General features: G+C 36.9%; 19 protein-coding genes across 27 annotated transcripts; 11 read left to right on the top strand and 8 right to left on the bottom strand.

Moving 5' to 3' along the window:
- Positions 1–15,996: 15,996 nt before the first annotated feature.
- On the top strand, positions 15,997–17,073 carry RB195_003855 (uncharacterized protein; the record flags this gene model as incomplete). The annotated part of the gene is made up of 5 exons (XM_064201693.1): positions 15,997–16,008; positions 16,378–16,477; positions 16,542–16,564; positions 16,620–16,681; positions 16,971–17,073. 5 exons carry the CDS (start codon positions 15,997–15,999, stop codon positions 17,071–17,073), a joined length of 300 nt encoding a protein of 99 aa, XP_064057574.1.
- Positions 17,074–17,895: 822 nt separating this feature from the next.
- RB195_003854 (uncharacterized protein) lies at positions 17,896–20,275 on the top strand (the record flags this gene model as incomplete). Of its 2 annotated transcripts, none has more annotated exons than XM_064201691.1 (4): positions 17,896–17,984; positions 18,806–19,024; positions 19,681–19,801; positions 20,147–20,275. In XM_064201691.1, the coding sequence occupies 4 exons, from the start codon at positions 17,896–17,898 to the stop codon at positions 20,273–20,275; spliced, it is 558 nt and encodes a 185-aa protein (XP_064057572.1). The 2 variants fall into 2 exon arrangements, with proteins under 2 accessions (XP_064057572.1, XP_064057573.1); XM_064201692.1 differs by having other exon boundaries at positions 17,911–17,984.
- A 1,670-nt stretch (positions 20,276–21,945) lies between these two features.
- RB195_003853 (uncharacterized protein) lies at positions 21,946–22,548 on the bottom strand (the record flags this gene model as incomplete). Its single annotated transcript, XM_064201690.1, has 4 exons — positions 21,946–22,009; positions 22,088–22,188; positions 22,271–22,326; positions 22,491–22,548. The coding sequence occupies 4 exons, from the start codon at positions 22,546–22,548 to the stop codon at positions 21,946–21,948; spliced, it is 279 nt and encodes a 92-aa protein (XP_064057571.1).
- Positions 22,549–23,262: 714 nt separating this feature from the next.
- Positions 23,263–25,058, bottom strand: RB195_003852 (uncharacterized protein; the record flags this gene model as incomplete). 2 transcript variants are annotated; one of them, XM_064201688.1, is made up of 6 exons in its annotated part: positions 23,263–23,326; positions 23,392–23,492; positions 23,587–23,645; positions 23,709–23,888; positions 24,032–24,115; positions 24,965–25,058. In XM_064201688.1, 6 exons carry the CDS (start codon positions 25,056–25,058, stop codon positions 23,263–23,265), a joined length of 582 nt encoding a protein of 193 aa, XP_064057569.1. The 2 variants fall into 2 exon arrangements, with proteins under 2 accessions (XP_064057569.1, XP_064057570.1); XM_064201689.1 differs by lacking the exons at positions 24,032–24,115; positions 24,965–25,058 and adding an exon at positions 23,950–23,978 and having other exon boundaries at positions 23,709–23,800; positions 23,883–23,888.
- An 817-nt stretch (positions 25,059–25,875) lies between these two features.
- On the top strand, positions 25,876–26,430 carry RB195_003851 (uncharacterized protein; the record flags this gene model as incomplete). The annotated part of the gene is made up of 1 exon (XM_064201687.1): positions 25,876–26,430. The coding sequence occupies one exon, from the start codon at positions 25,876–25,878 to the stop codon at positions 26,428–26,430; it is 555 nt and encodes a 184-aa protein (XP_064057568.1).
- Positions 26,431–27,880: 1,450 nt separating this feature from the next.
- Positions 27,881–31,688, bottom strand: RB195_003849 (uncharacterized protein; the record flags this gene model as incomplete). Its single annotated transcript, XM_064201684.1, has 3 exons — positions 27,881–27,939; positions 28,872–28,984; positions 31,660–31,688. 3 exons carry the CDS (start codon positions 31,686–31,688, stop codon positions 27,881–27,883), a joined length of 201 nt encoding a protein of 66 aa, XP_064057565.1.
- Positions 29,835–31,672, top strand: RB195_003850 (uncharacterized protein; the record flags this gene model as incomplete). 2 transcript variants are annotated; one of them, XM_064201685.1, is made up of 6 exons in its annotated part: positions 29,835–30,101; positions 30,548–30,691; positions 30,793–30,976; positions 31,030–31,195; positions 31,375–31,468; positions 31,553–31,672. In XM_064201685.1, 6 exons carry the CDS (start codon positions 29,835–29,837, stop codon positions 31,670–31,672), a joined length of 975 nt encoding a protein of 324 aa, XP_064057566.1. The 2 variants fall into 2 exon arrangements, with proteins under 2 accessions (XP_064057566.1, XP_064057567.1); XM_064201686.1 differs by lacking the exons at positions 29,835–30,101; positions 30,548–30,691 and adding an exon at positions 30,231–30,343 and having other exon boundaries at positions 30,801–30,976.
- A 1,600-nt stretch (positions 31,689–33,288) lies between the features above and the next one.
- RB195_003848 (uncharacterized protein) lies at positions 33,289–33,816 on the top strand (the record flags this gene model as incomplete). Its single annotated transcript, XM_064201683.1, has 1 exon — positions 33,289–33,816. One exon carries the CDS (start codon positions 33,289–33,291, stop codon positions 33,814–33,816), a length of 528 nt encoding a protein of 175 aa, XP_064057564.1.
- Positions 33,817–35,113: 1,297 nt separating this feature from the next.
- On the top strand, positions 35,114–37,356 carry RB195_003846 (uncharacterized protein; the record flags this gene model as incomplete). The annotated part of the gene is made up of 4 exons (XM_064201681.1): positions 35,114–35,151; positions 35,866–35,898; positions 36,954–37,197; positions 37,246–37,356. 4 exons carry the CDS (start codon positions 35,114–35,116, stop codon positions 37,354–37,356), a joined length of 426 nt encoding a protein of 141 aa, XP_064057562.1.
- On the top strand, positions 36,955–37,230 carry RB195_003847 (uncharacterized protein; the record flags this gene model as incomplete). The annotated part of the gene is made up of 1 exon (XM_064201682.1): positions 36,955–37,230. One exon carries the CDS (start codon positions 36,955–36,957, stop codon positions 37,228–37,230), a length of 276 nt encoding a protein of 91 aa, XP_064057563.1.
- A 1,346-nt stretch (positions 37,357–38,702) lies between the features above and the next one.
- On the bottom strand, positions 38,703–39,148 carry RB195_003845 (uncharacterized protein; the record flags this gene model as incomplete). Its single annotated transcript, XM_013442261.2, has 3 exons — positions 38,703–38,825; positions 38,881–38,979; positions 39,041–39,148. The coding sequence occupies 3 exons, from the start codon at positions 39,146–39,148 to the stop codon at positions 38,703–38,705; spliced, it is 330 nt and encodes a 109-aa protein (XP_013297715.1).
- A 364-nt stretch (positions 39,149–39,512) lies between these two features.
- RB195_003844 (uncharacterized protein) lies at positions 39,513–40,687 on the top strand (the record flags this gene model as incomplete). The annotated part of the gene is made up of 3 exons (XM_064201680.1): positions 39,513–39,738; positions 40,424–40,449; positions 40,550–40,687. The coding sequence occupies 3 exons, from the start codon at positions 39,513–39,515 to the stop codon at positions 40,685–40,687; spliced, it is 390 nt and encodes a 129-aa protein (XP_064057561.1).
- Positions 40,551–40,760, top strand: RB195_003843 (uncharacterized protein; the record flags this gene model as incomplete). Its single annotated transcript, XM_064201679.1, has 1 exon — positions 40,551–40,760. The coding sequence occupies one exon, from the start codon at positions 40,551–40,553 to the stop codon at positions 40,758–40,760; it is 210 nt and encodes a 69-aa protein (XP_064057560.1).
- A 1,706-nt stretch (positions 40,761–42,466) lies between these two features.
- RB195_003842 (uncharacterized protein) lies at positions 42,467–42,968 on the top strand (the record flags this gene model as incomplete). 3 transcript variants are annotated; one of them, XM_064201677.1, is made up of 3 exons in its annotated part: positions 42,467–42,601; positions 42,693–42,749; positions 42,822–42,968. In XM_064201677.1, the coding sequence occupies 3 exons, from the start codon at positions 42,467–42,469 to the stop codon at positions 42,966–42,968; spliced, it is 339 nt and encodes a 112-aa protein (XP_064057557.1). The 3 variants fall into 3 exon arrangements, with proteins under 3 accessions (XP_064057557.1, XP_064057558.1, XP_064057559.1); XM_064201678.1 differs by having other exon boundaries at positions 42,657–42,749; XM_064201676.1 differs by having other exon boundaries at positions 42,488–42,601; positions 42,657–42,749.
- Positions 42,969–44,435: 1,467 nt separating this feature from the next.
- On the bottom strand, positions 44,436–45,163 carry RB195_003841 (uncharacterized protein; the record flags this gene model as incomplete). The annotated part of the gene is made up of 5 exons (XM_064201675.1): positions 44,436–44,462; positions 44,535–44,643; positions 44,708–44,790; positions 44,868–44,974; positions 45,127–45,163. 5 exons carry the CDS (start codon positions 45,161–45,163, stop codon positions 44,436–44,438), a joined length of 363 nt encoding a protein of 120 aa, XP_064057556.1.
- A 2,156-nt stretch (positions 45,164–47,319) lies between these two features.
- RB195_003840 (uncharacterized protein) lies at positions 47,320–48,425 on the bottom strand (the record flags this gene model as incomplete). The annotated part of the gene is made up of 5 exons (XM_064201674.1): positions 47,320–47,328; positions 47,391–47,523; positions 47,928–47,968; positions 48,044–48,144; positions 48,398–48,425. 5 exons carry the CDS (start codon positions 48,423–48,425, stop codon positions 47,320–47,322), a joined length of 312 nt encoding a protein of 103 aa, XP_064057555.1.
- Positions 48,426–49,109: 684 nt separating this feature from the next.
- Positions 49,110–66,725, top strand: RB195_003839 (uncharacterized protein; the record flags this gene model as incomplete). 3 transcript variants are annotated; one of them, XM_064201671.1, is made up of 5 exons in its annotated part: positions 49,110–49,176; positions 62,110–62,270; positions 64,054–64,242; positions 66,003–66,082; positions 66,671–66,725. In XM_064201671.1, 5 exons carry the CDS (start codon positions 49,110–49,112, stop codon positions 66,723–66,725), a joined length of 552 nt encoding a protein of 183 aa, XP_064057552.1. The 3 variants fall into 3 exon arrangements, with proteins under 3 accessions (XP_064057552.1, XP_064057553.1, XP_064057554.1); XM_064201673.1 differs by lacking the exon at positions 49,110–49,176 and adding an exon at positions 55,710–55,758; XM_064201672.1 differs by lacking the exon at positions 49,110–49,176 and adding an exon at positions 59,593–59,638.
- Positions 66,726–68,052: 1,327 nt separating this feature from the next.
- RB195_003838 (uncharacterized protein) lies at positions 68,053–73,471 on the bottom strand (the record flags this gene model as incomplete). 2 transcript variants are annotated; one of them, XM_064201670.1, is made up of 9 exons in its annotated part: positions 68,053–68,169; positions 68,225–68,329; positions 68,395–68,535; positions 68,593–68,682; positions 69,974–70,062; positions 70,952–71,015; positions 71,071–71,107; positions 71,188–71,209; positions 73,315–73,471. In XM_064201670.1, the coding sequence occupies 9 exons, from the start codon at positions 73,469–73,471 to the stop codon at positions 68,053–68,055; spliced, it is 822 nt and encodes a 273-aa protein (XP_064057551.1). The 2 variants fall into 2 exon arrangements, with proteins under 2 accessions (XP_064057551.1, XP_013308944.2); XM_013453490.2 differs by lacking the exon at positions 73,315–73,471 and having other exon boundaries at positions 71,071–71,205.
- Positions 73,472–74,466: 995 nt separating this feature from the next.
- On the bottom strand, positions 74,467–78,631 carry RB195_003837 (uncharacterized protein; the record flags this gene model as incomplete). Its single annotated transcript, XM_064201669.1, has 5 exons — positions 74,467–74,516; positions 74,602–74,742; positions 76,004–76,082; positions 76,543–76,719; positions 78,572–78,631. The coding sequence occupies 5 exons, from the start codon at positions 78,629–78,631 to the stop codon at positions 74,467–74,469; spliced, it is 507 nt and encodes a 168-aa protein (XP_064057550.1).
- Between the last annotated feature and the right edge of the window lie 29,776 nt (positions 78,632–108,407).

The raw sequence follows: 108,407 nt of genomic DNA, 5'->3' as shown, positions 1-108,407 counted from the left end.
ATCGAACGTATGCATCAGCAAGGTGGAAGAACCAGCACCGATTTAGACCTCCGAAATCCTGGTGCCGACGGAGCACCACATGGAAACAGTCCAGATAGAAAAAACGACAAAATTCCAGGAATGCATAGAGCACTTCTGGATATGTATGGCTGAGTTATGGATCCTGTTATTTACAGGAAATGGACCCATAAAGAAACCTTGATGTTATGCGGATTTTTTTTAGCAATAATAAATCTCGTCACAAAACCGTTGAACAAATCCTGAACTCGAACATACCATCACAAGTACAGTAAACAATTTTATAAATTGTGAGAAAAAAAGCATCAAAGTTTGCGTTGAAAAGTGACATTTGGATTTGGGATGTTGAATTTGAGAAGTACACAAGATGGCGAAGATTGATGTGTCACAGTAAAAATGTATGCTTCACTCAAAATTTCCGAAGTGCAGAACTGGGGAAAAAAAGAACAAAAAATAATGCTGGCCGTTGCCAAGCCTATCTTTTAAAAAAAATTCCGTCAGGTAAAATCCTTCTTGCATGCCCGATGGAAGACCTTGTTCCAAGATGTTCACGTTTGATCGCAAGAATTTGAAATAATCAGACAACAAGCAACTGTTTACTGGTCCAGTAGTGCTTGTTTGAAGGCCTCACCCCATGAATCTGAGGTGGTATGGATTTCAGGTGGAGTATTCGTATACGGGATCGTAGATTATGGAGAGATGGGTGATTCCGTCCATTTCTTCCTAATTGCAGTAAAAAATGGCCCCGAAGATACGGCTTCGGGCATTCTGGCGCACTTTTTTCTACAAGGAGTTCGACTGGAGCGCGCGCCTTCCGGGCAGTTTTTTTACGGCAATTAGAAGAAATGGACGGAATCACCCCCTCTCCATAATCTGCTATCCCGTATAAGAATACTCCACCTGAAATCCGTACCACCACAGATTCGTGGGGTGATGCCTTTAATATAGCAAACATTGGGTGGCAATAAAATAAAAGAACAACTTTATTTGGAATGTTTTTAATTGTACATCCAGAATCAGTTAAAAATCAAGGGACGAAGCTTACTTCCGGTGAAAAAAAAATTAACAAATGTTCAGATTGATGGAGACTCTCGGGAGTGAGCGATATCTATGTAATGCAAAAACATCTCCTGAAATGGAACACTCGTGTTTACGCTCGCCTCTACGCTCTCACTTATCGCCATTGTTTACTGCTGCTCGGAACTCCATTGACCACGCAGAGTAGTAGAAAGTAGAAAAACTAGATGGATTAATGTTATTCAGACCTACTATCCAAATCTATCCAAAAGAACGTTTGGAATTTGGCCAAAACGCTAAACGTTCATGATCACAAATCAATCTCTATTAGCTGTTGGTGACTATGTACTAAATCATGGGCAAAATTTCTGAAAAAAAAAACAAATCGATGAAAAGCGCTAATTTTGGAAAAGGTTTCTTTTACGTAAAATTTGGTGGGGAAATAATGTGAAAACAGGAATTGTCGCACAAATAGTCGGTTCTATCGGAATTTTTCAACCTGGACGTATCCGTGAGGAAAGGAAAATGATCCCCTGAGAGTTTATCAACGTAGCGATCGGCGCTACATTAAAAATTGTTCCTTCTCGACGCATCACGTCTAATCGGGGCGGTTGAACGAGTTCGACGCGGACTACCAGTGGAAACAAATGCTCATATCGCTGCAGATCCTAATTTTTCCGGCAAAGGCATCAAAAATGCGTTCTCCGGAAGAGCCTTCCGAAATCTATCACTTAAAGGCATCACCCCACGAATCTGAGGTGGTGCGGATTCCAGATGGAGTATTCGTATGCCGGATCGTAGATTATGGAAAGGTGAGTGAGTCCGTCCATTTCATCCTGATTCCCGTAAAAAACGGCCCGGAAGATGCGGCGCGTGCACAAGGCTGGCGCTCTCCAATCGAAATCGTTGTAGAAGATAGCGCACAGGAGCGCTGGAAGATGTATCTTCCGGGCCGTTTTTTACGGGAATTAGGAAGAAATGGACGGAATTACCCTCTTTCCCATAATCTACGATCCCGTATACAAATATTCCACCGGAAATCCGTACCACTCTAGATTCATGGGTTGATGCCTTTAATTAACCAATCGGAATTTGTCTGAGAAAAACGCCAATAAACAAACGATGAGCCAATATTCTCTTCAATCTTTCACTCCGTTATTGAAGTGTTTGTGGCCAATTTTCGTTCGAAGCGATATAAAACGTATTGCTTTAAAAATTAGGCTGGAAATTGATATTGCTCCCTGAAAAATGAAAATATGACCGCATGAAGAGCGAGAGGAATATACGAATATATCACTTACATTCAATTAAAACTCGCCACTTTTCACCACGTACCTTGTACAACTTCGCTCTATCCTTCCACTGAAAAAAACTCTCTTGTTCTCTTTTTTTTTCCCATCAATTCCTTCACTCAACCTCACTTGCCCTTATGTTTTCGCTTTTCTATGGTGGCTAGGGATGCTTTTTTATTAGATAAAAGTATTTTATGAGGGGCAAAATTGGTTTACCGCTAAAAAAAGCTAATCGCGTTCAATATTTGGTTTCATTCATCGTTTTTATTTGGCTTGGATCGTGTTGATTACTGTAATGTGATTTGTGAAATTGAATTCTCCATTTGGGAGCATCGGGGGGTGAAAACATCATTGAAGACTAGTGAGAACTGTGGTTAGTGGATCTACAGGAACTATTCTTTCTATTAACAATCCAATTTAAAGGAATCCAAGAATGGATGTGTTCCCGAAACGAAAGGAAACTCCAACTACCGCAGTCGACCACTGATAATACAGATTAATTTCTCAGAAATTGAAGTTGAATAGAAAAGAAAAAAAAAACTACGCACTTGTCTCGGATTCTAATGACCTCAAAAAGATAATTTAAGATTTTTAATTAATTTTTAATCTAATAAAAATTTGATTGCTTCTTTTTTTTTATTTTTAATAATAATGATAATTTTTAGCACATGGAACAGATACTATTGCAGTTTTATCCAGTAAAAGAAATCCAGAGGCTGCATAGACTTGAATGAGGCAATGAGTAGGCAGTTGTAAACTAATTCAACAGATTTTTGGTTTTCAAGTAATGTGCAGCCGCAACGGCCAAAACAACAACCGGCTGATCACGCTTACGTAATTGGACATCCGAGAAATGTTCATGCTGCTGTTTGGATGAAATTTGAGTCTCCAGGAAAAAAAAGTTGCATAGAGTTGCATAAGTTGCATACACAAATGCCTGTGACTGCTTATTCGCCTAGTTTTAAATGCTACGAAAAGCGTGGGCGGTGAACTAATTTCTATACTGCTCTTATTTTTATTACAATATTAATATTTTAATATTATTACAGTATTTTTATTTATTTTAAATACTATGTATTAATATTAGGTACTAAATAAGGAAATTTTTGTGGTAATCCTGGTTTCCGTGATCTCAGAGATGTGAGGATTAGCTGAAGGCATATGAGCGTCATAAAGTTGTATTTATGTCCGGGAAAAGAAAATAAAATCTAGAAATTGGAAGAAAACAGAAAGAAAAAAGAGTGGAATTGGAGATTAATTGAAATTAATTAATTAGTTGGAATTAGAAATTTTATTTTTTCACTATTTCTATATCTTCTAATAAGAAAATAGAAAGGAAAAAAGGAATGGAGCCAGAGAGACTTCATTTCCCCACTATTTCTACATCTTCCGAGCGCTCACTCAAAATCCTATGATGGTAGCGCTTAGACATCGTAAAGATAAGGAAAAAAACCAGGCTATACATGTATGTATGGAGAATTTGGAAGGAAAAAAGTCGAGAAGACGGCAAAAATCGAAAAATAGGTGTTCGAGCATAAATAGGAATCTTATCACCATTCAGTAGCATTTGAACAAGGTAAATTTCATGAAAACATGGTAACGCCAGGAAATTGTGATGGAATAAATATATAAATATATAAATATACTACAAACAAATCTCCAGGTGTCTTATGACATCCCCTTGGTCGGAAGTTTGATCAACATCACAAAGCAAAGTGTGTATTCCTAACTGTAGGGAAATACAATCTAGGAGATTGAAACCAACCGCATGGAATATCGAGAAAATGTGAAAATAAATAAATAAATTAATTAAAATCTAAATAGAAGTTATTATTAATGGAAAATTCCATAAAATAAAATAAAACAAAAAATTTGAGCATACAGTAAATCCATCTTTCAGAAAATATTACACAGCTTAACTGGAAAAGCTGCGTAAATGCTTTTTTTTACTGTAATGATTTACAAGAAAGTGCAAATGCGTAAATGTGGGATTAAAGAAATGATACGAAGAAAAAAAAACGGTAAAGTTTCTCTAATTAAAGAACCTTCTCACATGCCTTCGTAAACTATCGTTCACCTTTCGATGACGGCACTTAAAACTGTCTTTTTAGTGTTTCGTTTTCCCGGAGGAAAAAAAAGGATTGCAGTAATGTTGAGGAGAGAAAGAGGGAGCATGGTGCCTATGCATGTGTCAGTACTTTTAAAAAATTAAACGTCAATAGCTCTTACGATTTAGAATGTTCTCAAAATGAAGAGGATTAATTTTTAAATGAAAATAAAAAGACGAGAAAATGAATACGATAATAGTACGGTTAAATTTCGAAAAATCAGCAAAAAAATTATGTGTATTTTTTGAAAACATTCTTGAACTGAGAAGTGCAGGAAATTATCGTAAATATCACAAAAAAAATTGGATCAATCGTCATGGATTGAATGAATTTACAAGGATTCCATTCGAGAATTTCCTCAAAGAGGAGCTGGAGAACCCAACCAGAATTCGGGGGTCTAGTTCCGGAATCGTCAGTTTCCGGATCATATCGCTGTTCTAGGGACTAGTACTTGTTTATTGCAATATTTATTTGTTTATCGTACTGATAAAATTGAGAGCAGAAAAGAAATTACATTTCCCGTTGTTTTTCCAGCACCACCCATGTGCCTAACCTATCTATGCATGTATTTGCTTCCTCATTGATCTATCTACCTCTTGTTTGGGCGAGGAAAAAAATAATTAGAAAAAAACGGGAGGAGGAGGAGGTTACACAAACAGAGGAAATTCTAATTAATCTCATGGTTTTCCGGTACGAGAACGCCCCTGAAGTACATACGCGAAAGGCATATCTGCGCATTGGTTCTGGACAAATTGAAAGCATTTAATTTCCCAGAAAGGCGGACCCGACACTGTAAATGGTATTTTTCATACTTTTTTGAAGCAAGTTGCCTAACCGGTAATAATAATATTACAATAATTTAAGAAAATAAAAAAAACCACTGATAATAATGTAATAATAATATTATAATAATATAATAATACTCAATAATAATATCTTGATAAGCTCGATCAGACACGGAAGAATCGAAAGAACTTAAGAGGTTGAAAAAAAAACAAGTCACCCATAATATGCAGCCATAATTTTGCTGATTAATCACTTAAGATCCTTCTTAAATGAGGACGGTAAACCACTGGGAATTGCTCTGAATTAACCATGAGTGAATGTTTTTCAGGGTAATGCTAACTTACAGATGCTATGTAGGGTATTATTATCGGAAAATCGGAGGTATACATCTGTAGTAACAAGAAAAACAGATAGTATTCGGAGTTAATTGAAGCTGGAATTATTGGAATGGAGCTGGAATTCTATTAATTCATACTTTAATTTATGTGGAAGGACTCCAAATGAGAATAGCGTGGACGTCTATGCACTTTTATAGACATTCCGAAATTCAAAAATAAGGAAAAGAGAACGTTGATTACTCTATAAGGACAATTTCTGCTCAACTAAAGAAGAGAACGGCTGGAAAGGAGAGTTACGAATCCTAAAGAAAAGGAGAAAATCCTCGATTTTCCAGCACTGCTTGGGATTTCTCTGCGTGGTTTCCTTTCCTTCTAATCTTTAAATTTAGAAAACTACAGCTGAATGAATTCATAATCACTACGTTCTTTTTTATCCTTCTTTGTCAAATGATTCAGATATCTGAGGAATTCCTCGAAAGCTTTAATTCTGGATGTGACGTAAATGTATGTAAAACGTAAATAAAACAGCTGTCTGGGACGATTGAATAGTTCTCGTTATAGAAGCTAAAAAAAGGTTTTAAAGCTTAGTTGCGTTGAAAAAATTATTAAACTAACTTTAATTATGCAATTATTCTATTTTTTAAGCTTTGTGTTTTTTTTCCGAAAACAACTACCGGAAAAAGACTCCATACTCAAAGAACGTTAAAACGAACGGAGTTAAAAGACCCTACTTTCCCCAAATGAATCGCTAACATTTTCTGGATTCAAACTAGTTCCGTAGAAGTCCGACAAAGTATTATAACTCGTTTTGTTCTTAGTTGAGCAATAATTTTTTTCTATATATTGAAGACGACATTTTGGTGATTGATGAAATATTGGTCGAAGGACGTGGAAAAAAGAATGGCGACAGATTGGCAGAGAAAGATTTCCTGGAAAGGAGAATGTTTCAGTGTTTAGGTGTTTAAGCGTTTAAGTTTAAGTGTAATAAAACAATTTTAATGGTTTTATTCATTTTTATTTTCTATTCATTTATACTAAAAATATTATAGAAGAAACTGAGCGGAAATAAGATAAAGATCACGTGTCTGGTTTATCTCATGTGTTAGGTAAAATCCTATAAACTTTAGTGGAGTTCATTCTATTACCAGGGAACAATTTATTGCCGGTGAGTTCTTGGAAAATTCCTTTTTCTCTTCCCAATGACAAACAACACACACTTACGAGTGTAACTTGGTTACAGCGACGGTGCTGGGTGCTGCTGTTCCCTAAAATCACTCAATCCCGAACGAATAGTTTCCGTCCTGGCAGATACCAATGATCAGAGGTAGCCAGGGAAATGTGGAAGTTGTGAGAAGTTAAGACTAAGGCAGTGGAAAAACTAAACGTAAGGATGAACACCCTATAAAAATCATACGTAATTTTTTTCTAATTAATTTCCTTTTCTTTTTTTTCTAATCTTGAAGACGTCATATTGCTGATTGGTGAAATATTGGTCGGAGGACGTGGAAACTAGAAGAAAGAACTTTCTAAGATTTTTATACAATATCAATATTTATACATTAAAAGACCTGTACAAGATCAATTTTTTATACAATATCGGACAATTAAAAATGGAGCTCCATATTCACAGACTTTCCAAGATTTACATTTGAAAACTTGAATAAGCGGTTATTTGTTTGGGAAAAATAGAAAAAAAAAGAATGTTGTAGAAGAAAACCACAAAGGTGTTGTATTTGTAGCCGAACGAATCTGTGCAATTGTTCATAAGTTAATCTTCCAGAGTTACTTGCAGAGATTCTCTGGTAGTGTTACGGTAAAATACAGCAAAAACCAGCAATGATTGATCAGGGAGTGAATGTTGTATTTGTTGGCACATAAAAACAAATAAGTGACTGATTCATTTTCAAGGACACCTACTGAAAGGTAAAATTGCGTAATTAACAAAGTAACTGGACGTATCCTATTAAACGAAGTGCTACTGAGTAAACGAGGGTAATTGGAGGTATTCAAATGAGGTGAAAAAAGGGACTGAGTCTGCCTCTATCAGTTCTAGTATGTATGCATAGTTCTTGCATCTTTGAAATCTTTCGCATCCTAATAAAAACGACCATAAAAAAACCCCATTTCCGACTGGGAACGTATTTCACGCGGAAATTCCGTGGTAATTGGTCTTATTCTAATGGATCCCATCGGAGATGATGCAAATGCAAGCTTTATCTTCTTTCGAAAGAGGTTTTACTGGATGAAATGAGGGAAGATAAGGAAAAACTCAATAGAACGACGGCAAACAAAAATAATTGTTTATTTTGGGAAGCACGAAATAGTGGCAGGCTGTAGCCTCGATAAAGAAAAGGTCTATTCCCAGAAGTATTGGAAAAAATTGTAGCAAAAAAAAAAGAAAAAAAGCAAGAAAGGAGGAATGAGGATGGAAATAAGCAATCATCTAATAAAAAAGATAGAGGAGAAACACGAAGTGAATCTAAAATTAGAATTTATTAGATCATTGCTAAAAGAAAGATTGTGAGGAATGGATGGGTCCATGGAATACGTATTTGTTTCTGATTCCGAAAAAATAGTACCTAACAAAGTAAATGATCATGTAATCGACATAAGTACAAGGTATATCGTAACAGTTAAAGAAAATTCGGTAACTCAACAAAACTCCTCCGTTCATAACAGAAACCTCGACACCTCAATTGCATACCGTATGCGTTATTTTATTAATACAAGTTGGTAAAAAAAAAGCCTGTGAGTGAGAGCTCCACGTAAAAGAGTTTTTGTCCCGTATTTCTGCTGATTCAAAAAATTCCTGTAATTTGAAGAAAGCTATCCACAAAATAGTGCTCATATTTTGTTAAAAACTGTACCAATGCATGTAGGAGAGAGATCATAAAAATTAATTAAATGAGTTTTTTTTTCGTGGTGGAAACTAAAATTATTCTTGTCGGGCATTTTTTTTTGGTTTTGCATTCCTGAACTGTGCGCAAGCGATGTTCCGTTTATTCTCCAAGTAGGTACGCAACCCGCAAAGAATGTGCCAGAATGAATCCCCAAAGATAAATTCGCCCTGAAGCTTTTGTGAGAGCATCCATTTCAATTTTTTTTCCATTTTTTTTTCAACTTGTTCCTCACAACGAATAGATTCTTCATACCTAATTGGTAGCCAGAAATAGGAGAGGAACAATTCAATTTTAAAAAGCCAACGAAGAGTTAAAACGTAGTCAAAGAAGATATCTTAGTCTTTTTGTAGAAGAAACTATGTACCATTCATATAGGAACTGGATGAAAACATGGAGAACGCGAGAAAAATTCAATCATCCCAGAAATCCCTCGAGAACTGCATTCTTTTTATGGAATGATTAGTGCATGTTGTTACCCAGCTGTGGATGTGATCATCTGGCTGGAGTCGACTTTTATTGAGATGGAATTTCGTCCAAGAAGGAGCTTCATCTAAGGGTTTGGCTGAGTTAACCATGGCTCCACAGAATCCAGTGAAAGCCACACAAAAGCAGATCAAATCATTACAATAAGGTAAAGTCATTACAACAAAAATTACAATTAAAAAAACAATAAAGTAGTTACAACCTAAAAAAAGTAAATAATAAAGTTAACTTGTCACTAATGTTTTTTTCATTACAACCACAACTACAACTAACCAATATTTTAGGGCCGACATGGTCTTGAAACTATGACCATTTTCATAGCTGGACCGTTTTTATTTTTACATTCTCGTACCAACATCGCTCGAAATTCTCAAAACCGTAGTGATGTGTGAAGACCTTTGCCGATTTTGGTATAGAAAATCCGGACTTATTTGTATTTATCATTGATTTATTTACTATTTTTATTTATTTATAGATTTGCAGCGTTGACGACCTTCACCCCTTTCCACTCGGACCTACGGCCTTCCTCTGGCTGAAAATTCTTCACTGCGGGTAAATGGGAGGTTATGTTTGCAATGTGTATGCAACTACAAACAGATTCTACTAATTTCTTCTCACTGTCAGTATAGCAGGTTCAAAAGGAAATGAAATTAGATGCAGTTGCGTAAGAGGTTGCGCTCGATGCGATTCTATGGAGCGTAGCGGTTAGGAGGATCGAGAAGGGACCCTTGCTGGCACATCTCATGCGCTACAATTCGCGAAGGTCCCACCTCGATCACAATCGCGACTTCCGCCGAGTCGTTTTGATCACAGCCGCCTACGCAACTCCTACGTGGTTCGTGTGGTTTTGATCCGACTATAAACAGCTAACAAGGGAAGCATAGGTTATTATTATCACATTACAACTATTATTACCATTCGGAACTATTATTATCTAATTTCTAGAAGTTCGTTGTGACCATTAACCAGTACTGGACACGGTGATATGTCCCTGTCACAGTTCACAAACTCCTGGATCCTCTGTAACTCGTGCTCTACCACCTTACTGTAACCGTCATAGGTGGTTAGCTGGCAGTTAACCACTGAGTCTCAACCAGTTAACTTTGTTGTTGTTGTTTTCCTGGATGCTCACAGTGTAACTTAATTCGCACTTAGCAGCTTTTACTACCAGACGAAGCTTGAGAATATAAGATGATTAAATACTCAAAAAAAAAGCGCTGCCGCAAAAAAAAAGCTATGACACTAATCGATTAAGGCGACAAATCAGATTTCGCATCACAGATCACCACAGATTTCTTGCCAAATCTGATTTGTCGCCTTAATCGATTAGTGTCAAAAGAAATTTAATGTGATATGCGCTTTGTAATTCGTTTATACTAACCGAAAAAAAAACTCCAGGACGTTCTTTGGTGCAACCAAACATCGTGGAAATAGAGAAGGGTGAGACGACAAAAAAGTACGTATGGACGCAAGAATACTAGAAGTCACTTTTCAAGGGGTATATGTCACATAGATGAGTTAATTTATAACTGACAGATTTCAGAAAAGAAAAAAAAAAGAGCCGGGCCGGTTTTTCTCTTTCTCCAGTGTATCCAATGTACCTTTTCTATTCTTTATAGATATTTATTTTCAAAATAAATGCTTATTTGGACTCTGTCTTCACTCAATTTCTCACTCTCTCTCATCCAGAAATAAAGCTATCTTAGCCTGAGTCCCAAGTTAGCTGAAAATTTAAACGAGATACAATCCTCAATTTCCTTAAAGAGCACATTTGAAAAAAAAAAACCACTGGGCGTTGTACTGGTAAGATGGTAAATGCTAGAGAAGACAAGGAATAGATGGAAGAAATTGTGGATGAGATTCGGGAATTGGGAACGATTTATAATGGCAGATGGAACTGGAGTGTTCCACCAGTTGGAACTCTCATGGCACTCTTTTTTTTCTGAGAAATTTATAGTGCAAGCTGTCGCCGAATGGCACGTACGCTCCGGGCTGAAAGCAACCGAAGAGACCGGCTTTTCCTAGCTTGGATGCTCTGATAGATGCTAAAGACGCAGTTGTTTTGGACGTGGACATTGTCTTACTTTTTCCCTCAATAGTTTTTCTATTTCTTGGCAGATTAACAAATAATTCAGCGTAAAAAAAGAAAAAAAAACGGATATATAGATCATTCTTAAAAGTTTCATCAGTTAAAAATCGATGTAGAAAACTTTCTCGCATTTACGGTGCTGCTCTGGACGATCCTTAGAATTCATAAGACATGGGCCAGCGAATACGTACGGAGTAGAAGGTGTTAACGATGAGCGAATTCCAGAAAATCCTGGCAATTTAATTGACGAACCTACACAAACTATTATAGATCAGGCAATTGCGGATCAGCCAAATTCATTAGCACTTCTTAGAAATATGAAGGTGGTTGAAACGAAATTCACCACGGCCTGTTAAAAAAATCGAAAAAGAAAATACATAATAAATAAGAGAGAAGAGAGAATGTAGCGAAAAACATTAGAAACAGTAATAGAAACATAGAAAAGAAACTGAAGAGGAAAAAAATTAAAATCAAAAATTAATTTGCTTAAGTCAAGATGAGTAGTCACAAAAGACTGAGAAATAATAGCGGATAAGTCATGAAAATACAATTTCGCTGTCAACCCATGGAATTTCTAAAGAATTCCCTTTATCTCCTTATCTTTCTATCCACAGGTCAATGATCTCGGTGTTTCGCTGATCTCACGTGACATTTATCCAGTTTAGTTCACTTAGAGCAGCTTTTTTCCCCGGATGCACCCCGGAAAAAACATTTTCAGTTACTAGAGTTCCCGAAAACAAGAAACAAAAGGAAGGCTTTACTTTACTTTACTCCCAAAAAATAACGAGTGCCGAAGATGCAGAGGAAAAAAAATTGGTTGTTTACAAGAATTTAGGCCCTCTGTACTATGAATTCAATTTAAAACAAGTGAATCAAATTAAAGAACACCCAATACAACGGAGCTTAGTCACTAACAGAAAATGTACTTTACTTTTCGTAGGGTACGCAGAAGCTGCTTCCACTTTGTAGCTGTCATTTATCAAAACGAAAAAAAAAACAGTATGAAGCAGTCAATTGCAAAATTTATGCCCTTCAGGCTCATCCACTGACGCATGTAGTCAGAAAAAAAATAACAGGAAGTAAACAGAAATAAAGCAAGAGGCTAAGATATTCTATACAACGTCGAAAGACTGTAGCGGCCACACTGTTTGTCAAATCAACTCATTCATTCATTCATTTGCTCATTCATTCATTCATTCATTCATTCATTCATTCATTCATTCATTCATTCATTCATTCATTCATTCATTCATTCATTCATTCATTCATTCATTCATTCATTCATTCATTCATTCATAAATTCATTCATTCGCCCGATCATCCATTTCGACAACGAACAAATCGTGGTTCGCCCATGTTCAACTGTCTTTGAATCTTTGCGTGTTGAAACGTGGTTCTAATTGATTTTCTTGAAACGTTAGTTGTTGTTTAATAAAGACGATCAATACCTATCTTGGCTACAGCTCAAGAAAATCAATAAAAATCGTAGTTCGTCTGTTTATTAACAGTGTCCCTTTGTAATTTGTTGGCACTTACACATGTACGGCGCTGCATTTGAGTGGGAAGGTATGGAGTGTTTTTTTTTCTTCCAGAAAACCACTAATTTGTCGAGAGCTAAATTTGTTCAAGCATAAAAAATCTTCGAGTGCAAGTGGCATTTGCTGAGACTCAGCTGTTTCAAAATATGCAACTCTCACCGGATTTTTGCTCTACTTTTAGGGTTAGAATCTTGAGAAAACCCGAAAAATGCCGGGATCCTAGACTTTTTTCCACGCATTCCTTAATGAGGGATGTGTTGGAGTTGCCAGCACTAGTAATTAAAGAATAAAGGATAAAGTGACTAGGGCCAATCAATCCGCTTGGGATGCGCCCCCACGTTCACTTCAATTCAGAATCATTTGAGGTTTACGAGCGTGTAACAGGCCTATACAATGACTTGTGGGGGCCACCTGAAGATCAAGTCAGTGTTTTCATCCTCCCAAACAAGTCTGGTACCAATTTATCGACCCCGGAGAGATGAAAGGCTTGGTGAGCACTAGGACGATCGATCGTGCAGGAAGCGGAACCTCTAACCGACTGCGCTACACCCGCACCAACACTGTAATTACCTCTATTTTAACAGTTTATTTTGTTGTTAAAATAGTTCAGTGACAAGCCCTGAGGGTATCTGCTCTTCTGCCTAACCAGAATGGCACCAATGCCAACAATGTTGTGCAGTTCTGAGCGGTACTTCTACAAATATAACGTAGTTGTGGAGTATATTTTATTTACGAAGGCAAAATTTTTTATAGGTGGCTGAGAAGAGTCAATGCATAAACAGTTTCGTTTTGGGCGTAATCTAAAAGCTTCCAAAAAACTAACCTCTCACACAACTCTGGCTTTTTAGTATGGAAAATAAAAAGAAAAAAGTTCACAAGCAAAAGTAAAAAAAAAAAAAAACTAACAACAACGAGACTACTGGCCGCCAATTTATTCGACTGGACGGCAGGCGATAAATGCTTTTTGACCTCGAGAAGCGGATGACACAACGCTTATCTGAATTGGATCGCTACCTCCAATGGAATTAGATTCTCAAGCAGAATAAATGCTGCACTGCTCTTCTGGCCTGGTTCCAGAAATTGTTGTCGCTAAGTTCTTTACGTAGTTAGGATCAGAATTCAGCAGAAGCAATTTTAAATTAACCTGACTGCTTACAAATGTAATTATATTCGAGTAGTATTTACATGATGCTTAATAAAGTAATAAAGGCACTTCTGCCAAAAAAAAATAAAAAATTTAATTATTCCTAGTCAGAACTTAAAAATGTATCACCACCACTAGAAATAGACCCCCGGACCAACAGAAAAATGTCATGGATTTGTTTGAAAGCGTTGTTTATTAACATCAATGCAGTATTTTCCACATAAAAACTGATTTAAGTACTAAGGAAAAAGGTAGGAAAGAAATCTCGGGATTGACAAGTTCATAAAATGGCAGGACGACACAAATCCTGATGGATTAGTCACCATATTTATGAAAAAAATGTATTCGTATCATTCATGCAGATTTCGAAGAGAAACTACTCGTAGTTTATTTCTAGTGGGAAAGTTCTGGTGATGAGAGAGCCGAGCCACATTCTGTTATTAACCGTTCTCAGCTACATAATCACAGTGAATTATAGTTTTTCTTCCCGAAAATGAAGGAAATTTAACAGGAATAAGGTGAAGGTATTTTACGAAAAAAAGAGAAAGGAGAAAAAACTCAGCAGGAAAAAAATCGAGAACGTTGCGCCAGCGTATCGAAATTATGTGATTGTGACGGTGTCACCGGCAGCATTCAAAATTACGGACATATTCTGGCGCTTCCGGTCTGACAAGGTCATAGTAGGATCGAACGAATACGGTCAAACACAGTTGGGCTCAAAAACTCCAAAAATACAGTCACCGGATAACTGGAACACCATCCCTATCATCGTCAATGATTTGTGGATTCGACTGGAAAGGATACATATCTCGGTGGTCAAAAGGATTTATTTTCCAGAAGATTCCATAGTTTGACTGGGAGGTGAATGAAATCCAAAAAGCTATAAAACTTTAAAAATCATTCTAAAAAAATTTATATTTTCTTATATGAAAAGATTTTAGAGAAGAGACACATCTTAAAAAAATATACATATATTTTTGATCCCGCGTAATCGTTTGGGATTCTGATCTGATCTGATTTTTGATCAACGATCAGGCGCGAAGTCTCAGCAAATACCCGAACGTACTATTCCTTAGGGACCAGAAGAAAATTTTCATATTTTTTCGCTATCACAGTTAATCTCCACCTTTATTTTGGGATAGCCAGAGGACAACTTTTACAGTCTTCTCCTTGTTAGAATTGTGCAAGTGTTTTCTAGTATTAATTTCAAAAAATAAGAATAAAAAAAATTGTCTAAAGCGTAAAGGATCTCTTAACCCGTTCTCTGGATCTTTTGATCAAGATCTATTCATCGTAACTTGTTGGTTTGGTGGAATCCCTTTAAGTGTAACTACTCTTTAACATCAAACGATCTTTGTGTAGTTGTGGAATCGTCTATGCATCGAAATCCTGAAAGAAGAATTTCTATTTCTATCACTCTCATCAAAAACGCTTCGAATTGCTGAAAACCATGTGCCATCGACAGCTGTCATCCAGCTGGAGGTGGTTTTTTCCCTCATAAACGAAAACGGATATGCTGAAACAAAGGATGCACCATCAGCTCATTCTTTGTTTGTCCGTCTAGTTGTGAGAAACCCTATCGACCTCCATTTTATGGTTATCCTAATCATTTTAGGAAAGTGGGAGAGAAATTGGGTCTAATTAACCAACAGCTAAACTTAAACTCCACTTCTTCTCTCGCCCTAGAAGTGGCCCTGTAGTGATTAGAAACTATGTACTTAATTAATAGTGATATCAGCAGGTCCGGGCTCCTAGGCCTCATTTTTGACGAAGTTTTGTAGAAGACGAATTATTACAGTTTATCTCTTACTTTCACTTATTTTTTCTTGTTACTCCACTCATTAAAAAGGAATATATGCCGAATATATTGTAGCCACACGATCGAGGGTTCGAGACAGCCCTAGTGCAAACTAATCCTTTCATCCCTCCGGGGTCGATAAATTCGTACCAGATTTGTCTGGGAGGACAAAAACACTAACGTGATCACCGGCTGGCCCCCGCAAGTCATTGTATAGGCCAACACTCGTTTCAAAAAACCTCAACGATTGCGAATTCCAGTAAAACGCGTTGGCGCATCTCAAGTGGATTGCTACGCCAGTGACTTTATCCTTTATCCTTTTATATGCCAAATATTTTCCAAGCAATGGTTTATAAGTTTTCTATTTCTTTGATCTTTCCAAAAACTTCTAGAAAATTTCCCCTTCACTCCTTTGAAATGATCCCAGAATAACCGATAAAACTTCGGGAAAAGGAAATGAAATGCCAAACGTAAAACGATGAAGAATGAAGGAGAAAGTGAGTCTCTAGAAAAGTGAAATATTTCCTCAATCGCTTTTCTATATTCTTTTATTATTTTATATTCTTTCTTTATTCTTCCTCTATTTTTTAAGATCCCAATGATGTCAGAGAACCTTAGTAACCAAAGTAGATATAAGCAGACCATGTATAAGATCATTATTTCCACTTGTTTACTGTAATATTAATGAACAATAACGCTGTAGTATTGTGCATTTTTTGTTTACAATTTAATTAGAAACCACGATGACATCAGAAATTTTGTCTTTCTCTAACTTAAATGAAAATGAGTTGGGTCTCCTTCAATTTTTATCAACTGTGGTCTGACGTCGCTTTTAAATCAACAAATTAGTTATTGTTGTTACTTAGGCGATAATTCACAATCTCCCCCTATTCGTTGTGAGAACATCTGGAGACCACGTGCTGAACGGCTGGTGGATTTTTGAAACGACTGTACACGACTCGATCAGTTACGTTCTTTATTGTTGTCAGTGACAAAAATAATTTTAGAAAAAAAATTAAAATGTATGAAGGGCATCAAATCAACGACTACCGGGTGGGTTCGGTCCTTAAGATCTTCTCGAAAAGAATTTTCACAACAAATTCTTCAGGTTGGAAATTCTTCCACAGACAATAAACAAGAGTTCACGTTCACGTTTCAGTTCACGTTCAAGTATGCTGTTCACATATCGCACATATTTATTGGCTGATCTTTGGTTTTCTTTGGGATTGTAAGATGCTCAGCAGTTCATTGATTGACTGATTGATTCATTTGCTGGTTGATTTACTCATTTAATCATTCATTCATTCACTCATTCATTCATTGCTTACTCATCACATTTCTTTCGTTTACACAAACTTCCCTTTTTTAACAATGACACGTAATAGAGTTTTTCCAGAAATTTTCTCATCCTATTAATTATTTGAAAATCAACAAAACACACCTTTAACATTTTTTTCAGGATCATAGAGATTCTTATCGCAGTGTTATGTTCTCCTCAAACTCCTCAATTTCTCAACTCAACTTTCTCCTCAACTTACTTCTCGGGAAAAAAGCTTGTATAGCACCTATAAAGATAAAAAATCCAGCTTTATCATTCGAAATGATCAGTAGTTATCCGTTTCAAATTTTTTAAAGAACTGAATTTCGGATGGAAATCATTTCAGTAGCGTCGTGGGCTTGAAGCCTGGGCTGTTTTAACTTTGAGAGATCGGCAAAATATCCTATAATTCACTATTGAACAGTCGTTTTCATCCGTTTTTCCCCTCTCAGAACACATGCTGAATGAAAATAGTTTTTAGCGCATAAATCTGTGATTTTCCCGTATGTTTCTCATCATCCTTCCGGGCTGCTCGTCACTCCATCGCATCTGGTCGCCTAATTGGTTATTGTGTCGGTCGCAGCTGTCGTTTCCATTCCTGCACTATCGCATCCTGCCAGCTGCTGTTGCTGCTGCGATCCTCGTTGTTCACACTTCGGCTCGGCTGTACCAATACACAGATGCAATAGTTTTTTCCCACCGATTTCGGGAAAATTTCTCTGCCACAATGACACATTTTCTCCTTGTTTCAGCTTTTTTCTCACGTTAAACTCAACCACGTTTGAGTTTTTTTTCCTCGATAAACACAGTGAGGAGTCATCATATGGGGAAAACAGTTACGTTCCTATTCAGCTGCGGATTACACCTGTTCTGTTTTCGTTGACACACATACATACATAGACGCACACCCGTGCTACAGCCGAATAGCTTTTTTTTCTATACATATCCTTTCACCTGTAACCTATATAAAACTTGTGTAAGTGTCAGATTGTGGATTTAGTACGCGTCTCCGCGATTCTTGCAGATTTCAGGACTATTTACCTAGTTGTTAGTTGCTTCAGATATAATGCTGAAGCACCGAATGACTCTCGCATCCGTTTCGAAGGAAGTGAGCGATGCTGAGCCGCTGGATCTGACAATGCCGAAGAATGAGAGGTATCCAAGCGTGATTCATTGTCTATTACTTTACGGATATCTTTTCCTTGAAGAGTTTTTGTCTAATTAAACCTTTTTATTTCCATTAAGCACTGAAAAGTAGTATCATACCCAGAAAATAGTCAATAAGTGTTCTGGTGAGCTCTCTTCCATCTTGTTTTTTTTGTTTTTTTTTTGTTTTAAGGCACATCTGCAGGTGTTTTCAATAAATAAATAAATAAATAAACAACGTCTTACCATATTCAGAGGAACCAGAGGATATTTCTAGCACCAATTTTGCAATGTACTATATTTATTCCAAGTCGCAAATTCCCTGAATTTTAATCCATATCTTCAACTGAGTGCTTAGGCTTAAGATCTAATTTAAGGATAAAATTGTGGTACTTTCCAGTTTCCAAGGAAATCATATTTTTCTGCCACTGGAATTTTGCATTAATTTTTTTCTCTTTTTACAACCACATTTCAGGACAATTTCGACCATACTGACTTCTTCATTCCTAAAAACTTTGAAATAGCTCCTCCTTTTTTTATTCGCCACCCTTCCCGCTGTAACAACTTTATCCTTTTTTGATATGTTTTCTTACTGCATTGAAATTGAGCTGAAAATTTTATTAGAAGTACTGCTAGCGACGCCCGGGAACTTGCAGAAAATATATTCTGCAAGTTTTTTTGCAATAAATAAAAAACTACGCAATTTTCCTTCATCATTAACGAGAAAATCAATTTTGACAAAAACTCAATTTCTTTTCTTTCCTCTCTCTCATCTAATTGAATTTACTGTAGCTGTTTACTTCCTGTAGATAAAGAGAGTGTCATTCCAGGATTTTTGGAAATTCCTCGGAAAAGCTGGTATGCCTCCAAATACAAGAAGATCTCGGCGGTCAGCTGTTTATGAGGCTGCTTCAACAGCAGATTCTGCTCTCGATGCTCACAAAGCCAGACGAAATCATGGAAAGGAAGCATATTCTACATCGGACAAGAGAAGAAAAGAAAAATCAACGATTAGAGGATAGAGAGACCACTGTGGTCAGTATTCGGAGGTGAGGAATAATTACTCTTTTTCCCACGAGATTTCTTTCTCCATTTAATTCCTGCTCATAGTTATTTTTGTGATTCTCAATCGTCTCTCGCACGTTTGTGTACGATTTTTAACCGTGTCTTCTACGTTTTCGTACGTAAGCTTTCTTTTGCAATAAGAAACAAATTCATTGCCTATTTTGCACTGCACTCCTTCCATGCTCCTTGAAGATACTTTTTTTAAAATAAAAAGGCAGCTAAGCTGAGCATAAGAAACATCCAGAATTTTTCGTTCCATTAGAGTTAACTATGTAAGTAACTGACGGTAAACAACTTCGATGCCTCGCTTTCTTACCTTCTCTTCTGATTTTATTTAAGAATCTCAGCGCAGAATATTTCCGTGATGTTCAGAATATTCCAGAATATTAATAATACGTAGCTTAAGCGTCTCAAAACGGCACGATGCGCACGTGATAGGAAATGAATAAGTGTTCTTTTTTCTAGACAAATTATTAATTAATTAATAATTTATTTATTTATTTGTTATTATTATGATTTATTTTCGGTTTATTGCAAATGGAAAAACAAATGGAAAAATCTTCTCTATCTCATATCGTGATTCGTTAGTGATTCTACAGTAAACTTGTGTTCTACAGGATTAATCGCCGGTTCGTTTAAGGTCAGAAGCGAACGCACGCGAACGAAATCGCGTTCAGCACCTGGCGGACATGTTCGACAGATTGAGATCGGTACTACCAATCGAGTACGATGTGAAGATCTCGAAATTGGCTACGTTAAAGGTTTGTGTATTTGTCGGTACGAGAACTGGTCCCCGTGGGTGCAGTATTGTAGGTTAAAGTTCTGCATCACTTCCTTTATTTCTTAGAATCTCGTTTTCGTATATTTTACTTTCATGTTTTGCCTTCATCATGTAATAAATTAAAGTTAAAAAATTAACTACCTACTGTATTTGGCCATCGTTTATTTGGTTCGGTTTGATTTTGCGTGCATGCTGAAACTTAAAATAGGATTTCTATATTCCGTTCCTCTACGTTTTCTATCTTTTAGATTAGAATCTCATTTCGGGAAGCTTCTATTTATTCGGGTCTGAAAATGACATCACAAAAAAAACGCCCGAATTTCAGATCGCCTCCGCGTATATTCGCTACCTGGGCTGTGTTCTGGATACGGACGATGTTTGCCGGATTGTAGAAAGTGAACAAATCCTTATGCTCAGTATATGTGAAGCAAAAATTTTCCCTAAAAAATTGTAGCTATTTAAAGACGAATATTTTGGAGTGTTTGTCCGTATTCGGTGTGATCTCAATTGCATTTTTCCTACCTCTGTGTAGTTGTTTTCCTTTAAATAGTTGTATAGTAAAATTATTTTCTCTTTATAATTGTCTATTATTTTTCCATTCTCTATATTTTTTCTTTCTCTATTTGAGTTGAATTGTTTTCACCAGTGTCATTGAACCGGTGCCAATGCTTGCGTTTCCCTGGATGGCTACGATGTGAGCGTTCGACTGCGCGGCACAGCAGAAGGGAGGAGTTGGTCTCAAGCAGAAAGCAGAAGCTTGGATTTCGGGAAATCCACATCGCAGTCACTCAGGGAAATACAAGCACTCGGAACTACGAATATCTTTGCAAATTTATAAATATTATAAATTATGTCATCATGTCTACATAATCTGGGGGTTTTCGGTGATTGTTATTTGCCATAGCAGTTGTGGATTTACATACACTATAGGATTGTAATTGTGTCACTAAACTCACCTACTTATTTACTTAAATACTTAATTGACACGTTTTCACTGCACGTGCGGGCCCCAGAATTCATTCCACTCGTTTCGTTCCCTCGCCACTGTGATCCAAGATGTTCTCCAATCTCCGTGAGCGACCTTCCTTTAGACCCACAGTTCCAATCCTAACCGTGTTTTCCTAGTAAAGGTATAAAGGATAAACACTTCTGGCTTATCAGATCGCTCAATTCAGAATTGCTTGAGGTTTACAGACGCGTCTCTCACTCATAAAATGACTTCCGAAAGCTTGCCGATATGTCAAGTCAGTGTTTTTATCCTCCCGGACAAGTCTGGCACCAATTTATCGCTGCCCCTGAGGGATGAAACGCTTGATTGGCTTTAGGCCGGTCTCAAACCATCGAACGATCGTGCAGTCACAGCAGAACATCATACCAACTGCGCTACATCTGTTTTGCTGGATGCAAATTGTTGCTCGGAAAATATCATTACAATTTTTTCCTGGTACAAATGCTAAACCACGAACGCTTGATAATTTTTCCCCTTAAAACACGGATAATGAACTAACGGTAATGTCTTGAGGTCATCCACAGAATTTTTCAAATTTTTTCTGATTAAAATCACAGCTCTTTCTGAACCAAGGGTGATAGGATTGGAGTATGTTCAGACTAGGTTTCTACTGGATACTACTCTGGACCATGCTCTCAAAAACAACTCAGAGCTTGAGACTGGGTTATTTATGCTTGACCAGGGACAACAAATACAATAGATATAAAACAACAGGTTTTTGTGACTGCTATTACTCGTAATTCATTTTGGCGCAAAATTTAAACATTACTTTCGGATCATATTGAAAGAATTTCGGCAGAAGGGTTACTTATGAAAATCTAATCGAGATCCAGGCACAATGAAACTTCATGGATTTTTCCAGAGGTACATATACTTCGGAAATTTTAAAATAATTTTAAAAAAATTAACCGAATTCACGACCTAAGTTACAAAATAATGATAAACTTATTTAGCTTTGGGGAGGATTTCTAGTAATTTTAGCTATAAAACAGTTATGCCTTTAAAACTAGTCAAGAACAGAATCATCAAAATCAAAATCCTAGGAATTAAAGTTTATTCTTAAAGAGTACATACAAATAAACGTTTATGGATAATGAGGGTTCCTCCAACATTCGCTAGTAATCTGGTGGGACTTCCACGAGATATCCTCTTCCTGTCACTTCGAGCAGAGCTGGGAACCTGGAATTTGAAGTATGTGGCCTGTAAGATGGCAGATTACCTAGAAAATTTGACTACGATGCTACTACCTACACTCACCAGTCTATTATACGAGCATGATGTAGGATAATGATGATTACTGCTATAAGACAAAGTACTAACTGAGCGCATACCACCGAAATGATAGTTATCAACATGTTCTGGAATAATTCCATACTTCTAGGTGCTCTTTCATGTCAAGTTACTAATTTTAACTTTAACGTTAACGGATCAACCACCTACCACTTTTGATCGATTCGACACAGCTGCAGCAAGTGCTGTCTTCGTTCCTCTCGGGGCTGAAATCATCCTGTTTTACATGACCTCCGAGTTCGTTACAAAAGTGTGATTGTCGTTAAAAATGTTATTTTTTGTTCCTTCACAGCACAACGTCACAATCTCGATTTCGGAAACTTATTGCTCCGGAAAACTCCTGAAATCCCCGTGACTCAACTCAATTCACCTGGAGGTCCTTTGCTACGAGCACGTTCCACACGATCGTAACCGGCATTTCTTCGCATTTTTTTTTTGTCAGGATGAAATGACAGAAGATCTGTAAAATTGTTGAAATCTGACGGCTAAAGCGGTTACGTTATGTGCAAATCATGGAATGAACCTTACTTCCTACTGTTTTCAAACCTACAGCGGTTGAATCTCAGTAGAAATGTCGAAATATAAAGTGAGTAAATGATAAACAAGTCAAAATCCTAATATTTTTGTACCTTGTAGATGTATGAATTCATTTCTGCAACCACACTCTGCTAATTTCGGCTGTAGCCAGCGACTCCACGAGTTCTGGTGGAAAGGTCCTTCGTGGAAGTCGACTTCCCTACAGTGGATGTCAAAATGAAAAAAGATGTGAGATTGGAAAGGAAAACCATGGATGTTCCTCCACTTAAATGGAATTTTCAAACTATGATAATGACCGTAGATGAAAATTCTAGAATTATTGGCTGTTCTCCATGTGCAGGTTACGACGATAATACAATATTTATTGAAAATTTTTAAACAGATCGCACGGTTTTGCTGTGACGACGAGGGAAAAACATCACAAGAAACAAAGTGTCACAAAAAACAAAACGTCACAAAAAATTTATTTTACTAGTAGCAAGGAAATCTCTGGGTCTCCCAAACTTTGGGAAGAACTTCCATACAAACTCATTTAAGGTGAAGCACTATTTATAGAACGTGTACAAATAAATTTTTGTCGATTGTTAACTTTTTACAATGAATGCCTAGAAGTCGTCCGGTAAACTTCTTGCGTAACCCTTTCCTGTCACTTCGAGAAGAGCTGGGAACCTAAATTTGCAGATCCTCATTAAATGTGGATTATATGTGAATCTTCGAATATCCTTGTAATTTACCAGTCGACTATACGATTGTGATGCAAAAGGATGACGACTGCCGCTGCGACGCAGAACAGAAACTGGGTGAATATCACAGCCAGGACCGTGATCAGCGCATTCTGGAAGCGAAATGTTAAATCGATTAGTTTGAAAAAATTACTAGGAATTTTACCAGAGGGTTCTTTTTTTTCAAAGAAAATCTCAAGTACTCACCACTTTAGATCTATTCGACACAGCTGCCTCTACACCACCTTTCGATACTTTACTCGGTGCTAAGAAAACAGGATTTAAGGAAATATATCGCAAAAAAATTGCAAAAGAAGTGCAAACGATACCCTTGCTGTCAATCATCATTGTGTCACAACCTCCAGACACGCTTCCCATTCCTGAGATTCCAGACAATTCGCCGCCATCATCACGTCTTCGTCTTGAATCACTGTACTTTCTGCTGCTACCAGGTGTGTGACGTCCAGGTTGCACGCGGTCGTAACCGCCTCTACGTCCCATACTCACTTCTGCAAATGAAGAACTCAGTGGATCCTTAGGTTAGATAGCGAGTGAGTTACAAAACCTCACCTCAGGCGTTCAGACGAGAAATAAACCATTCTAAAGCTTCACAAGGAACCCTGTTTTCAAGAACTAGGATAAGAAGTGATACCTTTGACAGTTCCGATGGAATTTCTAGGATCATCAGCGTCCTCGCATGCGGCGGTTTCGACGTTCAACGAGAAGAAGTCATGCTCTGCAGAATTTAAAAAAAATACAGTAAATTGTTTGCAAATTACGAACGCAACACAACGTAAACAGACGTGGAGGCCTCTAAACTTTGAAAAACTTCCTGAGAAATCTGCAGAATACCATCTATTCACACACTCATGTAACAACAGAGAACAGCTGAGGGATTTCTTCCTGAATTTTTTCTACAGATAAAATAAACGACTTTGGCAGCTAAAATAAAGATAAATACAAATGTCAAAAAAAAAAGTTTAAAAAAAAAGTATTTACAGGTCCTTTTTGCTGCAAACGAAGAGTTTTTTTTCCTTGCAAGAAAGAACATGAATTTGTTCTGAAGGCTTAGGAATGTCTACATATGGCACCTCATCACTATCCTCATAAAATTTTATTTGAATCTGTAGGATTCTCGTCGACAACATTTGAAAAAACACGACATGTGATTGTTTTCATGTCTGTTCTTCCCTAATATGATCGTTGATGATAGCTGAGTCAACGAGCTTGCAAAGTAATCAGTGGTTGCACTTTTTCGAATTATTTGTCTTTGGCTTATTCCAGAACTAGAGCGCCTTTTTTTTAAACGAAAGGTTTCTAATTCCTCCTTTTTTTTCCCACATCTTTAAGCAGCTCTTATCTGCCCTACTGTCGTGGAAACAGCGTTGATCTTCTTTCGGTGTTTTCTCTTTGAACTAAAATGTAATCCTTGGCCGTGTGAACTAAGGTCGCACTTAAAAATTTAATTAGTACTTGCGCTTCAGCACCTGTCATTATTCAAACTGTAAAGCATTTATAAAGGCCGCTCTCAGTAAATACATCACTACCTCCTGCCAAGTACTGTTTATCTCAACCCTACCACAACCTCTAGTTTCCCATGCAACAATGTTTCGGTCCAGAAAACGGTAGCACTGATAGCTTTTGGTCAGGTCAGGTCCCCCCCCCGCTAAAGTTAACATTATTCTGGACTTTTGCTAAGATAAATTAAATTTAATTTCGCTTTCAAATTTTATTTTACTTATTTTTGCATTTCGAAAAGATACAGCGAAAATCACTCAAGAAAATCCTTTACAGCTCCTGTTACAGTTTTTTTAGGCCTCAAGCCTCAGTACGCCCTTGAGTGCTATGAATTCTGATGTGTAGTTTTCATGAAGTAGTCGTGAGCCTTCAACTCGTCACGAATCAGCGCTTCCTGAAGCATTCAGGAAGAGAAGATTTTATGAGTTTTCCTATTCCTTACCTTTCTTTTTTATCTTAGAGAAATTTCATTTTAAATGTGGATGAGCCTATTTTTTCTGTGAATTTTGAAAATGATACAGACGTCTTGTGACGATCATCCCGATTCCGCTTAATTAACTCTAGAACTCCGATATTTTGAAATATTTTTCTGTCAATTTGATGAGGTATTGTAAGTGCATTGAAGTGGAATTTTCTCAGGAGATTTTTTCCGTACTTTAGACGGACAATTGCCGAGATCACATTACTGAACAATAAGGAGAGGAATTGGTCCACGAAAAATAATGCATCATACGTCAAATCCGTGGATTTAATCAGAACTTCTCCGATCCTTAGCTATGTATCTACCCTTCCTTATTTTCTCTCTACTTCCTTTACTGCAACCAAACTTTTACTTGCAAATTGAAACAAAATAATCCTGGCGGAAAACATTTGGGATAATGATCAGTATATGTTGTCACGTTTATTATGATCTCAGGTCAATATTTGATCAAACGAAATGATTTTTTTTCGATTTTATTGAGGTTTCATGTTTTCAGAATGCATCTTATGTGGTTCACTTGTCTTCTGGTTCTGGTACTTGCTCGGCCTAAATCTGACGAGAAGAATTCGAACCGCTCAGAAAAACAGGGGAAGGGACCTCATGGAAGACGCACACCGTGGACGAAGGTAGGGAACCCATGGACCAGGAATGGAATGGAGGACCCGAATGGCAACAAGCAACCGAATGAAAACAATACGGATGACTATGATTATGATGGTCCTTGCCCCGAAGGTATTCTGATTGAGGTGCCAGATTATGATAACAGAAATCCCAGGGGTGGCGGCAATGGCTACTACCCCTGGTCCAATAACGGTTACGGTGCTCCCTGGCAAGGCGGTGAAAATAACTATCCTTGGAATCCTTGGAACGGTCGCTTCTACAACAGCCAACCAACTGGCCGCCGCCAAATTCCATCGAAACGTCGTGGAAACGGTAACAGAAGGCCGAGAGGTCCACTTGAACACATTGGTGATGATACTGAAACCAGAGGAAATTCTGGTTCTTTTGCCCTCAAAGAACGCGAAAAGAGATCCATGATGCCGATGAACTGAAGCAAAAACCTGAAGACCTGTTTTAGTTTTTTTTTTAATTGAAGTTGGAGGAATGGGAAAGAAGTGCTATGTTTAACATAGAAAATAAACATCCATGAGCTGTGTATTACTACTTGAAGCAACTAATTTTTCAGCCCTTGCCCTCTCTTTGAGAGGATCGTACTATGGATGGAAGGGAAATTTCTTTAGAAGCTTCTCAAACGAATTCGAGAGCATAGAAATGTGGAGAGGCGAAATTCACTGAAAAATAACGCCAACTTCACGTTGAGAGTTCTTCGAAATATTCGAAGTAACACTTATTGCACTTTACTCTTAGAAGACTCATTTCAAGCACCTGTAAGAGAAAACCTTGATGAGGCATTGATTGAAAACATTGATTTTTTTCTCTCTCGAGGTATAGTTCACACAACGCAACATCATTACATCATTACCATGCTATATAATAACAGGCATAGTCTCATCTATGTATTTCTCTGTGTGTGTGCGAAAGAAAATTCCAAAAGGGGGTGTGACGGGTCCCGCAAGGTCGGATTGGTGCGCCGGCGCGAGATACCTATAAAATAAGCTGCGACGGGTCCCGCGGTGTCGAAACGGCGCGCAATAGCTTCGTGTGTGTGTCGCAAAAAGTAAATGTTTGCAGCCGTTTCATAAGCGTGGCCACAGTGCGCATTGCTTTCATCTTTATGACTCCCTCGCTTGTCTATTTCCTTGTTCGTTCACCTCACGCTGGTAGCATGAGAAAATGAAGAAAGTCCTCAGAAAGTGGAAGACGCATGCAAACGCCTGGCAAGCTAGTAGCGAACAGTTTACATGATCTGACGTAGAACGTTATCTTTATCAGTAGGATGCTTTCAAACTTTGCCTATATTATGTTACTATATATTATATTGCTAAGGAGTGTTTGAAGCTGAAGCTTGAATATTGTCCATGTTCGACTGTCTTTGAATCTCGACATATTGAGACGTAGTTTTTAGTCGATTTGCTTGAGCTGTAGCCAAGATAGATATTGATCTTCTTTATTAAACAACAGCTAACGTTTCGGCGTTACGTTTCGCCTACGTCAGAGCCTGGAAAAATCAAAGCCATTAGTGATTTATCCGCTCAAGCACCTCATCGCCCTACAGAAAGCATCCAAACGGTAGGCAAACTCAAACAGCAACACATTGGCTAGTGCTTGCCTCATTAGCTCTACTTGGCAACCCAACAGACCACCACGTACTACAACTATGAGTCACAAGAGTTTTATATTGGGACCTCATTTCACGGCATGCCCCACTGATCAAAACCGCATAGGTCTTGACAAGGGGATAGTTCGTTTGTGATAGCAGTGCACTCATCCTTCTTGTTCATTTTTGGACTTTTGGCGGTTATCCAAAATGCCTTCGTGCTTGTCGGGTAGCACCATCTCCAGTTGGGTACCCACTGGATATTGCAACTTTATGGGCCAGATTTACAGACCATTTTTTTCCTGGCTACTCGAGACTCTTCCCGCCGTCCTGTACATGTTACCTATAACAGATTTTTTTTTACAGATTTTGCTGGGATGCGATGAAAGGTAGTGGATTAAGATGTTTTTGCTACTGGGTTTCCTAGTACCACCTAGTCTTCCATATCTCATTCCGGAAGTAATTGTGCACATTCAAGAGAGCCAACCAGTTGTCTATCGTTCTCTCCCTTGTGAACTTAATGTGCGAACACTGCTGGTTGAGAAGACTGAAGCACGTGTCTACTTCTGCTTGTGTTGAGCAGACGACGCAATGATCATCTATGTAACGATAATACAGCAGTGCTTTGCGGTCTATTATAAGCCTTTCGATCTTGGCCATGAAAACAATGGCGAGAGTGCGTGTCAGCCCACTCTCGCCATTGCTTTCATGGATAGACAACTGGGTGGCTGTCTAGAATATGCCCGTTTACTTGCGGAATGGGATATGGAAGAATAGGTGGTACCGGAAACCCACTAGCAAAAACATCTTAATCCACTATCAGCGCATATCGTTTGAAGTTTGAATGTTCTCCAAATGTAGAAGTGACGTGTTTAGACAGAAGGCCATGAATTTTTTCGCCTTTAGTTATGATGAAAAAGACGAAGAAAGATTGTTAGAGGTACACAAGTCTAATTTCACAGAAAACGGCACTAATATTAATTTTCGTTGATCAGTGAAGCGAGCGAATCAAACACTACAGAAAGTCTGAAGTCTGGCTTTAGCCGGGCGTTCAGACAGATAATTCTATACACGTGGTTTAATTATACGCCTTACAGACGATAAGTGTTTCTTTTTTTAAATTTTCGCTATTATTCTCGTAATTATGAATGAGATATCTTTAAAAGCGATTGTAGAAGAAGAAATCACAAAAAAAGACGCTACGCATATTTCAACAAACTGAGGTGAATAGAACTAGGGATGCGAAAACCGACACAAGAAAAGTGCAAACAATACCTTTGCTGTCAATCATCATTGCGTCACAGCCTCCAGACGCGCTTCCCATTTCTGAGATTCCAGACATTTCGCTGCCATCATCACGTCTCCTTCTTGAATCACTGTACTTTCTGCTGCAAATAGGTGTGTGACGTCCAGGTTGCACGCGGTCGTAACCGCCAATGGATTATAGAAAGCGACGGTTAGATTAGTGGATGGCGTAGAATATATTGTCATTTGTTCAACTACACAAATTGCGCACAGACTTACGACATGATAAAATAATATTTCCTGATTTTGATTTCTATCTCTTTCATATCTCCCTCTGCTTGTCGGGTGAGTATTATTTCTCGACATTTCCCCCGCTAATTTGTTAATTCCATTGTTCTCTTCTTCTTTACTTTTCTTTTCACATCTCCCGCTGTACCTTCTGCCATCCTTTGTTGTCGCATGTATATGATCGTGCGAACCATTGGATGCTCTGGAGGGAAAGCTTGATGGATGCTGTGACGTTTCTATCTGATACCTCCCTTAGGGCACTGCCGGCCTAATGAAGCCTAATTGTACTAAGAAGAATTAATAGCACGATACTCTTCTTAATATTGTGCGTGAGCCAATAGGTGTGTCCACGAGAACGTTTGCTGACCCCTCAATAAAACGATTGTACCTTATGCCTAGCGGTTTTAAAAGAAGACCTCTTTATACCCCGTCATCTGGAAGAACAACATTAAGTCATGTAAGGAACTTGTACTTGTCATGTATGGAACGAAACTTGTCATGTAAGGAACTCCTGCAAGGAAATCATTATCAGAGGTTGTTCCTAACCGAGTTAGTCGAACAATTTTCTTTGCTCCAACTTCCAATCCAACGTATTTCCAATCTACATAATGAATATGACCCTCAAGTAAGTTATTTTTTCTTCTTTCACTTCGTCATCTCTTTTGTGTACTAGTGGGATTGTTGTGATTTCTAGTATTGCCATGAATGAATGCCTGGTCTGTGGCACGGCTAAAAATAGAAAGGAGAGGCACCTTGTTGATGTCCATGGATATTCAAAGCCAAATTTCCGAATTCGAGGCACAGAAGAAGAGCCGGAGAATTGCTGTATCGGGGAAGCCTATTTATAACTGCGAATTCTGTGATGCGAGATTCAACAGCGCGGGTGGGCTGAGCTGTCATAGAGGAACAAAACATGCCGACGAATATTCACCTCGAGTTATCACGTGCCCCATATGCAGAGAAACGGTTAAAGTGAGTTACTAATAATCCACAGTTTTCACGACCGTGCAATAATTGTCGTTCACATTTTTATTGATGACTCCTTCTGATTCTTGCATATGTAGAATCACCGTCAGCTCGCGGAGCATGCTCATCAGCAGCATGCCAACGACGCAGACGATTTCGTGGTCGAGACCATCAACTACTAGACTACTTGACGTGTTTCTCTTCAAGAGCTGGAAGTTAGCCTTGGAGGAATCGAGTGTGATAAGCCGGTTCACAGCTAAGTCAGAGACTACGAAATTCGGCAGAACCATATATTTACGCTGCCACTGCTCTTTCCGCACAGGCTCTGTCCCAGCAAAAACGAAAAAGTCTGTGGAGCATTGCACAGCGTATATGAACGTATGTGCACTACATTTTCTATCAGCAGTAAGTGATTCCTTGTACTAATTGTAATAAAACCAAACAAATTCTAGGTGAGAGAGAAAACTGATGGTGTGACAGTTGAACACTGTCTCACCCATACCGGACATGAAGTCCGCCCATCTCAGCTGAGACTTGATAACAATGCTGAGCAGTTTATAGTCTCGCTGCTACGGGATGATCTGACCGTCCGACAGGTTTAGAGAAAAGGATGCAAGTAAGAGGAGGCCCCCGTTGTCGAATGTATTTCATCATACCGCGAGATATAAGGTACATCACACCACACGTACAGCTATAGCATTTAAGAATATCTACAAAAGAAGTGCTGAGAAACATCGCCTCGAAGTGCCGAGTGGACCCTGGAAGACTCCAGCATTTGGACACGGTTTCAGTTCGGAGGCGAGTTGATGCCGACTTGCAATCTGATGGCATCCAGTTCTACAGGCCAGCACAAGACGCCAGCGGAGATGGATTCATGCTGGGTAAATAAAATCAAGAGCAAATTGGTGCGTTGCAGCTTACAAGATACATTTAGTCGTCATAAATCCAACGCAGAAAGAGTGGCTACGAAAGTATGGACAGAGGGCGTTATGTGTGGAAGATACGTTCAACCTAACGTCTTATTTGTTAAGATTAGCCACTGTAACTGTCGCGGATGAATGGGATAGAGCTCTTCCAGCTGCGTACCTCCTCTCCTATAGGTGATTTATTCTAAGCAGATTGTGCGTTCACAGTGTAATATCTTCTACAACTTTACTTGACAGGATGACTGATATAAAAGTTGGGATGATGTTTGAGCACGTGAAGAAGTTGCTCCCCTCATTTCACACGGATTACTTTATTACGATACGATACCAAAACATTTTTGGAATGGTTTCAGCAAACTGTTTCCATCGTCCTGGACTAAACGGCTGTTATGCCTACGGCAAGTACAGCAAGCCATGAAGAGGAATGCTAATGCGAAAATGGTTAACGTAAGTAGCCTTCGTCTGAATCCAATTGCTTGTAGCTGGAATGGCCTGGAACTAGATGGAAGAACTAGAATACTGCTCTTTCAGCGCGACCTCAGCGAGATATTCCTCAGGAAAATGCGAGACATCTGTCTTGTTCGCGAAAGAGGTGTCTTCGTAACACAATACACATCGATGTTGTTACGAAACCTCACCTCAGGCATTTAGACGAGAAATAAACCATTCTAAAACTTCCCAGGAAACTCTTAGAATCATCTCTGTTTTCAAGAACAAGGATAAGAAGTGATACCTCTGATAATTCCGATGGAAACGAATGTCCAACGAGAAGAAGTTATGCTAAGCAAAATTTTAGAAAAATACGGTAAATTATTTATGATTTATGAGCGAAAGACAACATAAACAGACGTCGACACCTCTGAACTTTCTAAGAAATCGGCAAAGATACCCTCTATTCACACACAACATTCATATAACAACAGAGAACAGCTGAGAGGTTTCCTCCTGAATTTCTCCTATAGAAACACCAAATGGCTTTAGTGCTTAAAATCGAAACGCATGTAAATCCCAAGAAGCTTACATACTATTTACCACTTTTATTTGCTCCCAACAAAAAGTTTTTTCCTTGCAATACAGCGACAATGTCAACATGAATTTGTACTGAAGGCCTAGGTATCCCCACACATGGCTCTTCATCACTATCCTCATTAAATTTTATTTGAATTTGTAGGATTCTCTTCAACATATGACGTCGTTTGAAGGAAAACGACATGTGATTGTTTTCATGTCTGTTCTTCCCTAATATGATCGATGGTGATAGCTGAGTCAACTCGCTTGTAAAGTAATCAGTGCCTGCACTTCTACGAACTATTTGTTTTCGTTTTATTCCAGAACTAGAGCACCTATTTTTTTAAACAAAAAATTTTCCTTTTTCACCTTTCTAAGCAGCTCTTGTCTGGCCTACTGTCGTGGAAATAGCGTTGATCTTCTTTCGGTGTTTTCTCTTTGAACTAAAATGTAATCCTTGGCCGTGTGAACTAAGGTCGCACTTAAAAATTTAATTAATACCAGTGTCATAACGCTACTGCTTCAGCACCTGTCATTATTCAAACTGTAAGGCGTTTATAAAGGCTGCTCTCAGTAAATACGTCACTACCTCCCACCAAGTACTGTTTATCTCAACCCTTCCACAACCTCTTTTTCCATGCAACAATGTTCCGGTCCAGAAAAGGGCAGCAGAGATAGCTTTTGGTCAATTAACACTGTTTTAGAATTTCGCTGTGATAAATTAAATTTAATTTCGCTTCCGGATTTTATTTTACTAATTTTCGCCTTTCAAAAAGATACAGCCAAAATCACTCAAGAAATTTCTGAACAGTTTTTATGACAGTTTTTTCAGGCCTCAAGGCTCAGTTCGCCTTTCAGCGACATGAATTCTGATGTGTAATTTTCATGAAGTAGACGTGAACTTTCACCTAATTACGAATCAGAGCTTCCTGATGCATTCAGGAAGAGAAGACGTCATGAGTTTCCCTATCTTTTTCTTCCCTATCCTTTTCCTCTCTCTTTTATCTTAGGCAAATTTTATCCGAATTATGGATAAGCTTATTTTTTTTCTATGACTTCTTCAAAAGCGAGCTAAGATAAGAGAAAAGATAGCTTTTTCTCTACTTCCTATACTGCAACCAAACTTTTACTTGCAAATGTAAACAAAACAATCCTGGCGGAAAACATTTGGGATAATGATCGGTGTATGTTCTCACTTTTAGTATGTTCTCCCTAAATGATTTCTTCCAATATCATCGAGGTTTCATTTTTTTTTCAGAATGCATCTTATATTCTACACCTGTCTTGTGGTTCTGGTACTTGCTCAACCTGAATCTGACAGGAAGAATTCGAATTCGTCAGAGAAACAGGGCAATGGACCTCTTGGAAGATACATGCCGTGGATAATATGCACCCCATGGACTAGTGGTGGAAAGGGAGGCCCGAATGGAAACAATACGGATGACAATGACAAAGAGAATCCCCGCCCCGAAGGTATTCTGATTAAACTGCCATGTTATGGTTACAGAAATCCCTGGTGTGGCGGCGGCAACGGCTTTTACCCGTGGTTCAACTATGGTTACCGTGCTTCCTGGCCACGTTATAATTACAATCTTTGGAATCCTTGGAGCCGTCGCTACTCCAACAGCCAGCCAACTGGCCGCCGCCAGAATCCATCGAAACGTCGTGGAAACGGTAACACGAAGCCGGGAGGTCCACTTGAACACATGGGTGATGGTATTGAAACAGGAAGAAATTCTTTTCTTTCGCCCTCAGGGAACGCGAAAAGAGATTCACGATTCCTGTAAACTGAAGAAATAACCGGAAGGCTTGGTTTAATTTTTTTTTAAATTGAAGGTGGAGGTATGGGAAAGTAATATAGGAAATAAACATCCACGAGCTGTGTATTACTACTTGAAGCAACAAATTTTTCAGTACTACCCTAATCCTCTCTTCAAGAGGATCGTTCTATAGATGAGTGGGAAACTTCTTTACAAACAGCTCAAACGAATTCAAGAGCATAGAAATGTGAAGAGGCGAAACTCAGTGAAAAATAACGCCAAACATCACCGAATGTCACTTCGAACATTTCGTGGGACGTTCCTCGAAATATTCGAAATGACATCCGGTGCACTTTACTCTTAGAAGACTCATTTCGAGCACCTGTACGAGAAAAAAGTGGTGAGAGTTTTTGCTCTCTTGAGGTATAGTTTACAGAACGCAACATAATTCTGTACACATGATTTATACAGATGATAAATACTTTTTTTTAAACTTTTTTTTAGTTCTCGCTATTATTCTCGTAATTATCAATGAGATATTTTTAAAAGCGATTGTAGAAGAAGAAATCACAAAAAATCGTTGTGTACATTTCAACAAACTGAGGTGAATAGAAGTAGAAATGCAAAAACCGACATGAGAGAATCTATCAGCGAGTAGAATATTTAAAATTTTTCTATACTTTATATTTGATATTTACTTAAAATTGGGAGTATATACTACAAATTTAAACGCCGGAAATTTCAGAAAATTTCCAAAAATTCCGAAAAAAATCCAATCATCTTCAAAATTTTACATTTTACATTTCACAGGGTTTAAACTGTTATTTTTATAAGAAAAGTTTATGCAGTCGAACTTTTTCTAAAATAATAAATCTGTTTGCAAATTGAGTCTAGTTTACATCGCCACACAAGTTTTATGGCTGCTTAATTTTACGATTTTTTTAGCGAATGCTCCTATAAATATATTGCATCGTAGGAAAGAAAAAAATTGGTGAATAAAATTAAAATAAGATAACTAAGTAAAAGGAACTAATAACATTAATATTAAATTAAAATGTTGCTTACTTGCGTTGTACACTATTAAGGAGGATCCTTCATATCTGGAGGGATCATGAAATACCTAAACGTATATCGATCCAACTAAAGCCAGAAATTTTTCAACGAATGAAACTTGCCAACGAGTTTCCTGTCTAACTTACTTTGAATAAATAGTTCTGAAGAAAATTACATGTTTGAGTAAAGGTGACTGAAATTTTTCGGGGCAAACTATTTTATCCTACGTTGAGTAAATTTACCTATTCACTAAAGCTCTCGATGTGTTCATATGGTGACCCCCCAAATCGGTTCGGACTTTGTTAAGCCGTGAGGGAAAAAATAACGTTGACATACTCTCTGCATGTGTTTACCTCGTCTTAGGAGTTCGTTTACTTTCCACCCACACTTAAGCAGAGAAAAAATTGGGAAAATCGTCATTTTCACAATTCCAAGAACACATTCAGTCTTGTACCAATAATAATGGACGAAAAATTGAAATTTTTAAAAACTAGAGACGTTAGACGTAAACATATTTCAAGTTGCCTAGAATGTTAGACATTTTTAAAATGATTTTTTTATTTTGAGAAACCTGTAAGGTGCTGAGTCCTGTGCATAACATTTTTTTCCGTTTCTCTAGAAGGGAACAGAATAGGGGAATAAAAATACACTGTTTTTTTTTGTAGTCACAGAAATTTTGAGAAGTTCTCTGTTCTGTCTTCCAGTCCCCATTTCATGGAATCCATCACCTTCCACCAAAGACATTCAGACTCAAAAAAATGCAGAAATGAGCAAAATTCATCGTCAAACATCACTCATCCGAAGTTTATCCGATTGTACATATCTCGCACTTTCTAAACGTATTTCTTACACAAAGTCTTGACTCATTCATCTACCTCAAATATGTGTTGACGTCTCTAACATCTTTTTAACAACGATAGCACTCTTTTCCTGTATGTATTTACTTTTCTGTCAGCTGTCGGCGAATAAATAGATAAACTATAAAACGTTGTAACAGACCTGGTAGACTTAGCCCGCATTCAGCGTCGGTGTGTCGGAGCTGTACGAAATTTCCAGGTCCTCGTTGCACCTCGTTTTCTTCGACTTTTATTTCCTTGGTGGGAATTTAAGTTGGCTCTTAGTTGGCCCAAGGGGGTAATTTAGGACTACCTCTTCGTTTCTTGCTTACCTAAATTCGTTACTTACTTTTGTTATACCAGTTTTAAATGCGAAGTTGACTCAGAAACAACGTCCAGAACGTTTGCTGCCTTTTACCAATCGTGTGGTTATTTCTTTAATATCATAAAGCAGCAAATATAGAAATTATGCCATATGTTGTTTAGATGATAACTGAGCGGGTAAGTATTTCCTTCATTCTTTTTTTTTCTCAAGAGAGTTCTGGACCACTTTCATCTTAAGGTAGTCATCAGAAAGGATTAAAAGGATAAAGGATGCCAGGCGATGATCAGACCGCCAGGGTTGGAACAACTTGTTCACTTCAATTCAGAATCGTTTGAAGTTAACAAACTCGTGTCTAACTTATACACAGGCTTGTGAGGGGGCCACCGATGAATTACCACATTTTTTTATCCTTCCAGACAAGTCTGGTACCACCTTATTGGCCCTTCTGTGAGATGAAATTCTTTGTTGACATCCGGGCGGTTCCAACTTTCAATCGATTGTGCAGTCACAACGAAACCTCTTACCGACTACACTACACCATCGCGTTATAAAAAAAGAACTTGAAATCCATGCTAAAGATCTATCACGTACAAATGACGGCAATCCAGTATTGAAGTGAATATATCTCGCCGAAGTCCTCCCTATGGTCTATCCGTATTCTTAGCTGAATTCTTAGCTAATGATGGGCTTTGGCGAAATTTGGTCAAGAGGAAAGTAGAAATGTGGTGAAGAAATTATAAACTTAATAGAAATTATAATTATAAACTTGGGAGTCAACAACTCCTGTTTTTCCTGATTAGGATAGCTTGATGGTTCTTAATCCTAGCAAATGGACCAGTACAGTTCAAAGAGGAAGACTAAAATTTTGAAAAGTATTTTGCCAATAATATTGCCAATGAATATTACCTCGTAACGTACCCAGTACACAAATGTGATGATTTTCGTTTCAGAATGAAGATCGCCTTCTGCCTTGCCATTGTTGCCTTAACCTACTACCTCGCGTTTGCTGAACCGATCATGTCGAAGCACCTCGCTGTGCGAGTCAAGAGACAAGATCTTGGTGCAAGCCAACCAACGGGTGCCAGTCTACAGTCGGGAACTGGCGGCACAGCAGCAGCCGCTGGCTCTGGTTCGGGAGCTGGTACCGGTGTCGGATCCTTCAGCACTACATCCGTTTCGATGTGCTGTTGTGTGGTTTGCTGTTGGTTCAACTTTTGTTGCTGCTGATTTTCTCATATTTAGTTTATGCGTACTTCTGCCATAGTTATTATTCGCTTTCGTAAGACCTGCCGTAAGAACACTGCTCTAATTTTTGATCTGGATTCGGATCATGGAAAACTCCTCAACGGATGACTATATCAGTAGATGTAGTTTCGCTAGTACTGCCGCATTCGCTGCCATTTGCCGCAGTATTGCTTTCGGAAATTTTTCAATTGTTTCTTGAAGAACGTTTTAAGATATTCTTCACTATTGAATGATACTGCGACATCTATTCATTGCATCCATCTTCCAGGATGTTATAGTTAAAATAATCAAGTAGCAATAAAATTTTTAGTTTAGTGGTTCTTGAAAGCTATTTTTTTAGAACAAAATCTACAGTGTAGTAGAGAGAAGAGTACAATTCCTGTAGTTTGATCTCTACATCTAGAAATTTCCCCAGGAAAGGATGTCCACTGAGCAAGAAACTCAACTTCGTGCATGACCTCAGCGAAGGAGTTAAAATGAAAAATCGAAACTCAATTGTATTCGCTTCTACTTGTAGCTATGAGATCCAACAGTAAACTTAGGATTTTCCTTATTGGGTGGATAAGGCGTTTGATCGGATGAGTCATGTTCGATTTCATCCTTTCAAGCTCTGAAGAAGGCGATCACACCGAAAAGTTAGCCACAAAGAAAGGATCACAACAATCTCGTGTCCGGCTTAAAGGCATCACTCCACGAATCTGAGGTGGTAAGGTTTTAAGGAGAGTTATGCCTATACGGGGTCGTAGATTGTGAAGAAGGAGGTGATTCCGTCCATTTCTTCCTAATTGCCATAAGAAACGGCCTGGAATATGCGGCGCGTGCACAGGGCTGGCGCGCCTCCAATCGAACTCCAAACTTGTGGAAGATAGCGCCGCGGAACGCTCGAAGCCGTATATTCCGGGCCGTTTTTCACGGCAGTTAGGAAGAAATGAGTGGGAGACCACCCGTTCCTACAGTCTACGATCCCGTATCGTCTTTGAGCATCGGGAATCCATATCAGGTCAGATTCGTGGGGAGATGCCTTTAAATTAAGGAACGAAACACTGAAGTATCGTCATCCTGAGGTTTAATAAAATTAGCACATGGATACTAATATGAAAACGTTGCTCCAGTCCCTAATTTCCTTCTTTTCCCTAATCCCTAGCCATTTTGTAGTAAGAAATTCCCAGTATTGAAGGATTATTGGAGATACATAGATGGTGTTTTGTTGAGTAATTCAACTTTAATTAGAAAGTCCTGTGAGTGTTATGTACAGGTGATGTCCTCAGTGATGTACATCTTATTTTACATCTCAAACCATCTGATGAAGTAAGAAAAAAAATGTAAAAACATTTTAAATTTAAAATTTGCAGATCAAACTACTGAACTTTAGGACCTTGGTAATACTGGTGATCCGCTGTCCGATGATTTATTTTGTTATTTCAAAGATTACTTTATGATTTTTGTTTTGTTAGTTATTCAGTTGGCTTCAGTTTCACAACCGTCTGCCCTGCGATTTCACCATTTTTTCCTTTGCTCGGATCTGGATTCGCAGGTGCATACTCAACAGTCATCACTTCTTCAGGACCTTTCCCAGTCTAAAACGGAGCTGCAGATCAAACTTCTGAGCTTAAAATTTCCAGCGCTACCCACCTTTCTTGTAATTTCAACTTCTGCACTTTTTCCGACATCAATAACACCACTCATTTTGTCTGGTGGCACAGAATATTTCGATCCAGCAGCAAAAACAATCTGACAACAATTTCATTCGTTGCTCATGAAATTTCGACTCGATCTCGATATTTCAGCTCACCTTGTAAGCGAGATTTCTATCACAATAGTTAATTAACTTATGTTTTGACTTGCCGCCTGAAGTAGTAATCGTACATTTCGATGGCTCAACATGGAGTTCGTATCCCATTAGAAATGAAAAATGAGAACTTCTTTCAATGATATCCGCTTTTATAAGGGGCCTCGGTGAAAATAAAACGTGATAAGGTTTGAAATTGTTTAACATCTCAGAGTTGGTTAAGTCGTAACTGATTTGAGTAATTAATAAGTAAATAATTTAATTTGTAATGGAATTATACTATCCCGGAAAGAAAGAACAAATATAAAATGTGCCAAAATTTACGCAACACTTGAATTAAACAGATGACATATTTTTTAAGTCATATTTTTAAAATTAGAACATAAAGTGCGTAAGATAGGGTCATATATGGAGGAGCATCCACAACTTGACATTGTTTGGTGCGGATTTTCGGTTGGAGGCGTCATTGGATTACATGTACTTTTTTGAAAATGAGGCTGGTCAAGCACTCACTGATGCTCAATATCGCGACAAAATAACCAAGTTCTTAATGCCCGAATTGGATGAAATTGATATCCAGGACATGTGGTTTCAACAAGATGCTGCGATATGTCATAGAGCCCGTGAAACAATACAATTACTGGATGAGAGATTTCCCGGTCGCGTAATCTCTCCCTTTTCGGTGGTCGACGAAAAATTGCGTATGTGGCAGCAAAGCTGTGGAGGTCACTTTCGCCGATATGCTATCCCATATATAACCCTATCCTATATATTTTATGTTTCATTTAAAAAGTACATTTGAAAAAAAATTGTTGTTTCTGCTCAATTCAAACCTTGCATAAGTTTTCGGACACTCTGTGGAAGTAAGGACTTGCTGCCTCTTTGCCCTCAAAATACACGGAAAGAAATAGTATCAGGTGAGTGTAATTGCTATACTGCTGTGTGAAATTTATTCTTTTTTCTGGATTAGGTTTTTTGCATCACAATATTACTACATTTGCATTTTTTTTTCTGTGCTAAATCAATCTGAAATGAAAATCGCAGCTACCCAATGATTAAGAAAATGAAACAACGGTGGGACCCGAAGATTTTCGTAAAAGACACGAAGCGCTCTAGCGATTACTGACACTGCGTCTTCAGAATGGAATCAGAATTGATCGTTTCTCTTCAGATTTATTCCAAACCATTGCTGAAAGCACATATGCCCAAAGTACCGCGTTTTTTTTTCTGCGATTTGTCAACCCATTGGCATCTGGCACTTTGCGAAGTGAGTATTTTTTAGTGACATGGCGAAGAGAGCAAGTCATCCGAGGCACTCAATTCTTTTTTGCCGCTGAGCAAACAGAAGTTGTATAAATATCGTTGCGGACCGTTGAACACATCCAGTCCTCATAGTTTTGTCTGCTTCTGAGGTTTGTCGGCTCTTCTGTGTTGGCCAATGGATTTATTTCAATAAGAAACCTGTGAAATGTTCATTTATATTCTTTAAGGAGTTACAGCTGTTATTTTCAGGATGAGAGCTCTTGTGTGGTGTGTTTTGGTACTGATTCTCTTTCAATTTGGCACTATCGACAGCGCAAATTCTTTGCGTCGACCCGCGAGACAAGCGATCCTCGACAACAGATACAACGGCTACCAGTATCCTCGTAGAGGAAACTTCAAGGACAGCAGCGGTGATTCGCATTCCAATGAGCGCTACGGCATGACTTCCGGACGCGGTTAATGAATCCAAGCGCATGGAATCGGATTGAATTCAGTTGTAGAAATTCAAAATCTTTACAATTGAAACGCGTATTACTCAAATTTCGTCTAGTTCGTGACTCCTGCAAGGATTTCTGCTGATTAGGAATTAGATTATGTGATTGGGTATAAATGAATAAAAATTTGTGGAAGCTTTTTGAAGAATCGCCCAGCAGTGACGTAAGATGCCCGACAGACCACGTAAAGGCCACGATGCCTCATGGTTTGGCCGGAATTTGTAGGAAGAATTTCAAACTGCACACAGGAAAAACTGAATAGAAACAAAAAAGTCAAAAATAAATAAAAATAGGAGTAAAAATAAAATAGGATTCTGAAAAGCATGGATAATCTCTTTCAGTTTTTCCTTCCGAACTTAATAATGTCCCGTAAGAACCGTGGCTATCGGAGGCTTTTCAAATTTCTATTTTATTTCTATTTTTATGTGTGAATTGTAAAAGAAGTCGGGTTTTTTTTTCTATTTCAGTCATTTGAAATTCCCATCGATGCTACAGTGGAGAACTGAAACATTTCTTATAGGCACAGACAGCTATTCGAATATTTGTGTAAAAAATGAATCAGAGCAACGTTCTGAAGTTGATCTGGAGAAAGCAAAGTATTTTTTTCACAAGGTAACAACTTATAAATTGAGCTGTTATCGAGAATAAATATTTCTTTGATGAATGGGTATAGATAAATGCATCTCATGTTTTGAAAATCTTAGAACTCTCATGTCATGAACATCCAAGGATGAGTGGAATGCCAAAGTGTGGAATAATGAATTTATCACCCTACCTTCCCAGGATTTTAATCGCACCAGTTATCTTCTTCTTTACATCTTCAAAGCGCACTTATTTGCGACACAACCCTATTATTTTGTAGCTTTTGTGTAAGTTTTTAGCAGATAAAGTAAACTGAATTGATAGTTCTCGTCTTCACGAATCGGCTGGTGTCTAAAGCAGAATAAATCGAGTTAAAGCAAAAAAAAAACAAGAAAAAAAAAGAACCATATCATATCTTGTGGGATGACGAGTCGTTTGAGAGAGAAGATTACACGTGGCTTTGATTTTTTCAGGCTCTGAAGAAGGCGACGACGCCGAAACGTTAGCCAGAATAAAAAGAATAAAATAAATAAAGAATAATAACAATCTTGGTTGGGCTCAAAAAGTAGTACACAAAAAAAAAACCGTTCTTTTTTCTGTCGAAAAACTGGTGTGATAAGTGCGCATGAAAAAAAAAATGCAGAACCTAGGACAAAATTGTAAAAAGTACAGATAATAATGATAGCAATAGTGGATTTATAACAATGAAGTACCATTCGAATCGATTTCGAATAGATAAAGGATTTTTTTTTCTTTTTTTTTCATGCGATAGAGGATAAGGTGTCTGGCGTCAGTCAATCCGCGTGGGATGCGCCCCCATTCAATTCAGAATCGTTTGAGGTTTACGAACATGTATTTGGCCAATAATGTAATGACTTGCAGGGATTAGCCAATGTGGTAATGTGTTCTATCCTGAATTTATCAACACCGGAGGGATGAAGGGCTTGGTGAGCACCAGCGTAGATTCGAACCTCCGATCGATTCTGTCTGCAGCGGAACCTTTTACCGACTGCGCTACACCAGCCCTTCGAATAGATACTGTAAGAAAAATATTTGCTGAAAGTAAAACACTATCACTTCAACAAACAGGATGTCTCATTCATTTGTAGCCATGTCCATGGTAATACCGTCAATGGTCGTACCTTCGCAAAATCCTCTTTTCGTTGGGATTGGTGGATCCAGAAGAGAGCTCAGGAGTAACAGTGATAGAAAAATTGCATTTAAGGTAAACGACTTAGTAGCTGTTTGAGAAAAATCCATTGAATTGCTAAGAATTCCAGCTGGTTTTTCCGCCAAATTCAAATTATTCCGCTCAGGAAACATTCGGAGTGATTCCTGAGCTGGGCAAAGTTACAATACTACTAACAAGAGCTGTGGGTTTCAGTTTTTTTTTTCTACCGGTACCAAGCTAATTATATGATCATGGTTATTTTTTTTTCTCTTAGAACTGCAGATGTGCAGAAGAGAAAATGACTATACAGTATGCGGCAATGGCTAATGGACAAACTGATCCGGCAGCTAGTTTTGCCTCAGGCACACCTACCGGCGAATTCATTGGCGAAACAGAAGTCCGCTTGTCACCTATATCATAGAACAAATGAATAAACATAATTAACATCGTTGTTGCCTATTGATATCCTGAATCATGTTTCAATGAATGGACAGTAAGGTCAGATGCTCATATTCTGAGATGATACTGCAATAACCTGACACCAAAATCTTCACTGTAAAAAATTCAGTAAAAACTGAGCGCTGCTACAGAGCGCTACTGTAATGACCGCTTTTTGCAAACATATTAACTATCCACACAACCCATACTCATGACACAAATCCAGCAATCACGAAAAGGTTAATCTTGGTTTACTTGGATTTGAACAAATTATAGCTTTCTACAGTAACCGAGTTCGTATGGTTCCCGTCCAGGAATCTCTTAGTTTGCTTAAAGGCAGCATACCACGAATCCGGGCTGGTACGGATTTCAGGTGAAGTATCCGTATACGGGGTCGTAGGTTATGGAGACGGAGGGTGGTTCCGCTCATCTCTCCCTGCATCACTGCAAACAGCCTGAATGCTGTTTTGTACGACGCCACCTATTGAAACGCTCCACCCCTTGCACCGCCTCCGCTCTGTGATTCGCCGAAAATCAATTTGGATTACCCCGATAGGCAGTAAGGGAGGCCACGTGTGCAAAGGTGGCGCGCTGCCATAGAAGGCATCGTACAAAACAGCATTTTTGGAGCGGAACCACCCCGGTCTCCATAATCTACGCGCCCGTAATGAAGTCATCACCTCATAAACCTGACGTGATATGGATTTCCAATAGTCAGAGACTACGGGATCGTAGATTGCAGAATCTGGTAGAATCCCGCTCATTTCTTCCTAATCACCGTAGAAAACGGCCCGGAAGATGCGGCATCGAGCGTTACGGGGCGCTACTTTCCACAACCAGTTCGGTTGGAGCGCGCCAGCTCTGTGCACGATTTTCGCACACATCTTCCGGGCCGTTTTTTGTGGCAATTAGGAAGAAATGGGCTGAATCATCCTCTTTCCCACAATCTACGACCTCGAATAGGCATACCCCACCTGAAACCCGCTCCACCCCATATTCGGGGAGTGATGCCTTGAAGCCGGACACGAGATTGTTGTGATCCTGTGATGGTGATGCCTTTGAAGGATGAGTTTACAGTACTAGGTACTGTGTTACTTCTTATTCATATGAACAAACACATCCATGAGCATCAGTGAGCAAGTGACTGACACCACATTTCAAAGTCGATAGATTTCTTTTCACAGATTTAACATTGTCCAAGCTAACAAAACTTGCAAAATGTAAGGAAAACTTTTATTTTTGTAGAATCATCAGTCCCAGAAGCAGTGCATTTCAAAAAAATACGATCTTCTTTCCTTCTCCGCTAAAGAAACAGGTAGCTGAACAAACAAGAGGTTGCAAAAATGTGCTAAGTGACGTTCGGAGCAAAATCTTTATTTCACACAAAGACTAGATATTCTGGATAGACAACAAAACATCAATGTTGTAACATTAATGTGAGTTGCATTTGTCATAGGCAGCTGGGATCAAACAACATCTGAAAGAGCACATCACGGTCAGGTACGACCTCATACAGTGGAATGTTAATGGAAAAGAGGTACAAACCCACCATAATCACATCACGATCGGTTACCGTTGAACGATTTCTGGATTGAACCTCTTCAGATGAATTCGATTTCACATCCGTGCCTAGCTTCTTTTTACTTTCAGAAGTTTTGCTGAATTTTTTGTGAGAAAAATAAAACAAGGAATTTCTCGTACGGTAATTCAGTGAGTATGTACCTGCTACTCTCAGCTGATGATGCGGTTTGTTCTGGATTTTCATCTTTGCTCTGAACGGACAGTTTATCTGGGATTTCTTTGCCCTGAACGGACAGTTTATTCTGGCTTTAGTCCTCATTGGGTGAAGAGAGGCCAAAAATAAGCAGAAATATGTGCAAACTCGTGGAAATTTTTCGTTTGTTGTGCGGTTTGATCGAGTTTCTGCGCATAAGAATAGAGGAATTATTAATATTAATATGAAGCAAGTCATAAACTTGTTGAAATAATCTGAAAATCGTTACATATTGAGTATATTTTGACTATTATATGTTGATTTTGTAAAATTATGAGACTCTTAAATACTCTTCTACTTATACCTAAAGACTCTTGAGTATAGAAAAGCTATAAACTACCTTAAAAGCGTGTAGATCAGAACCCACCAAAATTCTGAAGACAAGTAAAATGCACGAAAGACATAGCTGAACCGCTAGACGACAACAAAAACTGCAAATAAAAAAGCAGACACCCAGCGCTTCCCGTATCGTACCGTATCGGTCATCTGATAGTTGAGATTAAAGGCATCACCCCACGAATCTGAGGTGGTGCAGATTTCAGGTGGAGTATCCATATACGGGATCGTAGGTTATGGAGAGGGGAGTGATTCCGTCCATTTCTCCCTCTATCCGTAGAGACGGACGATCCCGGAAATGCTGTTTCCTATGACGGCTTATGTTGCAATGCGCAACGTTTGTGCTCCGCCCAACCCATTCGGACGAATCGCAAGCGGGTGTCCGTGCAAGGGTGGCGCGTTTCAATTAAGGACGTCGTAAGAAACAGCGTTCCAGAGTTGCCCGTTTCCACTGATACAGGGAGAAGTGGGCGGAATGACTTCCGTCTCCATAATCCACAATCCCGTATACGAATACTCCATCTGAAATCCGCTCCAGATCAGATTCGTGTTTGGGTGATGACTTTAAGCTGAAATAAATGACATTTCGATGTCAACGGTAGGATCTGTGATATATCAGACTTTGAACCCAACCTAAGAAAAACTTGCGCATGGAATGTCAATTCTGCTCATTGCTAGTTTAAAAAAGGCAGAATATTGCTATGTAAGGATACTGTACAAGTTTCTGAATGTCTAAAGTCACACTTGTTTACTTTTGTGAAGGTTTGCTATGATAGTGATACTTACTCGACTTTTTAAAATGGTTTGATCATTTTCTTTCGAAGCTTTTTTTTGTCTGGTTCTTCATTTTTGAAGGGTTTTTAGTCGAAAGTTGAATTTCATGGTCTTTACTCCAATAAACCTTGCTAAAAGTCTACCAAAGTCAGAAACTTTAAGAGAGCACCAGAAACATTCGTAAAATTTCTGATTGATTAGAATTTAAATTCTGAGACCATCACAGATAGAAGGGGACACAGATCGAAACCATAAATTCATATAAGAGTGTTAGTTTACCTTTGTCTTTTTTGTTTTGTTTTCCAGATCCGATTGAACTCAAACAACAGCCGATCAACTGAAGGATTGAAGCAGAAAAAGAAATGTGTTAGCTCAACATTATCTTGCTAGTTATAATTTTTGAAGGAACAGAATGAAAATACTTTGAAAAACTCTCGATTGCTGACCAACTTCGTCCAGGCTTACGATGAACTCCAAAGCTACAGATTGTTAATACAGTTGGTATAAAATAAACAAATAAATAAAATAAATATAAATAAAGTTGGTTAAAATTAAAATGGCATGATGGATATGTAGCGCACAGTTGAAATGGAAAAAAATATCGGTTCTGAATTCTATCAATGGTTTTTCAAGGAGAGAAGAGCAGGAAAAGCCGTTAAAGGATAAAAGATAAAGTGTCTGGCGTTAATGAATCCGGATTCGAACCTCCGATCGATCATGCTGCAGCCACAGCGGTCCTTCTTACCGAACGCGGTACACCGCCCTCTAACGATTGTCAGGACGAACGGATTTATGATCTATCTAACCAATTTGTTCTCCTAGGTCCATCGGCGGTATTCACAAAATATTCGTTAATATATTCGATCAGTTGGTAGCAGATGTGGTAAGTGACGAATGGTTTCTGCTATTTCAGTTGTGGTGAGACAGTTTTTGTATTGAGTTATTATCGTTCCTTCACGACACAACCTTTAGGTCTTTCGAGAAGGGCTGGGCTCTTCCTCGTTTGTGGTTTTCCTAGGATGTAGTAAGAGTTAAGTAATGGTATCCAGTTGATGATCCAATGTTTTATGCAAGACCTCTTTTTTTTTCTTTTTTTATTCTCTTTTCTTTTCATTTACGGAGGCTTTTTTAAAGTTGATATCGCTCAAATTCTATGATCTCTCAATCACAATCAATGAATCCTCGTACAATCAATCATAGGATCACTCGACTTTGTTAAACTGTCATGACCACGTTTCCCTGCCTCACATCCGGTAAATCAAACTGGCTTTAACCAGCTTTACAACAGATTAATTCAATTTAATTATTCATAATTTATTAATGCTATCACTCGGCTAGAAATAGGATTTTTCCAACTTTTCTAAGGATGTCATTGTTGTAAAAGTAGTAAGTGATTAGAAGTAGAATAGAGGAATCTTCTGCATGTTTCTTTCAGTCCATTTATACGATATTATACCATCTGAAATGAGAAAAATCCTTGTGCTCCTTGTAAAATTTGGGAAACTGAACACTATCGATTACCAGCGCCATTTGTAGATCATCATTGAATCTGCTCTTAGGTGAATGTTTTCCATTTTGTTCGATTGAGGACGTCTTTCCCTTCTTATTTTCACTTGAGCCGTTAGTTTTCGCATTAGCGTTTTGAGTAGTCGATCTGAATAACAGAAAAGAACTGATTTTAATGGTAGAAATTTTATAAAGTTGAATTATACAGGATATTTTATTATAGTTAATTCTACTGTTATACAACTAAGTACATATGTGAGGCCGAAGATACCCTTACAAAGTTTTCAACAGCTGTTGTCGAATTAGGCCGAGTTCCTTCCAGAAAACTTTCTTTACTGAGTAGGAAGCAGGTAAGCAAAGCCTTCTTTTATCAAAAGACTACGATGTTTTGAGAGTTTAAAGAAAAAGCCTGCAACTTTTAGAACAGAAAGGTTCAACTTCACTTTTCAGCACATACAAGAAAAATCTTCAATCAAGGTTAGGATATCCTGAAGCGCTCATCACGCAGTGTATCATTGTAGCGGTAACCGCGGATTGAAAAAAAAAACTCACTCGGTCTTTTTTTCTGAAGAAAACTCATTCTTTTTATCAGTCTGAAGCGAAAAAAAAAAAACTTTACCAGATCTACCGGATGAAAAGAAGAAGAAAACAAGGGAATTTCTGCTCACCTCCCTTAGGATTGAATCCTTACGGGAACTTTCTCTTCCGCTACACATAAGCAGTAACGTTACAGAAAGGATGAAACTGGTGGTAATTATCGCGCACCATTCTGGAATATTCACGATTTCAGGACGTCTTTTAGGTAATTGACTCAATGATTGGAATAAAAGAGGGTTTTTTCCCTACCCCTAAAATTTCCAAAATAGAGTTAAGAACTCTGAAAAAGAACCTATTTTTATTTATTTTAGCTTTCGATTTTAGCTACTGTGTATTAAAAATATTAATTTCCACTCCTCACATTTAAAAAAAGGAGTAATGAGGAATCAAACCTCTTAGGACATTATACGAGCGTTATAACGAGCCTTCTAAGTGATACATTACATTAACCATTTCGTATGAGAATACATTAACAATAAATCCATACAGATTCCGGTTTGTTTACAGTGTTGATACCAACAAATCCATTGTTTGTTTTCAATTCTGTTAGATTTCTCATGGTATATCCAAATCGGTGGTGAACTGAAGGACAAACGCAAATGCCATGCGTATAAAAAAATACCTGACCATCCTGGTCACGCCACAGGAGGAATCCTGTGCGATGATGAGTGGTGTAGTGGTATCATTGTCATCTGGAATCCCAGAGATCTGGAGATCGATCACCGGCTCAGAGCTCAGAGGTTTACATAAAACGAGTAGTTATTAGTGCATTTCTGCTTGAACGAATTTCTATTTCCTTCTTAATTTCTTATTTGTTGTGCAAAAAGATGCTTCTCTGATATTTTCCTTCCATTCTTCATCCATTCATTTTCCTCATCCATTAATTTTCACATTTATTTTTTGCTATCGTCGAATGTGTTACGGTGATTGGTTTTCCGTTTTTTCTCTTCTTTCACTCTCCTGAAACTCCCATAAAGACAAAAATAGTAGATCATTATTTTTTCTAACAAAAATAGTGATAATAATAATTTCGAGTGTTCAAAAGACTTTTCTCTACCACTTCACAGCCTTAGAACATATGTGCTTTGGTTTTTGCTGTCGAGTGAAGAATTAGTGAGTGTTCTGTCTATTTACTTAATGCACCCGGTGCTCGTCAGCATCAGCGGATTTCCAGACAGATCAACTTTCGCATCTTACACGAACGGTAGGTTTATTATTTCACAAAAGTTATTTAAACACCATGTTTTTTTCTTTTGTGTCAGTTATGGTGAGCAAAAGAGCTCTGCAAGGTTAGAAATGGAAGAAATAAGTGAAATATATAATATATATAATATTTTTTATTTGCAAAACAAATAATTGCTCAGAACAACTACATTTTCTAGGGATTTACCAGCTATACAGAAGTATTTTTCATGATAAACGACCCTTTTTTACCTCTTTTAATTTTAGATCGAATCTTTTGACAATCTTGTGGAACGTGAAAAATTTTTATGATATTTTGTACACATACAGGTTGATTATTAATGGGTACTTAAAAATCTGATTAATTAGCGTTTCAGTTCAATTTTTTCCTCTATTCTCTCAAACTATGCATATACAGAGTGTGAATTCCCTTTACTTTTAATTTTTTGACGATTTTGAAGACGCCAACAAAATTATATCTAAATTTTCCATTTAAGCGTTAACCTGTTCCTACGGTCAAGACGATTAGTTTCATTAACATTCAAACAACTAAAAAAATGAATGAATATAATAATAAATACTAACAATTACTGGTGAAAAAGCGTAAAATCATTTTTATTTTTTCTCATTTTTAAAACTGCTCTATTGTCAAATCTTAGTGATTTACAATAATATTTTCAAGCATTGTCTCCAATTTTTTTAGCGTACATGTTTTCTTTTCTCGTAGGTACATTCGACAGTTTTTATCTTTGCATATCTTCTCGGTCGGCTTTCCAATGTAGCCCATAAGTTCTATGTGAGCAGGAAGTGTTCACATACGGGAAATTTTTTATGGGAAAAAATTTCATTTATGGGAAATTCTTGGAAATGTTTGTTTTGTTGCTTCCTGAAAACTTATTACGTTAATTAACTTTAGGTAAACTAACTAAAAGCAAAAGATGGAATCAGATCACTGATCCCAAAGAGCAAATGAAATCTTAAGAATTATCCTATACATCACAGAATTTTTCACTAAAAAGTGCAAATCAAAAAAAAAGTTTGTGAAAAAAATTATGAGATAAATCTGACAATTTTCACTTCAACACAATGTATGTAGTCGTTCAATCGTTACTGTAATAATATGTCCATTCAATTTTGATGCTGCATTGTTATGAACAAGTTCGCTCCATTGTTGTTGTTTTATTGATCGGTCTAACATCGCTTACTGGTTACTAAAAAGTTTTTGGTGTTCCCTTTATGACAATTAACGTAGATTTTGTAAATTATTCTCTAAAATATTTTGCAAAAATGATTGTGGAAGGTATCAATATTAACTCCCAGAAGCCGACTCATCTTTTCATTGAACCTTCCGTTTCTTTATTTTTTAATTATGATAAATTAATTAATTTATTTCGTAATTTCTTCTTCTTAATCTCCTTCGATGATTCCCAACAAAAAAGGTTTCCCGGCTAAATTGGAACGTAAGTCAAAAATTTCAATTTTAAGTCTAGAATTATGTGACACAAAAGCAGAAAAGGGAATTTTCCTCGGAAACTCCCACATTTTTCCTCCCATTCCACCTTGAAAACCCATTTGCTTTAATTCAAATTGATTTGCTGAGTGTTTTTTTTAAATGAAATAAAAATGTTCGTAATGATTTCTCCTTTGCGACTTTCTCCCATACTAGGACTATACTTTCTAAGAAAAATTCCTTATTTTCCTCCGTGACTTTATCTTACTCCTGGAATCATTCTTCTCATTCTGCCTGCTGATTTGAATTAAGCGAAAGCACGATTACTGGTTTACTTCTACGGACTAAGTGTGGATTTGAAAATTTCATAGACATGCCTACAAAGACTTCATGGATCATTTCGGCGCTTAGATTTTGTGCCAACAAAACTTCGGGGTCTTCACCCCCGGGCGCTGCAAATATTTACAATGCCATTCGAGCGCACTTCAACTACGTGCGACGACGTGAGCGAAAACCCCGACGATGCTTTGATCGTTGAAGTCAACGCGGAGAGCACGGAGTTCATTTCGGTTCACTGTGGATGTCTAACGGGATCAACAACTCTACGTTTTGTGATTTTATAGTAGTTTTGAACAGAAAAACGGAAGAACTTATTTTTTACTCTTTTAAAACCTTTCAAAAACCATATAATGTTTTAAAATACCTATTTCGATATATTAAGATACCTATTATTCTTTATTTACCTATTTCGATCACGTTAAGTCTTTAAAATTGGCTAAATTATTGTACTATTGCATTCAATCAATAAATTAAATTTAGAATATTTCCTAGTTTTTAAAACTTTTCTTTGTTTAAAATCTCGAGCGTTCTTAAACTCTGCACAGTTGCGACCTTTCAGTTCTTCACCGCAAAAAATCTATTTCAATTTTTTTCTTTATTTTTTAACCTTATTTTTCCCTGATCACACGAAAAATGATAGGTTTTGTTGTTTTACCCAACTGTTTTCAACTAGCTACCCAAACCGCCAGTAGTAAACACCGTTAGGGCTAATATTTGTCCTCATCCCGTTGAATCTCGCACTGCTGAACTCAAGGTGCGACTTTTGATGGGGGCGTAAACAAATCAAATCAATTTTATGACTGTTACCACATGGCGCGGTTTTCTTTTGAAAAGAATGGGAAAAGGGGAGGAGAGGCTCAATTTTGATAGTTATTCGATAGTTAGAGGGGAAACATATCAAAATTCACGTGGATTTCTTTTAATCATTTATTATTCTAGATTTAGACTACAGCTTTCTTTCCATCTATTATAACATCATTAATAGCTAGAAGAACACAATTGGAAACAGATAACTCTGCCGAGAATTCAAAAATTGGTGAAATTTCCTAATTCTATGATAGCTGCACAAGTAGCTGATTTATATAGTGACTGACAAGTGCATGATTTTTAAATAATCAGTGAATTACTCAAATAAATAGAATTCATTCAAAACTCCAGTTTTAACGTGACTTCTCGGAATGACCGCGGTCCTTTTTAGTTTATCCTGGAACCACTGCGCTATTTGCTGCATTCGGACTAAGGTTTCTTGTATTTTCTTTTTTTTTCAGTAAAAATTTAGATAACAATTAGTCCTTGCAATGCGCAGATTCTGGAGAAAACTTTTTTTTTGTGAGAGAGGTCAGAGTTTGTATGATTTTTCGGATATTCATCTCTCTTTTTTTTGCTCGTTTTCTACAAAACAATCACTCCTACTGAGCAAAACTGGAATAATTCTATTGGAGTGAGACCTGGATTTTCTTCCTCTTTTCTCTTTCACCGTTGAGGTGCATCATAAACCTGATATGCTACAGTCTGTATCTGTTGATTCCCAATTGTTGGATTTCTTTTATTGTCATTGTCGGCAGCTCTGTACATAAATATGTACGTTTGTGTGAACAGTGGCATAATGTTGTCGCGCTTTTCTCACAGTGCTTTCGGAAAACAGATGTATGTAGTTCTGCAAAAATATTACGATGTTATGGATAATTCTAAGATTTCCAGGCGAAGAATCTTCCTATTTATTTGGTTTAAAGTGTTTCTGATTCAAATTTTTGCTATACGTGGGACATATTCATAAAAAATTCCCCTCAGCTATTTTCAAGCTCACTAACGGTTTGACCACAGTTGTTATTTTTTCTGTGCTTCTTTGTTTTTATGCAGGTAGTGCTAACATGAGTTATTTACATTTTTTAAGATAAAAAATTCTATGTCTCTTAAATATAACTTAAAGGATAAAAAACTTTATGACTCACTTTCGAGAAGTAGAAGATTAAAAATAGAAAACTCCATTTTTCTACCTCAAAAAAGTGAGCTTGAAAAATGTCTGAAAATAGTACTGGCTTGTACTTGATCCGTGATTTCAAATTTCAAGACTCATATGTTGGGTGAGGTGAGATCGCTTAGGTATAACTTCTTTATATCTAGGTTTATAATTAGGTATAACTTACTTTTTCGTCGATTAGAATAGTTCAGAAAATAGAAAAAGATTTGGATCCCTCAGAAAACGATATGGATTCCGTGCAAAGGGTCGAGATGATATGTATATCGATACGGAGAGATCAAAAAAGCATGTGAGGACATTTGTCAATCCATAGCAGAAGTTTTCTGAATTTAAAGAACTTCCTCCTTCCGTGAGAATCACTTACTGAGGATACGTCAGGATTTTTCCCTGCTTAGCTGAGTAAATTCTATTTTAATAGCTTTTGGTTAGCTCAAGAATTCATTTTTTCGTCAAAATTCTAAACCGTAATCAACGCAAACCGGACCACCTACGTTATTTTTGATCTTTCCATGTCGATTCGTCCCCTCCGCACAGGCCACCACAGTGAAAAATCCACTTTCAACTTTCTGTAACTCTTAGAACGCTTTTATCTTCTCCTAACTTGAAAATTTTTTCATATATCATTTTTTTTTCCGAGCTTGACATACGTGGGTTATGATGTCATATGGGTATCCTTGTCATTTGACACTAGTTCAATAATAGGAAGGAATGGAATGACGATTTGAATATGTACCTATTCCGGTCCTCTTCTTCCAGGCCAAATAGGGCACTGCTTTTAGTGTCTTATAGCCAGGAATGTCCTTAAATTTAATACTATTCTGTTTATTCAGCGGTTATCTACCTAGCTGTAATTTTTAGGGGGTGTTCTTTTTGAAATACTGGTGCTCCTTGTCAATGTGTAGTGAACCAAAATATGTTAATAATGAATTTCTAATTTTATTTTTTAAAATATTTTTTACATTTTCTTTAGAAGGACCACTCGTAGTCAATGCTGCATGATTTAATCCCATGCCTTATAGATAATTTTTGAAATTATTTCTGCAGGGTTTCTTTTTTTTTCAAATGTTTTAATGAAAGATTTTGAAGGCGTTTTAGTTAGCTTGGAAACATCGATGCATACACATTCGGGTGCATTCTTTTACAAATACAATGAATTTTGATAGATTTTCAAATAAATTACATAAAATTTGGATGTATTCCAATAAAACAGGAAGAAATACTTAGATTTGCGTATTTTCTCCAAATACTATTTTGTAGTAAATGTATTTATTTCTTCAACCAACCAATTTGATTTGATCCTGCAGTTTTTTTTCCAACCGAACAGACACATTCCTCGCCATTTGTTTAAGTTTATAATGTTCTTTTCCGTCTTCTCCGTCTTCTCCCCCTCACTATCCGTTGTGATCGCTGCACAGTCGGTTGTAATCAACGCAAACATTGCGAAACATCGCTTGCGTAAGACGTCGCTGAACCTTGCGCTATTCTGAGAACTGGCGTCGTGGCCTCTATGTACTTCCCGTTAATCCATGAGGTTAACGCACATAATAGGTTGGACGAGGATCAATTCTTGGGGCAAGAAGTTTGTAGAATGGAAATAAACGATCTAAAACCCCTGCCAATCTTGGAAGTTCTCTTGGGATTCGTCAAGATTTTTTCTTTCCTCTTCTTTTCTACCATTTTCGATTAAATACTGTAATTTCTTTACTCTAAAGGGTAAAAAGTAACGTAATGATTCAAATTACTATAATTTCATTACTTTTGAATTGTAATTATTTGATTGAACCTTTGAATTATTTTGCATTGTGAACTGTAGTATATCCAGAATTTCTAAAAAGCGAGAAAATAAAAACTTTTAAAAAGCGAAATGATACTTTCGTGCTAATCTTTTGAGTTATTCAAGAAATCAGAAATTATCGTTTCGTTTGAAAACTCTGTGTCATTCCATTCGTGTTTTCTGAATTATACTTTGATACATGTAGCATATGTTTACCTTTTTATCAAAAATTTACTTTTTGTCCGTTGAACTTTGAAATATTATTGTGGATTAGGTTTTACTCACAATCAAAATTTTTTCTGGCATAATTGAACTAAATTCTCAGAGCCAAGTTCCCGTAAGTAGCTTAATCAGAAAATCTAGTTCTTTTCGATCTTTTCGCACGGAAATGTGTGAGAATTTGAATTCGGTATGTCTTTCTGAAAGTTTCTTTTCTTTGAAAGTGTAATATGCGCGTGAAAACGTATCGGGCAGCGAATACCCTCATTTGCGTGGGACTCACAGCTCCACATACGTCCTGGCCGATCTCAATGTGTAGACTCGAAGTCATTCTTCCAGGAAACAATAGAAGTTTTTGAATTTCCCAATTACATTTGCTTCTCTCAGGAAAACTTTCCATATTCAATTTCATCTGCTTTTTTTTCCTTCTTGGCGTGATTCGGATCTGAGGTGGACGTTTTTTTTTCCTTGGATTTGTCCGAAACGCTACATTTTTTGAGGCGTGATGTGTCGAATGATGCTCTGTTCTCAAACAACTTCCGTCGCATTGCAGAATTGTGTGTATTTGAGAGTCAAATAACACGCCGAAGAGAGGCGGAAGATTAACTGAACCGGCTAGCCAACCTGACTGCCAACGTGTGTCTCACACATAAACACACAACTACGTACCTTACTACCACCACTAATCTGCACACTTTTCGAGCTACCGTATTGTAGCTTTTTTTGCCGGGTATCGAACAATTATCTCATTCATAAATCCACTGATATTGGACGATTTACTCCGCTACAAAAATGCCATTAAAACAATCATCAGAACTATCATCGATAGAAATTTATAAAGGTTTGTGATTTAATATCTCCCCTTAAGAGATGCTGGATCTTCGCATTTCTGCATCTAATTTTTTTAAAAATTGTATTTTTAATTTTTCTTCTAAATTTGAAGGAAATCCATTTCTTTTGGATCCATGTTGATAGTATCCATGGCGTTTGTTCTTTTTTTTTCTTTGAATGTAAATCCTACTCTGCTAAAAAATAGTCAGAGAGATGAGCAAGGTTACAAAACTGATGCACATGTTTGGTTTTTCTCATGGATCAAGGATTTCGTTGCATCTTTCTTTTCTTCTTTTTCGGGGATCAGATATGGTTACGCATCCATAAGAATGTTCCAGTGGAGACTAAGTCTGTTTTTTAGTTCAGGCTATTGTTCACAGGAGAGTTATTTATTCGACGAATAGTCGTAAAATGTGCTCGGGACTTGAAGTGCTTGCACCAAATAAAACGAGATGATAAATGGTTTTTTCTTTTGAAATTTCGTTGAAAATTTGACTTTTCTTCTTCCTTTCATCATCAGTTCTTAAAAAGAGTTTGAAAAATTTACTTTTTTACAATTAAGTGTTGTATCGCAGTCTGCACCTCTTCGCTATGGTTGTTAAGTTCACTTCCCATCTCTTTATCTCCCCCACTCTCCTAAATTCTCTGATGGATCTTCTCTGATGGATCTTCTCTGATGGATTTAGCTATATTTTAGACTGAAACACGTCATAAAATTATTCGAAAAAAATCCTGCTGGTATTATGCTGATTTTTCGTGTTTTATACCACATTATACGCCGTTCTGCTAATCCGGAATAGAATATTTACATATGTACAAGGGACCGCGTCAACATATGAGAGAAATCAGGAGGAAAAAAGGTTGGGAGCATGAAAAATTTCTTCGGTCCGTGCAAACACAGTTCTGTTTACGAAGTTAACCGCAGAGTTCAATTGGGATGACCTCAGAATATTAAGAAAAAAAGATTTAAAAAATTCTGAATTGAACTGGTCTTTACGAGGATGCAAAACTCAGTAGGAAGAAGATTTCTACTTTCCTGATTTTTCTTTTTCTTTTTCTAATTCTACTAGGAATGATGACTTTCTGTATGCAGACGTAGGTGTAGATTTAGTTTCTAAATCTCTACCGCCGAATTCTGGATGTCACATTAGACCTTCGGAGCTTAAAACGCGCAATTTTTGAGTACTTAAGTTCTTTTTCGTTTTTTTTGCATATTTTTTTTAGGAAAAATTGGGTGACGAAAAATGTGTTGGGACCTTCCCTTGCGAATTTCGATTCATTACCCTATTTATTGCAATGCTCCAATTGAGTGCCTGACCCTAGATGTGCTAAGGTCATTTTAACCTTAACTTCGTCAGCAGATCGATGGTATCACAAGTTTTGGGTGGTGCTCCTGAAGAATGGACGGTTTCTGTATTGTTTGAGGTTTTAAAACGGTGAATTGGCACATATAAAATGCAACAAAGGTCCCATAACGAATGCAAGAAAAACGATTTTCTATTTACACTTAAAATAATTAATTGTGGAAGGAAATGAATCGTTAAAGGACTGTACGGTTCCAAATGGTTTTTTCTTTACTGGAAACTTACTTCTTCTCACACCATAAATATTAGCGTAATATATAAAATATTAGCGTGAAAAATTTTCAAAAAAATATAATAAAATATTAGCGTGAAAAATTGTCGCATCCCGACATTTCACCCTCAACCACATACAATCCGGAATGTAGGCTAGTCGAGAAAAATTTCAATGATGTAACATAAACATCGTCGTTGAATAACAACTGAGAGGGAAAGGAACTCTTCTGTTTGCGAATGTCTTAACACCTATACATACACGGCGCCCAACCATACCATCCTCAAATTTCTGTCTGTCGAATTCCAGAAAGTGTGGAATACAAGCGACCTTTGACTTCTTAATATACGGCTAATATACATATGTACGGTCAAGCTGAAAAAAAGGAACGGTAGTGTCGCTATCCTTATATGGAAAAGTCAATAAATTTTCTGGACGAGAACAACTTGCCGCATTCTTCCTTGGATGTTACATAATCAAGCTGCATCTCTCTTTTTGTAGATATTTCATTGGTTTTCCTCTCAATCATTCGTCATTTATTCATTAATTTACTTTTTTATTCATTTATTTATCTGTCCCATTCATATGGTCACTTCGGTTGTGGATTTTCTAACATGTCTTGAAATTTCTTGGAATTTCTCAAGTTTCTTCTCGAAAATTCTCATATTTGGCCTCAAAACACCAGGAGAACGGGAGATTTTTTGCTTCTAAAGATTTGCGATTAGTTCTAGGCAGTACGTATATAGACTTTCTGTTTAGATGCACTTATGAAAAGGTTTTTTTGAGATGTGGAGGAGATCCGATTTAGTGGATAGGAACTTTGTGTAGTTCTTTACTTCTTTCTTACGTAGTTGTGAGGAAATTTTGCTCAAATTGAGTTGATTACTTTTACCAACTGAAGTAGTTACCAAGTTACTTTTTTTTTAGCGTTCTCCTTCAATCCGGTTCAGTGAATAAGCAAACAAATTTTCATTCTAAGGACCTTAATTCGCTATCTGAGAACTCACATCGGAAAATTTCCAGTTCCAAGCGTTCTTATGGAATTGATGCTCTACTCGGTTATCTGCTCGTCTGGAAGATCCATATCTCAATTCTTTGTTTCATGCTCCCCATCGTTTATTATGTTTGCCCTCAAACTAACTATAAGAGATTTTGAATGATTTGATTTAATTGATTGATTGAACTGAACTGATTTAAACTTTCGAAATGAACTTGAACTGATTTAATTGGTAATTTTTATTACACTTTTGACCATCTCCATCATCAGCCAAAAAATTTAAAAGAATTTTTGTTCGATTTATGTCTGTTTTTCTCTCAACTGAGATGTATTATACCACATTTTTTAGCTCTGTCCCTAAAAATTCAAAAAAATTCTGATAGTTTTTATCCATAAAGAGGCGTAGAATTGGAAGTGGTTCGTCTAACCAGTTGGTTGCCCGAGATTTCCCCAGTGCATCATTTTCTTGGAATTCAACTTAAGGTTTAACGAGTTTATGATGCGAATTTGTGATGCACTTACAGATCCAGTAGATTTTCTCCATTTTTCTCTCTTTTATTTTTTTTTCAAAGGCATTATAAGAGTTTTTGTACTCGCTAGTTCTAGCTAGGTTCTGTTGGTACATACAGTATGACGATGCAAAAATGCGAGGCGCGAGGAAATTTTTGTGGAAGCGATCCAACGAACACTTGACGAGGAATCTGTTTCTAGAAATTGTCATAACAATTTCATTTTATTTTTGCTTGTATCTCCCGAATGTTTTTTTGAGTGATCATTTTTAGAGTTTAAATATCGTTTTGTTGGGAAGCGTTTGTGAAGAGCACCCAAATCCTCCTTCCTTTCCACCTAAGGAGATGCTACCGTGTTTTTAATTTCATACGAGTGGTTCACCAGCACGCATTCGCTTTTATTGCAGCCGCAATTACACTTTTTTCCGAAAGTGCAGCGTACCTAATTTCCCTTCCCGACATCTTTGGATTAAATCCATTTCATGGAGTGCTAGGCTGGGAATGGCATTTCTCGAACGAGCTCTGCCCTGCTTCGAACGCAACTCTCTCCAAAGCAGCTGCATTGCGGAAAAAAGAAAACATTTCCGCGAAGAGAAACCACGAAGTGTCCGGCGTGTCTGAATTCCCGACGCTCAGAAAGTGCTCGTTTGGCGTGCACTTTGAAGCCGTTCCCCGTTTCGGCTGCTCCCCGTCCACATCTCCACCCGCGACGACTGCTGCACGTAACGAAGCGAATCCTTTCGCTTCGTCTCGATGTCGGCTTATGTGCGGATTCTGGCGTAACTTGTACTTTACTCTCACATGTACTGGTAAGTTTTAGTCCTCATTGGAGGGTGGTCAAATTCAGTAGCCAATTGCTTGGATTTTTCTCGAAGTTCACGAGTTAAAGTAGGGTTTAAGGGTTTTAAATAATTTTAAGAGGAACATTACAGTTTCAGTGCTTGCATTCATTCGAAGAATGTCACAGAAGTCTAAGTTGCCACGTTTTTTTTTCTTCTTGAAGGGAGAAACTTTGCGAAACGCTTAGGGCGATAGGCGATAGGCGAGGGGAAACTTTTCTTGCGTATTTTTGAAGATATTCTGTGGATTCTGGATCACAATTTATTCTGGATCTATTCTGGATCACAAATTTAGACTCTCGATTTCCATAGACGTCATCTCACAGGATTTTCTTCTCTCGTCGTCGTCAGTTCACTTTTTTTTTCCTTGTGGATCCTTGAAGCATATTTCTAATAGTAATAGTAATAATAGTAATAGTCCTGATCCTAATAGTAATTCTTCAGAAGAAAAGAGTAAATGAATAATAGGACGACTTAGGTATGAACTTAAAAATGAAAGTATTCAGAATGTGAGAAGAAAGAAAGGAAGAAGTTAAAATAAAGGTGAAGAAAGCTGAAGAAGTTGAAGTCTAAGAATTCATTTCGCCTTATTTGGTGCACTTATTCGTATCTATGTACATACGTTTGTTGTACGCATTCCTATGTGCGTAGACAGATGTACGTATGCGTCATTGCAACCCGATACGTTACCTAATTTGGAAGCATCTATAATGGTTCGTCATCACTTACTTACCGGGTGCTCACCTATTCAGGAATAACACATCAGCTTTCAGCTCACATAACTTTTATCTCGCATATTCTTCTTGCTCTATTGCATATTTATTTATTTACTTATTTATTACGCTCAGAGGCATACCCAGAGTAAGAGTCAGGAATGAATACAAATAAACAATAGAAAATCCAGCAACGAGAAAAGAGTAGAATGAGAGAATAAGCAGGGATAAGTCACGCGAACAGTAAGCAAGGGACGTTTAGTAATTTAAATAAGCACATAAACTCGCCAGGGTGGGAATTAAGATATTTCTTGGATTTCAACCACATCCAACGGAGTGGAACTCGTTAGAAACTGAGAAAAAAGAGCGGCGGATTCTCTTAATAACTTATAATCCGACTGGAACGACCTGCTGTGAGAAAAGAACGTTTCAAAAAATTTCTGGAGAAGGACGGAAGTAGTTTATGGTTAGCTTTCGTGGGTGATTGAAACGTTCTCGCAGAATTCAGCGATTTTATTCCTCTTCCTTAGATTTTAACCATGTAGAGTACTTTGTAGAATGTTTTGTCAGGGAATGTAATAAGAGAATTCAACAACTGTGGTGGATTTTCTCTCCATATGCTTCGCCCTTTAGAGAGTGTTGATAATTTGCATAAACTCGTCACACACCGGGCAACTAAAACTGACTCGGGTGCTCAGTGACTGATTTTCGCTTCAACACTACTCGCTTCCGTCTGTTCAGCCATGATGCTGGGAATATGGGGTTAGAAGTGTTTTTTTTTTCGGTTTTTAAAGAAATATTCTTAATATGAAACCCTCAATTTACTTCGTAATATCCATGTTTTTCCGTGACTGCACCGTTCTTGTGTTTTTTTTTCTTGGAAAATTCACTGAAGTATGCGACTCGGACTCCTTTCTACCGATTTTTAAAAATCAGAAAAAAAAACAAAACGGCAATATTATGTCGTCATCTCGCTCGGATGAGAGAGTGTATGTACTGAAATCATCTAAAACACCCGTTTTGTGTCGTGAAATTCGTCTTTGGATTCAGACGGTACTTTTATTTTCAATTCTCGCTTTTTTTTTAGAAAAAAAAGTACTGCAGAAGTGGCCTTCCTTGCCTATACTACATAACCGATTATTTAATTTTTTTCTGATTATCTAATCCATCGCTAGCCGAGCAAATAATTTTAGCCTGGAAAAAATAGAAATAGAAAAATAGAAAAAAATAGAATCATAAATAATAATCAAAAATAATAGTAAATAGAACCCTTAGAGTTCCAAACTTTCACACCACTTAGAACTATATGAATCAAATTTCTATTATTGCTTATTTTTCAGAAACTTTTCTAAAGCAGTGTTTCATGGTAGACACCACCAAAAGAGGATCACAGTTCATAGTTCAGTTCAAATATCCAACTATTGAGGTGTAGGAAATGCATAAAGACCAGTTCTCGCGTTACTTACATAAAGACCTTTGCAAAAAAGCGTGAACAAAGCTTCGCTATTTATGGTTTTATTAGAACTTCTTAGTATTTGGACGCTTACGCTCGTTTGATACAACTCATACTAAATTTTAAAGTTTTCTCCTTTGATATTTCTCTATCGTTGCTACTTTTGGTATTATACCGTCGCATTTATTTGGACCACCAGAAAAAAAAACCAGTGTTTTTTTTATTAAAAGACACCATGAAACTTGATGAAAATAAACCAATATCCGTGATTACAGAAATGCCGTACGATTCTGACACTGCATCCGCGAAAGGAATCCCGAACGGTGCGCTCACCGTTCTCATTATCGCCGCAGTCGCTATAGTTTCTGTCGTCATCACCCTATTCTGTATGCTCGTCAACAACAGAAGGACTCGACGGACACAACAACGTGTACAGGTTCGTCGTCGTCCATAAATGCATCTAGTGGATCTTCTTTTTCGACGCACGAAGCATGTGACCAAATTTCCCGAGGAGAATTTATTGTTGCTCTCAAATATGGCATAAACATCTGCGAGAGACACCGCCTATGGAAAAATTCAACGCACTGCATTATTCACTCCATTTCAATTTGTTTATTACTTTTAAGGAAAAATTTATGTGGTATTAGAGAAATTTGGGAAAGCATCGAAAAGTCGACGCTGCCTACCGTATTTCTCAGCAGCATGCCATCCTGACGTGGCAATGGATGCGATGCGATATGGACTGCGATTAAAAATATCGCATCGCGTCATTTTTTCACTGAATGCTCATCTCTCCTTTCCCTTTTCTGGAAATTAAGTGCGTGTAAGGATGTGATCCATAACAAGTGATAGGACAAGAGACCTCAATTTTTTTCAGTCTCTTTCTCTCAATTTCCACGTGATCCTCATAGAAATACATAGAGACACATGTGATTCATATCACTGTCACTTTTTCACTCCCCTAACACCTCATAAATCCTCCCACATGAACAAAAAAACAAATCATATGTAGTGAATAGTGCAATGTCCTGAATTCTGCCCTTACAATTCGCATATTTGAAATATTTGCATTCTTTCGAACGGAGAATTAATGCTCCAAAAAATCCAATTCATAGATGTGAATTAAATTCGTGTTCGATTGAATATTTCTACTTCATGTTAGAAAAAAATAATTATTTAATGTTGTCCTATAAATGTACAAGTTTTCAAAATAATCCACAGTCTCCGCTCATATGTATACTTCTGCACTTTCTTTTTTTTTTCCATTTCATGACTGCTAGGAGTGAAAATCCGACAACCGTTGGAAAATTGGTTTATGCTAATCACAATTTTATTCCTGGAAAGTTCCTAACAATGGAGATTCTGTGAAGAGATTAGCGACGACTCACTGCTTCAAGAGACGGCAAATGCAGAATTCTATTATAAGTTTTTTTTCTCAGAAATAAACAATACTTAAAATAAACAAAATTTCATTGTTAGATCTTTCTTTTGGATCTCATAACCTCCAAAAATGTTCCATAATACTGCAAAAGTCATACATGCTCAAATTTCTAGGTATTCGTAAAAACTAAATAATTATCTCTAATTGCAATGTTAATTGTTTTGTATTATTTTTAACGTGTTAATTATTAGAAAAATTAATTTAGAAAAAACAAATGGTCATGGTCAAAATTAATATGGTATAGTAAGACCAATAGATGTAACATGGTGGTTTTTAAGTAATGGGACAATTATTAGGAAAATTTTTCTAAAAAAACAAGCAGAATATTTATATTAATTTTGATCAGGAGTAGATAATGGCTTCTGCAATGTTTTCAAAAGAGGTTCATTTAATTGGTTTAGCTTAACCTTCTTGTGATTTTTTAAGCAAAAAAAAACCAGTAAAATTGAGTAGTGGAATCTATTTTATCTATTCACTACCTCCTTATTTCTCCTTCTATTCATTTCCTTGAAATTTGATTGTAAGGACAGAGTTCCACTCTAAAAAGTCGAATAATCCATGCGTAAACTACTGTAAACATGCCTCTGCGTGAAAAATCGGCGCATTCCCCGAATTTGCCTTTTCCTGGTCTCTGATGTTTGGAGTGTGTGTATGTAGTCTGACGGTAACTCGAGTCGTTGGCATCCAAACTCAGTCGTCAAAAAAAAAATTCTCTCGAAAAAAGGGACCATTCGGTGAGAAAATAAGTCTGGTGGCTAGTGAACTTTAGTTTTTTCAGCGATTGACGCTGACTGGTGCAAGAGATTCGTTGTCGTCGAACACATCGTTGCCGACGATTCCCGTTTTTCCACGAATGTCCGAACTGCCGATGTATATCACTCCGTCGCAGTACGATCCAAAATTCGACGCACCGCCGACGTATGAGGAAGCCGTACGTTCCGCCCCGAATAGTCCGGTTTCGCCTACGGTAAGAAATTGAAGTTATGCGACATTTATATCGTATTCTCTGCTAAGAAAACCTTCTACAAGAAGAAAAGAGACTTCTTCATTAAATAATCAAATAATAATGTAATAAATAATAATATAATAAATGATATAATGTGTAATAATATATGCAATAATATAATAATATTCTAATTTAGCAGTTGTCAAAAGTTCTTCTAAAGCTTCAATTCAGAAGTATTTATCCCTCATCTGGAGTGTTACCTCTTTCTGAAGTCGCGCTATTATTTGGTTTGGTTTTCTGACGCAAACTCACTGCAGCACAGGCACTTCGCTTCGGGACCTAGCCGTCGACCGTAGAAACATTTCTGGTGCTAAAACGACAGCCAAACGCATTTTCGCCACTTTATTGATTTCTCAAGAGGGAACTTTTATTGCAACACATTCCCACCTTTTTACTTTTTTCATTCTCAATTCATTCTACACAGAAAATCAATGGGGTTTCCTTAAAGGCATCACCCCACGAATCTGAGGTGGTGCAGATTTCAGGTGGAGTATTCGTATACAGGATGGGAGACTACGGAGAGGGAGGTGATTCCGTCCATTTCTTGCTAATTGCCGTAAAAAACGGCCCGGAAGATGCGGCGCCGCACAAGACTGGCGCGCTCCAATAGAACCTCTTGTACAAAATGGTGCGCCAAAACGAATGAAGCCGTATCTTTCGGGCCGTTTTTTACGGCAATTAGGAAGAAATGGACGGAATCACCCCCCTCTCTGTAGTCTCCCATCCTGTATACGAATACTCCACCTGAAATCTGCACCACCTCAGATTCGTGGTGTGATGCCTTTAAGCCTTTTTTTTTCTTTTTTTTTCCTTTTCCTTCGGCTTTTAACTGTATCTTATTTGGAGAACGTGCAAAATTAACTTCTTCGCTCAAGTTGAACTGGTTTTTGTTGAAAGATAGAGTCCTTTTTTGTTTGGATGACAATAGGTCTAAACAAATATTGACACATTGTTGCGAATAGACATCCGCGTGGCTTCAAACGATGTCCCGTTCAAAGAACCACGAAACATGAGAGCATTGGGGGAAGCCAACGGGATGAGTTTGTCAGCGGGAAATTCGGGAAATGAAATATGTCTTGGAAAGGTCAGATAGTGACAGTTATAGGTCAAATCTGTACTTTTTACTACTTTTTTTAAAAACGTTTTTGGGAGCTTTATCTCCCTGTTCTTGTCCATCTTCTGTTAGCAGCATAGTATCTAATCCTGCCGTCTATGTAGTCAACGATCGCTGCAAAGGTCATTTTTCAAATTTTGGAAGCAATCTTCAGCATGTTTACAAAAATATTGTATAATATATTTTTATGTATGTATTTCATTCTTTTCTGAGCAGTTCCTTTTTTTTCGATTTAAGAATACTGCTAATGCAAGAAAAATTATCCGTAGCTACATAATTATTGGAAATTAATTAAACTTGGTTTGTGGACTGTAGAAAACATAAGAAAAAATACTTTAAAAAAAGACATGCCTTCCTAAATAATAAGGGCTTCCCTGAAAATCTTTTCTTTCTTCCTCAAAATTGTGTAATTTTCTTTTTTTTTAAATTGTTTTTAACCATCGCTTGCTGAGCTGTGCTGCCAAAAATGATGTCCCTCGTCTGTATTCTGTAAATTCTTCAATTTTGAGAAAAAAAAGCATGTCTTTCAAGAAAAGTTGCAAGTTATGTGAGAAATATGGTATATTGTCGTTATCCAGTTGTTAGAATGATTTTTTTTTCTTTGAAGGATGGCACCTCTCCGAGACAACCGCTTTCAACTCAAAACTCACAACGTCAACATCAAACAGCATTGGATAGTCCAGCCAGGTATTGATTTTTTTCATATTCAAACAGCCTTTTTATTTTATGGCCTAAATATTTGTCTCCTACAATGTTTTTTTTTATCAGATGGCCAATTTTAGACTCTATAGGGTCCCATCTCTACTTACAAGTCTACGACTATATGTTTGGGTTAAGGATTGCGGTCCACACACAGCGGGGTGGGGCAGAGTGGCAGCAGAGTTTGTGTCCTGAGGAGAAAATACGGATTTTATACAAATGTGTCACGATATCCTGGGTAACTCCAGGCGCTAAAATCTGCTAATCGCTAAGTTCTATTTGCTAAGTTTAGGTAAGCAAGAAAGAAAGAGGCAATGCTCGCGGACAATCCTGGATTACCCCCTAAGCCCAACTAAGAGCCAACTTGATTTTGCTCTGAGCAGAAAAACCGCTGCAAAAAATACAACCTGCTAGAGTAGTAGTGTTGACATTCAGAAGTGTAAATAATTCTATTGTCATAAGCTGTTACTAGAGAAAAAGAGCTATTTAAGTTGCAAATCCGGAAAATCCAAGATTTTTCATTTCTCCTCTACGCGTCCCCACATCAAGAATTTCATGTCAAGCTACTCTTTTTAGGATTGACGTTCGAGTGGAAATGGCTGAGATCCCCACGACTTCATCGTCGCACTAAGATCAACAGATCTCTACGTCTTACCTCACTCAATCCAAGGATACACATCACCTGTAACAATAGACATATGTACGTACAACCGCAATCATTACCTGAACCTCTTCACTTAGAATTTTCTCGGCAACATCGTTTCATGAAGAACAATCTGACCTAGACCGTGCCCTAATGCTATGTCGTTGTTACTGTGTACATTTGTGCGATCCATCAGTCATTGGGTAATGTGGCTCGGATAACAGCATGAGAATTTTCTCTGGATTTTCTTTTTTTGTCGTATAATTCGCTTATATATTTACACACACGCCATTTCAGTCAGCTTACTGTACACGGGTAAATAAAAATTTCAATCTGAAGCAAATTCCAAGACATACGTACAGGTATGGGCATCAACGACGACATGAATCACGAGTGTAGTTGCGGTACATTTGCGTACGCGCTCGCGAACGGCGCGGTGGAGGCAGCCAAGGGACCAAGGTGGGACCATCGGAAACTGCAACTATGGGTGGTGCCGGCAAGGGTCCCAGAACGCTCCCAACCGCTACGCTTCACCGCACCGCTGTGAGAGAAGCCGCGTACGCAATTGCACCGTGCCTCACGTCGTTTTGTCCCTACCATACAGCTCAAGCCGAGCTATGTGTCATTTTACCTGGTCCTCTTCTCCGATGGAAGAAACATGTTGAGAGACGCTATTGGCCACTAGCTGTACATACAAACTATCAACTCGAGAAAAGTAGGAAATTTCCTTTAAAAAATCGGTAACAACAAGAAAAAACAAGGTAATGTAATTCAAAATGAGGCCACTTTTGTTAACTAAAATCATATATGGACTAAGCAGCATTATCAAAGCTAACAAATTAACAACATGAACAGAAACTCCCATGGATTTTCAAAAAGAGAAAGAGAGGAGATGTCGCGTCCACAAAAAATATTTCCACCGAACTTCCGAAGGGTTAGGCGTCAAATAGGTTGTTTCATGTGAACATGAGTCAACTGCACAAACTACTGCTACTGACTACAGTAGGAAAAAGGAAAATTCTCTGATGATTCACGATATCCTTCCTGTCTACTGGGACTCATCAGGTAAATTATTCTCCTCTCCAGAGCGAAGATTTTTCGATGTGTTTATTGAGCAGCACCAAACAAAGGTGGGTAGCTGTTGATGAATCTCGGAATCACACATGAATTTTAGAGAAAGCGAAATTTTATGAGAAAATAAATTTTAAAAAAAGCATGCAAAATATGTATATAAATATGTGTGTATAAATATATGAGTAAAAATCTACAATCGATCTATAATCATAACTACACGAATGGTACTGTTCTTCTGTATTCAATAAGGAATCGGCCTTCCTTTTCGATCCCAAAATTTCCCGGAATGCTCGAGAATTGTCATCGAATCCACCGTTGACAGAAGCACCGGTGCTGTTTCTGATGGGTCTTTAATACCCTTAAAAAAGATCTTCTAAATGGTCTCATCATAAATGAGAAATTTTACCGCCTACCTCAGCTCCACCCATGTCTGTTCGATTCCAACCAGGACACATCGACACAGTAAGAATGTCCGAATGTTCAATGGATAAAATGCGGGTTAGATGATTGAGAGCCGTCTAGATTGGAAGAATGTTTTCAATTTCGCTCATATGGCGCTCTTATTCCGGAAATCCTCTCTTACCTTGCTGCACATATACGCATAATTTCCATGAACTCGTTCCGTTCCAGGACATAATTCTATGGAACCTTTCCTACCAGAAATATTGATTACGGTAGCCGGTTGATCGTGTGCGATTGACTTCCGCAATAATGGGAGACATTCCTAGAGAAGCCTGTGATGTACGAACGGTTTTATTTATTTGTTGTTTTTGTTTCTCACCTGGATCATCATCGCATGAGATACTATATTAATGTCGAAATGTCGTAACCATACTCCTCTGTCACCGTCGGGAATTCCCGCTTTGTGATCCTGAAATGAAAGCAGTCTGTCTCCTCCAGATTCTTTTAACATAGCGGCTCAAAGAAATCGGTCTTTTTTTTAAATACCTTTTCTTTTTGGAGAGATCGTTACTTCTTTTGAAATGAGGAGAAAGCTAGTCATTGGTGTTCTTTTCTAACGAGTAAAGTGGAAAGAACGAGTTCTTGGAAGAGACACCGATGCGAAAGGACCCCATACTCCACAAAATTTTCACTGAGTGCTCTTCAAAAATGAAATAAAAAACTTTGTAAGCTTTGCATAGATTTTCTCTCCTAAAATGTAAATAAAATGGAGCAGAGTGTGAAATAAAAGACTTTGTATATTCCAAGACGATCTTCTCCCTCGTGAATAGGTTCATTATGGTAGCTGGAATCTGGGACCTGGGACTGCGAATTCAGGTGAGATCTTAAAGGCATCAGTCCACGAATCTGAGGTGGTAGGGATTTCAGGTGGAGTATTCGTATACGGGATCGTAGATTAAGGAGAGGGGATGATTTCGTCTATTTCTTCCTAATTCCCGTAAAAAACGGCCCGGAAGATACGGCTTCGGGCGTTCTGGCGCACTATTTTCTACAAGGAGTTCGACTGGAGCGCGCCAGCTCTGTGCACGCGCCGCATCTTCCGGGCCGTTATTTACGGCAATTAGAAAGAAATGGACGGAATCACACCCCTCTCCACTATTTACTATCCCGTATACGAATACTCCACCTGAAATCCGTACCACCTCAGATTTGTGGGACGATGCCCTTAATTTTCTGTACTGAATGTCGACGAGCGGATTTTTCCGTACGAGCTCGAGATGAGGATCAAACGAGTGGAGCACAGATATGTGCACATATGCTTATGGCGGTACCCCCGGCGAAGATGCGGAATAAATCAGCCTTTTCTGGACTGATATTATTACCATGGAAATAAATGAGCGCACCTAAGTCAACTAAGTGGTTCATACATGTATGTGGACATATAATAAATAGGATCACTCGGAAAAAAAAAGAAGCAATAGAATGAGGTATCCTCGGAGTCAGAAAATTCCCTATCAGACATTTTAGCAGTGAAACAATTCTTGTCGGCAGAAGAGAAAACTCTGGTTTAGTGGAGTTTGCGATCCAAAATAAACAAAAAAAACTTGGATATGGGTGGGAAATGATCTATTCAAGCCAACAAATTTGCAAACGTACAAATCTACAAAGTTGGTGCTGAATAGCTGATGAAGGGCCATAAAAAAAGAACTTCATTGTTCTGAGAGCCGCATATTGAAGTCATATCTTTGGAAAAAAATTACCTTCTCTAGGATTGCGGCGTTGTTCACCAACACATTGATTTGTCCGCTTTCTTTGGTCACAGATTCAACTACATTTTTGATACTCCAATCTAAATTACGAGGATAAATTTTCGGTTTAAAAAAAAGGTGGCGTTAGAATAGAAGTTAGGTTGACTACGTTAAAGACATCACCCCACGAATCTGACATGGTATGGATTTCCGACGGGCAGAGACTATAAAGGGGTATAAAATGCAGAAACGGGTGGGATTTCGTTCTTCTCTCCCTGCATCACTGTGAACAGACGGCTTCGGAATGTGGTTCCTTACGACACCCTCTATTTCAACGCACCACCCTCGCACCCCGCCTCTGCCTGCGATTTGTCGAAAATCCATTCGGATGAGCTGGCTGGCAATTCATTTCATTCGACGAATCGCAGGCGGGGGCGGTGCGCAAGGGTGGCACGTTGCAGTAGAGGACCTCAAGAGGAACCGCATTCCGAAGCCGTCTGTTTGCAGTGATCCAAAAAGACATAAGCAAGATCCCGCCAGTTTTTGCAATCTAGGTCTCCGTATAGTCTTTGACCGTCGGAAATCCATAACAAGTCAGATTCGGGGGTGATGCTTTTAAACATTTAAGGACAGTACAGTAAGAATAAAGCAGTGTAAAAACAAAAAAAGAAATGTTTTTTAATAGTATTAACACTATGTAAAACTATTTTTAATAAATATAGTCTCTGTTTTCAGTATCTTGAACGATTATCGTAATATTGACCCGGAATACTGTGGCACTTGACGGGATAAATGTAGGATTCTATCAATAAACCTGTATTTCGGCCTCTAAAGATGGCAAAAAAGCAGAAACTTCAAGGAAATAAGGTTTCATCCTAAAAACCTAGGGACACTATTGGAAAACATTGAGAAAAGTATGCCCAGGTTTCAAGACACGAGACCGTCTCATCTACAAAAACGGAATGAAAACGACATCAAATATCTACGTACCTTTAGAAACGTCAAGATCTACTATACGAAGCTTCTTGTGCGGATCTTGCAGTGTGCGAAGATTCTGGAAACATCCCATTAACGAGAAATTTGCTATTCAGCTCGCTTAAAAGATTTACCTCAGCTTTTTCAGTGTTACGACATCCGGCGTACACTCTTGTTACATGGTCAGTCGCTAGTAGCGCACGGGTAAGTTCCAAGCCAACGCCGCGATTCGCACCACTGATCAAAACCACGCCTTGAATTCGGCCCATTTCCCTGAAGCGATGTAGTTACGGTGGTGAATGGAAGCGTGCAAAGAAGAATCTTCGAAGGTTAACCGTTAGAGGTCGAGAAAACACAGTTTGAGTCTAAAAATAGTCCTTGTTAGGGTCAAATCGTTTTTTTTTTTGCTGAACTTTTTGCAATTGACAAACGCTTCCCAGAACTAGAACAAAAATTATTAAGAGAATTTTCCTATATGGGAAATAGATGCAACTATGGATGGGCAAAATGACGGCTCTTAGCAGCGCAACGCTTGGAATTATCCTTCAAAAAACTGTAATTTGTTAAATAAATTAGGCACAGACATTCTCCAGCTAAGCTGGAACATCTTGCCTACACCAGATCTAATTGAAATGTGCTTTTAAAACATTGCTGTAAGCGCGATGAAAGAAAAATGTTATCGAAAAGAAATTTTCAGGATTTTTTCTTAGGTATCGCTCTTCAGCCATACGCACTAACAAGCAGAGAATAATTCGGAAAATCAATAATTGCAGAATATCAATAATTGCTGAACGTAATATTCAAGAAAACAATATTGTGCTTTATCATAGCCTAGTTATGAAAAAAAGAAAGTTTGAGCTTCTTTTCAAAGTTTATTATCTATTTTATTTGAAAAACTCAGAGGTGGACCCAGCAATGATAAGGCCAACTGACCTTTTACGCGTCGCTTATCGTGGATTAAATATCGGTGAAGCAGCGGATTGATTCCTGGTTTGATAATTCATGGATAAGTCGATTAGTGTCCACAAATGACTAACAATCTCGGACTTAGCAGCAAGTCGTTTAGGAGGAAAATATTCTATGGATAATAAACAGTAAAAGTACATAAACAATGAGTGGTAGTTCTTGGAATCTAAGGAGATTAAAGAAATCCTTTGCTTTTGCGTAAAATAGAACGTAAGAGTGGAAATCAAAGGAGCCATCTTGTGAAACTGAATTCTGCCCAGGAACAGAATCGAGGAGAGTTACCGCTGGTGGAAACACTCAAGTGAAATCGCCCTTATGAAGTTGTAAGCACCTACAATCATAGCTCGGTGCTCACATAAACGAGGTCCTGAGAGGAACACTTCGCCAATAACATTAGAAGCACATCGATCTCAACTGAAACATGACCCTTAAGCTATGAAAAACGCAGCGCTGTTGTGTTTATCTGGAGATTTTTCGGAACCGGACAAAACGAGAATCAATCCATATTTGTTTCTCAACACTCGTTAAACTACTGGGATTTTTCTTCTGGATGGAAGTGGAAATTGGATGGATCTGGCGTGGTGCAGAACCGAGCGGGCATATATTCGTCAAGAGCCTTGTTATTTTCGGAAGAAAACTTTGAAAAAAAAGGGAATCTCGGGCTATGGGCTGCTTTTTCCGGAAAGGAGCAACTATTCATTGCTTTTCGTCGTAAGGATCGTATTTCATCGATGATCAAAATGTCCTTACGCATCTCATGGATTTTCTTGGTAGGCAACGTCAATAGTTCATATTTCTACAGCAGGTTCCCTGGCGGATCTCCAAAGGACCTCATAGAGTCCCTTTTTGGATTTCTGATCCTAAACTGGAATTCGTTTTACCTTTGACCTTAACCTTCTTCTTCCAAGGATAATAATGCTTATGGTTGTACACGAATGGGAACCAATACAGGACGATCGATCGAAGATCAAAAACCCAATGACAGCGGACTGGTGTGAAATGACACAATCGGTATCTTTGAGGACAGAATGCAAAGAATTTTTTTAAAATGGTTCCTAGGAAAAGAAAAAAAAAACTTACGAGACATAAATTGGCTCAATCAAATACTGTTAATAATGCCTAGCTGATTATAAATAAGGAAAAAAACCAGAAACTGAAATTTTCACAAAGTTTTCATGTGTTTAGTGAATTTTTGAAGAATTTTACCATAAGAATAAGACTTTCTAATTTATTTGTTACAATGGTAGTAGCCTCACTTCATTACAGTACCAATAAAGGGAAAGACTGCTTAATTTTTTAAATTCAGATTATGTAAAAATTTGTAGAACGTGCTTTATTCTGTACAAAAGCAAAATTTCTCAAAAATCGCTGATATTCCTGCTATCTTAAGGAATTATTAATATAAAACTGACCTATCAAGGACGAAGTTGTAGTGAAATAGAATAAATTACATAAATTAATTAGTAAATAGCCGAATAATGGCGAAAATCTGAGTTCATGAACGGATGGCTGATCACTGGTGGCTATGTAAAGTTGACCCATGTCATCAATGATAAGCGATAAGGTCATCAATAGCGATCTTTTGCCTTTTCTATGTCATCAAAAACGATTTCACTGGGGTGAATGACATCGTTCCTGGATAGCAGCAGAAATTTTAGGATTTTTCATTGTATACTTTCCCTCATACATAATTTTCTCCATGAAATTTTCGTCATATAGGATGATTAGAATAAAAAAAAAATTCGTTTCTAGTGGAATGTTTGTTTAGCATATGACTGTGAAATTCAATACTGAACCAGTTCGAGAAGAAAAATTTTAGTTTTTTTTCTTATGAGTTCTTTCCTGTGTGTTCCTGATTTTTTCTTATTCTTCTTATCTTATGTATATTCTCATTCTTCTTATTATTTCTTCTTATTTTCTCTTATTCTTCTTATCTTATGTATATTGTTTAATATGTATTGTACTGTGTATTGTATATATGATTTTTACTTGCATTGAATGACCGATAACATTTTTTTGTTTTTTGAATATATCCACCTGATCACTGTGCACATATTTGTTCCTGAACGTTGCGCTCATACTCGTTTTTTTCCCAAGTACTGTTTATCTTATATTATTTATTAGATGTATTTTATTGTATATTTTTATTAACTGTATATTTATATTGTCATACATATGTGTATTTTTTATTGTATCTCAAAAAATTCCTTCTTTGATTTATGGATATGATTTTCTCTGATATTTTCTATAAAGCTGAAGGGATAAGCGATTTAGCAGTCGAATCTCCTCTCCAGTTCGACATACACCTAGCGCTTAATTACCCCACAACGAATTCCATGTATTTAAATTAGAGATTTATTTCTTAAAAGTTTCTCGGAAATGTTAACGTTCATAGTTTGAAATAATGGACGTGAGATGTTCTTTTTTTTTCCACAACCGGTAATCCTGTCTCCTAATTTCAAGCAAAAAGTGCTGCGTTGAGAAGAAAACATCATCGATCACCAGTAACAGGTGTTAGATGTCAATAAGGAAAAAATTTATTGAGTGATAAGATTCCGTGAAATTCAGGCAAATTCTTCCTTCGTTTCGCTTCGTACATGAAGTTCGAGAGGTTCTGAAACTCAAAGGAACTAGTATTGTACTAGTACTATGTATGTATTTGTAGCTACTCACTAATCAACGCTAAGAGATGAACTTACGTTTGTCCTCCAGACGTATGTACTGAAAATATCGTCGACATTTCGAAATCACACCAAGTTCCCAGTAATGAATGAGTAAAAGTAACACATCCAGTAAGTGAGCAATCCACGAGTATTTATCGAATTTCTCGCCAAAGGCTGCTGAAAAGAAAGCGTGGTGCAGAAATCCAGAGAAACGATAAGGGAGAAGTTACAAGGGTTCGTGTGAGTAGACACAGTGTTCCTTAATAACCTTAATAATTATTTGTAGCACTTTAATTATTGATTGCTTGAATTTTGTTTATGTATGCCTAATGTCAGTATCGTACGTGAAAACGAAATCCTGCATGAAGATAAGCGGGCAGGAAAAATTTGGAGAAATAGAAATTTTTAACAATCCAGAGTTTTGAAAAGTTGTGAGAAGTGTGAAAAAGAACTTCTGCCCACGAAGATTGACGATCGATGCGGTAAAAATGGTATAAAGTTTGAATGCCTCCCAGAAATGTCTGCTAATAAAATAATTCAGAAAATAAAACAAAGGATAGTAAGTTGTTTTCCCGGAAATGTCTCCGTAAAGAATTATAGCACCTTCCATTTCTTCGGGTAGAAAAACTACGGAAAATCTACGTAAAAGTGTACTCATTCACACTATATTCGCTTCCTCATAACAAAAGGACTTTCTAGCTTGAAGAATAAGATAAGGCCAGTAGCATGAGGAGAAATGAAAGGGTCAAACCTGGCTCTGCTCCAATTTTTGCAAGTTTCATGTGAAAATTAGTCCGGACGAAACTTACGTTCAAGACACTGGCTTCAGAAAAAAAAAAACAGCCTAACGGAGGTCGAAATGGGGTTGCAATATTACTTTAATAAGTTCTTAATCCTTGACGAAGCGATCCTGACTTTAATAAGTTCTTAATCCTCGAGCACTTCTTGGATCTATGCTCGTTTTTCTCGCTTCCACACCTCGTCAAGGATTAAGAACTTATTATTTCGAGTATCAAATTGTAAAAAAAGCAGAATAGAAAAGATTTGGCAGTTATAGGCATGCTTTCCTTATGAGGCTGGAATTTTGTAAAGTTTTGTAGAGACAGTAAAATGAACGACTGTATTTAGTGCGGATTTCTCCAGGACACTGTTTCGGCACAGGTGGTCGAAATGAAATTTTCACAGGAGCATAGAGCAAGACTATGTTTCAAATGCTAAGACCTACTGTATTATTCCAGATTTGTTTTTTTTAGAATTTTAAATCTTCTTCCAAACAATAAACAAATTACAATGGACGCATTTGGTTCACTTTCATACACATCTCTCACAATTTCAGGACACACCTTCCACCACGAATTTGTTACGTCGTTTATTTTTTTTTAAATAATTCCTATATCTGAAGAAATTGCATTACTCTTAAATAATTTTAAAAACTCACCTTCAACTTTGTCCTTATGAAAAATATTCACATAAAAATAGTAACCGCCAAGAAAGAACAAGAAAAATATAGAAGCGACCTGAAAGTATGGATTGAGGGATGATCATAAATGAGTGTAAAAAATCTGGTGCAAGTTTTTTTTTTCTGGAAGAATACAGTTTGCTGAACTATTTGATTAACTTCCAGAAAAATAGAAATACGTTTCTAAAAGGTTGCAGAGAGCATACTTATGGGTATAAACCAAAATGTCCGGGGGAAAAAAACTTTTGCTTATAAAACTAGTAAGGCGTCAAAGTGATGTAGAGATGAATATCCAAGCAACCACAGTAAATTGATGGATTGAACAGGAAATAAGGTGTGGAGTCACCGAAAAAGGCCATTGAATGGAAATATTGCAAAAACTACACTCACAGCACATTTTACTTCCTAATATTTCTTAGTATTTTGTAATGTTACCCTTAATAAAAGGAACGTGATTTTTTTCCCAGGTTTGCTTAAAGGATCTGAAAAGGTTTTTTCAAGAAGAAATGAATACTCACAATATAAAAATACAAAGGCATCAACAGGCTTGGATTTCTGGTGATGATCCCGATCACAGTGCACATACAGACAGCGAACCCGATTAAAGAGATGAATATCGTATACGGTGGAAGCGGTAATTGCATCAAGAGGATGCCCCATATCACAATGTAGGCCACAATAAACTTGGTAACTAGCTGAAAAAAAAATTAAAAAATAAACAATAGGTCCTAAGAAATGAATTATATTGAAAACGAAGTAATTTTTAATTTCAACTTTTTTTATTTTATTTTTTATATTTTTTTTAATTCGACAATTTTAGTTATTCCAAGGACACGTCTTCTGAGTTTTTTTCTTATAAAAACTTGAAACGTGAAAGTGAAAAGTGAAACGCCTAAAATTAGTCGAAGCGATAGTAAAAGGCATATTTTGTCAAGTTTGAAGTCTTATACTGATAGAAAATGGTCAAACTCTTATAATTACAACTATTATGTTGGTTTATTGCTTATATTTTATGTTTACATTTTACTATATTCCTTCTACTTATTTTTTAACATACATACAATTTAAAATCTCATAGTTTCTTAATCATAGATTAAGGATCATCCGTCCATATATTCACTATGAGTATATACCATAGTCTTCCATATTTCTGTAAAGGATACGATTCCCAGCAACCGAAATCAGGAACTCTGAGACTCGAAGAACAACTCGAAAGTGGATTTGAGACCATTAAAAAAATTGCACAGTTTTTCGTTCAGGGAATGCTTAAGTGTCCGGAACGAGTGACGTGGTGAGAGAGCGAGGTCTGAGGAAACGGGGCGGATGAGAGACCATTTCATCAGTGCATCAAGCGGATGATCACCAATGTGTAATTAAGAAACTATGAAATTGAAATTATGAAACTGAAAAAATATGTGTGTGCAAAAAAAAAAAATAGTAGCCAGCTTAATTATTCCCAGTCTAGTTAGGTATTCGTTGGTTCGAACCCATACTTTTCTACATTACTCATTGTATATCATATCATTTATTAAATTTATAATGAATTCTATACCTGAAAATATGACGCAAGTAATGAAAAACAATTGAATAACTTCTTTAGTGATTAAATGACGTACATTCATCACGAAACTAAATTTAATGCAAGAAAAAAAAAGAAAATTCCCTTATGATCTAATTGAACCCTAAAAAACTATCGTTTTCCTAACTGATGGAGAAATTTTTGAAATTTGAAGTGCGTTTTCGTAGTACAAGGTGGAATGGGTGGTCGTAGAATTATTAGTTTTTTAGATCTTGAGTCAAATCAGTGCCAGAATATCGAAGAGTACTGACAATGACAGTACTCAAGCATACTTTCATATCAATCTCAATCATTTATTTCTTTTAGAACTTCTTTTAGAACGTCTTTAATCTCTTCACCTAGGCCCTATTCCACGTGCTGAACAGAAATGTGACATAGATTTTTAGGTCCCTAACTATTTCTCGGAATCATGATATCTTAATGTAAAAGTGGTAAGGATCAAGTGCAGATTAAAGGCATCACCCCACAAATCTAATGTGGTACGGATTCCAGGTGGAGTATTCGTATACGGGACGGGAGACTATGGAGAGGGGGTGATTCCGTCCATTTCTTCCTAATTCCCGTAAAAAACGGCCCGGAAGATGCGGCGCCGCACAAGTCTGGCGCGCTCCAATCGAACTCGTTGTGGAAAATAGTGCGCCGGAGCGCTCGAAGCCGTATCTTCCAGGCCGTTTTTTACGGTTTTTGCGGCGTGGAGTGATGTCTTTAACGAAGTTTAAGGGTCCCTGTTGTAGATACAGATTATGGGAATAAACCGACACTGGCCTTACCCGAAAAATAACAACACTCTCGTATGGAAACAGTGCGTATACCTTATTTTATCTGTGGAGAATTAGGACATTTTTGCGGTGTCAAACCAATATGATACTCATTCTAATTGCTCATATTCATAGAAGAAACGTATGTATTACTTTTTACTAATGGAAAAACTACAGTATCTGATTGAGAAAAAGCTTAAAAATACTCACAGAGGCGTGTGCCGTACCATAAAGGCAACGAAATTTTCGGTCATTTGTACCATCAGGCATATCGCCAGCAACATTACAGCATTAATAAATCCTGAAAATTTATGAGATCATGCATGACAGGGGTGAACCGATACAATTTAAAAAGTTATGTTATGGATCTCGTACATACAAAATATTTTTAATGGTTTTATCGAGGACTTCGACAAAAAAAAAACAAAATCAGAAGTGTTCAAAGCGATAAATGAGAAGGAACGTTGCATCCGAGAAAAATTTTTGACATCATAAAGGGTGAACACATTCATTGTTGTAGCTTTAATAAGTTTTTTTTTTCTAGAAAAGTCAAGGATTTAAGGAACTTATGAGCATAAATAACGCTGTGGAAATCGAGAGAAAGAGATGAAAATGAAGAAAAATGAAACGGCATGTAGATGACATGGGGCCAACAGCAGTTGTAAAATATCCATGCGAGAAAATTCCATATTTAGCAAAAATTGGAGTTTCGGAAATGGTGAGAGGGGCAGCGGTAGGGGCCCTCGTATGTGTACCTCCGCACGCTGCCGCTGCAAAGATTACTTACATCTGGAATTTAATATGGAAATTCGAACCATACCCACTCATGCAATCACAATATGCATCCAAAGTGACCTTTTAAAAATATATTTACATAAATTTAAGGGGTCCTTAGGCGGAGGAAAAAAAACTTTGAAAAATCCTCGATATTTTGCTTTACACAGCGGAAATTACACACAGGCAAGGTCTGAAATAACCGAGTATTGCTGCAAAAATGTGATTTACGATGCTTCCACGAATTTTTACGACGTGCATAAAATTCCCCCAACGAAGTGTGTAATGTACTGAAAATCACGCGCAAAGTGCATCTATACTCAAAATTAACAGCTTCACTTCACGCTCCAATTTCAATAAGAAATCGTTCTCATTAATGTGAAATACGAAAGATATTTAAAAAAATATTTGATGGAGTGAAAAGTGGAATTAATCATTTTGTGGATTTTCTCGTGAGAACAGCTCATTTATGTATGGATTTTCTGGAATTTTTGCTTTCATTGCTGAAAGAAAAAAATCTTCTTGAAAGATACGATATGGATGAAGGAAGTTCTTTCTTATTAAGAACTTTATAATTAGAATAAATGGCAAATATCTGATTCTACACCTACATATTTTATGGTTAGGAAAAAATCCATAAAACAAAACATCGCACTAGAAATGGGACCTGGACAACATGTTCCTGTGGTCAGGAATCACAAAGAATTCAAAATGAATGTTTTCAAAGCATTACTATGGAACACATGTGAAAATTCAGCTGTTCTTAGAGGAGGTGAAGAATACTTCGAATCTCCCTCTACCTCTGAAGTCGGGAATTTCAAGGAGTAGAACAAAAAAAAATATAGATTTTCGCTTCAGTTTCTAAAAACATAAACAATTGTCCTCTCAGTCAAAATTCGAGAGAGCGAGAAACTATGTATTCCTAGACACTATTCCTAGGCAAAGGGAGCGTAAAAAATTGGTGTTCGAGAATCGAGCACACATAAATTGGAATCATAAGTCAACATTTCATTTAATATGTATTAGGTATCAGAAATATCGCGTAAGATGATTTTAGGATAGATAAGAATAAAATTTTTGTTTTTGTTGTCTTTTTTTTCGGTTTTTTTGTTTTTTTGTCAATTTTTATTTTTTAAGAATATTTGAACTTGCACAATATTGTAGAGATAACCTGACAAAGTTCATCTCCTGTGGAATACATGCTCTCAAAATCAGAAAATAAGAAGCAGAGCTGAACAAAATCAGGAAGAAAAGAAAAAAAAAATGAAATTTGATAATTGAGTCAACAATTACTCGAAAATTTCGCGATCATAATTTTTCAACTTTCTAATGGAGGAAGACTGCATTCACGATACTAATCTGATACTATGGCCAGCGTTGGCAGCGTTTAGTAATTACCTCAAAAAAAAAGACCTCAAAAAAGTGCACCACAAAAAGTTCTGTCCTTCACAACAGTCCAGTCCTCTATTCCTCTACACTCATTCACCTTTAATCCACTCGACAGGTGGAACAGGAGGTAGTCGTAAATGTAATTAATGAAAAACCCCTTTTTCACGGCTTCTTTTCTTTAAAAATCCGCGTTTCGCGTTTTATGGAGTGCCAAAATAGAAGAATGCGTTGATTCAGCTATAAAAATATCCAATTTTCAACCACGTAGTCGTCGATGTTCTGTTGAGGGAGAAATAAAGGAAAATCTGTCCATAAATAGCCTAAATTTCATATGGACGCGCATTTTTAAAGAAAAGAAGGCGCAAGAAAGGTGCTTTTGAATAATTATGTACATTCATGACTACAGAGATGGAAACTATGTATTAAGATTAAGGTGAAGTGAAATGAAAAATCCACTGACGTAACGATTATTCTTTCTCCACTCAAAAGGTAATTTATGCTTAAATTTATCCAGAGTTTGTAAAATACTACGTGACGATGTGCCTCCTCAAAAATCAAGAAAAGACATCCCAAACGGTCAACTGCTTGATCCATAAACAATTTTTCCCAAAATTTGGATAATGGATTAATTAGGTCTGTTCATAAAGTACAGGAACAATCACTGCCTGATCTACTTCGGCAATCATATGTTGAGAAAATTCCTAAGAAAAAAATTCCTTTACAAAAAATTCGTTTACAAAAAATTTCTAGATTGAAAACTAAAGTGATTCGGTCACTTATTTTGAAGAGTAGTGAAAAAAGAAAGAGAAGTTAGTTGTATTAGAGTGCTGATCAAGAATATGTGTACGTATGCAATCAGTTCATTTCCTCCACATTTTTATCCAAACTCCTTGTTTTTGCTGAGAACTGGGAACGTGGTTACTGTATAGAGGTACACTTCTCGTTCACTGAGAGAACGTACATGTTTAAGTTTTTAGATCCAGTGTCAAGTACTGTATTCGAAGGAGATTTAAAAAAACCTACGCATGAATGTAATATATATATATAAATATATATATATATATAGTTTAAACAGATGTTTTACTCGTAGATCTAATTATGTACACTTCAATTAACATCTGTTTAAGACGCCAGTGTCCTACGCTCTGTCGACAGTTGTCAGAAACGTCAGACACAGAAATTTCAGGTGTACTCACAGGCTGAGCGCGAGGTTCCGCACGGGACTCATCAGCTCTTCCAGAGAAGTAACGCTTCAGAATTTTATCGTTCTTATCTAATTAATCTAATTAATCGTAATTGCTATTGGTGTATCGCAGTCGGTAAGAGGTTCCGCTGTGGCTGCAGCATGATCGATAAGAGGTTCAATTCCGCCTCAGTGCCAACCAAAGCTTTCGTCCTTACGGTGTTGATAAATTGGTACCAGACTTGCCTGGTAGGCGAAAAAGACACTTGTTCCAGCTACAAAACATTTAGCATAATAGCGGGTTAATGAGTGTACTATAATTTAAGTCAATATAAACAATAACGTTAAAAATAAGGAGACATTTTCTACCCATAAAATTTGACATAAATAATAAAGGGCACGATCGATCGGAGGTACGAATCCGCCTTAGTGCTCTCCAAGACCTTCACCCCTCCGGGGTCGATAAATTGGTATCGGACTTGTCTTGGAGGATAAAAAACACTGACTTGAGACATCGGCTAGCCCCCGCATTGCCATTGTAAAGGCTAACACGGGTTCGTAAACCGCTCAAATGATTCTGAATTGATGGGAACGTGATGGCGGATCCCGAGCGGATTGATTAACGCCAGATACTTTATCCTTTTTATCCTCCTTGTCTAATTGCTGCCACATGTCTGTATGTATTCCGGTGGATAACAACTGCTTGAAGAAAAAAAAGACCCCTTCACACATGTGCTGTTAGTGGATTCAACAAGAAAAATTGAAGTTAATTTCGTTCCTTTCAACCTGCCCACTTGCTCGTTCAATGTAGAAATTTAAATTTGTAAGATCACATCCCTATCATCTAATTTTTAAACATCAAAAATTTGGCTGATGCGTTCAGGAAAGTGTGAAAGACAAGAATTAAATTAGGAGCAACATGAGGATCCGATTTGCAGCGGCTGTTCGGGAAAATTTCTTAATGTTTTTCAAAACATATGACATAGGGAAAAAGGGTCAAAATGCTGCATGAGGTTTGTCAATCTTTCTTGTGGATTCATCACTCGGTAGAACTGAGTTGAAATCTAAAAAGAATGATGTGCTCGGGGATGGTCAGTTGCTGTGGAAAGTTCCAACATGTTCGACTTCAATCCAGAACTCTCGCTGATTACTAAAAGTTAAAGAAAGTGCAGGAGCTGAGGTTACTATGAGAACGCATGTCATTTTGCGAAGACACGAAGAGATTTCATGCAAAATCCGCGATTTTTCGGATTAAACGACTACATAATGACAAAAACCAGTGCAAAAACAGTGTTTTCCACTTGAAAACCTTATAGCTACTCGTGATTTGAATGGAATTCGAGTGAATTCGAGTTTTGTGAAGAAGAAGAAGAAAAAGAAAAATAAGAGAGTGGGAAAAAGGGCCCTGACGCACGCTGGATGGCTACCATCATTCTAAAAAAGTCGCACCGGGACCGACAGCAGAAACGATGACGAACGAATTAAAAGAAAAAATTTTACAGCACTTCTATATGTATAATTCCGAAGTATTCCCAGGAAATAAGGAGGTGGAAAATAAATGAGGAATAACTGAGAAAGTAAATTAATTTATTATTAATTAATTTTGCTCAGCTTTCATTTCTAATATTCGACTCATTTGAGTGAAGTGGACCGCAATAGATGCGAGCCAGTAAACACCTCGGGAAAAAAATCAGAGTTCTGAAGCATTAGCAAACAAACTAACTCATTACGTCTCTCAATAACTCGCTTGAATTGGTGGATGCTTGTTCACCGGAATGGATTGCGATGCGCCTGTGTACATAGAAAGCGAGTGGGCGGTGGAATATTACAATTTCGTAGCTTTTTTCTAGTAATAGTAATGTTTTTCAATAGTTCGTCTCGTGACTGAGAGAAATGTACTCTAACTATTGTAGTCATTACAAAAAAAAAAACACATTCATGCCTGGATGGTGGTACGAGTACGAATGTCAGATAATCCAGAATTTAGAGTCTAGTGAAGAATTCCCCAGAAAAAATGCCAATAAAATTCAAAAAAAAACTTTGTATCCCTAGAACAGCTGATTTGTCTATAAAAAGTTAGAAAGTAGAGTTAAAAAAGTAGAATCCACCGATAAAATGCGAATAAAACTTTTAAAAAGAACATTGTAAGCCTTAAGAACAGCAACGGTATAATCTCTTACAACGCTTCTGAATTTTTTAAAATAATTTCCAAGTTTATTTCTGACGAATATGATCCATTTATAGGAAACTGACCGGGAAAGGAACAATCCATGAAGCGAAAGAAGTGGAAATACGTTAGAGGATTCAACTCAGGAAATAATCGATTAAGGGTGACTTGATGAAGGCATGATTTAAAAAAAAAACATGAGACATTTTTATTCCATTCTTGCTCACTAATTTGGGCATTTATTCAGCAAAATAGAGTGGCGGGCACAGGACAGTGTAGGAATTAAGTGATCATTTACGCATTCATCTGTTATCTTATCCTATTTATCTGGAAAATTACTAATTTTGTTTTTTTTTTGCTTTGCTTTGCTGATTCGTCCGAAAGTTCCTCCCCTTCTCCTCATAAAAAATTGCAGCCACTAAATTAAATTTATTATTAATTCTAAGGTCATAAATAAACAAGTTTAACATTGAAATGTTGAATGTTTTTACAGTTGTCCCTAGACTTAACAAAATTACAGAAGAAAAGTGAAACGCGAACGCAAATAGTGGTTTTCATGAGCAACAGAAAAATTCTTTCCTAACTCAGCGTCAAGAGGAAGTGCTTTGTTATAGGCACATAGGAAATTATATGAAATTGTCATATAATGCATTTCTTGAGAACAACTGGTTAGCATTTTTCAGAGAACTACGAAAAAAAAGTTTAATTTCCTCCAGATCTATTGTCGGTAGTCACGAAATCCAGGAAATACTAACCATCACGAAAACTGCAATTATTATTCCACTTTGCGTGTAAGGTGTGCTTGGTTTTTTTTCCAAAAACGCTTTTTATGGAAGTGTACTAATAAATTCCCCATCACGGAGTGGCGTAAAAATTGGCTTGGATTCACACATTCCCACTACCTAAATGAAGCGATTTTATTTAATATAATCACTGATAAGGTCCCACCACAAAGGTGCCGGATTCCAGAAGAAAAATGTCTTTTTTTACTGAGCTACTCCTGTGTTTCTTCCGTAAAGCAAAGTCCAATTATTAAAAAAAAGTCGGTGAAGTTTACGACCATAAGAAAGATTATGTGAGCTTAGGAAAAAAGTTCTACTAAAGGACTGAGCGCAATTATATTTTCGAACTAGTCGACCTTTTTTATTTCGTTGCAATCAATCCTATCGCAGTTATATGAATTGCTGCCATAAACTCACAACTCACCGTAAAAAATTATAATTTTGACTGAAAAGGGAAATTCAAATCAATGATTATTCGTGTACTATGTGCCTCTGTGAGCGGAATCATGATTTTGTTAATTATTCCAAACTTACCCAACGAAATTTATGTACAACGTTTGTGCCAACAAAATTGGTTGACTTTAACACCGTACTAATTTCTTTTTCTGCTAGGGATAATTCTTTAAAAAAACGTTCTGAGGCATTAGCAGATAATTATGTTTCAGTGACAAGTTCTAAAAAAACAGAAAATGGTAGCTTGATGAGAAAAGTTGCCTTAAAATGTTTAGTAATCACATGATTATTTCTATAAGGTCTGCCAAATGTTGTCGTGGTTGATCATAAAATAGAGCTATACCATATTCGTGGGCAAATGGATGAACATGAAGAATCAGATGGAAAAAAGATTTGTGAGGGATGAACCATTATCAACAACAACGATGAAACCAACACTTTAGCACTTTTTTTATCACATCGATAAATTCGGTGATAAAATTTTTTGAGAATGCTGCAGCGTCATTGTATGTATGTAGTTTGTAGGAAATCTTCAGGATAATCATGGAATTTGTTAAAGTAGAGGTGGACCTTCACAAAGCTGCATAGCTTCTTGAAGAAATCAGCATCTTCTCAGAAATAGGAGCGCCAAGAACAGAGAAAATCTTTAAAAAAAACCGGAAGAATATTTTCGAATTCATCTTCTCCTTATAAGATGATGGTGGAAATGTGAATATGCATATTTTTCGTTTCACTAAAATTGTGGAATCCCTTCGCTTTCCACATTTTCCTTTATTTTTAAATTATTTATTTAAAGTAAGAGAGGCGGAAAAGGAGATTTTAAAATGTCTAATGTTCCAAACTCCTCGTACTTTTGTAACTCTTTTCGATCGAGGAAACTGTTGTGATTTTTGTGCAGAAAATCTATTTCCATAAGCGCCCGCCACTGACATTTGGCTTCCGTCATGTGAGTGACGCACCTGGCGGAATCAAATATGTTAATGGTGGATGTATGGATCAGAAGGTGTGTTGTTCTCAATTTGTCCTTTACCTCATCACTCGTCAATCACGAAATTTGCAGACATTTTGGTTGATGATTGCGAGGGAAAGGAACGACTGGAAAATATGCTGCGTCCCGCATGTTCGGTGAAGACCGGCCATCTAGATAACCAAGAAAGTATGTACGTTTGCCTTTGAATAATTCAATTTTCAAACGAGAAAAAAAACCGAGAAAAAGCCGAAAAAAAACCAACGTTAGCTGTTGTTTTATAAAGACGACGATCAATAACGATCTTGGCTACAGCTCAAGAAAATCAATTAAAAACTACGAGAAAACGCAGTTCTACGATTTTTTCCGACATCCGAGATGTTTGTCACGTTCTCCGTTACTCTCGTGTACATCTCATAATTTGATTGAATCGCTACTCGTAGCCGTGGAGAGAATAATTTTAAGTCAGAGACAGAACTGCATCGCTAAATGAGCCGAATAGAAAAGAAAAAAGAGATAGGGAAATGTGCCCAGCTGTGGAAAAAATAGTCCGTGTCATAGGAGACTGCTGAGATGTATCACATTACATTACGGGTACGTCATCGTATACTTTCCTGGGATGAGAAATGGAAAATAGGACCATAGCATCTAGTGTTTCTCGTACAGAAATGGGACCCGCATAAATTTTTGTTCATAGAAATGAGGAGTTCCATACATATCTTTGTAACGTCACAACATGAATGTAACATTTATCCAACATTTTTGTAGAAAACGCTCCAGAAGCCATTAGGTTCGTGTATTGCAACAAGGATAGGGCTATATAACGTAAAAAAGCAGAGAATTAAGGAAAAGTATTAGGCTCTTAGGGGACATATCCGGCTTTGCTGCTGAGCAACTGAGAAGTGCCAGCTATTTGTTTAAGTGCGATTCGCTTCCGATGACTAAAACATCCAGAAGATGATTAAGGAAACATTTTTGGATAATCAGGAAAGAAATGGCTTGGTGACGTTAATTTGAAGAGAAAAATTTAATTTGATGGTATAAATGGATAGGTACGGCGAAATCCTACAGATCTCTAGGAGTTAATCTAAAGCAATCATGGATACTATATTAAATAAATATTAATAATGAGAAAAAATGAGGAATCTAAAATGATTGTGATACTTAGTTTGCTCATAATTCGAAAACGAAAGAAATAAAGGCCAAAGATTCTAGAAAGTTTTTTTTCTGAATTGAACTACGAAAAAAAGTAGCAGGAGCATATATGTAGGGATGTTTTCGGATTCGTTTTTCACACATAAATTCCATGATCGCCACAAGTGCCGGCATTCTGTGGGGCAGTGATTGTGAGGAAGCAAAGGAAAGAAAATATCGAGCGAAAATAAAGCAACAAAGTGAAGTTGTCCTGGTTTAGTCATTTTTATAGGAGATGAATCATTCCTGAAACATCTCAACACCTTGAGAAAGAAAAAGAAAAGCTAAAAAGGCTACATATGAAATAAAATATGAATATGAGATAAAATAACTAAAATATGAGAAACAAAATAAAAATAAAAATAAAGTAAAATAAAATATGAATATATAAAATAAAATAATTAAAATATGAGTGTACTGTCTAACACACGGATAATACTGCCCTACGGTCTAAAATATTGCCACATTTCTTGATTGTATAGAATTTTTCTAAATATGCGAAGTTTATAGGTAAATTTCTGATGCAAATAAGGAGAGAAGAGGAATTTAGAATGAATGTGAGACTTTGCTTGCTCATAATTCGAAGACGAAACGAAATAAAAGCCAAAAATCCTAGAAAGTTTTCCATTCACATGCGGAAAACACATTCGAATTACGTAGGTGAGAAGTCATGTTGATTGTTATTTGAGAGGGCTGTAAGTAGGAAGAGCTTGAAGCGCCAGGCGTTTTTCCCCAACGGCTGTTGGTAAACACTCGTTGAGTCGATGCTTTGATCCTCCACACTACATTGAGAATTAATCTAAGAGTTTTTTGAGTCTGAAAGGTGTCTGAAAAGGTACCGCCCACCTCCGTGAGGAAAAGTTTCTTTGAAATTTTCTTTGAATCAATGAAGGCAATGATAACTCGTTAGCAGCCTGTGTTCGCAAAATGAAAAGTGAAACAAAAAGAAAAATTCCTGCATTTTTCCCAAGAAGAATGCTCTGGGCGATTCTCTGCAAGGCCTTCGCCCAATATGTCTTTCTTGAATCTCGAAGAATATTAACGATGACGCTAGCAATATCATTCTCAATTAGTTTCCCTGACACCACATCCAGATTGCTGTGTGCAGATCCGAGTTTTTGCGCGTCTTCTGCCGTGGAATTAACGATCTTACTGTAAGTAGACTCTTGGGGTTGCTCTGACAAATGATAAGAACCGGAAAAATCACCGGAAGATAGAAGTGACAAGAGCAATAAAGAGAATTTTAAAAAAGAAAAGAAAGAAAAGAGAAATTAAGTTGTGAGATCAATACATGTTTCAGAATGTAGTTTCATCTTTGCTTGAACTTCCCTTTGTATGATTTTCTAATTCTTCAATAGATCTCTTTTCTCTTTTAACTCTTAATGGAAAAATTTCCCAGTCGCCAGGAGGAAAATGGCGAAGAAAGTGGACGCTAACTCATTCTTAATGGTTGAATCCACAACTCGGTACATCCACAGAAAGCCTCCCATTTTCAAATCGTCATCAACAATGCCCGTTCTCGCGTTGATCAAATGAATTAAAGTAATACTTGTGACTTTAATTTCTATGAATTTTTTGTGAATAACGTAAGAATTTCAGGGTAAGAAAGGGGAAAAATGGTAAAGCTGAGGAAGCGGAATATCCGTGGTGCCAGGTCGAAAAATTGAAATGTTAAAGAAATGCTTCTGACTTTAATTTCTATCATTCTTTGTGAATAACGTATAAATTTCAAGAGAAAATTCAAAAAGTGAAATTTCAAGAGATAATTCAAGAAATGGTGAAGTTAAGGAAACGTCACCCCCTCTGTCAGGTTATAAATAAGCGCGTGTTCACTGAAATTTTACCATAAAAATCATCGCAGCGTAGATTTCCCCTTTTTCTATTCTTAGGAGAAATTCATAGCGACCATGAAACATTGTTCTCGAGGCATCCATAGTTATGATCACTATTCTCTGATTAATGAATACTAAGTAGGACTGCTAGCAGCAGAATTATGTTCATATTTCAATTTTTTGGAGTTTCTGGAATTAAAAATGGAGGGTCAATGAGCGAATTGAGTTACGAGTCCCCCTAGCAACATTTATACAACATGTACAAGACTTGGACATACATTGTCAACAGGAACATTATGAGGAAAAGTGCAAAAGAACAAATCTTCTGGGAATTTGCGCCCGAAAAACACAGATTAACATAGTCATTAGACAAGATTCAGAGTTCTGCCGTCTTAACTACGTATTTACAAGAATTTTTTAACTAGAAAAGAACAAAACTTCTACATGCCTCACTGGCACTGCGTTATAATTATAAAATATTTTTCTTGCCAGCGTGTTAAGGTGATAGAAAATCTTTCAGAATAACGGAAAAAAAGCTGAATTTTCTCGAGTGATTTGATTTTTTTCCAGCTTACTCCCACATCGAACTCGAAATTTTTCTCTCACAAGTCCGCGATGGGGGTAAGACCGAAAGGATGAAATCATTCATAGGAATTATAAAGAAAGCACGTTTTAAAACATAGGAATGAGTTTCATGTGAGCTATGTATAAATTACAATGCCAGATACTGTATCTGGGCACATTACGGATCTGACGAATGCGTTATGGTAAAAAAAGAAAAGAAAAACTCAATGACGTATGTACAAGAGCAACAAAGCAAGTAGAAATTACCGTTCCTGATCACTTCTCCATTAAAAAAAGCCTTCTGTCTGCACTTTGCTGTATCCAAGGCTTGTCGTTCAAAGATTGTAAGCAGAAATTATTCCTACATATAATGATGAAGATTTTGCGAAAATCGACATCATATTTCCTTGTTCTTTCCTCCTCTTTTTGATGCTCGCTTTGGGAGCCTGTCAAGTCCAGGAAGTGAATGAGAGGGAAAACGTTTGACCATATCGAAACAGAGGAGAGATAGAAAGCAACGAATCAAAAGAAAATTGTTCGGATAAGCGAATTCGTGTACGAATTGCAGTGTAAAGCACCCTATTGTATAATAGTTTTTTTCTTTCTGATAGAAGAACGAGGAACAGACAGCGGGGACTTTTAGCATTAACGACACTAACAATTGCGGCAGATTACGGCCAGAAAAACTAAAGAATATTCTTTATTTCTGACAAAAATCTAACTATGAACAACTGAAGTGAGTGCTTGGCGATCATCAGTGACCATAGTATCCTTAAACAAAGTTTAAAACAATTCCGAGTCCTAACATAATAAAAATCTAGGAAGCACGTGATCCACACACTCTCACAACCGCAGTAGTGTGCATTAACGTCGATTGCAAGCATCCTCCACAACAAATAAAAAAATAAGAAAACGTAAAAAATATCGGGTCCCAATGTGTAGTAAACCTTTAGCGTAATAGTGGGTTAATGAGTGTAGTATAATTTAGTTCAATATAAAAAAAATTAAAATTAAAATAAAAAAAAATTGAAAAATTAAAAAAAAATAAGGCCGTTAAGAATAAGGCCACACTTTAACCCAAAAAATTTATTATAAGCAATAAATTTAAATAAGTCTTCAAAAAGATATAGTCAAGATCATTAGATTGTACAAGTTTGCTATAAATCTCTACAGAACGATATTGGAAACTACTACGTGGCGTCGGGAAAGCGAAATCTTCCACTAAATAGAAATTAGTGAAATAAAAACTTTTTTAATAGTGCCAGTAGTGTTACAATGTGGAAGTTGGCGGAAGAAATGCGACACTGCGGTGCACTTTGAGGTGGCTTGAAAGGTCGGCGCGGTCATGGGGGCTCGGGCCTGTTTCTTAAGCCATCGTGTTTTCTTTGAAAAAATGTGAAGGTTTGTAAGAAGGGCTCATCATCAAAGAACATTTCTGTTTCCGCAAAAAAAAAAACCTGCAGAAGGTATTTACATTGTCCTGAAATTCTACCTCAATTCTAGCAAAAACTCAACATTTTTGTTCCCGCAGAGAAAAAAAAACTGCAGAAGGTATCTACATAATTGTGAAATTCTACCCCAATTTTAATAAAATGAACAAATAGTCATAAAAATTGGAAAAAAGTGGTCACTCATGAAAACACAGGATGTTTCGAGGAAGAATAACATTGGCGTAGGATGAGAGATGCTCGGCGTAATTTGATACATCGCATGCGACTAGGACCCAACCAACACACAGAGACGCACCCTTATGTCTCGACAGCCGCGCGTGGACACAAGAATTACTAATTGCTGAGCTGATCACGTAGTAACCGTCGTGGAAATTCTTAAGAAAATAAGAAAATTTTCTATTTGAGTCGAAATTTGCAGTCTTTAAAAAAATCACTACGTTTCTTTGTAACGCAATAGACTCCACTAACGGTGCTTTCTTCCGGAACGAACCGATCTTAATGACATCACTCCACGATTCTGAGGTGGTGCAGATTTCAGGTGGAGTATTCTTATAAGAGACAGTAGATTATGGGGAGAAGGGTGATTCCGTCCATTTCTTCCTAATTAGCGTAAAAAACGGTCTGGAAGAATCGGCGCCGCACAAGGCTGGCGCGCTCCAATCGAACTGCCCGGGGAAAATAGCGCACCGGAACGCCCGAAGTCGTATCTTCCGCGCCGTTCTTTACGGCAATTAGGAAGAGATGGACGAGATCACTCCTTTCTCCGTAATCTACGATTCCGTACACGAATACTCCACCTGAAATCCGTACCACATCCGATTCGTGGGGTGATGCCTCCAAGGAAGAAGTCGGAGTCGCTTAACACTAATAGATCACAAGCGTCATCGTTAACAACACCGTCAATTAAGTCGCAGGTACGGTCATCAAAGAAAATGCAGCTTAAAACTAAATGAAAGCTCACTCAGAACTGATCGGAATCAGTCAATCAATCAGAAAATCTTCATCATGTCTTCTCTCAAAGAGATCAACACGTTCGCAGTGTTCTCCTTCTGGAACCTTCTTCTGGAAAGAAAAAAGTTTGGCGACCACGTGCAACAAAACGGTAACGATGCAGTGATGGATGAAGGTGATGTCAAAGATTCACTGAGAGTTGTTCCACAAGATTTACATCCAGAAAATTTATATTGAACAACTGAAAAAGATCAGATATTCAAAACGAACTCCGGCAACAAAAAAAAGGCGAGGTGATAGCATCGATGTCCTTTCTGGAATTTTTGCTGTGAACTGAAAAAAAAACTTTCTAGGACACAACTTCTCGACCTGAGCTGGAAATGTGTTTCTCCGCTCCTACAATTTTCCAGGATATCGTGTGCCTGCATTGCAGGCCGAGTGGTCATGCCAATCTTCCGGAATTTGGAGGGCCCAGTAGCATTTTTTTCCAGCACGAACATGAAATTTTCTCAAAATTTTGGGCTCCACAATGGTTTACATAGAAAATCCTCGGAATACCCTGCGTTCCACTGAGCTTACTTATTCCAAAGGCATTTCGTTATCTCTGACAAGATCTGAAGTTAATAGTGACTTTTTCACATGAATACGTAGGGATAGTGTGAGAGAGGGCTTCTAGAGTTCCTAGATTTTCGAATTGGTCAAAATATCCGAGAATTAGTCGAAACATTTTCTTGGATATTAGAGATTTTTCTTAAATTTACACTTTTCGGTTCGTGGCAAAATGCTCAACCATTGTACTATTTATTTTAATCGTTCGGAATTATTTTCACTTTCATTGCGCTCAGCGATCATTACGTCGTATCGTATTTTTGTCGTATCTTCTCAGTGTGAATTTTTGTACCCGCCATTGAAAATAAAAAATTTTGTTCACAGAATCATTATGAGGATACGGTTTCGAGAAAATGTTGCTTAAAAAATTTCCTTGATTTATTCTTTTAGAATCTCAGCGCACGAGTCTAAAAAGATGATCTGAAGATCGCCAAAGGCACTTTCGATCCGTTTTGGTTGGTTATTTTTGTAGTAATCATGAAGTAATAGCGGATTTCTTTAAAAAAAATTTTCTTAAATTTCGTTTATAAGCCTACAGAAAAGAAGGATAACAAAGCTGGCAACCGGTAGCTAGTGCGTCACTCGGTAGGTTTTTCAGAAATTTCAGAAATTAATGGACATAAACAACATTCAAATATGGATACAATGATGGACAGAACAACAGAAATCGTTAAACGACTAAGGTTATGAGCGCTTCATTGATAGAATTTGGTTAGAGTAATGTGTGTAATTAAGAGTATAAATAAGTTAACAGTAGAATTAAACGATAAATGCACAATCGTCTGAAAATCCTTTGTAGCGAAGAGGAAAAAAATGACCTCTGGCCGTTGAACGAAAGTCGTTCGCTTGTTCTCCAGTCATGCATAGTCAAGGGGTTGGATCTGTGCACCATGGATGGAAATGAAGTTTATAAATTTTAAATATCTTAAAAAATCTTATCTTAACCTTAAATCTGAAAAAAATTCAAGTTTATAAATCTTTTCTCCAAATCGATTTACTCTAAACATTTTTGGGGGATCCTTTGGGGAAAAGGGAGCAGCGATGAGCAATTTTCATGCTTGAAACCACAAAATTCACGGATACCAGAAAATATGTCAGAGAGTGCCAGTTGATTCCTTTAATTCCGATTATACACTTCTTTTTATTTATTTTAATAGTTCACAGTCAAAATTATATTTTCTTGTGGAATGAAGCACCGTTCAAATAGAATTCCAACGATTAAAAGAATGAGTGATGAGAGGTTTCAGTGGGGATTTGGGAATTTTAGCGCAAAGCCTGTTGAAAGTTTCGAAAGGTTCCCATTTGCAAAGTGCAAACAGAGGCAATTGATTTCATTTCGGTTAGGAACCAAACTGTTTGCGGATAATGTTAGGTAAAAATGCTAACTCCACTAAATTCCTTCTGTTACGTGTTTGCGAAGGAATTAACAAAAAAAAGACTTGTTGTGGATTACCTCTGTACTTAGAAAGAGAACGAAATGAATGAAAACTAAGAATAGCAGCAAATTTTTCATTTTGACAGCGCGTTTTTCTCGCGTGGGCTTCCTACGCAACGATCGCCAGATGATTCGGAAAGCTTTAAGAACATATGAAATGCTGGAAGGGAAATCCGAAGAGGAACGCCGCCTTCTGGAAAACCTCCACGAGCAATCACAAATCATGCACAGAAAATTCTATGAACTTTCAGAGAGAGTTTAACTTGTGGGAGAATTAACGAGTAACTTCGAAAAAATCCAAGAACACAATGAGCAAAACCCAGGATCACTGTTTGACACCCCACTGGTCGTAAAAAACTTTGTTCCTGAATCACCTTCGGCTTTGTCTGCGTGTGCGTTCGTCAGCATTCATTAACTGTACTAGCTTTACAAAAAAAAGAAAATTTTACGAGATGAACGGCTGAGAACATAAATGCGTAGGAAAACAAATAAACAACATAAATGGCAACAAATAAACTTTCTAGTGACAAATAAATCTCTTGGTAAATATTCAAAGTAATTCTATTTCACAAAAAATATTTCGCAAAAAAAACTATGTTATCAAACTATTTTATAAATTTGCTAGCAAACCCTACTAATCGAATACTTTCCTTTAAAAACTGTGAATGGTCCTCTAGTATTATGCGGACCATCAAAATTTACCACCTTAAGCATTTGCTAGCGAAAATCTATTGTTCCCTAGGATGCACTAGCGCATCCTCTACATAAATACTTTGTAGTTTTGGATTTCTGAAATGATATCCGGATAAAAGCTGATAGACAGATTTTGTGAAACATTAATGCTAAGACTTTCAAAGTTATATTTTTATTCATATTTTTGTCAAGAAACGTATTTTGAAGGTGAAGCTTATAATACCGGCTCGATACGGTATTGTGCCTTTTACCGTAACCCTTTTTTCAGTTGATCGTTATTTTTGAGATAAGAGATCAGCAGTTAACAAATCGTTGACATATGTATAAAACCATATTTAATTTTTTTTAGAGATTTCCTAAACACAATTCTGACTTTTATGAGATTGTCATTATAAGAGAAGTTGATAAATTTCGGAAGAATTTTCCCATTTTTCCATACGTAGCTTTTTTTAAAGTAAGTTAAGTACTTTTTTTCTCAGTAAAAATGTCGTTTTGATGAAGGGAATGCTTCTACATACATCAGACAGCAAGTGGACAAACACGAATAGTCGAATAACACGAATGAATAGTCCAAATGGATAAAATAGCGAGAAAATTCAAAACATCTTCATTTTATCTGCCTGGAACGAAGCAAAAATCACAGTATTCTGAATAGCGACTAATTCTAGACAACAACATAACTACTTGAGAGTAAAGTAGCATCTAATTGCACGTTTGATGTGTGTTTGTGAAAACTAATGGCTCGGATACGTGAAAAAAAAACAATTCCTGTCGTTTTCCTGTGTCGCTATTCTTTAAGGAACCTAATTTGGATGATTATCTCACGACGAAAGCCACTATACTTCGCTATTATTGCAACTCAGAACATCCAGGGATACAAAAAGAAATATAAAAATTTCAAAAAATGAGAAATTTGTAGATAGATTTCGTTTTTTTTTTTGGAGACCGAGGGAATTTTGAGCAAAATTAGAAAATTGTAGAGAAAATTGAAAATGGAAATTAAAAGAAAATTGTAGAAGTAGAAATTCATTTAGCTGAACATAGCTATGTATATATTTATTAGTTCCTTAATATTTATTGTGGGCATAAATTTTGCATCTGCTTCCACTTCACCCTCCCTGACAGAGGATAACTCTCCATGCGCCTTCTTTTACTCTTCATTTATGGGGTTCCTCGGCTTTTCTCCTGAATATAACCAGACTTTGTTGGTTCTTCGTTTTTAAATGCTTCCAGTAGATAACAAAGACATGCACATGCAACAAAAAAAGAATTTACCATGAAAGAAATATTAAAATATTTGAAATTTGGTGCAGGAACCTTTGCTCTGTGTATATAATCGTATAGATCGGTACTCAAGGAAAAACAGAAGCGTAAAATGAGCCGCAGACAGTAGATTGGAAACGTTTTTTTTTTCAAATAAATAAAAAAAGAACGTATCAATGGGCAGAAAATAACATTTTTAATAACAATAGCAGTCCATAAAGCAATAACTAATATTGTTTATTGTAAACAATATAAAAGGCAGAAATTGGGTCTGAATATAAACAATATAAACATATATAAACATATAAACATATAAATACAATACAACAATACAACAAATAAATATAAACATATAACATATAAATATATATACAATAAATGTAAACAATATAAAACTAAAAATTTGGTTTCAATTTGATCTCCGGCGCTCCATACATAGTTAAGTTGGTCACTGAAGAAAACGCGTTCTCATTGCAATCCGAGAAGTAATCCGTACTATAAAATTGAGCACTTTTTTTGGAAGAAAGCCAAAACAATTGCTCGCAAGCACCGACAACGGTTCTAAGAGCTCTCTGGAGACCGTTAAATGCTGGACGAAGACATATACTCATAAAAATTTTCTCGAACCGCAAAACTGCAACTCTTTTCAAGAAAAGAGGAACCGGTTTCACGATTTTTGATACGTAACTGTCTGAATACAAAGAAATGTTTCTTTCTTTTCGATTTGAACAAGAGAGCACATCAAAATCATTTTAACTGAGACAGCAAACGAAAAAGAAACTTTCTAATTCGAATAAAATTTAATTTATCAAGTTTACTTCGGCGGAAAGGTAATTTTAAATAGTATTAGATCCAACAAAAAAGACAAAACTCTTGTAAGTCAAATCTTGTCGAGTAAACGAGTTTTGTGAAACATTACAAATGTATCGATAAAAAATTAAGTTAAGGACGAGAAATCAACATCACGAGAGGTTTGACAGAAACATTATCGATCGCAACAAACGGAATCCTTGTCGTGACATACACATCTAGCGAAAAAAGGGATTTCCAAAAAAAAAAGAATATGGAATAAGAAGAAGAAAAAAGAAAAAAAAAATATTAGGCCGTCCAGAAAAATTGTTCATTGCAGTCATACGTTATAATCACTAAAAATGCACTCTGAAAAATCAACGATGCGTGTGAAGCGACATCGGCTCCCCATTTCCGGATGGTGATGACAGCCATTAGAAGTAGAGAGAGAGAATAATAATTTCAACAAAAGGAGAAAATGAATTGACAGTGCTTCACATCCATGCAAAGCTGCAAAGACAAAGAAGCAGCCCAAGTGCACCTTCACAGAGAAAAAAAGAATGAATAAATGAAAAGGAAGAAGCTGTTGAGGTGACGTTTTCTGGAAAAGAAATTCTTTGAGAAAGTCTTGGACGTGGAAAAAAACTTGAAAAATGAACTCATCACCATCAACATTCAACTTTGGTCGTTTTTGCGCATGCTAAGCGAAGCATAAGGGATTAGAATGAAGAATATATGAGGAACAGCCGTAGGCATCAAATTATACACATGAGAAGACGAAGCTTGCACCTATAAGCCATATTAAAGGAAAATATTTGCATAATGTGCCTAAATAAGTGGGAAGGGACCTGTTTTCTCACCACGAAACTGCGTCGGTTTCCCTTACTGCAAAAATTAAGTTCAGTCAGAACTAATCTTCACTCAAGAAAATCATGAAATAAACAAATAAATAGAGGTAAATGACTGGAAATGAGTCAAAAATTGAGCAGTTGAACTCTTCTGGAACGATCGCCGCTGATTCGGGAAGAAAAGAAGGTAAGAGTAAGCAGAGTAAGTTGCAGGAATAAAAACGGCCAGGGAAATGAAATTTTTCGCGCTCGTTTTTTTCTAAAAAGAAAGCATTTGAAGCAAGTTCATTGAGTTTACGTTAGAATTTAATTTGATTTGAGCAGTTGTCGAGAACGTTTCTTCCCGAACGTTCTTCGAAATATGATTGTGCAGATCAACGTCGATCAGTCGAAATCGATTACCCGAAAATTTTGCTTATGTCTTTACCATATTCGATCGATGCATATTTCAGAAATATAAAAATTTTCACTTACAAACATAAAAAAAAACGTGAAATGCTTCCAAAAGTGTCGTTCGATGTGGAATTCCTTAACGAAACTTTTCAGTGAGCTCGCTCCCGGATTATACGCGGTGAAAAAGAAGTGACTTTGGAGTATGTTTGTGGCTATCAACGGCTTTTCCATGCTACCCTCGGGGACCGTGAAGGATTGCTGTAATTTTTGGTCAACTATGCCTAGATACCTCGTGGTCGGACGAAAAGGATAGTGAAATTTATTTGTTTGGCTGTGTATTGCCTGTTGTTAAACCAAATATTGTAATACATTGAAACACCTGCGGCGGCCATCTCTGATTCGTAAACGAAATTCTGGATGAGAAATAACGGGAAGTGGCTTTTTTCAAAAAAAAAACTTTAAAGGATGAAGTGTTTGGCGATAATAAATCCCCTTCGGATCCATCAACTCGTTTATTTTAATTGAAAATTGTTTGAAGTTTACGACCTTACGTTTAGCCTATATATACAATGGTTTAAGGGAGCTAGCTGGTGTTTCAGGTGAGTGATTTTATCCTCCCAGACAAGTCGAGTAGCAATTCGTCGAAACTGGAGGGATTAAAGGGTTTTTTTTGGCTCTTGGAAGGTTTCGAACCGTCTTACGAACGCACCGTCGAAGCAGAACCTCTTATCAACTGCGCTACGCACCTAAGTAGTAGAGAGGAAACCATTGGAGCGTAAACTCTATATAAATGCTAGGATATAAGAAAAAAAACCTTGGACCATTGGTCTTGGGGTTAAGAATTTAAAAAAAATTGAAAATTGAAAGGGCTAAAACAAAGAGAGAGGATTTGCTGGTGAACATTGGAAGTTATGGTTCGAGTCCGGTTCTTGTACCCTCACACGTGAAAAAAAAACCAGAAAAAACGACTTCTATGCTTCTAACGACTGGTTTTCTTCCCGGTAACTGCTGTGATGTCTAGTTCTAGCTGAAAAAATCCACGGATAAGATGGAAATTCAGCTGCAGTCCCTACATAATTCTTGCCAGATTGAAATAGTAGAACAGTGAATTTCATGCGTGGATTTTCTGGAAGCACTGATACTTTTTTTCCAAACTTTACACAATACATTATATCAGGTGGCGGCAACTTTTTAAGACGGTAGCTCTTTGATAGAGGGCAGCCATTCGTTAAATCGGTTACATCAAAATGTAGTTTATATTATTTTCATGCGATAATAAAAATTCGAAGTTTCCTTAGGACTTTTTTGTTTTGGTGAGAAAGTTTTCTCTACTTGACATGGAAAAAGTACTTTTTAAAGCATTAACGATGATTTTGAAGAGTTTTGACAACGAAAAACGCCAAACGAAAAGCGATGTTGAATCAGCCGGAGAGGAGGAGCATCGAAGCATCAACTGGCCGGCATCTGAATGCCTTTTTGTGAAATGCTCGTATAAGATAACACAATTTGAACTAAAGCCACCGGCTGAAATTTCTTCCGTAATAACAAATAATAAAACTTGGTTTAATTAGCTCTTTTTACTGATCGTACTGTATCGACTGAGTTTTCTGAAGCACACCAACAGGATTTTTACCCATTGACTGCCTTTTCTGAAGTACATCACCAGGATTTTAAGTTACGAAGTTTTGGGAGCAATGATGCTATCTAAAAAAGTGTGTATAAATAAATATATATGTTGATTTATTTATTTACACTTATTATACATGGGTATATACATATATGTATGCAGATTTCAAAACTTAGGATGGTCTAGCTTTTATAAAGTGCATTAGTTTTGAGAAAAAAAAACATTTTTTTCCTTTTCCCAGAAGGGTACATAAAAATTCCGCAAAATCTCGCCCATTCATTTAAGAAGATTACTGTCATGGGATTTTACGTTTGTCCGCTTTTATTAGTTGGAGAAAAACGGGGAATCCCTTTGACTCATTCCAGATTCTTCCGCTGAGGCATCTAGTTGAGCTCCAGAACTCTACTGTTATATTTTTTTTAGATCCATCGACATCTGATTCTCATTTGCTTCGAAAATTGAAAAAACTACAAACACTCCTTTGCCTCAATAACTTCTTTGAAAAGCAGCCAGTAAAGTTCAGGAGGAGAATCCAACAACAAATACTTAACAGATAAAGTATAAAATTGTTTAGTGAAGGAGTGCTTTTGAAAAAAAAAAGTAAAATCACTGGAAGTTTCTCAACAACTGAAAAGCCTCCGGGCACTTCCCCATTTCCAGATGACGTGCACAACAGCAAGAAGAATGCTTTGAGAAAGGTAGTACACGAGAAGGCGAAGAAAGTTTTTCTCATTACCTATTGAATTTTATAAATTCTAATCCTGAGTAGGTATGTATCATAGAAAAGATAATGGTGGAAAAGAATCCATCAAAATTCTCAGAAAATCAATCATAAATTCACGACGGTAGTTAAAAATTACTTCGAGAGATAGGCATCAGAAAACGAAAAGAGAAGAAGGTGAATTCAGGTGGTAAAACTACAGAAATTCTATGTCGATGTGAATAAATCCAGAGATTTTCGCATTAGAGCGTTTCTGTTAGTGCATTTTTCCAATAATCAAAAGTGGCGAACATTTTATCCAGGACAAACACATACATATTGAAGCCGCCGAACACATCAGATGAAATCACGAACGAAACGCATAAAGCGGAACGACACTCTTCACTGTCCCCGTTCTGCGCTTACATAGTTGGCACAAGCGTTCCAGAGGGTTTCACAATTCGGAGAGAAATAAAATAATTTCAGAGGTGTCCAACTATTCTTATACGACTTGTTTTGATTCCTTTCTTAGGATATATTAGAAGCATATGTTAAAGTTTAAACGACAAAGCTTCTTGCGTTAATCAATCCGCTTGGGATGCGCTCCCACGTTCACTTCAATTCAGAATCATTTGCGGTTCACGAACGTGTAAGTGTCTATACAATGAGTTGCGGTGGCTAGCCGATATGTCAAGTCAGTGTTTTTATCCTCCCAGACAAGTCTGATACTAATTAATCGACCCCGGAGGGATGAAAGGCTTGGCGAGCACTAGGGCGGATTCGAACCTCTGATCGATCGTACAGGCAGGGGAACCTCTAACCGCTATACTACACCAGCCCTTCAAATATATATTATTAAACAATAAAGTAGAAATAACGAGTTACATAAATTATCCCCGAGAGATGAAAGGCTTGGTGAGCATAAGTTACGTATAAAATTGTGGTTGTGGTGAAAAAATCCCTTTTTTATCAAACCCAAATATGGCAGTTTCGAACTCGTTTTTCCCGCGCATAATGACATTTTCACCGCAAACTAAGAGAATGCGATCCGAACAGGGAAATAAATGAACGGTTTTTGTTATAGGACTGTTAAATTTTTCCAGCACAACTAGAAAATTTATCGGTCAAAGAAGATAAACTATCGAGAAAGCTGTTAGGCAATAGCAGTAGCAAGAATGATGTCAATTTTGTGTCTTTTGGAGTTTTTTGGAATTCTAAAAAAAACTTGTCAGGGATCTGTGCAAGTAGAATAGGAATGGGTTGTTTTAAACTACCAGACAGTATAAATAATATCAAATAATGTAAATTTTAAACTAGTTAAAAATTTTCAATGAGATTCTCTTTGATCCATGACAATTACAATAAATTAGCAGGTGATATTTGTAATTGCTATTAGATTAGCACAATATTTAATTAAAATTATCTTTAGATTAAAAATAAATTAGGTAATAAAAAAGATAAAAATTAAGCAATAATTAAAATTTGAAAAGTTAAAAAAATTAAAATTAAATTATTAATTTAAAATAATTAGAATTTATCTGCGATATCCGACAAACATGTCAATCGTTTATGAATCTTATAACTGTTATTTGATTAGGACAAATTTTAATTAAAATTGCCATTAAAATAAAAACAAATTAAGTAATAAAAATAATAGAAATTAAAAAATAATTCCAATTAAAAATAAAAAAAAAACTAAAATCAAATTATTAATTTAAAATTAATAAGAATTTATCTGCGCTATCTGAGAAACGTGACAGTCGTTTATGAATCTTAGTAGTGCTGTATCACTGGAGTTATAAAATTCGACAGACTCTAAGTGAAGTACTTCTATTAATTCTTCTTTAAATTTTTGGGAGATTATAATTTCACTAATGGTACATTTAATATTTAGATTAATATTTAGAAACAAAAGAGGAGAGAGAAATGGCTTTACTTTCCATCCCCGTACGCATTTCAGTGCAAAACATTGTTTGTTCAGGAAGCCTTTCCTCGTTATTAGAGATTCACATGCGATCGAGTGTGAGCGTTTCAATTTTTAAAAAAAGTGCACTTTGTCTGCTTCACTGAAATGATTAGAGCTTTGCGTTTAGAAACGATAAATGACTGATTTAAACACTTTTTCGAAACGTTATCCATAGTTTTTCATACAGGTCATAATGATTACAGCATGCATCATCGATCATTATAATATTGAAGGATAAGGGATAAAGTGTCTAGCGTTAATCAATCCGCTCGGGATGCGCCCCCACGTTCACTTCAATTCAGAATCGTTTGAGGTTCACGAACGTGTAACTGGCCTATATAATGACTTGCGGTGGCTAGCCGATGTGTCCAGTCAGTGTTTTTATCCTCCCGGACAAATCTGATACCAATTTATCGACACCGGAGAGATGAAAGGCTTGGTGAGCATTAGGGCGGATTCGAACCTCTGATCGATCGCGCAGGAAGCGGAACCTCTAACCGCTACACTATACCCACTCACATTATAATATTATGACAGTTTAATTATAAATAATTAATAACATTATAGTAAATGTTATTCAGCAATACAAGGAAAAGATTTTTAAAGTGCGCATCAACATCACAATCTCCGAAGGGATTTACGCCAGCCAAATCACACCTCCTGGACAGTTCCCTTAACCGTTCGACCGCCTTCAGGATGAGAACTATGTAACGAAAATGGAATCAGATGACTATACGGATATTCCTACCGTTCTCTATAATCCCAAAGGTGGAATGTAATAAATTTGCGCAATGCTTGTAAATGTTTATTTATTTGTTGGATATTTTTTCACCGATATCTTAGGACTCTCTTCAAATATCTGCTATACATACGTGTTCACAAACCACTACTTTTCTGCAATTCCAAAGGGGTTCATCTACTCCTTACACTTAATCTTTTATAAGTCTTTTATAAGTGGAATATGATGATCAGATACTGCTATCTTACTCTAAAATCCCAAAACTATCCTGGATAGAGTTTCAGTGCTCAAAAATCAAAAATTAAAGCCTTTGTGCCCATTCAACCTAAAATTATTTAGATCTACACTGTAATAGAAAACAAAGTAGTCAGCTTTAGTCCGCACATCCAGACCGATTTGAAGTTAATTGCTGTCGTGACTGCTCCACATTTGTTCTATCGTCACAGTAGAATTTTAGGTGATAAACAACAACAACTGTGTAAAAAGCAGCAAATAGTGTGCCAATTTGAGTGATGATGCAGTCACGAGTTGTTTCTACGGAGGCTAATGTAGATCACTCTCAGAGGAATAACATGCAGCAGTGACTGGTCGTTAGTGATGTGTATTGGACAAGGAAAAACGTTGTGAAGCCGATAGGAGTCAAAAAGAGGAAGTAATCCTTCAGGAGCACATAAATTATTCTAATTTAGGCGGCTGAAGATTATACGGGTCCCCAGTGAAGCTCGTCTGCTTATTCCAAATGACACATTCAGAAATTTGCAGCTATTCACTGAAGATAAAAATTCGATAATCCTTAATTCTAATTCTGAATAATTCTTGAGTGATGGTATCAAACGAATGAAATTTTGCTTTTTAGTCAGGTTCACAATTCATAAATATTATGAATTGTGAACCTGACTAAAAAGCAAAATTTCCTCTATCGCTGACAAAAGATCACTTGGAATAGTTGGATTATTTCGCAGCTTCTGCAATGGAGTCAAATTTTTTTTTCGCTTCGCATACTTATGAATCTAATTAAAAAGTATTTTGACAGTAATGACTCGACAAGCTTTAGATATTGTTAGAACTGTTGTTAAAATTGTTAAAATTTGTACTAAAATCTAAAGTGATCTCTTCGGTTCTGTGAAAGAATAAGTTGACAGGGTAAAGGTCTTTCCTATATATTTATTTGGATTCTTAAAAAGAAAATTTCGATATGCATTTTGCCCACTGTAAGGGAGTTACCTCATATATTTTATCAGTTATAAAAAAAGGTGAGATATTCATTAGGCAGCGTTAATTATCACAAGAAGTCAACCGGATTTTTGAAAAAAAATTGGGGAACATGTGATCGCGGACCATCGGAGAAATTACTTGAAGCTAAATAATAATAATAATAATAATAATAATAATAATAATAATAATAATAATAATAATAATAATAATAATAATAATAATAACAATAATAATGATAGTAATAATAATAACATTAACATGATAATAATAAAAAATATCAATTACTAAAAAATTCCTCGAAATAGAATTTGGAAAAAACTAATAATACTAATACTAGTTACTAAAAAAATCGTCGAAATAGAATTTCGAAAAAAAAATTGAAAAGCAAAATTATATGAGCGCTGCAGAAATTAAAAAGAACTAAGGATTGTGATTTAGTAGAACAGAATTTTTGAAAATTTTCTAGTCTGATTACTTGGAATTTTCAAAGAATGATCTCTGGCAAAGTGGATTCATATCCACGCTTTTTTTTTATAAAAATGCTTAAGAATTTGCTATACACAGCATTACTTAGACCTGGTTATGTAAAAGATCGGGAAAAAAAGGTTGAAATTCAAAATTCATACGAATTAAAGTGAAAAATTCATGAATCGTGCACTTCGGATACTTTAACTGAATGAATCCTCACTCGTTCGCGATATGCATCACACAAATCCCAAAACCTAATTTTGCTTATAATATCCAAGGTGGATGTCTAGGTAAAATGGGGAAATTTGATGAGAAAATTGCATTCAACAATATGAGGCAAATGTCAAAAAAAAAAACGTTCTTAGTACGTGTCCGAACAATAAAGACGCAATCCTAACATTAGAAATACTTTTGTTCCCTTTGAAAAAATAATTTTACGGTTGTGTTCGAGTAATAAAAGACTTTAATTTACTTCTGTATTCGAATAATTTGAGATTTATTTCTACAAAGTCGAATGGGTAGACTATCGATGAATACTGTGCTCCTTATCCTTAATCCATTAATCGAATAAGTTGTATTGAGTCTGTCTTCGTTATCTGAAAGCTCCTCGTGCTCTTTTTTTACTTCAAATTATCTGCTGAAAACTTCTGCCTCCTCTTCTCAAGACTGCATTACAACAGTCCGGTATCTTAGATTAAAAAAGTGCCGGGAATAATAGTTAGTTCAGCTAGTAATAAGTTTTTTCTTTTCCTTTTGTGAAGTAAAAAAAAACACATAAACACTGATAAGTCTTGAAAATAGCCAAATCTGCAGCTCTATTTAAAATTCTTGTAACTACGCCAACGTTTGGACTTTTATAAGAAAATATCCAATAGTGAAAAAATACTGAAATGAATCCAATTTCTACAAGCGAAGAAAAGATTCAGTTTTCAATTCATCCATGACAAAAACCAGTGTAGGGTCATTTCCATGAGACGTTTGTTGGCGCAGTGCGCGTGGTCGCCGTTGCCACGTGACGTGTCTTGAGTTCATTACCGCTCTCCAGCTCCGTGCGAGGTGTACGTACTCGATCGCGGCGTTTCAATGAGCGAATATTAATGGAAGTGGACGATTATTGGTGTTTCTTTGTGGGATAACGATCACTGAAAGCTTCCGACAAATATTTTTCCAGCATTTTTCCAGTTTATTTACCTAGGTGGTTCTTAGTTTTTACTTTAGAATTATTCCTAGACAGCAGCGCTGTTTAGGCAAGCATGGATTACTTTGCCGATATTCTTTTTGCCAGGAAAAACATAATGGGATTGCGCCACGCAAGATAAAAATGAATTCGGCGAGTTGAACGACAAGGACATATTGGAATTAATTTTAAGGGGAAAAATTAAAAAGGATGGTATTTCTTTTTCTCTCGCGCAACCTCCTCTTTCAAGCGCAACTTTTTCGATCCTCCTTTCTCCGGAAACAAATGTGTTTTTTTTGGCCACATCTAGAGTTCCACTGCCTGAATGAAAATGAAAACGATTGCAAAACTGTCAAGAAGAATTTTCTACTCAACAGTACTACAATGTTCGAAGCAAAAAAAAATGCTAACTTCTAACGCAATCCATCAAATGTACATGAACATGGCGTAAGGAAAAATTGTTGTAAAAAAAAGCAAAAAAAAAAGTTCAATTACCATGAAAACATTCCTCAAAAGTTGAAACCTGATTGATTTTGGTGAATAATATCGGCACAAGATTAATAAACAGACGTGGTATTATTTATTCCCAGACACTGTAACAGTTTTGGCTCTCATTTTGCCAGTGAAACTCTGGAAGTGGACACAAAACCTTTTTCCGCGCTACGAAAAGAATAGCAATACCAAAATTCCATATGACAGAAGAGATTCCCGAAAAAGTGATGCCGTCCTTATTCCGGTTATAGAATTGTTCCTTCGAAAAGTTTTTCTATTCGAAAAATTTATTCCTATATGTCTTGTCGTACAACAGGTCGGATTCATTTTTATCTTACACCGTGCATTCACATTATGTTTACTTTGCAAAGACTGAAAGACCAATATAAAGAAAAATTTACCGTCTTCCTACAAGTCAGAAAGACTACACAAGACTAACACTATTAAAATAAGAATAAGTAAAAAGTCGAAAAAAAAACCTAGGAAATAATTTTGACGCTATTTCTGTCATAAACGACGGTGAAAGGAAGAAAATTTGCAAGCGAAAAAAATCAAGGATTTTTGGAATGGTGAGAAAACTTTGCCGCGAGATCATAACAAAGACGATTTGTAAACCTTTTGCATAGAAAATTATTGGAAATTATTGATTTCTTCAATCAATATTTTTTGTAGTTGCTATTGAAATATTCTACTAAACACTCGTCTAGTTTCGAGAAATAAGCGCAGGTCCTATGAACAGCCCATCCTTCCATGGAGATATGCATCCTCGGGATATGCCAGTGGCAGGATTGCGGAGGTGTGAAAGTAATTAACGGGGCTTGAGGAAACTTTGCCCGTTTTCACGACACACATTTGTCAAAAGTAAATTCTCAAAGTATATTTGAAATCAGCAGCTCATTTACTTTCGAATGGTATTTTCAAAATTTAATTTTGCCCACTTCCAAAAATTCCGACGGTTTGCGACGGATTTTGGGACACAAGTTAGTAGCAGCGTTGTAACAAAATACAAAACTTTGTAAAATTTTGTACAAAACAAAAGACTAATTACAAATAATGAGGAAACAGTTTTACTCTGTATCCGCATATATATATAATGTTCAAAGAAAAATGCGTTGACCTTTGACAATGATAATGTCCCAGCAAAGAAAAAAAAAGAGAAAAATATATGCTTCTTTTTCCAGATCAATATCTATTAGCAAATTCTCATTGACAGAGAGTGATAATTTTGTTTTTTTCCTCATCTGGAAATATTCTAATAACCAGTTTCCCGCTGTTTCTCTAACGATATCGTTTCTTTTCGGAATGGAAACAGTAACTATTAGGCCCCGAGTGTGAGTGAATAAGTAGTTGCTTAGCGACATATCGCATCCCTCATTACCTGAACCATTATTCACATCACCGACGTTGCTGTTGATAACATGTTTCATTCTTTTGATGCGTGTTGAAGGCTTAATCGTATTGTTATTACTCCTTTATTGTTTTATTTGACAATTGCTAACGTCATACGGTTGTTTTTACGTTTGTTTCTATATTTGTACCATCCTCAAGATCCATATTTATTGTCAATGGTCAAACAAACATAGGAAAAAGCACTTTCCCGAACAACACACTTCATTTTGTTCAAACCTGGATTTCTCATATAGTTTCAAAATTTGCTAATTAATTATTTTTAATTTAATTATTATAATTAATTTGCTAAATCTGCTCCAAAATTTCTTCTTTATGTACTGTCTTAGCGGAAATAAGAACTTTGTTCATAAACAGAAATTTGTGTAAAATATTTATTTAAAAAGAGAAAAAATCGACAAAATTCACTTACAAACATTAGGATAAAATCATAGCATTGGCATAAAATTTTGCACATTTGAATGTGGAAGTGGAACGTCTTCTTTCGCTAGTGTTCTTTAATTGACTAAGAAAAAAAT

The sequence above is a fragment of the Necator americanus genome, chromosome IV (assembly GCF_031761385.1).
Source record: "Necator americanus strain Aroian chromosome IV, whole genome shotgun sequence".
Lineage (NCBI taxonomy): Eukaryota > Metazoa > Nematoda > Chromadorea > Rhabditida > Ancylostomatidae > Necator > Necator americanus.
This window is presented reverse-complemented; position numbering and strand designations above follow the sequence as displayed.